The sequence below is a fragment of the Artemia sp. Qi Xiang Cuo genome, chromosome 4 (genome assembly GCF_049724085.1).
Source record: "Artemia sp. Qi Xiang Cuo chromosome 4, ASM4972408v1, whole genome shotgun sequence".
NCBI lineage: Eukaryota > Metazoa > Arthropoda > Branchiopoda > Anostraca > Artemiidae > Artemia > Artemia sp. Qi Xiang Cuo.
Genome location: NC_142797.1, coordinates 35,275,515 through 35,419,693, shown reverse-complemented (window position 1 = coordinate 35,419,693; position 144,179 = coordinate 35,275,515). Strand labels below are relative to the sequence as shown.

The window sequence follows — 144,179 nt, the reverse complement described above, 5'->3', positions numbered from 1 at the left end:
TTTCTGAAGTGTTACAAGTAGTTCCTCTCGTTCAGTACTTCTGTAAAGTTCTTCTCTTGTGTTTGTTTTCAAACCATGTGTATAGACTTTGTAGAATAAATGAATAGTTTATAGTAAAGAGACTCTTCTATCTCCTCCCACGTGAACCCTTAGCTCTGAAAGATTCGGCTACATGCTTACCAGTGCACGCATACCAATATTAGATGATTATCCATGAAAACCCAGACATCACCAGAAAGGAGTCATAAAGGTTTACAGTTTTCCCCATGACAAATTCTTCCGTGAAAAGATCCTCCCACGTAACCCCCGCCCCAGACGCCCCCCACCACCACCAGAGAAAAATCCCCCCTGGAAACGTCTGCATACTTACGAATAACCAATACTATATGTAAACAATGGGCAAAGTTCATAACTTGCAGCCCTTTCCCCTGGGACTGTGGGGGATTAAGTCATCCTCAAAGACATAGTTATTAGATTTTTCTACTATGCTGAAAAAAATGGCTATCTGAAAATTTTGATCAGGTGACTTTGGCCTAGATGCCCTCCATTTTTTGTCACTTAAAAGGGCACTAAAACTTTTCATTTCCTTTCGAATGAGCCATCTAGCGATATTCCGGGACCACTAGGTCAATACGATCACCCCTTACAAAAAAAAAAAAAAAAAAACGTAATCTCTCTTCTGGCAAAAACACAAAATTCTAAATTTTTGCAGATTGGAGCTTGAAACCTTGACAATAGGATTCTCTGATATCCTGAATCAGAGGGTGTGATTTTAATCAAGATGCTATGACTTCTAGGGGGTGTTTCTCCCTTTTTTGAAAATGAAGCAAATATTATCAGGCTCGTAACTTGAGAAGTAAGACTAAACTTGATGAAACTTATATATTTGAAATCAGCATAAAATTCTTTTGATGTGTCTATAGATATCAAAATACCGTTATTTAGAGTTTCAGTGGGAAGGCGTCATAACATTTAACTGTCAGAAGCACTAACCTCAGGACATCGACAAAATCCGTCATAACATCGACGAAAAAATTAGTCAAAACCACTAACCGTCATAACATCAAAAATTTTTAAACTTTAGTTTTTTGAGGTTTAGGGGGAGAAGGTACCTAGGTTAGGTTACGTAAAAGGTATGTATATATATATATATATATATATATATATATATATATATATATATATATATATATATATATATATATATATATATATATATATATATATATATATATATATATATATATATATATATATATATATATATATATATATATATATATATATATATATATATATATATATATAGGTGACTCATTCTACAAAGAATACCTTTTCAGAGGTCTGGAAATAATTCTTTTCTCTCGACTGGTTCACTTGTTAGATAGCCTTGTCTTTCGGTAGTCTTAGTTGGGAAATACATCAGCGTCCGAGGAAAGTCATTGACAAGGATGCTCAGAATTACTGTCCAATACTCTGAAAAAGTGTTCAGCGGTAGTTTAAGCCTAACTAATAAAAACAAACCTACCATCAAGATAATCCATGAATTCACAAATTCTCGGGACACTCGGTGCGTTCGCCTTCAACCCGATCCACGCAAATGGGATGCAACGCTGCGGAAGAAAAGCCAGCGCCAAAGCTTGCCTGTAGAAGGATGAAAAGGTCCTGTCCCTCGCATACGTCGACTGTAGTCCCAGCTTCTGCACCTTGTGAAAGGTTTTTTTTTATTTAATTTCCTTTTTTTTTAAATAATGCACGGAAGTCCGGCACCCTCTTCATAGAAATGTCCCCTCCCCCAAGGAAATATCCTCCATGAAAAGATCGTCCCAAGTAACCTACTCCTCCAACACCACCCCCCCCGTCCACCCGGAAAAAAATCCCTCCTGAAAACGTCTGTATACTTCCCAATAACCAATAACCAATACTTCCCAATACTGTATGTAGACAATGGGCAAAGTTCAAAGGTTACAGCCCTTCCCCTGGGGACTGTGGGGGATTAAGTCAGTCTCAAAGACTTATTTATTAGATTTTCGACTATGCTGAACAAAATGGACATCTCAAAATTTTGATTCGTTTGATTTGGTAAAAAATGAGCGTCGGGGGGGGGGGAGCAAAGTAGCCCTCTAATGTTTTTGGTCACTTAAAAAGGGCACTAGAACTTTTAATTTCCTTTCGAATGAGCCCTCTCACGATATTCTAGGACTACTGGGTCAATACGATGACCCCTGAAAAAAAAACAAATAAACACGCATCCCTGATCTTTCTCCTGGCAGAAAATACAAATTCCACATTTTCAAACAGTTCGTGGTAACGAACTGTAAGTAAGGCACGACCCGGCTAAATAGTAAGCAAAGCTAAACAACGGATTTTTGATACCAATAGATACATCAGAAGAATCAGATTTTTATGCTGATTTCAAATATATAAGTTTCATCATGTTTAACCTTACCTATCAAAAGTTACGCGAGAAAATTTGAGAAAATTTGCCTTATTTTCGAAAAAAGGGGAAACAACTTCTAAAAGTCATAGAACTTTAATGAAAATCACACCATCAGATTCAACCTATCAGAGAACCCTACTATAGAGGTTTGAAGCTCCTATCTGCAAAAATGTGGAATTTTGTATTTTTTGCCAGAAGAAAGATCACTTATGATTTTTTTTCCCAGGGGTGATCGTATCGATCCACTAGTCCTAGAATATCATGAGAGGGATCATTCGAACGGAAATTAAAAGTTCTAGTGCCCTTTTTAAGTGGCCGAAAAAATGGAGGGCCACTTGGCCCCCTCCCACGCTCATTTTTTCCCGAACTCACCCAATCAAAATTTTGAGTTAGCCATTTGTTCAGCATAGTCGAAAATCTAATTAATATGTCTTTGAGGATGACATAATCCCCCACTGTTCCCAGGGGATGGGCTGCAAGTTATGAACTTTGCCCATTGTTTCCATATAGTATTGGTTATTGGGAAGTATACAGGCGTTTTCAGGAGGGATTTTTTTTCTAGGGGGGGGGGGGGGTCGGGGTCAGAGTAGGGGTTACGGAGGAGGGTCTTTCCATGGAGGAGATTTCCTTGGGGAAGGGACATTTCTATGAAGGGGTGCCAGATTTCCCAGCATTATTGAAAAAACGATCAGAAATTAAATAAAAAAACAAGTTTTTTTCCAATTGAAAGTAAGAAGCAACATTAAAACTTATAACGAACAGAAATTATGAAGTATATGAGGGGGTTCGCCCCCCTTTCAATAGCTTGCCCTTCACGCTAAAGTTTTTTTTTAGTACTGTCAAAATATCTATCTAATCTAGTTAAACGGCAGTTTTAATTCAGGGGGGTGTGGTTCAAAGAAAATTTAAACTTAAGTGTAAAGAGCGAGACCTCAGCTCGGGGTCGAACTCCCTAACATGCGTAATAAAACAAACGAATATAGAAATTCGTTACATAAGTTATTTCGTAAGTTACGTCAGAACAAAATTCCGAGAAAGCCAATTAGCCAAAAAAAAAGGAAAATTAATATGCGAATTTCGTTTTAATTATTCATGTACGGTGAGCCAAAATCTGTTCGTTTTAAGTTTTAATGTCGCTCCTTACTTTCAGTTAAAAAAACTTGTTTTTTTAGTTAATTGTAGATAGGAGCTTGAAACCTCTACAGTAGGGTTTTCTGATTCGCTCAATCCAATGGTGTGATTTTCATTAAGGTTTTATCCCTTTTAGGGGGTGTTTCCCTCTTTTTTCGAAAATAAGGCAAATTTTTTCAGGCTCGTAACTTTTGATGGGTCAGACAAAATTTGATGAAACTTATATATTTTAAATCAACAAAAAAATCTTATTATTTTGATGCGTCTACTAGTATCAAAATTTTGTTTCTTAGAGTTTTGGTTATTATTGAGCCGGGTTGCTCCTTACTAACAGTTCGTTACCACGTACTGTTTCATACAACATAAAAAGATACTTACCTTCATTGATTAAATTAATAGGAGGATCAGCTTGGCCAGCCTTAGCCATCCTTGTTGGAACTAGCACATAACCTGACATTATTGGAGAATATTTTACGAACACTGGCTAGTTGCGACTGCAATAAACCGGCGAACTGAACGAATAATACATGGGTTATACGGATGGGCTTACGGCTTTAAACTATTTCACTCATTTAAACTGATCTTTATATCCGCAAATTAGCTGTTTATAGTCAACCATAATTTCCCGAGTTTCCTTTTCGTCGCTCTCAACACAGATGCCGCTGCTAAAAACAATTGCACCCTTCCATTCCGTAAGACACAAAAACTTAATCCTCCAAAATCGAGCCCAAAGTAAGTACATACGTAGATTTAATATGTGGAAGTAGAATGTTCCGAAAATAAGTGTTCTACTACCAAAACAAGTAGAAGTGGAAACACTGAGACTTATGTCGAACCTTTACTACGTTCCCTTGGCTATGGTTGAAAGTATTTGGTAAAAAATGTGGACGCTCAGACTGTGGACGCTCCGTATGGGGACGCTAAAATCGTGGATGCTCCGTGACAGCCTGTGATGAGTGGACGCTCCGTATAGTGGGCACTCAGTGCGTTGGGAGCTCCGTCGTGGACTCAGTGACACGGGACGCTCCGGGGGTGGGCACTCAGGAAGCAACCCTTTCAGACTTACAGAAAATGCTTAGCTGTGGCGAGATTCTACACAACTAAATAAAAAAATAAGTTTTTTCAACTGAAAGTAAGGAGCAACATTACAATTTTAAAGGGACAGAAATTATTACGTATATGAGGGGGTTCACCCCCTCGTCAATACATCGCTCTTTACGCTAAAGTCAGAATTTTGTTTCAATTCCTTAAGAATGACCCCTGAATCACAAAGGGCGTTTAATTAGAATAAATTTGAAAGTGCTAAAAAAAACTTTAGCGTAAAGAGTGATGTATTGACGAGGGGGCGAACCCCCTCATATACGTAATAATTTCTACATTTTCTTCAGTTTACAGTCAGTTGAAATCTCCGTTGCTTTATTTCAAGGGAAGATGAAAAAGGTTGATTTTAAAATTGAGTAGAAGTGTTGTTATTTGAAATTTAGAAACACACCAGAATTGAATTGGGAAACTAGTGAGGAAACACCTTGATTTGATCATCGAAATATGTGAAAAATTCTCATGTTTTATTTTTTATAAGAATGATTTTGTACACAAATATATTTTTACTGTAATGAATTTTTAGTTCTCTTCGATATCTGTTAGTTTTTTTGCGAAGATCAGTGTATTTGTTACTTAGGTGTAGGGACTGCGAATTCTCTGCGAACAAAATTGCAAGGGTGACTTAAAACTGTGACATTTCAATTTCATTACTCCACTACAACTTTTATAAAAGTGATGGGTGAACACAAACTTCCATTTGGAACCATAAGAGAACTATAAGAAAATATCTGAAGAAACCTACAATTGGATCAATCCTGCGAAACCCGTGAAGTGACCGATGATGTGACATTATGTGTGGATATTTTTTCCTCTTTAAGTTTCTACTCGTAACTGATTTCATGTCGGTATAAAGTTTCTCAAATAGAAAATTTTGTTGGGTTTGGAAAATTATTTTTGGTAAAAATAATTTTGAAAAAATGGAGGAAAAATCTGTAAGCTTTTGAAGGTAAGTCTTGAAACAAGAAAAATTAAACCTATTTTTAATGTAATGTGGGTTAACTTTATCTTTGAAATTCATATTGGATTCTAGAAACCCGGGTTTATAGAACAGGGGTTTATAGAATTTATGATGCTTTCGTCTTGTCGAAATGGGAATCAGAAAAACTAAATTCAACATACGAGAAAATAGAACTTGGACAATCTTGGAACGTAGAACTTGGAACGTAGTAAAACGTGTTTCTATGAACCATGGAAATAATTTTATGTGCGGATTTCTGAAGTGTTACAAGTAGTTCCTCTCGTGCAGTACTTCTGTAAAGTTCTTCTCTTGTGTTTGTTTTCAAACCATGTATATAGACTTTGTAGAATAAATGAATAGTTTATAGTAAAGATACCCTTCTTCTATCTCCTCCCACGTGAACCCTTAGCTCTGAAAGATTCGGCTACACGCTTACCAGTGCACGCATACCAATATTAGATGATTATCCATGAAAACCCAGACATCACCAGAAAGGAGTCATAAAGGTTTACAGTTTTCCCCATGACAAATTCTTCCGTGAAAAGATCCTCCCACGTAACCCCCTCCCCAGACGCCCCCCACCACCACCAGAGAAAAATACCCGCTGGAAACGTCTGCATACTTACGAATAACCAAAATTATATGTAAACAATGGGCAAAGTTCATAAAACGCAACCCATTCCCCGGGGACTGTGGGGGGTTAAGTCATCCTCAAAGACATAGCTATTAGATTTTTTTACTATGCTGAACAAAATGGCTATCTCAAAATTTTGATCAGGTGACTTTGGCCTAGATGCCCTCCATTTTTTGTCACTTAAAAAGGGCACTAAAACTTTTCATTTCCTTTCGAATGAGCCATCTAGCGATATTCCGGGACCACTAGGTCAATACGAACACCCCTAACAAAAAAAAAACAAAAAAAAACGTAATCTCTCTTCTGGCAAAAACACAAAATTCTAAATTTTTGCAGATTGGAGCTTGAAACCTTGACAATAGGATTCTCTGATATCCTGAATCAGAGGGTGTGATTTTAATCAAGATGCTATGACTTCTAGGGGGTGTTTCTCCCTTTTTTGAAAATGAAGCAAATATTATCAGGCTCGTAACTTGAGAAGTAAGACTAAACTTGATGAAACTTATATATTTGAAATCAGCATAAAATTCTTTTGATGTGTCTATAGATATCAAAATACCGTTATTTAGAGTTTCAGTGGGAAGGCGTCATAACATTTAACTGTCAGAAGCACTAACCTCAGGACATCGACAAAATCCGTCATAACATCGACGAAAAAATTAGTCAAAACCACTAACCGTCATAACATCAAAATTTTTTTAACTTTAGTTTTTTGAGGTTTAGGGGGGAGAAGGTACCTAGGTTAGGTTACGTAAAGGAGTATGATATATATATATATATATATAATATACATATATATATATATATATATATATATATATATATATATATATATATATATATATATATATATATATATATATATATATATATATATATATATATATATATATATATACATATATAAAAAAATATATATAAAAAAAAATATATATATATATACACACACACACACACACACACACACACACACACACACACACACACACACACACACACACACACACACACACACACACACACACACACACACACACACACACACACACACACACACACACACACACACACACACACACACACACACACACACACACACACACACACACACACACACACACACATATATATATATATCCGTGTAGCCACGCATATCTCAGCCATAGAAGAAAAGGGGGTGGGCTCACAATCTCATTCATACCATATTCATTTGCATGAAACCAGCCTTCATATCTTTATTTTTACTGTTTTGCAGGCTTGGGCCCACACCCAAAACATCCCAGAAAAAAAAACATATGTGCATGCCTTGCTGTTGCTTTCTTACTTCTCATACCATTTTCAACCTTACCAGTCAGGGCTATCAACCAAGCCGGATAGGATTGCAAATTGAATCTTTCGATAAATGGCGGCCGTCAACCTGACAGAAGGGAGAATTAGACGCCACGTTGTTAGCTTGGCATATTTCTAAAATTAGCACCCTTTTGCTATCATCAGCTTGATAAGGTTATACCCACTTTATCAAGCTGATGATAATAAAAGTGCTATTTTACAAACGTGGCAAGCCAACGACGGGAGGGGTTTGACTCTCCCCTCGGTTGACGGCCGCCATTTTTCCAAAGATTTCACTAAAAAAAGATAGAAGACTCAAATAAGACGAGATTGTTTTTTCGTATTTTTTTTTTATATATAAATGACGTTGTCACATATACGAGATAGCTTGACTCGTGCTGGACAGAGAATGAGCAGTAGTAATTACTGGAGTGAAAAAGCAGTCTTCACTACGGTCGAAATTTGATTTTATAGTAGCTGTGAACGGAAAATTATTCTCAAATTTCAGGAGGCTTTGGGTCAGCATATTCTTGTAATTTATATGATTAGGTTTGTTGGGTTTTCAAGAACAGCAATTGTCCCGATGTTTATGGTACAGAAAATTTATGTAATCCGAATGTGGGAATGTGTTTTTTCACTAGAATATGGGAACAACAGGTTTCTGGAGACCTAGGGGACTGGTGTAGTTTTACAAATAGAACATAAAAATGTCAGCTTTCTAGAGAGTTTACAATAAAGGGCTAGCTATTGAAGTTATTTATATATTTTTCATTTGCCAATAAATTACGAAAAATAATGTTTTTATTTCTTTATATTTACATTTTAGACGATATGCTTCAAACCTTTGCCCCTCCCCTGGTTACAACCATCGTTCGGGATGTTGTTATTTAAGAATATTTAGTCAATAATAATTATAGTATTTAACACCTCAATATTTAATTTTAACTGCAACGTGTTCCATACATTCCAAAGAAATTGAAATGCTACCTTATATATCATTTCACTCCCCTTATGTCAAGAGCTGGATACTTACATAAAGCACAGCTTCATTAAGCTGGTAATTACATTGACGTTATCAATCTTAGTGAGTAAATATAAGTAAACCTATATAAACACCGTCAGTAAAACGATGACAGTGGTCAGTTGATTGCTGTATAGCTTCAGGATGTAACCGTCGCAAAAAGAAAGTACTTTGATAAGTATATAACCTAAAAGTGTAAGAATATGAAGGATCTTATTTATAAAATGTACAACATATCTGAGGATAACAGATTAGATTAGTAGCTTTTTTCTTTGCTCTTTGTCCGTAGCTGTGTAATCAGAGCTAGAAGGAATTGATAGTGGTAGTTCGAGGATAACCCGGGGGGGGGGGAGACACCAGGTTCGCCCCCCCCCCCCCAATAAAAAAGATTGCCCGACTCGTAAAATATAACAGAAATGCATATAAACAAATTTTGGTACTTGTGCATTATTCGGTACACACTGGAGAATTTGAATCTATAGATAATACAATAGCCGATTTTTTCGTTAGTTTCTTTCAGCTTAGCGTGAGAAAAACAAAGACAGTTGACAAAATAGATTGGAAATATATAATTTGGGCTACATATTTGCACAATACGGGGAGGGGGATAAAGTATTTAGATAGTGTGAAGTTAGAAAACAATTCTTACTTCATAATATGCAAAATAATTGTAGCTAACACATTTTGCATGCTAACCCGCTATACTCTAACCCCACCCCAGGGACGTACGCAGGGGGGGCCTCCGGCCCCCCCCCGAAATCTCACGATTTTTTTCATTTTCCCATAATTTTCTGATTTTTCTCACAGAATAATGGGTTTGAAGGATTTGGCCCCCCCCAAACAAATTGGGCCCCCCCGAAACAAATTCCTGCGTACGTGCCTGCCCCACCCCTCTTAATGTGCAAATATATAGCCCAAATTTGTTTCTGAAGTAGTATAATTTCTTCATATTTTGGTATATTTCATTAGGATTTACCAAACTTCATTTCTCAAATGTAAACCGAATAATGCACAAGTATCCGAATTTTTTATGTGTCTTTTAATTCCCCTCCCCCCCCCCAAAAAAAAATGTCCTGGGTACGCCCTTGCTTGTAGGGGCTACTCAATTCCCCTCTTTCTGTATGAAAATTTAGTTACTAAGAAGGATTCAGGAAGTCAAACCTAAGATGAAGAGAAAGTACCACTAATAAAACAGATTTATCAACCCTTAACATGCGCTTACAACTTAATTACCATTTTGCAATTTCTGAAAATTAAACGGATTACTTAAAATACTATCAATTACGATTTTCTGAAAATGTCACTTAGCTATTGATTTTCTACAAAAATAAAAAGAAACAAGTAACAAAAATATGTGTTTTGATTTATTGTTTTCTCTCGAAAATTTTATTAGCGTGTTGTTTTACAAGACATTTAAATAAAAAATAGACATTCAAAACAGATCTCACATTCTGTAGCACAAATAAAATTCCAGCGTTGGGATAATTTGAGAGGAAGGTAGTCCCCTTTTTGTGATTATAATATCTGTTACTTTTAGATTTGAAATCTTATTCATTGTTATTTTTGGTTTTAGTTTCTGGCAAGAAACTTTATTCATTGTTATTTAGGTCGTTTCTGGCAAGGGGTAGTGCAGAACGAAATAACCTAGCAAACCAGCTACCAGGACCATAGCCAGACATTGTAGTACGCCATTGTAGTAGTCCAATCTATTGCCTATTTGACGTGGACTCAGAGCACCAACATAGCAATCGATATCGGGACAGACAAATGGAATTCTTCTATTGTTCATTTTAGGTGCTGGTGTGGCCGACAATGGGTCGAAAATGATTTGTAATCACTGCTAAGCCTTTTGTTATTGCTAGAGGATCACCCAATTCACTTCTTAGTGTTAACTGACAGAGTTCCAAATACGAATTGTTTACAGGAACATACTGAAGATGCATTATATTATAGTGATGAAGAAGTTCATGAGATGTTTTTCGTTCAAGAACACGTAGGAGGAGTACATTTGAATTACCAACTCTCGATGTTTCCACAAAGGATGCATAGAGAAATATGCAAGAGTCTGAGGCGAAACCAGGTGGATAATCAGCCAAAATAACTTGATCCATCCCGTAAAAGGTGCCAGCGTTTTTCCCATTGATCATATTCTGTTTAAAGCCAAGAACGTCTCTCAGATTATCATTGAGAATAATTATTTCAGTGTCAACAGGTGAGCTAATGTAAATCCTATCATGTTCCATTGAATAATTAAAATGGAATTTACCAGTCCCGTAATATGAGATTTCTATGTTAATTGTACAACACAAATCCGTCTTATAATTAACTTCAATATATTTCAATTTAAAATGCGGATTCTCGCTAGATGTAAGTGCCTCAACCCATTTATACTTAACAAAGAGTGTCCAATTGAAAGGTTCAACTTCTATGTCATACACACGATCCTTTCTCAGGATGTCATAGGTATTTTTTAGAATACAGTCGACAAGAGCCAGTTCATATGTACCGTCATCGAATTTAATGGCGGGGGAGAGTTTTGTCCAAAAATCACTTACCGTATTCAAGTCGTTGTAGAGAGGATTGGAAACGTTGGACATAAATGTTACATAGAAATCATTGGGCATTGTCAATATATTCAACACTGATCCAAGAATAACAATCAGAGCTGTATCCTATCCACCGAGCAGGTAACTGTTTCCTACCCCTGCGAGCACGAGTCTTTAATATCTTTTCAATTTGATAGATTCCACTATTATTTTTAACTTTTTGTAGTTCTTAGTCATAAAAGCCGCCGAGAATCTCGCAAACGATAAGTTATGGGTCTAGTGTGTAGATTTTTTGCCACTATAATAAGTTCTGTGGCCCAAAAGTCAGTACTTTATTCAAAAAAATTAGTTTTTCTTTTCATTCTATATACATCATCGATATTGAATTTTTTTTCTTCTTAACAGTTGTTTTATTGGAATATTTTTCAAAAACGGTGTAAATCGCATCTTCATCAGAATGTTAAACTTGTATTGGGGTTGAGTTGGACAATGATCGATGAGGTCGTTGATTATAAATCAACATGATTTTAACTAAATTATGAATAAACGCAGATGTATTTTTCAATGTACAATATCTTGAAATTAAAAGTCGAATAGTTCTTATCAATCGTTCGGCCAATGCAGCCTTTATAGGACTATGACTATGATAGAGCAGTATACTATAGTTCACTAGTACTTTTGCAACATGGGGATTAACAAATTCACTACCGCGATCCGTTTGAATTTTTTTATATGAATCCTGTTCGAGAATGCTTTCAACGGCCTGAGCAACTTCAACGCCTCTCTTTGACCGCAATGGAATTGCATATGCATAACGACTATAAACACTGATTGCAAGTAGAATGTACTTGTACGGTGTATTGCGGCATAGTTGAATCTCATCTAGAGTTAGGAGATCTGCTTGCATTATATGCAATGGGAAAAAGGCTCTAGTTTTTCGATAATTATTAGCACGAAGTCTATGATTTCTATGTAGAGTGTAACTTGATTCATTTTGTAGATAGTCTTGTACACTTGTAGTGTGAACACCAGTGACTTTGGAAAGAGTGGTGGGGGTACTTAAACTTCCTGCCTCAACAATATTCTCATAAACAATTTTCACAACTTCAACCATTTTGAACGTAAACACATTTTGCCACGTCCGCCAGTCGTTTGTATGTTAGGTTCGGATGGTGAAGGGGGTGATGATGACTTGATACGTTTTTGTTGTTTTCTAGCTATCAGTGGTATGATCCTCCTCGTCACCATTGTCAAGTTTCCACTAGGTGTGCTAGTATTTTCCACCATTGATTTAAAATCTTCTTCTTCTTCTTCCTCTTCATATTTTAATGATATTGATGTTGATGATGACGGTGCATGTTCATTTAATTTTTTTAGAATTTGTCTATTGCCAATTAGACTTTTGGGGAAGTTTAATTTAATTAAAAAGTTGTACACATGAACGTCAAATGATAATAGTCCTTTACGATTCTTAACCGTATCATAGATTAAATCAATTTGATTATAGCTCTTGCCCTGAATTATAATCCCTTTCCCATTGCCATCAACTTGAATATGATCTTGACCACTTTCCATGAGATAAGTTAGGAGTCGTTTAATTTGTTCACGATATTATTGGGGCCTTATATATACAAATATAGACGCAATTGAATCCAATTCCTCCATCTTTAATTGTGTTCCAGCAGCAGCAGAATCTTGAGATGATTCTTTTTTGTGGTCAATACCACTGGCCTTCGCACGATAGGGCTTATGTTTGTCCACTCGGTGAAGTGTATCTTGGAGTAAAAACAGTTTTTTATCATCCTCAATATTCTTGTTGTCAATGAATTTACTCAGATTGTTCTCAAAGAGTTCCACGGGGGAGAGAGCGAGTTCTATTGGAGTCAATTTATGGGGTTTTGCCATTCTCTAGAGAAAACTGTTTACAAGTCCTGCAATTATTGGCAGTAAAAGTGTGAAAAAGCTACCGCCCGCCTGAAGAAGACGTTTCTTTTTAAAATTCTTTCCTTTGTTTTTAGAGGCCAATGTACGTACAATGGAACGATGTTGCTTTGCCTGTTGCTTAACTACTTCTGGCAGTTGAACATTGCCCTCGGTCAAATTTAAACAAAGTTCAGATATTAGATTAACTAAATCACTGTAAATACAATGTTCGAGAGGGACTGTTATAAGTAACGTTATGCAAGTGATCAGAACTAAATATAGATGTCTAATTTCATGTTGTGACCTCTATGCCCTAGTAGATAATAATAGCCTTTTGTACTTTTAACGGAGATAGGTACCGCCATTCCATCGTCTATCATGTCTTTGGGTGCATGTAATTCCTAGGGTGTATTTTCATTAAGATCCAGTTGGATATAGTCGTAAGGTTTATTAGTTGCCTGATTGTATGCTGAGAGCAGAAATTTAGGGGCTCCGGGATATATTTGTTTATTGAGAGTTATTAGCGAGCTACAATCTCGAGCAACTCTGTAGATGATATAGTAGGTGCAGTTCAATGCAAGTATTCGCATACATTTCCTCTGATGAAAGAATTTGTTTAGAACCAGATTAATCGAAGTCTGTTCATGATGAGAGCGAACGGTGAACAGTTGTAGCATTTCCTGGGACCATTGTTCAATAGATTCAGCCAGATCGTCAATAGTCAGCCAAGAGTTTGGTTCAATAATGCTGAAAACATCAAGTCCCTGTATGAATTGTATCTACACCAATCCTGTCGTGCCAATTGTTTTTATTTTATCGTATGACTCCTGCCAAATACTGTAACAATAGTAGATTTTTTTCGGCTTTTCAACAAACATTTTATCGCAATTTTTAATTATTTTAGTTAAGATGTTCTTTTGCCTGACATTGACGGCCCACACAGAAACGATCTGAATGGTGTTTTAAATTGATACATGTTCCCATCAACAGTTCACCTAGACAACTAACTGTACTTGTCTAATGACTAAATAATTTCCATACTTCTACTCCGTTTTTAATAATGAGAAGAAGAAGAAGACGAACAAAGAATCATATTTTCTTTTATTATACACACATAAAAAAGTAATAAAACTTTACAAATACTACATTGAACACATGAAAGCACATTAAACATGAAAAAAATACACTTTTTTAAAAATTTATTTATAATAAAAAATACAACATTTACATAAGCACTAGAAAAAAAACACTTTAATAAATACACTTTTTTAAAATGTATTTATAAAAAAATACTACATTTATTAGAATATGCACACACACTTAAAATAATAATATCACTTTTATTTACAGCATTTTAAATTTGAAATGGAGTCCCCCCAGGGGGGGGGCGCTACGGCGGCCGGGAAGCACCGTGGGGCCCATTGCGGTGAGCCGGGAAGTGACGCGGGGCCCGCAGCGGCGGGCCGGGAAATGCATCGGGCCGGGAAGCGGGGCCCGCTGCGGCGGGCCAGGGGCGGGGCCGGAAGGGGGCATTAGATAATGAAAATTATTCTGCTTTGCACACACACACACATTGAAAATTGTTTGTGATAAAGAAAAAAAAAGAATTTAAAAACACCCATCACCCAAAAAAACCCTCCCACCCAATTTGTACTTTTTTTTAATGAATTTAAGTTAATTTTTGTAGACCGAGTTGTGTTGTGTACACGATACATTCAACACGGTCTGAGATTAAATAATTTCTGTGTGGTAGTACCTTAACACCCACCTAAAGTAAATATACTTTTTATGATATGGCCGAAAAGGAGTTTTTATCAACTCTAACTGTGAGGTTTTTAAATTGTAAAGAGCGAATCGCTATGATTTTCGCTCTTGGGACTAAACTACTTTCCACACAGTTTCTATAAACACTCATATCGAAATTATTTTTTACAAAGTGTGTAGGTACCCCATTGCAAACTTGTTTGATATCCTTGTTGTGCCTTTCCACACAGTATACCTTCGGTCCAGGAAAGACACCACTGGATATCAGATCGCTACTTGTTTCAGATTTTAACATTAACAATTGATTTGGGGCCTGGTCTTTCACTAGCTCTGGGTAGCGGGATTCATCCCAATTAGTGTAGTCCATTCGTGAGCTAATGTACTTGCCATTTTCCAAATCATTCAATAGATTTTCAGTTTTGACTTTTAACAGGAGTGAATCTGTGTCCCCATAATACACTTGAACTTGTTCCACAATCGACCACTGTACCTTGCATACATTATAATAAAACGACAACACGAGTTTCTTAGATATTTCAGTTATTGCACTCCCGTCTGCAAAATTTTTATTTAAAATAATATTTCTTTACTTGTGGTTTAGGACCCCCATACTAGAGTTAATGATTGCGAACGATGTGACGTTTGGATCCGCAATGAATCAATCAAAATCTTTGTAGTTGGTTACAATGTCACAGCGACTTCTGTCTCGTAAACTTTCGGATATTTTACCGAAGGTTGAGTTCAAAATGAGTCTACAGACTTCTTTTTCAACTTTCGTTTTCGCTTGTGAACGTTCACTAACAAAGGTGTCAATAAACGTTTTCATGTAAGGCTTTTGATCACATTGGAGGGCTCTATGAATCTTTGTGACCTTGAAACCAATGGACACCATCCATTTCAATAGCACGTGATGAACAACGATATTCTGTTTCGGGTTGAGGTCGACAATTAGTTTTTGTTTTTGAAGGTATCCAGTGCATACTCCCATCCTCTACTAAAGATAAATTGTAAGGGCTCAGAGAGTCCCTACCCACCGGTCTATTTATAAACGGAAAAACAGTCTTTTACCGAGTCATGAATTTCCATGGGTATTTCACCGTCAATTTAAAAAAAACCATCCCTGTGCCCCATTCTCCTCAACGCTAGCAATGTCGAGGAAATTCGAAGCACACGGATTGTCAAGCCATTTATAATTGCCACACGGCAAACAGTAGTGAGACATTGCCGATGGGTAAAGAGAATTCATATCCAAAAAAACTGCGTCCGACTTTTCATCGGTATGCTGTCCGGGCGGATCAGTTTTCATGATACGGTCCCCGTGAAAATAATACCCACCCCTCATTAATCTCTCTACAAACAGATGCTGATCCACATCGGCGATCAGACCTATTTCTTCTTTGGTGATTTTAAGTATCAACTCCATAACCAGATGCGGAGTGGAAAAATAATAAGCTAAATCCAACCCTAACTCTCCGTAGATTTTATCCGTATATTTGCACACAATGTCCAAAAGAGTGAGTACGTCACTGGCCAAGTATAGTTTACAATAATCCCACCCATTTTTACATCCGCCCTTTGCCCAAACCCTCTTAGCAAATTCGTAGTCGCTAGTGGTGCACTCACTCTCAGTAAAATAATTGTAAAAAGCTTCAATGGGCGGTAATGACATCTCATCTAGCCTCGAGCCAGAGTTGTAATAATCATATGGATATATACCCTTACACGTTAATAAATAATACATTTCATCATCGGGGAAGCGCTGTTTGAGGAGGGGGAAGCTATCAAAATTGTCACTTTTCTGTACCTGAATCGACTGACTTAAGGACTTGGGGAAGAAGCTGAAACAGTCTAAAAAACGGATTTTATTCAGGCACGTGTTACCCTTGTCAACTGTTTTCCACATGAATTCTAGCAGCAGTAGCTTCTCCGATGATTTGGGTATGATATTATATGAAAAAGAACCATCTATCCATGCGTCATCTACAACTCCACCCTTGGCAATGCGGGCCAACGCCGGTAGAAAAAAATTTAAGTCGTAATTGGAATTGTGTATAAAAATAGGTACGAAATATTGCTGTCTAACGTTTAAATTGCACGACTGATAGGCTACCCCTCTAAAGTTACTCCCTCCCGATGTAATTTCCTGCCACAAATGATCATGGTCGATCAGCTTCCTCCTCCCCCCCTTCCCAACACCATCATCAAATTCCCCCTTGCAAACCCAACATATTTTACGATTTTTAATGGTCAATTTGTCATCTTGTGATAGGAGCATAGGATAGTTTGTGTAACGAAGGCGAGAAATCGCACTGTTCACTGTTTTGATTAGATTGACCAATGCCGAGTGCATGCAGTCTTCACCGTCACCCAACATCTCAACTACATCCAGCACCTGCATGGTATTATTTGAATCTCGTTTCGCATGAGCGTAAGAGACCCATATGGCTTCATGTATTTTAACACGATTTGGATTTGACGAACCGTACACGTCTGTCAGTTTCACTTCGCAATCTAAAGCGATCTTATTGCTCTCTAGGAGCGTGTTTTGGAAATTTTTAAAACGTAAGATCGCTCTGTCTCCGCTTACCGTCTCCACAGCCTGGTATCCATGACGTTTACAGTGTTTCATGTGATGCTTTAACTTTAAATCAGAGTGAAATCTTGAGAGACATGTTGGAAAGTAATAACATACATTCCCCTTTTTACCCTCCCCCAAAACCATACTAATATCAGTAATTGGATTAAAATGTCCAATTGAATCATGCTCTGTGGGTGGCGTGTATAGAAGCCACACCCAATGTTCTACTCATTCAATTGAAGGAGCCCTCACTGGAAATAATACGCCCTTCTTATCGGAACGGCGACCCTCCTCAAATTCGGTTTCACACTGTAACACCGTGACACCAATCTTTAAATGTGCATTAGCCCGCTCCAAAATATCTATTTCTTTTAGTGTCACGAGAAATTGACCATTTAAACAATTAAAATCTACTATGGGGAACTTTGAACCCTCCCTACCATTAACTGCCATTTCATTCAACTTTTTCTTAGATGCACTATCGCGCAGAGGAATGTATGCAGATATTAAAAATGCATGCTTGAAATACTGTAGCCTCGTATCGAAACAGATTCATTGTACCCCCTGACATCCCTCTAAATCTGAATGATATTTTAAAACTATAGCCCTCTCCCCACCACCTCTTAAAATAAAATCCTTTTTAAATCTACAAATATTAACATTTAAACTTTCAATAAATAAAACCACAGACCCACAACCCCCCTCGTTATAATTTTCCCACATACTTTGAATACTATTAACCCAATTTATAAAAATTCTTCTCATAATTTGGTAAATGCGGGCGAATTGCCAACATCTCTGTGTGCAAGTATTTCGAATACAGCTCGCTCGCATCTTCATTTAAAAAAACATTTTTAGTGCCATTGATGCTTTTAAACTGACCCCCACCCCCACACCCCCATCTGTTGTTGAAGAATGGCTCGAATCCTATTAGTATATAAATGTGTAATGGCCAGGGGATCTGTTATTATATCTCCCGACTCTAGAGAGTTAAAGGGGTCACCGAATTTGGCGCTGTAGACCTTTGTGTGGTGCAAGGCAGAGTTTGAAAGAAAAAAAAATCTGGAAGCGAGGGTACTTGTGATGTTGCTGTATCGTTATTACTACTACTACTACTACTAGGTGTATCATTAACAAGAATGGTGGGGGGTGACATAGAATTGTCAATAGCACCACCCCCAGTCTGTTCAATTGCAATGGATGGAGGTGGCATGAAATCCTCTAAGCCTGTTAGTATGGCTTCTAGAGTGTTTGGGGATAGCTGATCAAGCTATCCTGTATTGTCCTGTTACAGAATTTCTTTATGAGAACCCGGTTCAGATGCACTAGTAATACTAACACCGCCTAAATGCTCTCGTATAAATATTTCTTCCCATTCTGGGTCCTCCACCATGTCAATGTCACAAGTTAAATCGTCTAGGCTGACCATGTCCCCAAAACAATCATTTAGAAAACCCCTATTCTATTCCATATTGTCTAAAACTAATATAGGCTCATCTTTAAACTCCATTGGTGGTGCTAATATTGGTTCAGGTCCACCAAAATGAATGTTTCAATACTTGATAAAGATTGTGCTTCTAATTATTTAATCTATAAAAAAAAAGGTTTATTTTCTATGTGAAATAACCACTATTTTATAAAGTTAAAAAAATCATGTTCATTTTTCACCCCATCCACAAAACTCAATTCCTCCTAGCATTATTTTAACTAAATACTTGCCTCCATCCCAACCCCACCCCAGAAAGTTCAGAAAGACGCAATACCCTATTTATGCTGAAGCATTTCTAGTCGTATGTTTACCCTGATATTAAATAAGTACCATTTTTTACACCTCCCTCAAAACTCAATTTCCCCCCTCCTAGCATTATTTAATTAAATAATTGCCTCTACCCCCCCCCCCAGAAAGTTCAGAAATAATCAAAAGGGTGATTTCTTTGAAAATCAAAAAAAAATTACATTATATTCAGCTATCTCTGAGGGGGGGCAAAGAAATTTAAAACAATGGTTGGGGGCGAGGGATTAATATTTTAATATCTCTGACACACACACTCTTAGAGTGTTGAAATAAAATGGTGAAAAGAAAGGACAAAAAAAAGTTGGAAAGAAATAGGTAGATATTTCTATAATCAGGTAGAAGGTAGGGGTAAAATGCTCACATTTCCAAATTCAGACTGCACTTGTATGCCTGAAGCTCCTGGCAAAGCATGAAGGGGGGTGACCTCACGATCTTGAGTAGACGGGGCTGATGTACTATGAGAAGCCATCCACTCTCTTTTCAATTTTCTGCCAGGTTGCATAGAGGTTTGCGCAGAGCTGACACTGGCGTGAGAGGCTCCTGGCTTTAAAAGTTGTGTGGTCATTGGCTGGTCCAGAGCATGTGTAATGGAACTAGCATATCTGATGATGGAAGGGCTTGCAGCTTGCATCAATGTGGCATCGTTCCATCTTGCTCTCTTTTCAGGGGGAGAGTAATTGTATGAATCCTCCTCCTTAAAAAAAGAAGAAAATTTAGATTGAAATAATGACCCCTCTTTTACAGACAAATTATCCTCTAAAGTCGATTCTGATATTTGTAGCACTCTATCTATTAGTGATTTATAAATATTTAAAAAAACTTTTAAAGTAAAATTTTGGAAAATTTTGAGTTGGGGCGGAATGGGAATTTCAAAAATATCTTCCCATAATATAATTTGTCCTCTGGAGTCGATTCTGATATTTGTAGCTCTCCATGTCTTTTTTGTGAACAGTTGCAATTAGCTACGACTAAGTTTGTTAAATACGAGCTAAAATACAAAATTAATAAAAAACTTAAATTTCTTCACAAGAAAATATTTTGAATAAGATTTGGCTGTATATCAATTCTGAGTTTAGTGTACTATTCTTTAATTAACGATTTTAATATCAACTTTTTTAGTATACTATAACGTTAGACCCTATTTTAAATTGACAACATTGTTCAAACATCACTTGTGCTTTGCATTTCAAAGGATTTACTCTCGACTAATTTGACCAAAAATACAATCTCTTTTTCTTGAATTACACGAACACATGTGTTATTAATCTATGTGATAACATAAGCCTGTAAAGTCTGTTTCCAAAACTGTCCCCTTTTTGCAACATGGGTTATAAACACAGGTGGTTTTATTTAAGCCGATAAGGAAAGCGCATTTTAAAAACATGAAGGGGAAAATGTCATTTTTTGAACTAAAATAACTATTTCTAATGAATTAAATTTGTAAACAGAGGGGTGGGGGGAAGATGGGGTTTACGTAATGGAAAAAAGAGCGTATTTTACGTTTTCTAACGACTATAATCATCATATTGTAGAGTTTGTATTGTTGGGGGGAGGGCTATGCCCCTTGAAATTTGAATTTACTGGAGGGGTGAGTATGTTAAATTATTGTATTTGGAAATAAATTAAGAAAATTTACTAAACTGTATTCTTATTATAAATCGAAGTAGCCATAGCTTCAAAGTCAATAATATTTAATGTATTATCTATGGTATGTTAAAACATTATGGAAATTTAATCGTAATGCATGGCCATTATATACAAAACCTCAAGGATGAATGAAAATCACTCCTTTTTATTTGAATCCAATCATCACTCAAGTTATCGTATATGTAACAACATCCGCTGTCTCTGATTGGCCCATCAAAAACGTATGTTGTCTCAAAAACCACTCTGGTTGTGTTATATAATCTCAAAACATGTTGGACCACTTTATAGGTTTTTGCCAGCTTTTTTAAAATGTCCACATGATATTATGGTGCATATTCTAGTGCAATTCCTTGTGCAATTGATATCAATACCAAAAACCCAGTCTGATTTTGTCTTATACAACCTTGACTATAGTTTCAAAACGTGTTTGGTCACTTTATAGGTATAAAAGGATTGGTCGCTTTTTGCAATGTGCACGTGAAACTGTAGTGTATATTCTTGTGCTCGTCAATGTGCTCGTCAAATCTTATATACTCTTACTACTCAAATGAGCCCTCTCTGAAGTTTATACAAGCATCCCTTCTATAAGAACCATATTTGCCCCCAGAGCATAATTTAAAATGCCTGCCCCCAGATCCTGGGTGGTCATGTCGACCCCGGAGTTTTAGTTTTACGATCTTTGTACTATTTTTAAGGTAATAGCTACCTCAAAATTTTTATCGGATGTATTTAGGAAAAACGGCGTGGGAGGGGGGGGGCTAGTAACCCTCCGATCCCTTTCGACTTTTAAAAAATAAACTACAACTTTCAATTTCCAATCAAATGAGCCTTCTTGGAAGTTTGTACGATCATCCCTTCCATAAGAACCATATATGCCCCCAGGGCATAAGTTACAACGACTGCCTCCGAGGCCTGGGGGCTGTGTTGACACCGGAATTTTTGTTATCAGGCTTGAACTATTTTTAAAAACAAGGTCTATCTAAATTTTTTTATCTGATGCATTTGGGGAAAAAGGGCGGGGGGGGGGGGGCTATCTGCCCTGCGATCACTTTTGACTCTTAAAAAGTGAATTAGAACTTTTAATTCCCAATCAGACGATTCCTCTAAGATTTTATACGAGCATCCCTTCCATAAGCTCCCATATGCCCCCATGGCATAACTTACAACGCCTGCCCCCGTGTCATATCTGGTTGTTTTGACATCTGAGTTTCGTTATCCGACCTTTGAACTATTTTTAACAAAATGGTTTGCTCAAAATTTTTATTTGATGTATTTCGGAAAAAAAGGCGCGGAGGGGGCTAGTTGCCCTCCAATCTCTTTTGATTCTTAAAAAGTGAACTAGAACTTTTAATTTCCAATCAAATGAGCCCTCTCTGAAATTCACGAGCATCCGTTCTATAAGAAAATATTTGCCCCCAAAGCATAACTTACAACGCTTGCCCCCGGGCCCTGGGAGGTTGTGTCGATCCTGGCGTGTTTCTTGTATGACCTTTGAACTTTTTTTTAAGAAAATGTCTAGCTCAAAAATTTTATCTTATGCATTTGGGGAACAGAGGGCGTGGGTGGGGGGGGGGGTAGTTGCCCTGCGATCACTTTAGACTCTTAAAAAAAGAACTAGAACTTTTAATTTCCAATCAAATAAGCCCTCTCTGAAGTTTATACGAGCAAACCTTCCATAAGAACCGTATATGCCCCCAGGGCATAACTTACAATGCCTGGCCCCGGACCTTGGGGGATTGTGCCGACACCGGAGTTTTGTTATCTCATTTTTGAACTATTTAAAAAAATTGGCTATCTCAAAATTTATTTGGAGGGGTGTGAGGAAAAAGGGGCATGGGGGGGCTAGTTGCCCTTGGATCTCTTTTGACTCTTAAATATCCAACTAAAACTTTCAAATTTCAATGAAATGAGCCCTTTCTGAAGCTTATACGAGCATCCGTTCCAATCCACAATTTCCAATCTAATGAGCCTTCTTGGAAGTTTGTACGAGCATCCCTTCCATAAGAACCATATATGCCCCCAGGGCATAAGTTACAATGCCTGCCCCGGGTCCGGGGGGGGGGGGGGTGTCGACACAGAAAATGTTGTTATCTGACCCTTGAACTATTTTTAACAAAATAGCTATCTAAAAATTTTTATCTCATACATTTGGGGGGAAAAGGCGTTCGGGGGGGGGGAGGCTAGCTGCCCTCCGATCAGTTTTGACTCTGAAAAAGTGAACTACAACTTTCAATTTCCAGTCAAATGAGCTCTCTTTGAAGTTTATACGAGCACCCCTTCCATAAAAATCATATATGCCCTCAGGGTATAATTTACAACGGCTGCCCCCGGGCCCTGTCGGCTGTGTTGACACCGGAGTTTTTGTTATCAGACTTGAACAATTTTTTTTAAATGTCTATCTCAAAATTTTTATCTGATGCATTTGGGGAAAAAAGGCGGGGGGGGGCTATCTGTCCTCCGATCACTTTTGACTCTTAAAAGTGAACTTGAGCTTTCAATTCACAATCAAATGAGCCCTCTTTGAAATTTATACGAGCATCCCTTCGATAAGATCCTTTTATACCCCCAGGGCGCAACTTAAAACGCCTGCCCCGGGCCCTAGTTGGTTGTATCGACATCGGATTTTTGTTATCTGACCTTTGAACTATTTTTAACAAAATGGCTCTCTCAAAATTTTGATTTGTTTTATTTTGTAAAAAAGGGCGTTGGGGAAGGCTAGTTGCCCTCCGATCTCTCTTGACTCTGAGAAAGTGAACTAGAATTTTTAATTTCCAATGAAAAGAGCCCTCTCTGAAGTTTATACAAGCATCCCTTCTATAAGAACCATATTTGCCCCCAAGGCATAACTAAAAACGCCTGCCCCCAGATCCTGGGTGGTCGTGTCGACCCCGAAGTTTTAGTTTTATGATCTTTGAACTATTTTTAAGATAATAGCTACCTCAAAATTTTTATCGGATGTATTTAGGAAAAAACGGCGTGGGAGAGGGGGGGCCTAGTTGCCCTCCGATCCCTTTTGACTCTTAAAAAGTAAACTACAACTTTCAATTTCCAATCAAATGAGCCTTCTTGGAAGTTTGTACGAGCATCCCTTCCATAAGAACCATATATGCCCCCAGGGCATAAGTTACAACGACTGCCTCAAGGCCATGGGGGCTGTGTCGACACTGGAGTTTTTGTTATCAGGCTTGAACTATTTAAAAAAAAGTCTATCTAAAATTTTTTATCTGATACATTTGGGGGAAAAAGGGCGGGGAGGGGGGCTATCTACCCTGCGATCACTTTTGACTCTTAAAAAGTGAACTAGAACTTTTGATTCCCAATCAGATGATTCCTCTAAGATCTTATACGAGCATCCCTTCCATAAGAGCCTCATATGCCCCCAGGGCATAACTTACAGTGCCTGTCCCCGGGTCCTATCTGGTTGTTTCGACATCGGAGTTTCGTTATCCAACCTTTGAACTATTTTTAACAAAATGGTTAGCTCAAAATTTTTATTTGATGTATTTCGGAAAAAGGGCATGGAGGGGGCTAGGTGCCCTCCAATCTCTTTTTATTCTTAAAAAGTGAACTAGAACTTTTAATTTTCAATCAAATGAACCCTCTTTGAAGTTTATACGAGCATCCCTTCTATAAGAAAATATTTACCCCAAAAGCATAACTTGCAACGCTTGCCCCCGGGCCCTGGGAGGTTGTGTCGATCCTGGCGTGTTTCTTATATTAGCTTCGAACTATTTTTAACAAAATGTCTAGCTCAAAAATTTTATCTTATGAATTTGGGGAACAGAGGGCGTGGGTGGGGGGGGGGGGTTAGGTGCCCTCCGATCACTTTTGACTCTTAAAAAGTGATCTAGAACTTTCAATTCCCAATCAAATGAGCGCTCTGTGAAGTTTATACGAGCATCCCTTCCATAAGAAACTTATATGCTCCCAGGGTATAACTTACAACGCCTGCCTCCGCCCTAGTTTGTTGTTTCGACATCGGAGTTTTGTTATCTGACCTTTGAACTATTTTTAACAAAATGGTTTGATGCATTTCAGGAAAAGAGGTTGTGGGCGGGGGGTAGGTGCCCTCCGATCTCTTTTGACTCTTAAAAAGTAAACTAGAACTTTTAATTTCCAATCAAATGAGCCCTCTTTGAAGTTTATACGAGCATCCTTTCCATAAGAACTATATATGCCCCCAGGGTATAACTTAGAACGCCTGCCCTCGGATCCTGGGGGGTTGTTTTGACACAGGAAATTTTGTTGTCTGACCCTTTAACTATTTTTAAAGAAATAGCTATTTCAAAATTTTTGTCTGATGCATTCGGGGGGAAAAGGGCGTTGGGGAGGGGCTAGATGCCATCCGATTACTTTTGACTCTTAAAAAGTAAACTAGAAATTTCAATTCCCAATCAAATAAGCCCTCTTTGAAATTTATACGAGGATCCCTTCCATAAGAAACTTATATGCTCCCAGGGTATAACTTACAACGCCTGCCTCCGATCCCTAGTTTGTTGTTTCGACATCGGAGTTTTGTTATCTGACCTTTGAACTATTTTTAACAGAATGGTATGATGCATTTCAGGAAACGAGGGTGTGGGCGGGGGGATAGGTGCCCTCCGATCACTTTTGACTCTTAAAAAGTGAACTAAAACTTTCAATTTCCAACCAAATGAGCCCTTTTTGAAGCTTATACGAGCATCCTTTCCATAAGAACTATATATGCCCCCAGGGCATAACTTACAACGCCTGCCCTCGGATCCTGGGGGGTTGTTTCGACACAGGAATTTTTTTTGTCTGACCCTTTAACTATTTTTAAAGAAATAGCTATCTCAAAAATTTTGTCTGATGCATTCGGGGGGAAAAGGGCGTTGGGGAGGGGCTAGCTGCCATCCGATCACTTTTGACTGTTAAAAAGTAAACTAGAACTTTCAATTCCCAATCAAATAAGCCCTCTTTCAAATTTATATGAACATTCCTTTCATAAGAACCTTATATGCCCCCAAGGCATAACTTACAACGCCTGCCCCCCGGCCCTAGTTGGTTGTGTTGACATCGGAGTTTTGTGATCTGACCTTTGAACTATTTTTAACAAAACGGCTATCTAAAATTTTTTATTTGATGTATTTGGGAAAAAGGTCGTGGAGGGGGGTCTAGTTGCCCTCCGATCTCGTTTGACTCTGAAAAAGTGAACTAGAACTCTTAATGTCCAATGAAATGAGCTCTGTCTGAAGTTCATACGAGCATCCATTCTATAAGAACTGTAGTTGCTCCCAGGGCATAAATTTATACGAGTATCCCTTCTATAAGAACCATAGATGCCCCCTGGGCCCTGGAGGGGTTGTGCCGACCCCGGATTTTTTGTTATTATATGATCTTTGAACTATTTTTAACAAAATCTCTATCTCAAAGTTTTGATCTGATACATTTGGGAAAAAGAGGGCGTGGGGGGGGGGGGGTTAGTTGCCCTCTTATCTCTTTTGACTCTGAAAAAGCAAACTAGAGTATTTAGTTTCCAATCAAATAAGTCCCATCTGAAGTTCATAGGGGCATCCCTTCTATAAGAACTATAGTTGCCCCCAGGGCATAACTTACAACGGCTACCCCTGGGCCCTGTGGGGTTGTATTAACCCCGGAATTTTGCTATATGATCTTTGAACTATTTCTAACAAAATGGCTACCTCAAAATTTTTATCTGATATATTTGCGGGAAAAAGGGCGTTGGAGGGGGGGGGGGGTGGGTGCTAGCTACCCTTCAATCACTTTTGACTCTTAAAAAGTGAAATAGAACTTTCAATTTCCAATCAAACGAACCCTCTCTGAAGTTTATACGAGCACCCCTTCCATAAGAGCCTTATATGCCCCCAGGGCACAACTTACAATGCCTGCCCCAGAGCCCTGGACAGTTTTGTCGTCATCGAATTTTTTTATCTGACCTTTGAACTATTTTTAACAAAATATCTATCTAAAAAATGTTATTTGATGCATTTGGGGAAAAGAGAGCGTGTTTGGGGGGGGGGGGGGGCGGTAGTTGCTCTCCAATCACTTTTGACTCTTAAAAAGTGAACTAGAACCATTGATTTCTAATCAAATGAGCCCTCTCTGAATTTTATACAAGTATACCTTCTATTAGAACCATATTTGCCTCCAAGGCATAACTTACAACGCCTGCCCCTGGACCCTGGGGGTTTCGTTGACCCCGGAGTTTTTGTTTACGATTTTTGAATTATTATTAACATAATGGCTATCTCAAAATTTGTATCGGATGAATTTAGCAAAAAAGGGCGGGGGGGGGGGGCTAGTTGCCCTCCGATCACTTTTGATCTTAAACTTAAAAATCACTTTTGATCCGATCTTAAAAAGTGAACTACAACTTTCAATTTCCAATCAAGTGAGCCTTCTTTGAAGTTTATACGAGCATCCCTTCCATCAGAACCATATAGCCCCCCAGGGCATAAGTTAAAACGACTGCCTCCGGGCCCCGGGGGCTGTGTTGACACCGGAGTTTTTGTTGTCAGACTTGAACTATTTTTAAAAAATGTCTATATAAAAATTTATATCTGATACATTTGGAGGAAAAGGTCGGAAGGGGGCTATCTGCCCTCCGATCACTCTTGACTCTTAAAAAGTAAACTAGAACTTTCAGTTCCCAATCAAATGAGCCCTCTGTGAGTTTATACGAGCATCCTTTCCATAAGAACCTTATATGCCTTAGCTTACAACGCCTGCCCCCAGGCCCTAGTTTGTGTGTGGACGTCGGAGTTTCGTTATCCGACCTTCGAACTATTTTTAACAAAATGGTTTTTTCAAAATTTTTACTTGATGTATTTAGGAAAAAAGAGCGTGGAGAGGGCTAGTTGCCCTCCAATCTCTTTTGACTCTGAAAAAATGAACTAGAACTGCCAATCAAACGAACCCTCTCTAAAGTTTATACGAGCATCCCTTCTATAAGAACCATATTTGCCCCCAAGGCATAACTTACAACGCTTGTCCCCGGGCCCTGGGAGGTTGTGTCTATATGGAAAAACCTGGGAGGTTTGTCTTATATGATCTTGAACTATTTTTAACAAAATATCTATCTCCAAATTTTTATCTGATACATTTGGGAAAAAAGGGAGTGGGGGGGGGGGCTTAGGTGCCCTCCGGTCACTTTTGACTCTTAAAAAGTGAACTAGAATTTTCAATTCTCAATCAAATGTGCCCTCTGTGAAGTTTATACGAGTACCCCTTCCTTAAGAACCGTATATACCCCAGGGCCGGCGCAACCTATCCTATCGCCCTAGGCAAGTTATATCCCCCCCATAATTAGATTTTTTGTTTCCATTTTCAACCTCAATTGAACCCTTACCCAAAATCACTACTTCTTATGCATTTTTTTTTTTGGACTTAACGAGATTTACATTAATTTACCCACACAGTCACAAATTACATATGCAAATACAAACAATATAAAGAATACTTAACAAGGAAAATCTAACCTGTGTGGCTGCTAGTACAACCATAATTATGATAGATAATTATACGCGAAACCCTTAGTGTCAGAGTATTTATTTCATTAGGTATATAACAGGGACTTAACAAAGACAACCGATAATTTTGCAGAAGAGATAACTTTAAGTCTAAAAGTTTACATAGATTATAGGGAAAAGTTAAAAGTGAAAAGTTAACAGAAAGAAGGTTTACAGTTCACAATTTAATTTTTCTTTCATCTTTGTGAAAGAGTCACCTGTTCATTCAAGTCGATGTCTTTTGCCAAGTCTTGTTTAACTGATACAGTGGCTAGTCCTTGAAGCCTTTCTTGCGTCATGGTGGACCGAATATAAGTTTTAATTAATTTTAATTTTGAAAAACTACGCTCACCACTAGTAACAGGCACAGGCACAGTCAGCAAAATCCGTAAAGCCTTGGAAAAATTTTGGGCACAATCTTTAAGGCCATTGCTTATGATAAAGTTAAGGATATCTTCTGGATTTGCGTTCTTGGGCACCCTCGTAGCAATGGCTTGAACTTCATTGCAAAGTTCGTGGCCTTCAATATCTTTGGCTTCATTGTTTGAGAGAAAATACTGTTAAATTCATACAATCGTCCATCAGGGACTTTGTTGTTGCGGCATTTACCTTGGATATGTTGTAGAGAATTCTGAATATAGAAGTAACCTCTTCTAACTGTTGAAATCTTTGATCCTATTTTATGTGTATTGTATGGATGTTTATTGTATGGTATTTATTTGAACGTTTATGTGTATGGATGTCTATTTTTAATTGTATTGGTGTTTATTTGTTGTTTATTGTATGGATGTATATGTATGGTGGGATAGGGTACCGCTCGGAGATACTCACATCGTCTTAAGTCTACACAGAAGCCCTTAAGCTGGCTGAGAACCGCACAGCAAGAGGTCCCTGGGGCCTCCATTTTAATGGAGGCTTCGTGCAATCCCGGCTCATCTAGCTCACAATATGTTTTTCAGCATTTGTCGATGTTCTTCTATCTACAAGAGTCGAAGTCCTGCACAGACAATCTCAAGCCTATTACCTCCAACTGATTATACATCCATGCCTACAAATATTATGCTACTACGGGGAAGCAGCCTATAGTAGATTAAATAAAAACACAAGTTTTTCAACTGAAAGTAAGGAGCATAATTAGAACTTAAAATAAATAGAAATTATTACTTATATAGGGGGGAGGGGGTTGCCCCTTAGTCAATACCTTGCTCTTTACGCTAAATTTCGAATTTTCTTCCAATTCTTTAAGAATGACCCCTGAATCACAAAGATCGTTTAATTAGATTAAATAGCTCTTTTGAAAATACTAATAAAAACTTTAGCGTAAAGAGTGAGGTATTGACGAGGGAGAGAACCCCCTCACTTACGTAATAATGTCTGTTCGTTTTAAGTTTTAATGTAGCTCTTACTTTCAGTTGAAAAACCTTGTTTTTTAAATTTAATTTCTGATCGTTTTTTTAAATAATGCTGGGAAGTCCGGCACTCCCTTCATAGAAAATTCCCTTCCCCCATGTAAAGTTCCTCCATGGAAAGATCTTCCCACTCAAACCCCTCCCCCAGACCTCCCCCCACCACCAGAAAAAAATTTCCCCTGGAAACGTCTGTATGCTTCCCAATAACCAATACTATATGTAAACAATGGGCAAAGCTCATAACTTGCAGCCCTTCCCCCGGGGACTCAGGGGGATTAATTTATCCTCAAAGACCTAGTTATCAGATTTTTCTACTATGCTGAACAAAATGGCTATCTCAAAATTGTGATCGGGTGACTTATGGAAAAAATGAGCGTAGGAGGGGGCCTAGTTGCCCTCCAATTTTTTGGTCACTTAAAAAGGGCACTAGAACTTTTAATTTCCGTCCGAATGACCCCTGTTGCGATACTATAGGGCAACTGGATCCGTACGATCACCCATTGAAAAAAAAACGAGAAGAAATTGCAGTATTGAGAATAGCAAAATGGAAATTGACTTTGAAGTGTTCTTGAGGGGATACCAAGGGTTCAACATCCGCTTCATAATCACTGTTTTTTTCTTTTTCAACTGAGTTGGCAGGGTTTCTGTTTCAACTGCTGGTTGAATATTTAGCTCCTCTGCCACTCCCCTGGTGTTAACCGGAATACTTCCAAAGCCATCGACGTAACATAACGTTTGTAAGTACAATTTAGTTTTTCTTAGGTAATCTTTAGCAGCAGCCATATCAAATTGATTAGATTGTAACTGCTTACTTGTTATGTTGATTTAAAAAAGTATACTGCGTCATAAAACTACACCTACAACAAAATTACATTTTTCAATGCTTTTTGCCAGACCTAAAGCTTGCACTCGCGAGTTGTTACCTGTTGACGCATTTAAAGAGCGATCTTCATAAATGTCCATTAAAGCGTTATGAACATCACCCAGTTGATATCGAAAAGGTACGAGAGCATCTATTCGACTTTCCCATCTGGTTTCACTAGGGGGCTTTTCCATTATTGCCGCCCTCCCCTGGTTCTATCACTGCTGTATTTATTACTACTACTATTACTTCAACTTATTGCAATTACTTGTAAAGGCAAAACGTTAATGCTGCAGTTACTACAAGTACTACCGCTATTATTATTAATACTATTGGTAGTAATACAAATACTACTACTGTGACTACTATTACAACTATGCCTAAGGATATGAATGTGAAATTTTCAAGAAATTTTTTAAGGGGGAGGTGAACTTAATCACAATATGCCGTCTGTATGCAGGTTGACAAAAGGGCACATCATCAATATCTTAGGAACAGTTTAGTGTGTGAATTTTTAAATAACAGGACTTGTTGGGGGGGGGGGGGTTGTTGAACTAACCAAAAGAAAATATTTGCATCCTATTACTACTAGTTCTACTCATACGACTACTGCTGCTACTATTATTACTACTTCTACTATTACTACTGACACTAAAGCTAAGGCTACTACTATTAATTCTACTGCTACTATTGCAATGCTACTACGAATTCTACTGCTATATCTTAGGAACAGTTTAGTGTGTGAATTTGAAACTATCAGTTTTGGGGGATGTTGAACTAACCAAAAGAAATTATTTGCATTCTATTGCTACTGCTTCTACTCATATTACTATTTCTTCTATTACTACTACCACTAAAGCTAAGGCTACTGCTATTAATTCTACTGCTACTATTACTACTGCTGATACTAAAACTAAGGGTAAAGCTAAGGACAAAAAAAATTGGGAAATATAGAAATGTTAGGAACTAAATAGAAACACACTATGCCCCCACAGGTTGTTAAGAGGACGCATCAGAAATGCTTCAGGAACGGTTCATAGTATTAAGTTCAAACTTTAAGCGTTTGTTAAAGGGGATGTTGAAGAAACCAAAGGTGCTATGCGCCTACTGCTAATAATGGTACTACAACTATTTCTACTACGCAAGCTAAGAGTATTAAGTTGAAGCTTTCAAGGAGTATTTAGGCGGATGTTGAACTAAATAAAAAATTCCTAGTGCCATTTTTGAGAGTCAAAAGAGATTGGAGGGCAAGCAGTCCTTCTCCCACGCCTATTCATTTTCCAAACACATCCAGTCAATATTTTTAGACAGTCTACCGAGTCAAAGTCAAAACGAGCAGAAATTAACATGAGCAGCGCTTACAACCCCCATGCCTTCTCAAGACTAGAACACAATTTGCACTTTACTGAAAAAAAAAACAAAAAAACAAATGCCTTGGATTGTCAGTTTAATATGCATATACTGATTATTCCTTTAAGTTTCAAGAATTTCTTAATTATTAAAGTAAAAAAAAGTGAAAACAATTTAAAATATATTTTGTTTTCAGTAAAGTGCAAATGTTCTGGTCTTGAAAGCATAGAAATTGTCAGCACTACTCGTGTTAATTTTTGCTCGTTTTGAGTTTGACTCGGTTATTTATACTAATTTCTCTTCGTTTTGGGTTTCATTTATTTATTAATGGTAATTTGTGGTAGATTTAAGCTTGGTAGATTATTTGACTTTATTTCTGCTCACTTTTGGTTTAATGGAGCTCTTTACTTTTCTTCTAAGCACTTGTTTTCTGGAAAGTTTTTTAGATTAATCCTATAAGTAGTAGCCTAAATAACTACTAAAATATCCGCCAAATTAAAAACTGATATTTATTTTGGATTTTAGGTGTAGCCACTATCTACTTAAACAATACATTAGGGAATTTATCAGGCGTAGCCTTGTTTAAACACTTTGCAGTTAAAATCTTTACACGATTCACTAAGGAGCTTGTGAAACAACACATAATTGATTGGTTGAAGAGCGTCGGAAATCCAAAGGTTTGAAAGAATGCATGATAGGAAATAAAAAGAAAATAAAGTTGAGTCGAAATTGCAGGAGTGGAATCTTTCCATGTTAAAGTGAACATTACGGGGTTGTAGGAAAGCATAAAAGAAAGTAAATACTTAAAGAAAGTAATGTGCAGCAAAGAGTCTAAGTTGAGTTGAAATTCAGAATTTGAGAAATTTCATTTAATTTATCTGGTCAACAATGAATTCATGGTGGATGGCCTAGAACAGTAATTTCTGGTGCGAAGCGCCGTTAAAATGCGTGAAATGAGTGAGGGTATTGAAATAAAAATTGTTGAAATTCAGATATTCCTCACTACAAATGGATGAGAGACAGTGAGGTTGTACTGCTAGTATATGCAAGATATACTGATAAAGCCGAGTTTGCTGGAGAAATGGTATTCTGCAAATCATTAGAAACCACCACTTCCGCCGCTGATACATATGGTAAGATAAATAATTACTTACGGATCGATAATGTACCAAATTTTACTGCAGATCATAGGCAACATAACGACTTTTGCTGCAGATGGTGCTTGTTGGGGCTCTGCCCCTTTTTTTCAGATAAATTACTCGTTTCCTTTTTGATTACATTTGCTTATAGTATAATGTCAAAGGACGAGTTGCATTCTCGTTGCTAAGTTAGTTGTGTCGCAATAAGTAAGCTTTTGGTTAAGAAAATATTACTCTCCACTCTATCGCCTTGATTTGAAATCTTCATTTATTGGATTGTCCAAGGCCATTCTTGGGTCCACCGTAACACATATTTTCTTTGTGTGAAAATAGAATTCTGTACTTAGCCCGTTCTGATAGTTCGTAGATAGACTTAAGATTGTTCAGGCTCTACGTTTAGAAGTGTGTTCATGTTTTGTCGGCGTTGACATTTGGAGAATAAAAGTGAGTTATTTTCTCCAACTGTGTGAGATCATTTTTTCCCGAACCACGGAGGGGTAGGAAAAGAGATTCCGAGAAGTACCGTCATTAATATATCGACAGGACGGTCCGTTTACCCTCCAAAGAGGTAGTCAGAGAGATATCAGTGGTGACACAGATCTTGGCACCTTGGGCCCAATAGTTTGGCCCGTAATCATTCCAAAAGGCAGTACACTTTTCACACCCACACTGGTTGCAATATAAGTGCGGGAAGAAATTGCAGAACCCCTGAAACCGCTCGACTACGATACTTATTCTCTAACGTAAGCCAGTAGCAGCATCGATTCGGCTCTGCCACATACACCGGCACCGCCAGATTATTCTGGTCCAGAATATCAGTTAAAAGAATACGCGTTTTCTGAAGAGACGGGTTAATTGAGCCCACTCTATACGCTATAGACGTAGCAAGGACCACTCTATAGACTTACCACTCTATAGGCGTAGCAAGTTTTTACGAAATAATACCGGAAGTGAATTTGAGAAGTATTTTGATGATAACCGAAATAATTATCATTAGCTGAATTTTGAAATAATGTCGGACAGGGGGAAAAAATACAAGGTCAAGACAAGAGCAAGACTTAATTGAGTTAGACATTAACTCCTGAAAAACTGCCGCGGTGAAACAGAAAACAGCCTATTCAGATTCACATCTATACGGACCTCCCACTAGGAGTATCCAAGGCACTTCACCAGTAAATGAAGCCCAATGTTTGTCGGGAGAGGAAACCAGTTCTAAACCAATTTATGCATTTGCATCTTGCGTAAAAACGGCAAGATCCCCAATTAAAAGTCATAAAAAGCGCGAGGAAACAGAAAACCGGCATCCAAAAGAATTATTTCCAAAAACGGAATGCTCAAACAGAGAAAAACAGATGAAAATAGAAATATTACGATCGGGAAGGAGCACATCCGGTAATATGAGACGGTACAAAATAGACATGGAGGCTGTAATACATGAAGAAAAATTATTATATGAAAATACGCGGGAAACAAGACAAGCTCACCCCTCAGATGCTAGGCAAAATGAAGTAGAGTTACCGGTCAGAGATGATACATATACGGAACCAAGAATTAATGAGTTGAATCTTTTCGGTTTTTCACCAAAAGAATAAAAATTTTTGGCTTACTATTTATATGTTGGGCACAAATTTACCATTTTTTTTTAATGATTTTGTACGATGGGTGCGAAGAATAATATTCAAATAAATAGGCTGAAATCTGCATAACCTTTGGGGTTCTATAGAGCTGAAGAAATTCTAGCCCTCACCATGTTACAACCCTAGTATGGACAAATGCTAATCAGCCATCCCCTTCAATATACCTTGAAAAATTCAACTTAATATTCAAAGCCGTTGCTGATTCGCCCTTTTGACAACCTACCTGTACATAATATGTTTTGATTTAGTTCAACATGTACTTCAACATTTCCTGAAAATTTCCTCCTAATACTCTTAGTCTTAGTAGTAGTAGCAGAAGTGTTAGTTATTACTTATAAAAAGCTTATCCCCAATTGAAAATAATGTTAAAACATATATCGTTGTCTGCTTGTTTAAATGAGAATTTGTAGGATAAAATATTGAAATGAAAAAATGAATAAAAAGCTGATATGATCAGCTTTGTTCACTATTCTAAAGAGATGGCTATTCTAAACTAATTCACTATTCTACAGGGATGACAGATACAAGTTTACCAATGGATTCAGTTTTTATCCGATTTTTACAACCATGTTATCGCTGTATATGCCGTGCATGTCGCAAGCACGTACACAGTGACAAGAGAAAGCCTTAGTGTGACGCTTAGGTGGTAGAGTAAGGAAACGTACTAGCACCAAAATCAATGTGGCAGTACTCAGTTGGACTGAAAAACGGAATAGAACTATAATTGACTATATTCCAGTTTAGAGCCTCCATACGGATAAATTCATATCATGCCCCTTTTCATCACCTTCATAACTTGTTACACATATTTCACGAATAGTCCACGTCTCCCAATACAAATTCTATGCGTGAAACTTCAAAATCGCTTTTTTGCTAAAAAACAAATCCCCCACCCCCCAACAAACTCATTAATTTAGCTTCCGTAAAAGGTATTCAGCACAATTTTTAAAGAAAGCGAGTTAAATAAGCATTCTCTACTATATGTTTATGCACTGGTCACCTTTGCAGAGATGCATCTACTATAGGGGACCGGCCATGACTGAGAATACTAATCTTCCACTGCCTGTAACTCAAACACCACATTTCAAAATTCTTGACAACCTTCACTTCGTCAGAAAAAGTTTTTCAGAAAACGGGACAGCAAAAGAACGTTACTAATAAAACTAGTTATTCAAACTCCCTTGGGGTGACAGCCCTGTAATGCCACCGTGCTTTGTTATTTAAGTTTGGTAGTGTGCTTTGTTACTACTTCCTTCTAGTGTATTTTACTATCCTTGCTCAAATCTAGAGCAGAGGATCTATTGTTTTGATACCAGGTAAGCACGCGCGTAAGGAGAAAGGAGGGGTGACGTAACTTCAGCTTTATTCACAGCCTCCTCTCATATTTTGCAAATAAAAAGTCAAGACAATTGACTGATCTTATGAGTAATCGTGAGAGCATAAGTTATACAGCTGCTTGTTTCGAAGGCAGGGACGTTCTGGGGAGAAAGGGTGACGCAAAAAAGAGGTCCGATCACTTTACTGTATGTCAATACGAAGCTTCGTTATTCAACGGGAGCCTGTAATTTTAAAGTCTGTTTTTCATTTAAACGGTCCCCGCCTAAAAACATTGTTTCTCACAACGACCAAGGTTGGAATAATGAAAAGAACGTACATATTAATGCATATAGGTTTTAAACCGAAGACATTGCCTCAGAGATATTGAGTTAGATAATCCGCGTACTGTAATCAACCCAGATATATTGACTCATGAAACCTTTAAAGTCACTAGACACCTTCTTTCTAATCCAAACTTGTTCAAACAGAATATTCACCGTCTATTTTCCGTATAACCTAGTAACTTCTGGCTGAGATCTTCTAAACAGAAACTAAGATTTGGTATTATCCGGCCAATACGATTGTCTATAAGTGCTTTACTGAAAAATAGTATAAAAATCATGCAATGGCTTACATAACTCTATTTATTTTACTAGAGACGCGTATGAGGATATTTATTCTAATATGATCATCATCCGTGGCTTAGTAAAGTAACTTCTTTTTAAATTATTTAGGAAACTTTTGCGTTTCGTTCTGACCCAACAATTAGGAGTCTAGTGTGTTATTCTTTAGATTATATTTTTCATTGAGCCTCTCTCGAATCAACACTCCTCTAATCAATCTTCTCCAATTTCCAAATATTCGTTTGTCCCTCTTCTCTTTTTCTTTCTTTTCTGTCTCAAGTTCAGCCTGAAAAATAACAAACAAAGAAACTTGAGCACTAGCGGTGATTTGACTGGGAGGGATACAAACTCGAAAAGAGAAAAAAAAAAGACTATTCCTAAGAACAACTATCTCACACAAAAATTCACTAACCATCTACGTTGGGTTTGTGTATGATGAATTCTTTTTTTTATTCTAGAGTTTAGATTGAATAGTGAACAGCAATTTTTTCAGCCTATACATGACAGAATTTCAGCAAATACATGCTAGAATATTGTCCGAAACTTCCGATTGGCAAATAAAGTAAAATCTTTTTATAATTGGGCTTAGAAGTCACATAAGTATCCAATTGGAACTCTTGAGCTGTAGCTTACAATATAAATTCACAACTCTGAAAATTTTGAGGTTGACTGACACTTAGAGTAATAGTGTAATCTGCTCACAATTTTCGGCTGGACGCATTATTTTGATTTTACTTTTTTATACGTATGTGTTTGAGTAAGAAGTTTATTTTATTCTGGAAATTGTTAAATCAAATTTTGAAAAAAATTAATCTTCAGCTTCAAAAACTGTTTCCGGTATTAACCTCTGTTTTGAGAAATTTTCTTACGAGCATGCTAAGTTAAGAGCTAGTTAAAACCCTGAAAATGTTTAATATTTTCATGAAACACTTTTCAACTTAGAATTTATTTAAAACATGTAATCTTTATGTCTGAACGATTTAATTTCAACCTTTAATAATTTTAGAAGAAAAAAAAACTTTTCCTCTGAATGAACTATAAGTCTTGTTTTTACGTGCTGAAAAAAATGTAAAATGTCTTACTTTCAATATTTATTTAGTCGTATGCTTTATTGTGGTCTTGCATCTTCAGTTCGCAAAGATCAAGTCTATTCTCAATTGTTATGTTCCGAAATGTATTAATATTCATTTATCATGTATGAGTAGTTATGCTTATATCTGGAAACTGTTGAAAGCCGTGTACAAAATTATGTGCTGCTCCCAAAACTCGCTTGGGGCAAAACTAATTCCAAAGGAACTCTAGTAGGTATATCAGGGGTCGTACAGTCAGCAACGTCCAAAATTAGGGACCTTCCTAAGACCAAAATAGGGACCAATTAGGGACCAGATCGGTACGGCATTTCAGTAACCACGTTAGCAAACCAAAGAACAGTACCCGTCGTGACCTTCCAGTTGACATGAAAGAAAAACCATAAGTCAACAATCTTTGGAAGCTCATGGAAAAAGCTAAACACCGCTATACAGACCAACTTGTTCATTCAAGCAGCTGATGAAGACTGCCTTGCTGCTGTCCTAACAGTCTATTGTACTGCATTCTTTCAACCATAGCAGCTTCTCGAGCAGTCCAATAGTGACCAAGTCTTTAAGCTACTGAAAAACCTGGGTTTGCCCTTACCTGTATGGGATACAGTTTCAGGCATCTTTAAAGTAGATATCCAGACATGTAGTTCCTTTTCCCACAATTTACTTCCCCCTTTCACGATTTCAAACTATCAGATCGAATATTTGGATTATCGTCAACCGAATCTTATAAAAAAGAATAACACTAACTTAGTACTCTGCAACCGAAAAAAAAATAAAAAAAAATTCAACATTATGTTGAAAAATTTTCTCAAGGACCACTTGAGCAGTTTTGGCGTTTCAAGAAATTTTAACCAAAGTACAAATGTTTTTTTTCTTGCGCATGTATTCTCAATAGCTCATACTTATCTCTGGGGCATCAAATCGTCTGAAAAGTAGTGCGACGAGTCCAAACGTAGTAGAAAAGTAGTGCGCCGAGTCCTAACGTAGTAGTTTAGTGGCAAATTGCTGGCAAGTGGCTGTGCTAGTGTTACGTTAATGACACGCTGATATATATATATATATATATATATATATATATATATATATATATATATATATATATATATATATATATATATATATATATATATATATATATATATATATATATATATATATATATATATATATACATATATATATATTTTAAATAAAATTTTATAGCCGTAAAGCTTCCTTTTCGAACTTACTCATCAATCTTAACTGACTAAGTGGCTGCACTTCCTCACCCTCTGCGACGATAAAAGGTCATAATGAATTTGATATTCCAAAGTCAGTTACGGAGGATTTGGTAAAAGAATAAACAGAAAGTTGATACAACCACTTTAAAGTTGAGCGATGACTCAGCAGATGTTTTCCTTCGGTTAGATGAGATCAAAGCCACAACGCTTTCAATGATAATACTTAACAGTCATTAGCAGCCAACTAAAACATGTAAACATTACACCTGGACAAAGTCGCCATTAAAATTTATGCGGTATCATTTATGTAACTTGCAAATATTTCAAATACAATGGTTGCCGCATCAAAACATAAAACGAACACTGAAAACAATAGGCGTGGCAGTAATTCTTCAGGTCCCTTCTTGGGGATTTTTTTCAACACATCTGAGATAAGGTTCAGTTTCCTTTTGCTAACTGTCGACTCGACTTTGTCCACGGCAGCTTTCAGCTCTTTATCAAGCACATTTTTTTACTCAGAAAAGCCTCTTTCTACACTGGCACTTCCATGCGAAATGATGAGACTGAACCATATAACATTCGTCCGATTTGGGTAGCTTTTATCCTTGCTACGTGTAAGGTTCTTCTTCTAATAGCATCAGAGCCCATTCATCTCTCAACCTATCTATATAAACACAAATCGGCAACGGCCCTATGCTGTATTGCCTTATTTGTTTATTATGCGCCACTCTTTGAAGTTCATGCTGTGTAAAACTTGAGAAAAAACTGGTTTCTTCGTTAGTTTTTTTTTCAGATTACCAATATACAAAACAACTAAAAGAAACAGAATATATGGGATATATATAATTCAGTCTATATATTTTCAAATAAAGGGGGTGGTGGTTTAGTATATCGACATTTTAAAATCAGAAAACGATTCCTTATAGGCATGTGGCCACTAAATATTACAGAAGAATAGTAAGGTATCTGGAAATTTAAAAAAAAATAGAAAAAAAAAAAAAAAAAAAAAAAAAAAAATCCCAATATAAAGTAAATGTAATGTTTCATTTCAGTGTTTTTTTTCCAAGTGTTAAGTGTTTTTTTAGCTAAACACACACAACCTAAACATTATGCCTTTACTAGCATAAGAAGAAAGGTCAGTAATTCAATGATCTATTTCTGCTTTTTTATATGTAATAAATAATTGAGACAAAACTTTGGAAAGTAGTGAAAAAATTATGTCAAGTTAAGTGAAAGTGATAGTTACTAGGGGTCCATTGTCACTAGTGATAAATCACTAGGGGTGGCAACCCTGAACTAAAGGGGATTTTGGGGAACCGATGTTTGTCGAAAGACAGATGTTTGGGGAAATATTCGGCGATTAGTCAAAGCACTGGTATTTTCAGACAAAATCTGCCAACAAATTTCACTAGGTAAATAGAACTGCCAATTAGAAATGCCACTACGCTACCCCCCTTTTTGCATGCCCCCCCCCCCCCCACCGCAATGTGCAAAAGTATAGCCCAAATTTTATAACTCCAATGCATTCTATCACCCGTCCCTTTGTCTTTGTATGCTGTGAAACCGGTTTTGAGAAATCTAACCTAAGCGTATTTCTTGAGTGTGTTTTTATTAATTAGCAAGTGCCGTTAAATACTTATGTTTGATTATAATTCCATTTTTTTGAAGGTATAAAATCCAGAAGCTTTGATTCATCATGACCCAATTGAAAAAAAATTTACAGATTTTCTGAAAATTGCCATATTTACTTTAGGTCGTTAGCATCACTCTTGTTTAAAACCGTGTACCTGTAAACTGAACCAGATGTGACAAAATAAATATCCAGAAAAGCTCATGGGAAATATAGTCGTATAATTCGGGTTATATACTTGAGTGTTAGGGAGGGGGAGTCAGGTAAAGAAAAGTTTCAAAGCTGCTGCCTGCCAGTAGTGGAATTCGACAGATTTCCAAAAGCTACCGACGCTTTAAGCAAAATAACTTGTGTTCTGACAGCCTTTCTTTGAGCAAAAATTATTTTTATATTTAAAAATGGTATTTTCAGGTAAAATCTGCCAACAAATTTGAAAACTGCCAAGTAGAATTGCTACTTCGCTACCCCACTTTTTGCACGGCGGCCCAATAGCGACCTCGCCACCCTTGACCTCGCCACCCTTTACAAGAGCCTTGTTCGATTTACTTTACTAGTTAACTAATAAGACAAATAAGTAGATTTTGCCGTTTTATTTGTAATTCTTAGTTAACTCTGAACTTTTTATTTGACGAAAGGATTCTAAGTTGACTAAAAAGTTAGCAATGATACTACTAGTAAAAATTCTTTGTTCTTGGATATCTAATAAGCATTTCTGGCAAGAAGTTCAAACTAACTTTCTCAGTTAACTTTATGGCAAATAAAACTCTAAAAGCGAAAAAAGTAGACTTGTTAGTTAACTAAGTTTTGTTAAATCAAACGGAACTAAGGTTCAGCCTGGCTAATCTCAGCAACGGAAGCTATTTGCCACCTACCGTACAAAACGCCCTCACTGATGTGATGCCTTGGTTGCAACTATCTATCTATCTACGCAACATCAATACTAAATAACTGAAAGTAGATGACGCAATAAAACCCCCTGCTACGCACTATAACTCCTAGATGGTGGGGTGAGATACACGAACTCCATGGCACTGGCTAAAGGCTTGTTTGGTGTAGGCAATGAAGGACTACATTAAAAAAAAAAGAAAGAAAAGAAAAAAAGAGGAACATAAATAGGGACTATAGGGACTATTTTTTTAGGGACCATTTTAGGGACTTCAGGAATTTTAGGGACTTAGGGACGTTTGTACGACCCCTGGTACATTGATATTTGTTTATTACTTTTTCGATTATATAATCCCGCCTTCTCTCCTTTCACTAGTAACCAACATTTTAAACTTTTTTATGTGGAAGCTACACTTAAAAAACGAATAAGATAAACATCTTTATCTTGTAAATTAATCCAAGTTGGAACAGTTAATAACTAAATAGGAATGAATTTGGATTACTGTAAAATCAGTGTCGTTAATAGCCAAAATGTTGGGCGGGGAGGGGGGGGGCTAGAAATATTACCGACTGGCTGGTCATTTTTACCGACTGTTTTTTGTCAATAATTAGCGCAATGTCCGTTTCGAATACAATATGTAAAATCACTGCACAAGTCGGTAAAACCGCTGCATTTACCAACAGAGATTTAGATTTCGGTACATATCATGTCACTATTTTAATGCTGTTTATTTAACCAAATGGAAAATTGTGGCACCATCCATAAAATCATAGCAGGAGTCGGTAAAACTGTTGTGTTTACCAACCACGTTCAAAATTTCTGTAGATGACATGCCAGTATTCTCTGGATCTTCATTGAACTGAACAAAGAATTTTAGCGGCGTCGGAAAAATTGTGGCGCTTCGCGCCACGATTTTACCGACTTATTTTTTTTACTGGGTTACCAAAAACATTGGGGGAAGGGGGGGGGCAGTCCACCCCCTCCCCGCATACATGACGGCCCTGTGTACAACTACTTATCAGAATAAAAAATAGGGTTATGAGGGTAGCAGTAAGACCACTTAAGACAGTCGCCTCTATACTTTTTTTTAAAGGTAAGGTTTGATGTTCCTCAAAAGTGCCTGTTTTTCTATTTACATTCCTGAATCAGCTAGAAATGTCAATTTCTTCTCACTTGCTAGTTTTTTCAACGTGTTTTTAATTTTTTGGTAGGTATGAACCGTGGTTCATCCTTTACTAGGTTCCAGCTACTACTGCAACCATGACCAACTCACCTCCTTCTCAGCTGGAGAATATTTCTCTTAGTCTCGTCTTTTCTAAGGTTAGCAAATAAATCCGTAGGCACACTGCTGGCTTTGATTACTTGAAGGAAATATCCCCTAGATATCGATTCTAAACAGATAACTATTTGGAATAGGTCAAGTACTCTTTTAGTACTTGAAAAACAGGTTTGATCGCTGCTGAACATAAATTGGTAAGTCTTCTTGTGGTTATAAATCCGTCAGTGCCATCTATCGGTTCACTTGAGTTCAACAGATGAACTCCAGTGAACAGATGCATCAAATTCAACAGATATAATATTCAAATTCAAAAGATTCAACAGATGCACAAAATCTTGTATTGAAGTTGATAAAGGACTAGTGGTCTATTGGGACATTATGAATCTGATGCCATTGGATATGTTATTTAGTAGAATGAATATGCACAAGAATAAAGCGAGGGACATCGTAAGCCATGGGTACAAGTATTATCAACTTTCCAATTTAACGCTAGGTGTCTTTTTTATTTTTATTCAAAAATTCTTAATTTTACATATGAAATTACAGAAAGCCATGGTTTTTTATCAGATAGGGAGTAATCAGATCCGATACTTAAGCTTCGACTATAAAACTGCGATACAATGTAAAAACAGATAAATTGAGAAAAAAGCAAGAGAGAGAGGAAGGAAGAGGAAAAGGAAAGACAGAGAGAGCTTACCGCCTGCCAAGCATCCAAAAGGGTATCCTGATGTTCTTCGCAGATGATCCAACCATCAAACACTGGATGCGATGAACCACCATGATAGTCCCACCCAACCATGGCTGGCGCACAGTCAATTCCAAGCTTTTTGGCAACTCTATTCAACAGAGGCACTAAAAAATACAAGAAAATTAAGCAAAGCAAAAAAAAGTCGGAGTATCTTTTCTGTGTTTTTTTGACCCCCGATTAATGTTGTCATTTTTAAAATCATACCATGCATACAACATAATGCGTTTTACTTTGCCCCAAAACATAAAGCCTATTATTTTATCAGATTTATTTGATGGCGAGAGTCATTTGGTTCCAGAAACAAATGACGTGAAATACAGTATTACTATATATTTTGCACAGGTATCCAGCCCCTTTTACCTCTCTTTGAAACGTTTCTTAGTCTCAATTCTATATCAGAACCCAATAATAGGTAATCAACCAGCCAAAGCTGCAAATCCTAGGACGCAAAGCATGAAGATGATCTAAAAGCCTAAATATTACCCAAAACATAAAATTTACATTTTTCCGATTTATTTGACAGAAGAACAAATTGACTCAAGAAAAAAATTTCTTAGTCTCAAATGCATATCTTATACCAGTAATATATAACCCTTCATCCGTGAAGATGATTGTGGTATAACAGTCGATTCTTATTTAATTTTTTTTGGTTAAAGTCTCCCAGTTATTTTGATCCATAAAAGCACCGACCAAGAAAAGGATAAAATTATTCTAGATTTTATGTATAGAATAATTTAAAATAATTTTATAAACAAGGGAACAGAAGTTGAATTTGAGATGTTGTAGCTCGGGGGTTAATAAATCTCGAATTGAATCTCGAAAGTGTCTGACGAGGAGAATCACCGATGTTGGCGCATTAGCATTGAGGCGGGTATATCCACACACTTTCAGCTGGCTGAACTGTTATTGTTCAAATCGGACATGCTACTACCGTACCTCCATCAAAGCCAATTCCAACTAAATTGTTCATGTTGAATCCAAACTCTAACCAGTATCTAATAATCTACTTTGCATGACCTAAGCCAGTCAAGTCATACGGAGTGTTGAAACGCCCAAAACCTTTCTTCTATTTGATAATCGTCACAGAAACGAACGACAAGAATCACACATTCATCCCATCAGCCAATACCGAAAAACACTTCGCAATTTTTACCCTATCCAAAATTGCCTCCCGAATGACATTGCCTACACTATTGACGACGTCATTTTACACTTGAGAAGATGTATATTCCGCAATTTTAGTGGATGATTCGATATACTCCCACAATTTTGTGATTTCGCAATCCATCATCAATTGCAACGATCCTCTGAATACCCCTTTAAATTTCAACAATTTTTGTAAGGAAATCACTTATTTCATGAAAACCCCGCAGGGCTATTTCATGAAAACCCCGAAATAGAATAGCCTGGACCAGTGGCGTCGTTTAGGGGAGGACAAGAGGTGGGGGCAGTTGCCCCCCCTCCCCCCACAATAATTTAGAGAAAAAAAGTATTATATATCCCCTGCCCCTTGACTCTCTGGCTATGGACCCCTCTTGCCCCCCCCCCCGATGAAATTGCTGGGGATTCGCCCCTGGCCTGGACAATTGGTCTTGATATTTATCGGTTTTTAATCCTTTCCAAGTGATCTTGCAAATTCAATTGCTGGTTAATTGGAATGCTTTATTCTTCTTGTATTTTGATAAACATCATAGATTTTTGTACTGCAGTAACATCATGATGCTTGAAGTCAGCAAGAGCATCTTTAAGGTCAGTATATGGCTTCAAAACTAAGCATCCAAGCGTCTGATGTAAGCCTTTAATGGTCTCAGATTTGGCAAATAGGAAGCAATATTTATATAATGCACCTTTTTTTGAAGTGTTGTACACCAACAATGGATACTTTTGGAGCCATGTACTTAGAAAACGACGAAATTTTGTCACTATAGCCTCGACATTCCGGTAAACTATTTCAGAAAATTCAAAGTCCTTTCCTAGTTTCCAGTACCTAAACATTAAGTCACGATTATCAAAAGACTCCAGACTAATGTCAAGCAAGGTGATTATGGGTGCAGTGACTGAGGTGTCTTCTGAATGTTGGTCTATTTCATGAAAGAGATTATTAATGCTGTTGGCATAGAAATTATTCTTATGTCTTAAGCAAGTTCACTTGAAAAGTTGGTTTTATTCACAAATTTTCGAACTAAAGCTTTTAAATATTTTTCAGAGATTGAAACACAAAATAAAAGATTTTTCCGTCCAATTACCAATAGGTCTTTCGTTTTCGTGTGGCTCTGTTAATCAACATTTATCACATTTTTTTATTCGAAGAAGCCACAGACCTTCCTCCCAAGTCTTCTTCCCTTTCTGCTAATTTGACTTTTTTTTTTAACACAGGAGTTCTGGCGCCTTTTCCTCAGACCATGACGAAAAAACTACCTAATTCCTATTTTTCGGTTTTATTGAGATTTAACTGTATTTCATGACCTTAAACTCCAAAATGGGTTCTCAATTCTTGTAACCTTCACGGCTGCACAATTGTCTGTCATGTCTCATATTTTGGAATTCCAAGAGGATATAGGTGAACTGACCTCAGAGTCACCATTCTCCTTCCTTTGCAGACCTTAGGAGGTAGGACTTGGTTCAAAAAATGGAAAAATGAACCAAGGTTTTAGAAGATAGGGGACACAAGATGCAACTATGATTGTCCAGCAATCCGTTCTTGCATACCTTCGTTCATCAAGAATCTTCTTCTCTTATTCAACAAGGATTTTATGGCATATATTGTTGGGTAAAAAGAGCAACGATCGTGCGAGGTGGTTTTTTTTTTTTTTTTAGTTTGAGCTACAAGATTAGAAAGTTGGTTATTATAAAGCAGTCACTGTAACCCTAGTTCTTGTATTCGTCTTTATTTCACCCCGTCTTTCCCAAGAATTTTAAAAACTCCCCCTTTTCTATGTGGTTTGAATTTGAGGGAAAAAAAACAGTTATACGATCAATATATTCATTTTCTAAAACAACTAAGTAAATAAAAAAGGACAAAAAAAAACTAATTCGCTGTGCAACATAGCTTCTCTGATACAGACTTATGGCGGCTACTTTATAACTACAAAAAGTTTTATGAATTTTATAACTTCACGAGGTATTAAAGAAATTTAGTGCATTACTACGGTTAAGATTTACAAGTAAATTATTCTATTAGAATTTGATGGGATATAAGGTTGAGGTTTATTATAAGGTTTAAAACCGTTGGTGGGGTTTTTAACCCTCTCGCGGGCGGTGGTTGGTTTTGAGGACACTTAATTGTAACCCCCTCTTTACCCAAAGCTGAGCTTTTAACATATGTTTCCTGGTGCCATCTGATTGCCGACTCTTCCATAAACGTCCCTGAAGAGTCGTCTACTGGATAAGCTGTGCTTTCTTCCTGCCATTTTAGCAGAAAATTGTAATTTGAGTTTTACCAAGGATTTGCAAGGTAACTCCACTTTTTCTTTATTTTGTAGACATTATCGCTGACCTGGGGAAGTTGGGATTTTTTTTTCAGAGAATTCGTACCCTTAGAACTATGTTAGAGTAATTTTTTCAACTTCTGAATATTTCATACAGTTGAGCCATATATTTTCCTTCTGTCCCCACATGAGGACATTGCCCATTAGCGCCAGCTTTCTGTATAGTTTTCGCTCCGTATAGTTTCCGTAGAATGCCACAGGTAACACTACTGTTCATTTGTCCCTGCTTGTACCTTGTGCTCGCAAACTAGTAAAGCTTCTGTTCTTTACAGATGAGTCGGCAAAAAATCAGGCATGATGAAGAAATCATGAAAATCATGTTTGAAGACGATAGTGACAATCGAATCGATTCAGACCAATCAGATCTTTCCTCCGACGAAGAAGATGGCAGAGATCCCGCTTGGCAGCCTCCATGTGAAGAAGAGGACGTCCAATTTGCTACCGGATCGAGCCCAGCGGCTAGAGATACGCAAGAGAGAGAGCTACAGACGAAGACAGTGTAGACCACGAGGTAGCGGAACCTGATCGAACGGGACCATCTCTCCAGCGTGTTGCTAGAACTTATGCGACGAAAAGCAAAAGCCCAAGCACGGAGCCCAATAGTTCTGCTTTTTTTGCGACGTCACAAGCAGACCCTGCTGTCAACAGTTCAGATTCAGATGGAGGATCACAGACCACTCCTTCACAGTCTAACAGTGGGATTGCAGCTAAAACCAAAGTTCCGCGAGACAACCCGAAGTCTAAACCGGTCAAGGCCAGACGACGTATTTGGAGAGCCAATGTCGATAATCCTCTAGCAGAGTCAGTTCCTTCGTTCACAGGCAATGGTCGGGTCCTACTTAATCTCAGCAACGAGTCGAATTCTGTCGATTTCTTTGATGGACTTATTTCCGACAAAATTACTGCAATGGTCGTCAGGGAGTCTAACGCTTACGCATTGTCAAAAAAAGGGTATGAGTTGAATTTGACATCAGCAGAACTACGCATCTATGTTGGATGCCTTCTGATAATGAGCCATGTTCGATACCCAAGAATTGAAAACTACTGGTCAAATAGCCTGAGGCTACCTCAGATTGCTGATTATATTTCAAGCAAAAGGTTCAAAAAGATCAGAGAATGTTTACATTTCACTACTCAACAAAGTAGCCCTGATGGTGAAAAATACCACAAGATCCGCCCATTTTTGGAGATGTTGCGCAACTCTTTCAAAGCTGCAATGACCGATGAAAAATACAGTTCAATAGACGAGATGATGGTCGCCTTCAAGGGAAGAAGCAGCCTCAAGCAGTATATGGCATCTAAACCAACTAAGTAGGGTTTAAAAATTTGGGTTCGGGCTGGAGTCTCAGGATATGTGTACGATTTTTAGCCATATCAAAGCAGCGGTGCCAACCACAACCCACCAGCGTACGGGGTAGGAGGAGACGTAGTTGTGAAACTCACTCGTGGCCTCGAAAACACAAACGCTAAAGTGTATTTTGACAACTTTTTTACCTCGGTATCTCTGGTGGAAGCATTAGCAAAGGAAAAGATTTATAGTGTTGGAACCCTTCGCGCAAATCGACTTGGAGATGCTGCACCTAAGCTAATAACAGAAGTCGAAATGAAAAAGAAAAAGCGAGGAATCTCGTCGTTTGCTACTTCTGCTGAAGGAGTGACGGTTTTACGCTGGAAAGACAACAATTTCGTAAATGTTTGTTCATCCTTCGCTGGTTATGCCCCAACTGACAGTGTCCAGAGACGGTACAGCACAGCGAAATCGAAAGTGGTGGTTGAAAGACCATACGCAGTGAAGGAATATAATAAGTGTATGGGAGGCGTAGATTTGATGGATTCGCTGACTTCACTTTACAAAAACGACTTTCGAAACAAACGTTGGTACATGCGCCTTTTCCACCATTTCCTTGATGTTGCTGTTGTCAACACTTGGATTTTCTACAGAAAAACCTACCCTGTCGGCACACTTGATCTCCTCCATTTCAAAGCGGCTGTTGCAGTAGCTATGACGAACAAAGGGACGGTGCGGATGAGCACAAGCCCTGGTCGGCCTTCAAAAATCGGCTTTGTCAAGAAAAGGACTGTCATTGCATTCCCAAACGAGATCCGACTTGATGGTCTGAGTGGCCATTGGCCTGGCAAATCCGACAAAATAACGCTTCTCGATGCCAGGACAAGAACTGCACGAGTAAAACGAGATTCATCTGCAAAAAAAATGCAAAATCGCATTGTGCCCTGAATGTTTCGAGAACTTTCATAGTGTCCGATAAGCCTTTCGAAAGAGTGTTTTCTGGGCGGCGTACCCATATGTGGACAGTAGCATATTTTACCTTTTTATCATTTTTTGTCAGTTTATGAATACATATCTGAAATCTACGTATTTTTCTATATAGGAAAGAACTTTGTCCTGTCAGTTTATCTCAAAAATTGGAAGTTCGCCCACGAGAGGGTTAAGTTGACCAACATAGATGACAATAATTGTAGATCTACACCCTATAGAAAACTGATCTGGACGATTAGCACCAATGTAATGCTTTTATAGGTCTGATCTGTTTCATTCTTCATGTTCAATTTTTCTCAGGCATTTAAAAACGTGAAAAAAGGAAAATGGTGTTAAAGCTGCGATAAAAAGGGACATTCATCAATGTCCATTTGACTGGAATGGTTTTGGCAGGAATGAGATTAGCCGAATACCTTCTATCCTTACCTCAACAACTGGAACAGTAGGCGTCAAAGCACCATTTTCATTAACTACACGAAGGTTTTTGAAAAAAAAGATAAAGAGATTACAGACAGTTTCGTTTCGCCATTAAGGTACCTGTCAATATAAATTGCGCTTTCTTCTTAAATATCACTGAGTCATGTCGAGTCAAATACTATTAACAAAGCTTACGCAGCATTCAACCTGATCAAACGTAATCACAATAAGTGTGAAATATAACTTACCGGAGACTCAAGCAAAGGGATGGCATGACCAAGGAAAACACAATTTTCAGTTAAGAACGTGAGAGGGATCTTAAAAGCGTCAGATCTGGACCTTGACAGATATACAAAAGATCTGTAAAGGGGAGAAATTTTTCTGCTGTGCAGCACTTCCAACATGACAAAAAGACATTAAACTCTTAATTTATTGGCAATTTTCAGGGGGGTGGGGTGAGGCTGGGCCCCCTAAATACGCCACTGCGGTTCATAGTATTGTAGCTAATTTTTCTTAATCGGCCTCTCTTTTGGTCTTCAATGCGTCTCTAAAGAGTAAATAATTATAAATGTATGCATGCCAACATTCCTCAATATCTAGCATTGTGTCAAGATGAGAAAATCCCCGTTTTCTCTCCTTTTTATATTTTATTTTTCATTTATTATTTTCTTTCCTCTCTTAGTTTCATATGTGATTGTGTCATATCAGTGTACAAAGTGAACCCTCAAAGAATTGAGGCAAACAAGTGGCAGGGATGCACACTCTAGTAGAGGAACAGGAAAGATGCCCTGGACACGAGCCAGTTCACCGAAAACCGATTTTCATAACACTCAAAAACAGTGCGTAGCATAGAGAACGAGCCTTTTCAAAACTAACAACATTAAGGCTAGTAGAAATGTCTCAACACTACTTTCGCACGTCAGAGGATATGTCCCCTTTTAGAAACAAAGAATCTAGTTCTTGACGTTTGTGTTCCACGTCAAATTTACTAGAAGAAGTAAATTCTATAAAAAGGACTGTTTGGCAAATTCACTGTTGAATCGTCACGCATTCGTGATAAAATGTATCTACTGCACAAAATTTATCATTACTATCCAACTCTAACATATCCTCGAGCTCAAAACCAAAGGGCGTATGATTGATTTTTCAAAAATGAGGCATTACTTTCTACAAGGTCCTCTAGGGAGTCTTTCCTTCTTGTCAAATTTTCGGTAAAGGCATATTTACTTCAAAGTAGACAGGACAAACCAGTCAATATTTCAAAATATTTCAATACCTCTAGCATAAAGACTGAACAATGAATGAAGCCACATAAATAAGCGAAAAATTTGGTTTAACGATTTTCAACTATTTTATCGTACAAAAAAGATCTAATCCTACATAAAAGCTTCAAAAGCTTACTCTGGATTTTCTGTAGAATTGAAAAAAAAATCTTATATACGTCCTTTGGTCCTGCTTTCTACGTCTTAAGAAGGGTTGGCACCGAAGCACTGGATTGTCTCCTAACTTTACATAAACACAAGGATATTCTCCAAAAGCAAAGATTGATACCAAAATATAACAAAACTTTTTTCGTGTGGCACAATAAATGATGTTTTATTAATCGATTGTATCAATTTCATTCGAAAATTCACATAAAAAATTATCCACATTCAGTGCCACTACTAGGGTTGATGGCGTCCGGGTTAAAAATAACTTCAGCATCCCTTCAAAAAATATTCTGTTAACTAGCAAATGACTAATACCATCACCTCTAGAGTTTCCCACAGCCACGGCACTCAGGGTAGCTTGCCCTATTAACCCAACTCCTTTGTATGGCCCTATCCACATTTGAGAACATAAGCATATTCTGAGATTTTTGCAAAAAAAAGTTGAACTGTTAAAAGCAAACCCTGCAATGAATCTCTTTTTCTGACTTTCCTCCGTTATTGTTTTAACACAGTTGAATTGACCTCTGAACAGTCCAAATGATGTTGATTATCTTACTTTGGGGTAAGTGAACACAGCCACTAGGAATCATGCTCGGTTTGTACAACTCAACATTTCCATATTCATTGCGAGGAACTTTCCCATCGACAGCTACCGGAGGAACGTAATCTTCGGTCTGCCAAACTCCAAAAACTTCTAAAGGCTTGTCAGTAAGGGTTTTTTGTAGGACCTGGAAATTGACGTCAATTTACGCTTTAACTGCAGTAATAGGAAGATAAGCTAAAAAAATAATGAAGAATACACACAAAAAATAAAGAGGAATTGGATCGGAACGCTAATTCAAACAGGTAGCAAAAAGGGAAATCCCCCCAAGACTGGTCCAAAGGAACCCTGATCCTGGAAAAACTTTAAAAATAATAACCTAAAATTTACCTTTTTACGTTTGCCTCCCCCCCCCCGGGAAAAGCATCTGATCCATCCTGTGGGTATCCATGGTCATAAGCAGCACCAGGAAACTTCCTAAAAGGACAGAGGGGGCAAGTCATACCAGAAGCTTTATTTTACCAAAATTTGAATGGGAATATTTCTTATTTTCCTATTTTATACGTACTTTTTATTTGTATTCTTGTTTCCCGTAGATAAATCTCTGTTAAGCATCCTTTACACCAGAAGTACTGACAACTTGCTCCCTAATTTTGGTCAGTCTTCCTTACCTCCTAAGAAGTAAATATGCTCCTAAAGTTGTAACTAAAGGCATGTAACTAGAGAGATCCATCAGACAAACCTTACTGAAGATCCACCAGATGAAAGTTTCTCTTTTCCTAAACATGCGAGATACACAGATCGTTTCGGGAAGAGCGGCGGTATAAAAACCATAAACTACATTGGTCAGCTTATTTTATTGATTGGGCTGTGACATTTGAATTCTACCTTATCCAAATCATAACTTCAAAGCATCTTCAGCACTAAATGCCCATTTTGTTTCACATGTTAACAAAAAGAATGTTAAGTGAATATCTATTATACTTTAACCAGCTTTTGGAACAAATTGGGTTTTAGTGGTCAGCTCAGAAAGCACGCGTAGACAGGCCTGAATTATGATTTATCTTCAAACTTGCCTTTTTTTATTTTTTTTCTTTGTACTTTTCGTCAAACTAAAATTTAAATAAGCAGTTTTCTGTTCTAAATGAATATAATCTACCCAGACGGCATTATAGTAAGATACTGAATTGGCATGTTAAGAAGTTTAAAAGAAACAGTCAGTCTGGACTTGTGGCATTGAAAGATAAAAACTGGGCCTCAATTAGGGATAAGAAAAGTGCTATAAAGAGACGGACAGAACATTTTGATAATGTGTTAAACCATGATAAAGTTATAGGAATTGATGCAGAAAATATGGAATAAAATTCGCCAATATGGAAGTGAAGGAAGATTTGTTCTGTCGGAAGCTGTTAGAGACAGTACTAAAAGAATCGAAAAATAATGAGGCCCCTGGTAGTGTTAGCGTGGTAATTGAGTTTTAGAAATACAGTGGCTGCAAAGTTAGAGGAAAATTAGTTAAGATTATAATTTTGGAAAAGGGGACGTACCTGGTGATTTTAGGAGAATTTTTAATTAGACCTATTTACGAGAAAAGTGATAAAGATGCTTATTACACTAAGTGATACTGTAAATAAAGTTTTAAGTGAAGAACACTGTGCTTTTCGGAAGGGGAGAGGATGTGATGACCAAATTTTCACTCTTCGAGTAATAATTGAGAAGCGCCCATAACATGAGACCCTTTTAGTTCTCAAGTTTAGAGATTATGAAGGGGCATTTGATTAGCTAATAGAAAAGCTTTTGTGAAACTTATATCAATGTGTGTTTTACCAGTCTAGTATATTAAAGAGAACAGTGCTAGGTAATTGGATAATATTGTTCTGGTTAAGGCAGAAAGTGAGTTAGTAGCTGGCTTGGTATTGAATAATGAATTACGAAGGGTTGTGTCCTATCCCCGTTTATATGGATTCTTTTGGTTGACTTTGTCGCACGGAACACGGCAAAGGCTACGGGAGAGTATGTGATCAAATGGGAAGGGCAAACTCTCCCATATCTAGATATTCATATAGTTTCAGATCCTTAGATAAAAATATTAGTGATACGACTGAATTTCATGTTTGGGAAACCAAAATGTAAGAATAGGTTTGAAAATTAATTTTAAGAAGACTAATTCACTTAGACTAATGTAAAGAGGCGATATTGGGTAACGAGAAAATCTATCAGGTGGATAGCTTTACTTATCTAAGTGGTATTATTAGTGTAAAAATACAAAATGGATGGTAGCCAAAGGAAGGTGGGTTGTCCCCGAATAGGGTGGGAGGAGGTAAAAAGAAACGATTTAGAGGAATTAATACTTCATGATAAAGTAAAGAGTGAAGCATCGAATAGATTGGAGTAGAGGAGAGCTTGCACAACTGTTTTATTCTCAAGCAGCTTAGTGGTGCAGTGAGTTTTTAGTAGAAGGGTAGTATTAGTCTCCAATTAACCCCCCAAGCAAAATCCACGCCGGACTTTTCTTAGGAGTAAGAATGTATTTTTGAGATTAAATTAATCAATTGAAACTGAATTATATAAATCAGCTAAACTCACCTTGTCCCACTTAGGCCTCGCCTTGACAATTTTATAAGGTTTTTCCCCCACTCTAACTACTTTTGCTTGCCTAATCCAAGTTTCTCTGGAGTGAAGTGTGTACACAGAGTCTCGAGGAAAGATAGGTTCTCCACGTATATATCCCAGCGGCGCAATAGTTGAAGGATATATTGCTTCAAACTTCAAAAGATGCCTTTTAAGAGCATAGAGTGGGTGACTTTTCAACCTTGAAAAGAGATGATTCTTTATGAATTTAGCACATTAAATACATTGAACATAGTAAAGAAGGAAAAAGAGAAAAACAAAAATATGAGAAAGTTAAGTCAGCAAGTTGAAGACAAGACAATGAATACTGAAATAAACATAGGCAAAAACAAAGCTAGTAGGTTCATCAAATCTTCCTAAGGGTAGGTCCTTCAGACCAATCTTGACGGACTTCTTATGCACAGACACGGAGATAAAGTTATAAATAGAGTATGGCTAACAAAATAAATTCAAGTTTCCCCATTTGAAAACTACACACCTAGAAAGGAAACTACTCTACATTCTCAGCTAAAGCCAACAGGTGCGCAAACACTTATTTCGAAAAGGACAAAAAATTAAAATACACAACAAATTGGTGGATTATATAGAAAATATAAGAAACTATATGAACACTTTCAAAATACTGAGATTTCGGGAGAAAAGAGGGGGTACAGAACCGAAGGCCCCCACTCTTCCTGTATTCCTACCTACGTTCTAGGGTGTTTAATTCAATTCACATAAAAAAATCCATGGCCGGGAAACTTACTCTGATATAGACGAAGGAATCGGTTTCTCCATGAGCATCTTCTTTATTTCAGCGTCTTCTTTCCTGCTTCTCGCGCTTTCTGCTTCTTTGTACGGTGATAGTGTCTCTTCAAGCCATGCTTCATCTATTCTGCGTTTTCTAATTTGGGTGAGCCAATCAGAGGCATAACGTGGCGTCACTTCTTTCAAAGACCCATTAGAGTTGAAAGCCAGAACATACTGAACAGGCTGCGTGGCTCTTGACTAATTCACAAAAGAAAAGAATATAATGCGCCTATAATCGCACTTCCAATACCCCCCCCCCTTTAAATAAATTCCAGTGTACGTGCCTTACACAATATTTCAGATACATATTATATATTTACCCTGAATAAAGGCGCAATCTGATCAAACCAATCGATATTCTATGAAACTTGGCGTCCCTTAGAGCTAGCAACTAAGTTTTGCACGATACGACATGGATAGTTTTGCTTGTTTAGAATTTTTTTTAGAAAATACTTGTTAGCAAATACGACAATTTAAATATTTTAGTGTCAAAATAGTGAGTTTCCTCCACGATATAGAAATGACGAAATTGATCTTTAACTAATTTAGTTGAATAAAAATGAAATTTGAGAAGTTAAGACAAAATTGTCAGATATACAATCGAAATATTTAGACCTTTTTTCCAATGATGGAAAAACCAGGCTAACTTTTTTTTTGTCTCTATTTTTTGGTACTTACTTGTGATTGCAGCAGGAACAAGGGTTTTCCGCCACACCCGGCATCAGAATCAGATATTATGTGGGAATGTGTTTAAAACATTTGCTTTTGGTCTGTTTGTATGACAGAAAGACAATGATTTACTCACGGATCAAAAACCTGGTAAGGCGCACTCACGGTTACTCACGGATCAAAAACATGGTAAAAACCTGGTTTACTCACGGATCAAAAACCTGCAAAAAGCCTACAAGTTATAATTATACAGGTATTGGAAATAACTGTACAGAAATAGAATGATCAAAATAAAGGTGCAAAAAAGAAAGAGAAATCATATATACCTCTAATTCCCTTTCACAGAACATTTTACCCAGTGGGATGTCAATGGGGCACCATTTTCTTTCCTGCTCCAAATAAGCTTCAACCCAATAATCACATGCTTTCTTGTAGCTCATACCCTCTTCATCACTAGAAAGCATTTTTCGAGATTTGTCCTCCGTTTTCTTCTCTACCAAATTTTGTATTGCTTTTGGATTTGGCGATTTAACTTGGCTCTTCTGCTCGTTTTTTAATGGGCTTTTCAGTTCTTTTTTAGGACTTATAATTTCTTCTTTAATCTTAAATGCTTCCTTTATTACTTTCTCTTTTAAAAGTCCTTTACTTCCTTTTTCACTTTTTGATAGGTCTTTGCCCTTGGATACTAGCAAATTTTCTTTCAAGGCTCTTTCAGGTAATGAGCTCATAGATTCTACTTTTAATCTTTTCGATAGAGGCTCATCATCACTATCATGTGACAGTTTCCTGTGAGACTTCAATGGTATTTGGGGACTCAGAACTGGAAGCTCCGATTGATCTATTTGGTTTCTATTTGATTTTCTTCTGCCATTTGTAAAACTGCTACTATCTTTCTTTGAAACAACCCTTTGAGGACTTAAGACTGGTGGATCTTCACCTTTACCCATACCATTTTTCATAGTAATATTTTCCCCATCTTTATCATTCCTCTTTTGAAGTCCTTTTCCTATGTCTTGACTCCTAGGGGCGGATTTTTTACCTCTTTTTTTAGTCATTTTCTTGCTGTCATCTTCTGATTTAAAATATGGGCTAGTTTGGTCAATTGAAATTTTTTTGCAAGACTTGGACTCAGTTTTACTCTTTTTGCCTTTTTTTACTGATTTATTACCAACTTCTTGTATAATTTCAGGAACTTCTTCAAAATCATCATCATTTTCAGATTCAATATCACTTACAACATTTTCATTTTTTACCTTTTCCTTTTTCTTCGTTTTGTCATCGTTATCGCTTGCCTCTTTCTCAACTTTCAGTCTCGCCGGCTGTAGCGATATCACTAACCTTGCAGCGACACCTCCAACACGCAGTATCAAAACAAAGAATAGAACGAATTCAACACTATTATAAAATATGTTTGTTTCATTCCTTTTCAATAAAGCATCCTCCAAATTTCTTGCAATTTTATCATTTTCTTTGGCAACAAAATATTTTTTATTATACCAGCGCAATAAGCTATCAACATAAGAGAAGCTTGTTTTGATTGGTGCACTGAATGGTAAAACTGACATAACACTTGCTTTCAATATCTCAGAGCGAAGAATATTATTTAAATACATCCCATGAGCAATTAGGCAACAAATATGTACTTTGTGGATATTCAAACAGAGTTCCTTCTTTTCTTTTCTTAGATGCTTCCTCAGCAGTTCTTGTAGATTAGCCTTCTCTTTTTTACTCCTCTTCAGCTTTGGTAGTTCAATCGAAATCTGCACACCTTCCTGAGGTACTAAGCTGTTAATTTTAGCTTGTTTGGATGGGGGCAGATTCAACATATCTTTTGTTTTATCAGCTATACCAAGCATTGAACAAACATCGTTATTTATGTTAGTTTCAGTTTTGTCTTCAGACTTTAAACTGTCTTCAGAAAGGGCAGTAATGGCTGATATTTGCTGCTCCCAAAAATTTTCACTTATTTCTTCTGTCTCATCACTAATATCATTTTCAGTATGACTCTTAAACTGAACATCATTTATCCTTGGTTGTTTTAAGATGGGTTTATCATCCTCACTCTCCGATTCCTCACTCAGATTCCCCATTGTCTGAAAAGAAGTTGATGAAGTAGATGCGCCGAACTGTGATAAGAACGAATTGTTTCTCAAAACTTTTTCTTTCAAAGACATTGAGGAACATGGCTTTTCTGTCCTTTTCTTTAAATGTTCTGCTGCATTTTCAAAGTCTGCAAGTAAAAAAAAAAATATCTGTTAATTATTCTAATGTTGCAATAAATGTGATGATTTATTCAGTATTTTTACGAAAAAAAGTACCTACTAGGTTTTTTGAAGGTTCAGATCCAAAAACTTTACTACAGGAAAGCTTCAGGAAAAAATCAATTGCTGTGAGCGCTATGAAAAAGCTGACTCTCGTCATCTCAGTTTAGCTTGTTTTGTGCTGGTTTTTCCAAGTTTCCTGCAGTGATGGTGTAAGTAACCAAAGACTTAGTGTTCCTGACCTTGCTTAGTGCTATTGTCATGCAAATTAAATACGAGAAGATCACCCTATTTCAACTTTCTTCACCTTCCTTGGTGGTGGCAACATTTATGTCTTGTAGCCTACTGCAATTTGGACTTCTAAAAGCGCCACCAGATCGCTCTACCATAGCCACAACATCTATCAAACGCTCTCATCGCGGGAAACGTGGAAGTAGACTCAAAAAGGGGATGAAGATACCAGTGTTAATTTCAACTAGGACCAAGACTAAAGCCCTACCGAGTAGACCAAGTTGCCTAGTACCAGTAAATTGCTTTCCTGCTCATAAAACGCTGCCTGTGCTCACTCCTTGGTATAACGAACCGGTTGTGATTAGCGACTGGGACAAAACACTGCCTGCTCTACGTCCTCAGTGTTTTTCAGCGAAACAAAAGCTACCTAATATACTCGTGTGTAACACGCGTTCCTTGAACAACAAAATCGACGAAACTGAAGTTATAATCAAGCAGAGTAACGCCTCAGTTGCAATATTAAGTGAATGTTGGGCCATTACTTCTGAGTCAGCGCGCATTAAAGGCTACACTGGTTTGATATTACAAGTTTGAATAATTGCTTCGCCTATTATCCTGAGAGTGCCAGAAATAGGAAAAAACTTATTGAGCACATACAGTTTTTCGTAGACAAAATGCGCCATAAGTATGCCTCTCCTGCTTTTGTGATTGCTGGTGACTTTAACCAAACAAACAAAAAGTGGGTTTCCAGTGTCTTGGATTTGCGGCAAGTTGTCGCAATACCGACCCATGAGAGTAGGAGCATACTTGACTTGATCTTAACAAACCTTACAGACTTCTATGACGCACCTAGGGACCCCTAGGGAGGGGTCCCTAGGACCCCTCCAGAATTCCGATCATTTCATAATTTTCTGGGAAGCGAATTCGGCAATCCCCAAGAGCAAACGAGTCAAAACTACTATACGACCACTAACGAGAGATTCAATTTCTACGTTCGGTCACTGGATCGGCAACTACGAATTTGATGACATTTGCTCCGAGCCGGACATCAACGTCAAAGTCAGTGAGCTAAATAGCCTACTTCAGGAGAAGTTCCATGCTTGTTTTCCAACTAATGTCATTACCGTTACATGTACTGATAAACCATGGATCACAAGCGACCTCAAGAACCTTATTAAGACTCGCTGCCGCCGCCTTCACAGCAATGGCGGTTCAGTTGTTTCAGCCAAGTTGCGGAACCATATAGTCAAAATGAACAGGCCAGAAAAGAGACAATATGTGAAGGACAAAATTATGCCCTTACTTATGACAGATTCATACAAATGGCACTCACCAGTAAAGAGACTTGCTGGTAAAATGAAACCCAGTGACTTAAGGGTATTGAAAGAGGATGGTACCTTGTTATCGGCTACGGAAGTGAACTCTTTTTTTTGTAGGAATCTGTACCACCTTTCCGTCAATCACAAGTTCAGAAATCGAGTCTCTCATTACTGAAGCAGAGATTGATAATGTAGGTGAAATTCTCGAGTTTGCCGTTTACAAGGAACTTCAGAAGCTGAACAGGAACCGTGCGTCTTACCCTGGCGAACTTCATTTAAAGTTGTTACGTGCATTCGCTATTTTCCTTGCCAAGCCACTCTCCTCCATTATTAACCAGTGTTTCCAAGAGCAAGTGTTCCCTAATGCTTGGAAGAGAGCGTACGTTCGCGCCATTCCCAAAGTGAACGGTCCCGAATCTTGCGACCAACTCCGACCAATCTCAATAACCCCGAACCTGTCTAAGGTGACAAAAACGTTTATATACTGCGAGCTGATGTCACAGATTTCTCTTTCTCTTGACCCATATCAGTACGGATGCTTGAAAGGAAGCAGCACAACTGTTTACTTAGTGAGAATGTATCACCTTATTGTCGAGTGGCTTGACCAAGGAAAAGCGATTGTCGATCTTCTCCTAGTGAACTACCGAAAAGCATTTGACCTTATTCGCTATTTCATAGCTGTGATAAATTTATGTGCGATGGCCACACGCAAGCATATTCTCTTTTAGTGATCGAGTTTTTGCAAGACCATTTCCAGTGCGTCTACAGCCTTTTCCCTGGAGACACCAACTCCAAATGGGCTGAGCTCACGTGTGGTGCTCCACAAGGCACGAAACTTGCAGCGCTGTTCTTTTGAGCAGTTATAAACTTTGTGCTTTCTGAGTTTAAGGACAGGTTTAAGTAAAGACGACTTGTCAGTTCTTCTGAAATATCTCATTGAAAACTCTGAGGCAGTTCCCCAATTCAGTGATGCAATAATGAGCACCTTTAAAGACCAATGTAGTATCAGCAGCCTTCAAATCAACGAAGGAAAAACCAAAATACTTCACTCTAAGCCTCTAAAGAGGGACTTTGTCAGTCCTCCTCCACCGTATCCTAGTGTATCTTTGGCTGTAATTCTCGGTATCACATTCAGCATTGACTGCTCGTTTAGTACTCATGTTGATACAATCACTATAAAAGCAAATGGTGCGATGCGTACCCTTATCTTACTACGTCGTTTCGGTTTTTCTGTGTCCCAACTAAAGACGGCTTATCTTAAATATATCTGACCAATTCTCGAGTATGCTTGCCCTGTATGGGGCCCACAATTCAACAACACAAGTTACCTAAGTGATCAGCTTGAGTCACTACAAAAAATCAATATTTCCAAAAATCAACAAAAATATGGATGACTTAAATTTTCGTTGTAATTTTTAGATCCTATAACCATGTTAGTGATTTTATTTTATATTTTTTTTAAAACATATACATACATCAAGGAGTCTGGGAGAAATTCTCCCAAGATCAACCAGGAGGACGCCAGAGGAAATCCGGATTTAACTTTTAATATCCCCAGCTAACTTCCCTAAGAGTTAGCTGCATTAACTGTTTGTTGAATCTGTCCAAACTCTTGTATTTTTGGAAACTATTTTTTGAAGATAAGTTAGAGACAACTTCTTCATCTGTACTTTCTGTAAGTTCCTAGTTAAGACAAGACTATGTAGTTTTTCTAGCTAACTTTATTTTCAAGCTAAAACATGAAAAATATGACAGGTGAAATAATAGCAAACTGAAAAAAAAAGCAAACTGAAGTATATATACATAAAAAAAATAAAAAAATCAAAAATTCAAAAAAGTTTCTTCCCTTTTCTGTCATCTCGCCCACAGGGTTCTACTGACTGAGAATTTCCAAATTTTAGTATTATCACATTTTAATATTTAGAAGCAATTAAACATAGATCAGAAACTAAATGGATATTAAATAGCGTACAACTTTTAAAATGAGTACAGGTTCATAACTTCACAAAGAACAAATCATTGTTTCTTGATGTTATCCTAAGCTCACTAATTATTTTATATTTGCTTAATGTCAAAGACTAGAAATATCTTCTTTGATTAATTTTATATTAATATTGTTTAGCTGTGGCCAACAGAGCTAATCAGTAAATTTAAATTTTTTAACCACTAAAATAAAAGTATGGACAGTCATGATGCAGAGAGCAGTCCTTGAATAGAAATTAAATATACTGTAACTGCTCTATGATTTCATTTTTACCCCTAAAATATTTAAGTTTTTCTGGGAAGCAGGAAAAGTTCTTTTTTTTAGCGCATTTGGAGCAGAGAGCTTTTTTGAAACATTTCGTTTCCTAATTTTTACTTTACTGTTTGATCACGATATTAGAACAGGAAAGTAAATCTTTCTGCAATTTATTTAAATTATACCAAATACATTTTACACCAAAGATTCCAATTATAAAACTCCAAGCTGAAATCAAACTACCTATCCTTCAAACAACCAATAACGCTAACGTTATCTGCTGAGATTTGATCCAGTTAACAGACGAAGTTAAATAAAAGCGTTAAAAATAGAAGGTTTTCTTTGAAATATGGAATAAAGAACTTTTTATTACAGTTTTCCCTACTAATCATAGAGAATTCTTTGATGCAGTCTGCAAAATGTGACTGTGTGCGCCTAAATCATGCAGGAGTCCCATTCATCTTCACAATGTTAAATATCTTGAAAAATAAATGATAGGTAGAAAAAAAGAATTCTATTGATGCACATTGCCCTTTGGAAGAGCCACCATAGCTATTTATTGGGGATGTAGGTGCAGGGGTGTAGCTTGGGTTTTGAGTTTGGAGGGGGGGGTATAAAGAATGTGCCGACAGTATCATCCAGTGTGCCAACAAATGATGACACATAAGCTAAATTAAACTAAAACATAAGCTAAGTTTCAATGTGTTGGTGTGCAGCACCAACACCTTGGAACTTTGAAGGGGAGCCCCCCCCCTTAGCTGCACCCGTGTGCAGGGGGTCACTTCAACTTTTCAAAACATCAATCCTTATAATTTTTCTATATTTGGATTTACTACAAAAAACAAAGCAAGTTTTGTCAAAAGTTTTTTTTTTCTATTTTTAATATCTCTATCAAAAGTTACAAATGCTTGAAAATCAGTAAAAAAAATAAGCTAATGCTACACAAATTTCAGTGTAAATCTGACCCCCTATGCTAGAAATACAAAAAAAGAGGATCTAATAGCATGACATATGTTTATTATTACTACTACTACTAACAACTCACCACAGCACCAAGCCGCCTGACAAAAAAATAAAATAACAAACCATTTTGTTCAGTATTTTCAGCATCACTTTCTTCTGATAAGTCAAGTTTTTCCGGTACAAATTCATCTTCGGCTTCTGAATCTGATAAATCCAATTCATCCTCTTCTTTCTCTTCTGTGTAAGAAATATTAACTTTCTGTGTGACACTCCTTTTTGGACGATTTGCCATAATTCTTCTAAAAAGTAGGGGAACAGTTTCAAATCCAAATTTTATTACAAAATTTCTCTCTGAAGGATAGAGAAAAAGGAAAAGTGAGACAGAGAGAAAAAACGTTCAACAAAAGATTTAGCTCTTCCTTGAATTCAGTGGTTTCAAGGGATAGTTGCAAATGGTTTACTCTGGATTTGTAAAAAACTATCAAGGAATGTCCAGAAGCTTTTACATTACATTCAGTATTACAAAGAACACAATCTACAGACATATATATATAGTCTGCAATCAGGTACCTTATAGATGTGTATTTAGTGACTCAAAATGACAGACCATATGTAGGAAAGAGCAAAAACATTTAATTTTCTTTTCTTTTTTGAGTACAGTTATTGCAACAAACTACAATGTGTATCTATTCTGCACTAACTGATTCCCCTCAATAGTCTAAGAATACAATGGCTATATTCTTGAAATTTTTTATTTTTAACCCCTTCATTTTCGGAATTACTGAAAGATGGAAAATGTATCAATTTATATTGGGTGAGAAGTTTTCACTGAAACAACCAAGACACTGCATGTAAACGCAGTCCTTCATTTTCGGAATTACAAGGAGCAATAATATCTTTAACAATTCAATTGAATAAATTACAGTACCAGCAAGTTTGGCTTCAATGCAAGCTCTGTAGCATACAGTCACCTTAAGGCTTCTTTCTTAAAGGTAATTATTTTTTTTTATCACCTCACTGGTTCTCAATATTCCAAGAATAGATCCTAATTCATTGCAAATACTGAAAGTATCACTTTTTGGCTCAAGTAAAGATATCTACAGTTTTTCTAAAATTTAGCATTAAATTTGTTTATGGTTCTGCATGTACAATTTTTGCCTGCACAGAAATATGAGCTGAACTAATCAAGCTAGAAAACTGAGAATTCATAGAGTATTATTCTGGAAACATAATTATAGACTCTAGCCATAAAAAGGAGAAAAAAAGAGAAACAAACAAAAAAACTGGAAATGTGACATTATGACAACAAGCATAAAAAGGCAAATCTGAAGGCCAGATAAAGTGCACATTTACAAGGACTGAAGACCTGAGATGTTGACTATAGCAAGCCAAGAGAGCCAATACCAGGGATGCTGCAGGTTCAAGGAGTCAAAAATAGGGGAATTTGGGGATATTTTTGCAGAAAAAGGGGCCTTTAAAGATCTTCCTGATACCACAAAAAGGACCAATATGGATCTTGTTCAGCAGTTGTTTACCATATAAATGACACAATCAACATCATTCTTGATATTCAAACTGATCTCTCATAACTTTGAAACCAGGATGGTTAGCAATGTAGCATAATCATCTTCAGGAAAAACATGGGTAATATCAAGTTGATCTGACCACTTGGCTTTCTATACAGATCTTCTCAGGTTTCTTGTTTTTCTTGATTTTCAACAATGAAGGTACAAACATTCAAAAAAATATACAAGTAACTACATTGATTAATGACCAGAAAATCATCACAAGACTGCAACATTTCAAAAGCACTTGTTTGTTGTTTTGTCTTTAGCTTTGCTTTCTGTGAAACATTTTCTTCCTTTAGGGAAAATTTTTAGCAAGGATGGATAATTTCTAGGGGAGGTTATACATGGCAGGAATTTTCCTTGGAGGAATTTTTTGTGTGGGAGGGTTTCCATGGAGGGGGAGGTAGATTTCCTGGAATTATTTGAAAAACAGTTATAAATTAAATAAAAAGCAGAATTTTAGAACAATTATCATTTAAAAGAATTTTTTAAACAAAGCTATGGACTGGACTCAACCCAGCATTAGTTTATTTTAGAGGCTATAGGCCTAGTGTATTTGACTAATTTCTTCTTGAAAGTCTTTTCATGTCATAAACTTTTTGACAAGAAGTGGACCTGGTTGACTTCCACACTAAAGCCTGCAAATGTTGACAAAGCAGAAGTATACTAAATGGACATATACCCACTTTTTGAGAATTACACGTGAAAAAATAAAAGAATAATTTTTAGAAATAACTAATTGTTTTAGCACTGATTGTATGAATTTTTGGTCTTATTTCTTATATAAAATTTACAAAAGCAGACATGCAGTCATTTGATGGAATGTAAAAGGTTTAAGGACAAAGATTTAAGTTCAAAAAGTTTAGTGCTTTAAGAAAGCTTCTTATTCTAATTAAATGGCCCTTGAGTTTCAGGAGTTGTTCTTAAAGAAATGAGACAATAGTGAAGCTTTAGCATAAAGAGCAAGGGATTGACAGGGGAAGATGTCCCTCATATATGGAATAATTTCTTTTCATTTAGAGTTTTAATGTTGCACTAATTATCAAAATGGGTACAGGCTTATATATAGCCTATTTCTACTAGTGCTGCATTCTATGTTGACAGTTTTACAAATTCACCAATTTGCCTTAAACCTTTGATCTTAATTTCAATGGACAAATTTAAGAGTCATGCTGAGCCTTGCCATGAATGGTGCAACAAGAGCCATTAGGCATCAGTATCTTAAGAAACTTATACACAAATTAGAGAGAAAAGATCATGCCTTGTCTTAATTCATGTATAAGATAATTGGAACAGTTCATAGTCATACCTGCCTCTTATTAGCATTCTTGTTGCCTCTCTTTTTCTTATTATTCTTTCCTTTATTATTTTTTGCCTTATTGTCTCTCCTCTCCTTGCAAAAAAAACTATTATCCATCAAATAAGACTTGCCACAATACTAATTAAAGTGAGTTTTTAGCTGTTAAAAAAAAATTTAAATTCACCTCTTTTAGTGGCACTGAGCTGTTTAAACATTAAATATAAATTAAACAAAATATAGGCAAAGCTATAATTAAGCTAAGTTTGTTTGGGAACAATTAGCTTATTACTTTCACTTAAAAACTGTTTCAACATGGAGTAATGATGGAAGAATGACTTTTATTGCAACAAATAAAATGAAATAAAACTGTCACTGTGTCATTAAACATTTTTGCTGGAATATATTCTATGGATTAAAAACATACCTTTTTTGTATCTTCACCAAAAAACAGTGAAATTGTTGCCCCTGAAAACTCCTAAAATTATTAATAGGGGGGCCAACCTAGTATACCTAACTAGCTGGGAAACAGAACTGTTAAAGCCTTGCCCATGCTCATTACATTGCTCTATCATCTTAATGCACAAATGAACCCTTAGAGTTAAGCAGATGGGAAAGGCCACCACTATAACTAAAATACATAACTATGTTTGACAAATTACCTGAGTATTGTAATGTGGATAATTCTAAACATTGAATTAGCCAAGGTCTTCTTTTGAAGTTTTTCTTTTTAATTTGCTCATAAGCTTGTTTTGTGTCCTGGGGTGTTTGTCCCCCCCCCCCTCTTCAGGAATGGTATCTTCAGGAAAGGTAAAAAATTAGAATTGTGGCCCCTGATTAGGAGACATGATAAGAAAACAATTTGAAAACTTGGGACAAAACTTGCTTTGTTTTTTGTAGTAAATCCAAATATAGAAAACTTATAAGGAATGTTTTGAAAAGTTGAAGTGACCCCCTGCACACGGTTGCAGCTAAGGGGGGGGGGGGGCTCCCCTTCAAAGTTCCAAGGTGTTGGTGCTGCACACCAACACCTTGAAACTTAGCTTATGTTTTAGTTTAATTTAGCTTATGTGTCAGCATTTGTTGGCACACATGACAATTTGTCAGCACATTCTTTATACCCCCCCCCCTTCCAAACTCAAAACCCAAGCTACACCCCTGCACCTACATCCCCAATAAATAGCTATGGTGGCTCTTCCAAAGGGCAATGTGCATCAATAGAATTCTTTTTTTCTATCTATCATTTATTTTTCAAGAAATTTTAACATTGTGAAGATGAATGGGACTCCTGCATGATTTAGGCACACACAGTCACTGTAATAAAAAGTTCTTTATTACATATTTTAAAGAAAACCTTTTATTTTTAACGCTTTTATTTAACTTCGTCTATTAACTGGATCAAACCTCAGCAGATAACGTTAGGGTTATTGGTTGTTAAAGGAAAGGTAGTTTGATTTCAGCTTGGAGTTTTATAATTAGAATCTTTGGTGTAAAATGTATTTGGTATAATTTAAATAAATTGAAGAAAGATTTACTTTCCTGTTCTAATATTGTGATCAAACAGTAAAGTAAAAATTAGGAAACAAAATGTTTCAAAAAAGCTCTCTGCTCCAAATGCACTAGAAAAAAGAACTTTCCCTGCTTTCCAGAAAAACTTAAATATTTTAGGGGTAAAAATGAAATCATTGAGCAGTGACAGTATATTTAATTTCTATGCAAGGACTACTCTGCATCATGACTGTCTATACTTTTATTTTAGTGGTTAAAAAATTTAAATTTACTGATTAGCTCTGGTGGCCACACTACTACTACTACTACTAACAACTCACCACAGCACCAAGCCGCCTGAGGCCAACACAGCTTTGCACGCTCCCCCTCCACCCCAACTATTCAAAGCCTCCCTTTTTACACCCGCCCACAAAGTTCCCATTTCCTTTAAATCTTTCTTTATGATGCCCTCCCACCCCAGACGGGGACAACCTGCTTTCCGTTTAGCCCTAGACGGTTGGCCGAAAAGAACAATCTTCGGCAATATGTCATCCTTCATCCGCACAACGTGCCCTAGCCAGCTCAACCTTTCTTTCATTATAGCCCTAGAGAGCGGTATTGAACCACATTTTTCGTATAGCCTATTGTTTGAAAAACGGTCAGTCAGCCAGGTACCCAGAACAATCCTTAAGCAATAGCTGCGTTTTTTTCAAAGTTCCATGTTTCATGGTTCATGTTCCAAGTTTCATGTTCTAGCCCAAAAACGCAGTTTTTGTCGCTTTCGTGTTCTCTGTCCATGTTCCTGGTTGAACGTCTAAAAACGCATTTTAGGAAAAGTGGCAAAATATTCAAAACTGTGAAAACATGTGGAAAAATTCTGAGCTTTTTACTTGCCTGTTTTCTTGTACAATTATGTTTCATCTTGGCCTCTATTCAAAAACACATATTCAGCAGGATCTATGTCCATTTTCTTCCTTTCTATCTTATCCTTTCTTTTGTCATCTACAGATAACTTTTTTCTATCTGGATAGGGACCAATCGAACACGGAACACGCACAAAGAGCAAGTTCTAAGTTTGAGGACACAGACAGTCGAACAGGCAACATGATGTTTCATGTTTTGCAAAAAAAACGAAGTTTTGTTAAAACATGCTGTTACGTGTTTTGTCGAAAACGCAAAAATGGCAAAACACGATTAAACCACGGAACCAACCACGCAAAAAAAACACTACTAATTTCTCTGGAAAACATCTAGCAAATCTTCATCCGCTTTTCGGAGCGTCCATGCTTCAGAGCCATATTTGACCACTGTCATCACTGTAGCTTCTAATATTCTTATCTTGGTTTGCAGACTTATCTTCCTATTCTTTCAGACTTTTCTTAACTTTGAAAAAACACCCTGAGCCTTGCCTATTCTATATTTAACATCTTCACTGCTCCCACCATCTTTACTAACAATACTACCAAGGTAAGGGAAGCTGCCTACCTGATCAATCTTTTCATTACCCAATGTCACCTTTTCATCTTCATTTATTCCTAGCCTTAGTGACTTAGTCTTTCTAACATTAATTTTCAAACCAATTCTAGCACCCTGAACTCACAAAACCTCTAAAACTTCATACATTTTGCTCATACTTGCATCTAGGATGCTTAAATCATCAGCATAATCCAAGTCCAGGAGAATTTTTCCTCCCCATTTGATTCCGTGGTCTCCCATTGCCTTTCCTGTGCTCCTAAAAACAAAGTCCATCAAAATAATCCATACAAAGGGGGATAGAACACCACCCTGCTTAACTCCTGATTTATTACAAAACCAGCTGCTAACCTCATTTCCTACCTTAACCACAGCAATGTTATTCTCGTACATAGCACTAATCACTTTAATGTATTTGTCTGGTATACCATACAAGGATAAAACCTTTACTAAAGCCCTCCTATCAACAAAATCGAACGCTTGCTCATAATCTATAAAACTGAGGACCAAAGGTGTTTGACAACTCTGGCACTTCTCAATTATTAGCCTAAGAGTGAAAATTTGGTCGACACATCCTCTACCTTTTCTAAAACCGCACTGTTCTTCTCTTAAAACTTTGTCTATGGCATCTCTCAGTCTAAAAAGTATCATATTACTAAGTAATTTATTACCTATAGGGACCAGACTAATGCCTCGATAATTACGACATTCACTCTTATCACCTTTCTTATACAGTGGCTTAATTAAGGTTTTCCTAAAATCATTTGGTACTTCCCCTTTTTCAAAAATCATATTTATAATCTTCAGTAACTTGTTTCTAACCTCAGAGCCATCGTATTTAAGAAACTCATTTATCACCCCATCAGCACCTGGAGCCTTATTATTCTTCAATCCTTTTAGTACTGTTGCTAATTCCTCCTCACAAAACAAATCTTCCTTCACATCCAAGGTATCAAAGTTTTTCATTTTCCTCTATATTTTTCCTGCAACTCTATCTTGGTTAAGCAAATTCTCAAAATGTTTGGCACATCTCTCTTTAGTTTTTTCCTTATTGCTAATTGTGGCCCCATTCCTATCTTTAACTGGGCCAAGTCCGGATTGACTACTCCCTCTCAATTTGTTAATGTGCCAGTACAATATTTTACTATTATGCCGTCTAGCTGCATCTTCCAGATCCTCAGCAATTTTATCCATGGCCTCCACTTCACACCTCCTTAGTTCATATTTAATGCTTTCTCCACTTTCTTTACATTTCTTTTGTTTTTATACAATTGATCACTCAGATAATTCTTGTACAAGTCCTTTCTCCTTTCTATTAAACATAAAGCTTTTTCACTAATATTTTTAGCTGCAGTTCTAGCTTTCTTACCTAATACACCTTCAGCAACTTCACAAATTATTTTTCTAAAATTATTCCAACCATCTTCCACATTATCAAATGTTAAACTCTTAAGTTTAGTATTCAACTGTTCCTGGAAAGTTTCTCTCAAATTCTCATCCTGGAGACTACCAACATCATAACTTCCCAGGAGGTAGGCACCCTTCCAATATTTCAGCTTTAAATTACCCTTTGACACTACTAGATAGTGATCTTTACTTTTAACATCAATAACAGCACTCCTATATACCCTAGTATCTTGTATTGATCCTGCCAGTCTTTGGTTTACTAAAACATAATCAATAAGGTTTGCTGTCTTACCATCAAATGAATACCATGTTAGCTTATGAGCCATTTTATGACCAAACACCATGTTGATTATAACTAGATTGTTATACCTACAAAATTGCAAAAGTCTGTATCCATTACTGTTTTCTTTTCCTACACCAAATTTACCTAGGCTGGGATACCATCTATCCCTATTTCTACTAACCTGGGCATTAAAATCTCCCAGTAATTACATCATATTTCTACATGGGCCCTGTCTATTTGCTCCTGTAACTGTAAGTAAAATTCATCTGAGTCACTAGTATCTTTGTCAGTCAGTTCTACAGGGGCATATACTACCATAACTGATACCCGACTTTTTAGTCATAAAATGAACAATTAGTATTCTATTATTAATACCTTACCAGCCAAAACAAGACTGAGCAGCTTCCTTATTCATCAAGAGCTCTACTCCATGTCTATGTACCCCATCCTTCCTGCCTGAGTAAACAAATTCTATATCACCTAATCTTACGCTTCCTATCCCTGGGATATGAGTTTCTGTAATTCCTAATAAGTCCAGTTTGGATTATCTGAATTCGTCAGTCAAAATGTCAATATGATGGCCATTTTTTAATGTTGTAACATTCCAAGTTCCAATTTTCATGTTCTTTAAATCATTGAAATTATTTTTGCCTCAGGAAAAGCAATGATCCCGGATACCAGTGCAGGACAGGGATCACATATCTTCTCAAGTCTACACCAAGTGCTTAAGCTGGCTTAGAACCAGACAGCAAGAAGTCCATGGGACCTCCATGAATGGAGGTTTTGTGGATTCCTGGGGCCATCTTGTCACAACATGGTTTTCAGCAATTGGCAATGCTCTTCTATCAACAAGAGTCAAGATCATGCACAGACAATATCAAACCTATTACCTCTAATTCATTATATATTCATGTCTACAAACATTATGTTACCACAGGGAGGCAACTCATAATAGATAAATCAGCTAGGAAGAGGTTTTTCAGCCCAAAGACACCAATCAAAACATACCAAGCCCAGAAAATTTGTCCATTAGTCAGAATCCCATGCAAATGCTGTGTCATTTACTAGGCTATAATTTCCTTGAGGGGCACCACTCTTCAAGTGGGAATAGAGTTGACCACAAGGTCCCCAGTCTTGTGGGCACCCTGAAAAGGTTGAGGCAGCCCTTTGCAGAGGCCATTGTCCATAGATCTGGATCTTATGCCCTGCTGCAGTTGTCCTCCTATAGAGGATCCTCCCGCAATGGTGTTCTGCATCACCATGCAATTTAACCCATTACTGGGAGAAGGTTTGCAACTCATGGGACTTGTGGACAAACCAGTGGGCCCTTTTGAGTGTACATTTGAGGGGCCTTCTTCCTCCTAAACAATATTATTATAAAAGCTAAACAATATTAATATAAAATTAATCAAAGAAGATTTCTGGCCTTTGACTTTAAGCAAATATGAAATAATTAGTGAGCTTAGGATAACATCAAGAAACAATGATTTGTTCTTTGTGAAGTTATGAACCTATACTCATTTTAAAAGTTGTACACTATTTAATATCCATTTAATATCTGATCTATGTTTAATTGCTTCAAAATATTAATATGTGCAATACTAAAATTTGGAAATTCTCAGTCAGTAGAACCCTGTGGGTGAGATGACAGAAAAGGGAAGAAACTTTTTTGAATTTTTGATTTTTTTTATATGTATATTTACTTCAGTTTGTTTTTTTTCAGTTTGCTATTATTTCACCTGTCATATTTTTCATGTCTTAGCTTGAAAATAAAGTTAGCTTGAAAAACTACATAGTCTTGTCTTAACTAGGAACTTACAGAAAGTACAGATGAAGAAATTGTCTGTAACTTATCTTCAAAAAATAATTTCCAAACATGCAAGAGTTTGGACAGATTCAACAAACAGTTAATGCAGCTAACTCATAGGGAAGTTAGCTGGGGATATTAAAAGTTAAATCTGGATATCCTCAGGGGTCCTCCTGGTTGATCTTGGGAGAATTTCTCCCAGACTCCTTGATGTATGTATATGTTTAAAAAAATTATGAAATAAAATCACTAACATGGTTATAGGATCTAAAAATTACAACAAAAATTTAAGTCATCCATATTTTTGTTGATTTTTGGAAATATTGATTTTTGTAGTGACTCAAGTTAATTGCTTAGGTAACTTGTGGGCCCCATACAGGGCAAGCATACTCAAGAATTGGTCAGATATATTTAAGATAAGCCATCTTTAGTTGGGACACAGAAAAAACAAAACAACATAGTAAGATAAGGGTATGCATTGCACCATTTGCTTTTATAGTGATTGTATCAACATGAGTACTAAACAAGCAGTCAATGCTGAAGGTGATACCAAGAATTACAGCCAAAGATACACTAGGATACAGTGGAGGAGGACTGACAAAGTCCCGCTTAAGAGGATTAGAGCAAAGTATTTTGGTTTTTCCTTTGTTGATTTGAAGGCTGCTGATACTACATTGGTCTTTAAAGGTGCTCATTATTGCATCACTGAATTGGGGAACTGCCTCAGAGTTTTCAATGAGATATTTCAGAAGAACTGACAAGTCGTCTGTACTTAAACCTGTCTTCAAACTCAGAAAGCACAAAGTTTATAACTGCTCAAAACATTATCCAAGGGGAGAATCTTTATCATCAAGTCTTTTCTCTTTTTCCCTTCCTTTTCCAACTTGAAAGAAAAAAAATTACAATTTTGGCATGCTCTCATTGCAATGTGTAAACCTTTTGAGATTGCTGCTATAAAAATTGTTTATTATAGATAGTGTTTGTCCTGGTCATTGTTAATTCTGTTTTTTTTAATGATAGATAAAGCACTGGCAAAAATACAAAATATTGCTATAAATATACATATACATACAGAGTATATACCCCACCCCCCTAATGTGCAAATATACAACCAAAATTGCATTCTGATTCTAAATATAACCTTCATTTACATCACAAATAAATTTTGCCCCCACCTCCCTGATGTCCAAATATATACCATGGTTTGGATATATTTAGGGGTTGGGGTACAGTTCATTTGGTTATATTTAGGTTCAGAATACAATTTTTTTAATATTTGCACATTAGGGGGGGAAGTAAATATTCTGTATGTATATTTATAGCAATATTTTATATTTTTGCCACTGCATTATCTATCATTAAAAAAAAAAATGGAACTAACAATGACCAGAACAAATGCTATCTATAGTAAACAATTTTTATAGCAGCAATTTCAAAAGATTTACATGTTGTAATGAGAGCTTGGCAAAATTTTAATTTTTTTCTTTTAAGTTGGAAAAAGAAGGGAAAAAGAGAAAAGACTTGATGATAAAGACTCTCCCATAGGATAATATGAGAACTAGGATCATTATACATATTTTAAAGTAAGAATTGTTTTCTTAACATGTCTCCTTATCAGGGGCCACAATTCTAAGTTTTTACCAATTATCATTTTCATTAGTCTTAATAGTAAAATGGTACTATGAAAACAAATCCAAAGAAATTTTTAAAAGGAGAGAGAAACCTCTCATCAAAATGAAATCAGTTCTGTTGTGACATCTTTTTAAAGGGGTTTCAGGCTCTTTTTTAGAAATTTCTGCAAAATTGGGTAAATTTTTACCAAATCATATTATTGACTTATGAATAAAGTGAACATACCACTCAATGCCTTTTTTTATGCTCTTTCCAAATATAATAATCATTTTTTGGCGGAAATGAATTCCAAACCCACCCCTATATATACCAATTCAGGGTATATATTTAAACATTAGGGGGGTGGGGTAAATTTTATTTCTGATGTAAATGAGAAGTAATTTTAAAATTTACCCCCCCTCCCCAATGTGCAAATATATACCCTGAATTGGTATATATAGGAGTGGGGGTAAAATTCATTTCCAACAAAAATGATTATTAGGCTATATTTGGAAAGAGCATAAAAAAGGCATCAAGTGGTATATTCACTTTATTCATAAGTCAATAATATGATTTGGTAAAAATTTACTCAAAATTGTTTTCAAAATAACATTTTACTAGCCTATTAAGACTAGGCTAAGGAAAATGTTAATTACCATTCCTTAATCAGATACAAATGGCAAAGTTTTATTTGGACATACTATAAAATTTTGATCACTATGCACAGTTTTACCGTTTTAGGCCCCATTAAGAGCTCAAAACATAATTTCTCCCAGATGTGATTAGGTTATTGAATTAGGCCTATGAGAGAGGATAAAAAAGGCATCAAGTGATTTATTCACTTTCATCTAGCCAAATTAGCCTATATTGTCAGCAAGGCTACAAATTTACCAAATCCTGTATATATCGACCCTATTAGAATGTGCAATAGTGCAATTGCGACAGCAATGATTATTATTTTTGAACAGGGCACTGAATGGCGTTTTTTTTTTTCCTAGGCCTGCAAAACGAGCTGAATAAAGACGAGATCATCAAAATATGCTGACGATATATTCTAATCAGCGAAAAATAAGAAAGCTAATTGAATAGACTACGATATCATAATATGAAGTGATTGGTATTTTGCTTAATTTCTGGACAGAAAAAGGCCAACAAATCTTACTTATGTAAATTAAAGCACGTGTTCTTGTTTCAACTTTCTTCAACAACTAGACTTTGTAGTTGAAATAGATGTCATATTACATGCACTTTGAGCTTATTTTTTCAGCACAATTATCAAAGGGAAAGTTTTTAAAAGGAATTTCATGGTTCTTGGTCTTTTGAGAAATATTGCTAGAAAGTCCATTTTTCCTTTGCTTCGACCAGTCGCATATAGACTAGTAAGTTTCAGGTTATGGGTATGCCTAATAATACTTAGATTTTTCTCATAGCCTTCAGTAATTCTTTTGAACTTTCTCCTATAGGCCTACACACTTGTGTAGGCCTAGCCTATAGGAGAAATTGAGGTGATGCCATTCTAACCTTCAAACTAATAAAGGCCAACATTCATTATTATTTTTTTTCGTTCTGATTAAAGACCCAGAGGTCATCACCTTAAATGTATAAAGCACAACCATAACGTTGGCCAGCACACAATGGTAAATTTGCAGTGGTCCACACAATTTAACTAAGATGAAAGTTAAATCATCATTTGATGCCTTTTTTATGCTCTTTCATAATTAAAGAATTGCTTCTGGGGTGGACATCCACTCTTTGACTATTAGAAAAAATTAGTTTATAAGCTTAGCCTAGGCCTAGCCTGTTTGAATTAGTAACCTACTTGTTCAGAAATTCTTCAGAAATTTTTTGATACAAAAATTAAGTTTCTAGGTGGTATAATACAGTAATTAGAGTAGTTTAAATGTCAAAAAGATTTCAAAGTGATTAAAGTGTCTGACTACTGGGTGTCTTACCCTATATAAAAGGATACTATCCATTCTCCTTATAGTTAAGAATATTTTTGCCATCTGGCTGGAAAACTTTGCCCATATTGGAAAAACCTATATTTGCCAGCTAGTTGCCAAGAAACGTCTCACCTGCAAAACTCTTATTTTCCAGTCAGTTGACTAATAACTTCTCCCCAGCAATACTAAATTTTACTAACTAGCTAGAAAGAAACATTGTCCCAGAAAACAGTTCATTTTCTGGTAAATTTTTACCAATTCATATTATTGACTTAAAATTAAAGTGAATGTAGGAGCTTCAGGATTCTGGTACCAGTAAAAAAAAAAGACCAGGCCCTACCACTAGATGCCTTTTTGGTCAATATATACCAAATCATATTATTGAGTTAGGACTAAAGTGAATACACCATTTGATGCCTTTTTTTATGCTGATTACAAATATAATAAGCATTTCTATCGGAAATTAATTTCTGCCCCCCCCCCCCCCATATATGCCAATTCCGGGTTAGGTTAGGTTGGGTTAGGTTAGGTTAGGTATAGCCTATATTGGGGGGGGGGCTGAAATTCATTTCTGATAGAAATGCTTATTATATTTGTAATCTGCATAAAAAAAGGCATTGAATGGTGTATTCACTTTATTTGAAACTCAATAATATGATTTGGTATATAGCCTATTGACAGCCTTTTTTTATGCCCTTTACAAATATAATAATCATTTTTGTCATAAATGAATTTTAGCCCCCACCCCTATATATACCAATTCAGGGTAGGGGAGAGAGGGGCGATACCGCACGGGGGCGACTCCGTACGTTTGACCTGTCGTCTAAAGGTTTTGAGCTAAGCCTTTCAAAAAATTCACGCTAGATGCCCTTCATGTAACGCTCATTTGGCGCAAGTTTTAAATTTTGGAGAAAAGAGACAGCCGAGAAAAGAGGTAAGGAAGTTTTTATATACTTGCTGGAAATCCTGACACATGTAGTATTTGTCAAATATTTTCTAAGTTTTGTAGCTCTTGAGCCGTGAGTTAGCAGGATCAGACAAGGTATACCCCTGCTATTTGCATGGTAATTATCATCAGTAAATATCAGGCTATTATCTACGAAAAAAAATATTTCAAAAAGGAGTCAACATCGGGTAACGCTGGACACTTTTTTGGGGGCGATTCCGGACACTTTTCGTGGTGTCCGGTTTCACCCTGTACTTACGGAAGTCTTTCATAAGTTGGAAAATGGAACTATGTGTAGCTCGAAGCAGAATATTGGTAAAATTGACTGTATTCCTATCGTCTTATAGAGAAACTGAAGTGATTTGTTATGACTATCAAACTTTGTTTTCAACATTTACACTTAGACAAAAGTTACCCCTTGCCTTACAGCCTAGCCTATTTAAACATAACTACTCTGTGTAACAATCTTTGTCTTGAATCAAAGTTGTCCAAGATTAAGTCTGCCTATTATTTAGATACTTTGTTCCAACTTTAAGACCCTGTGTTCAAGATTGGACAGCATTTTCTATGATTTGGCTAAGCTTAACCTTTAATTTCTATCCGAAATTAAGGCGTACTTTTGACTGTCTATGCGTTTAAAATAGTCTCGACATGTCACTGTTTATGGCAAAAATATTCAAGCTAATCTTAATCGAATATTCTTCAATACTTCCTAACTGGAGTACTGTACCAATAAACCTTACCCCCCCCCCCTCCCCTCCTTGTTTAAAATACATAGTCTGAATTGTATACATTCAATGGATTATTGTCTTATATATTATAATGTTTAGTTTTATAATATATGTGATTGGAACTTATAATTAGACAGTGATAATTCAAAAGGAGTCATGTGAGATTTATATAAGCTTAGATTTACAGTACACCTTCACAGCTATGCAGATCAGTTCAATTCATTTTCACCCATCATATTTAAAAATAATACTTATTATTAAATGATTTACTATTATGTTGAACAATAAACATTTGTTCAATGCCTACTTATATCAGAAAGATAAACAGTAGCGTCTAAGCCAAGGGGGTAGAGGGTTTGAAACCCCCCGAAATGTTTGTCCGACTTGTAGAAACGTAAGAAAAATGAATATAAACAAATGATTGATGTGGTTTGTTAAAGTTTTTTTGTTTAATGTTTTGTATTATAATGTTAAACTAAACATTACGCTGCATGCATGCATCTTTCCATTCTATGTCTCAAAGCACACCTCAAAGCATGGTGTAACCTGTGTTAATTTCCATGTTGTTCTCTTGAGGTTCTGACAATTATAATTTTCTTTTACAGATGGTTTGCACCTACATTCGAAAGGGGAGTGGTCCTCCTGATCCGGAATTAGTCAGGCGTGCTGTTATTCAATTTATACATGGGAAGTTGTCTTTCCGAGCAACAGCAGAAGAATTTTCCCTGAAGAAGAGTACGCTTGTGGATGCTGTGAAACAATACAAGGCAAAAATGCAAATTCTCGAGCAGAGTGGTGCTAGTGGTAGCAATTTTGACAATGACATTGTTCAGGAGAGCACTAAGTTTGTTTTTAATTCCAAACAAGAGAAAGAGCTTGCTGCATACCTCGAAAAATGCTCACTACTTAACCATGGGCTGACTCCCTATGCAACAAGAAAGTTAGCGTACCGATGGGCAATAACATTGAAGATAAAATTCCCATCAAGCTGGAAACTGAATGAGAGAGCAGGAATGGATTGGCTAAGAGGTTTCATCAAGCGGAACGCCAGTTTGTCCATCAGAAAACCCGAAAATACAGGCCAGGCTCGTGCTGCAGGCTTTAACGCTGTTGTAATTGGTGTCTTCTTTAGAAATCTTCAGGAGCTATATTGCAAGTATCATTTTCCTCCTGGTCGAATTTGGAACTGTGATGAAACAGGAGTAACCACACTTGTTCAGGCCCCAAAGGTGATTGCTAAAAGGGGAGCAAAACAGGTGGCACAGACAGTGTCAGCAGAAAGAGGGGAAAATACCACAATGCTATGCTTTGTATCTGCAATTGGTCAGACAATTCCACCAGTGTTTGTTTTTCCAAGAGTCAAAGCTCCAGAAAGGATGTATCAAGATGGACCACCAGGATGCATTGGCTTAGCCCATCTCGGTGGATGGATGACTTTGGACAATTTTCTTTGTTCCATGGAACACTTTCTAAAAGAGGTAAAACCTAGAAAAAGAGACCATTTTTTACTCTTGTTTGACAATCATGAAAGCCATATTTTAGTAGAAGTAGTTTCTTTGTGTAAAGATAATAGCATCCACCTCCTAAACCGTCCTCCCCAATGCTCCCATTGTCTCCAACCCCTTGATGTTTCAATGTATGCACCATTGAAGCATGCAATCAGGGAGTCATTTGACAATTGGATGCAATTAAACCCTGGTCAGAGAATTTCAATACATGAAATAGCAAAATTGCGTAAGCATCCCTTTCTGGAAAAGCTGAATCCTCAAAACATCACAGCTGGTTTTGAGAAGGCAGGAATTTGGCCTTTAAATCCAAATGTGTTCACAGAAGTCGATTTTCTGCCAGCTGAGGTGACAAACCGCCCAGATCCAGCTGAACAGAATGCACCAGAAACTTCCAATATGGATGATCCTCACCTTGGTTTATTTTGTGATTCATCTCCTGTCATGATGGGTCAACAGCAGTCAAACTTACCTACGGCAGTAACTCCTGAAAGCATCATACCATATCCAAAGGCAAAAATGCAAGTGGGTCCGCGCAAAAACCGTAAAAAGGCAAAAGTAGAATTCTGACAGAAACGCCAGAAAAAAGGGCACTAGAAGCAGAGACTGAGCTAAGGCTTGCTAAGAAAAAGAAGAAGTCGCTAAAAAAGTCAAAGGTTTCACTCATGGCTGACAAAACTAGAGACAGCATTTCAGACATAGATATACAGCTCAATGACGAGTCAGATGACGAGTCTTTACATTGTGGAAGTATCAGTGAGTTTGAGACAGATGAAGAATTATCTTGTGGAAATTTTGTGCTTGTGAGGTTTACGGTTGGAAAGAAGCAAAACTCTGCTGTTTACTATGTTGGTGAAATAGAAGAAATAAATGGCAGGGTAGCAAAAATAAACTACCTCCGCAAGTCTGGTAGGAAGTTCATCTTCCCTGAATGTCGAGATTGTGCAGAAACTGACTTTCAAGACATTATTATGAAGCTTCCCGCACCAGTATCAGTAGGAGGAACTGGGTAAACAGCCAAAGCTCTTGTATTTGGCTGTGATTTGGCCCAATTTCCTATACAATAAATTTAATGTTACATTTAACTTGTATATTATCTGAATTAAATGTTAATAATATCTGAATCAATAATTATAAGCATTAAATAATGAATGTACGGAAATGCCCCATGTGTGTCCGAAGTCACCCCCTGGTTGGGGTGACTTTGGACACTTGAAGAGGTCACACATTTTTGGGTCTCACCAAGAAACAACTTTATGGATGTCATTGAAAAAAATCACCAAGAAAAGTGAATAATTGAGCTATCTATTCATGTAAAAAGGAAGTTTGTATCTTTAGAAATACGCTTTTTAGGGGTCAAAATCCTCAAAATGTACGGTTTCACCCCTCTCTCCCCTATATATTTGCACATTAGGGTGGTAGGGGAAAAGTTTAATCTTACCTCTTGTTTACATCAGAAATAAAATTTACCCCCACCCCCCTAATTTGCAAATATATACCCTGAATTGGTATATATAAGGGTGGGGTTAAAATTCATTTCCAACAAAAATGATTATTATATTTGGAAAGAGCATAAAAAAAGGCATCGAGTGGTAGGTTTACTTTATTTGTAAACTTTAGTTAAACTTTATTACTTTATTCATATTTTTATATATAGGGTTGGGGGCTAAAATTCATTTCCAACAAAAATGATTATTATATTTGTAAAGAGCATAAAAAAGGCATCTAGTGGTATATTCACTTTATTCATAAGTCAGTAATATGATTTGGTAAAAATTTTCCCATTTTCCAACTTGTTGACTAATAACTTATCCCCAGCAATACTTAATTTTGCCAACTAGCTGGAAACAAACATTACCCCAGAAAACAATTTGTTTTCCAACCAGTTGACTAATAACATCTCCCCAGCAACACTTAATTTTGCCAAGTAGCTGAAAACAAACATTGCCCCAGACAGGGGTGTAGTGCCAGCATTTTTATTGGAGGGACAAGAATTTTATTCCAGTGGTACTGAAGGAAAGTTAACCATTTACGAAAGATGCTACTAGGTTAAATTCAAAAAATTATGCAATACTTAACAAACAATAAACACACATTAAATAACCATAAAATTCAGTACTATGGTGATCAAGTACCAATCACAATAGACACTGATCATACATGCAACAGTAGTATAGTTTAAAAAAGCTCTTGTGTGGAATAAGGTGAATTTCATATACATTGGGCTTTTTCAGCAGATTTCATCACTAATATTGCAAAGCCTATCCCCCCTCAACTTCCCCAACCTTGCTTCCCAGCACATGATGCTCAAACTTATAGTTGAACCATGCACCATTCTAACAGCCCTGTGCATTGTGCTATTCAGTTGCAGGCAATTTTGAACAGATTTTGACTCTGTAAGATTAAATTTGTTGTGCTAAACTTTTACTATGTGTGATTCATTGAAATATTATTTGTGAATTTCTATTAGATTGATTTGGTAGTATGTTCACTGCTTTATTTTAATAAATAGCATTGAAATAAGCAGACCACATAAAGCAAAAATACAGGATAATTCTAAGTTTTATTACATATAATTCCAAATCTAATGTTATATTGAAACATGAATCATGTGATATTTCAAAATAAGACAAATTTACATACAAAATAAATCTACAATACACACTAATCCTGGAATTAAAAAATCAATGTTTTGGCTCTGTATTACACAAACTTGTTACAAAATTGTAGTTGTCTATGTTTTTCTATATTAAATTCCTTTATCACTTTATCATGGTCAATCTGTACTGCTCTTTCACTTGCCAAGAGTGCAAGTGAAGATAATCTTTCTTGCCCCATGGTGTTGCAACAGTATGTCTTCAACCATTAAAGACAAGAAAAAGATCTTTCACATGATGCAGAATTCATAGGAATAGTGAAGTACAGTTTAAATAAATCAAATATCAGAGGAAACACACATTTCAAGCGTTTTTTCAGCAAAAACAGATGCTCTTTCTAGAATGTTCTTGTTTTTCATATCCTCAACTCCAGAAAAACACTCTAGCTCAGACATACAGCATTCAAAATTTATTTTATAGTACTCACACACAAAGCTTACAGCATCTTTGTTCATTTTGTTTACACCTAGCATTATGCTTAAGTTGTTCAAAATGTCCAAACTGTTCTCTTCTAGCCTACTTTCAATTTCTGTAGTTAAAAAATCATTAATAACAGGATACAACACTGTATTTTTGAAAAACTCTTGCACTGTCTCATATGGAACTATTGCACCCCCACCTAATTTCACTGGTACTTTACGTTTCTGGGGCAATTCAAGACCTCTAAAATCATATTTGTTAGCTATTCTGAGCTGTGATTGAACAATTTGAGAAAAAACTATTCTGATTGAAAGGACTGTAATATTTCAACATTACATATCTTGGTCCTTTTTACCACTTCTAAGTCACACCTCTGGACTGTAACATTTTCAACAATATGTTGCAATGGATTAAAACTCTTTTTAAAAGGAGTAGGTCAAAAACAAAGCTAAAATTTTCCATACTTTTATTCAAAGCATTGGCTTGTCCTCCAGTGTCATGGTCAGTCTCAAAAATTTCTTCTAAAGCTGCAAGAGTTTCTTCAAAGTTGTTCAGCAGTACACACACTGCTTCAGTGTGACAAGTCCATCTAGTGTTGCTTAGTGACTTTAAAGTTGTGGTTCCCCCATGAAAGGACTAGGAACTCTTCTGAATCCTCTCAAAAACTGCATGGCATTTGGTTGACTTTTCAATGAAATCATAGATACTTTGAAGGACAAAGAATGTATTTCTAATTGTCACTGATTGTGACAATTTCTAAAAAGTCACTGAATTACAGGAGCTGACTGCATAGATTCAGTATGTGTGCACAGCAATGAATATACATTGTGGTTGGGCTCTCCTGAAGTATTCTGGCTACCACACCTTTGTAAGGCCCTCATGTTTAAAGCTCTGTCATAACACTGACCATGTAAATTTTTAATGTCCAGGTCTATTGAAAGAAATGTATTTTTTATTAGTGTTGCTAATGTTTTTCCATCAGTTTTTCAGCACAATAGAAACCAACAAACGATTTGTGAACTTCTAAGTTTTCATTAACATATCTCAAGACCACTGGAACTTGCTCATGTTTTGCTATATCTTGAGTTTTATCCACAATAACAGCAAATATTTTTGCTTCTTTTATTTGTTTAACTATTTGTTATATTATTTGATCTCTGATAATAGATAATAATTCATTTTGGATAGTCGGTGAAATATATGGAAAATTCTTTTTACGTTCAACGAGGAGCTGTTGAATCACATCATTGTCCTTAGAGCGAAGTTCCTTTAGCTCCAATAAATTTACTCTGTTTTTTGAATCTATTATTTCCTCATGAGCTCGTAATGTGATACTTTGTGTATCCCAACTTATCAAGGATTTACATATGGATTTTAGACACAATCAATTTTGCTGCATTTCTTTGGAGTATTTAATGTTTACTTTTTCAGCAACAGAACCAGTTTTGTTTATTTTCTAAGAGAGACAAGTTTAACAGCATTATCCATGTGTGAGTTACACTTCTGATGGCTTTCAAATGCCTGGAGTGCTTTTTTCCAATTAGAGAACCCATTCACTGTAAAAGCATCATCTGCTTTATATTGTTTACTATAACAGTAAAATGCATGGCAGGTAAAACAATATGCTTTATCATTTCCTGGGCTATACTCTAACCAAGGGAATGTACTGTACCAATCTGTTCTGAATTTTCTTCTGTTAGTCAAAGGGAAAATCAAGTCTCTTTGTTGAAAGGGGCCATCACAAACAGGAGCCATAGCTGAGGCTGAACTATTAACTGGATCTTGTTGATTTATTAATTTGGTCAAAGTAGAGCTGCTTTCACAGTTTTGATGGGATTCACTTTCTGTATTTATGTTGCTATAAGAAGAAATAGATGGTGAATCATAGTTCTTTTCAATACCTTCTTCTTGGTGTTCCAAAGTCTGTTGCTTTTTTAGAGTTGGTTCTGAACCAAAAAAAGAAAGCAAGGAGCTCTGCCTTTTCTTGGTTTTATTAGCCTGTAAAAACCAAATAACTTGATATAAATTATGTTTTCTTTTATATTATAAAACACTTCAAAGGTGAGAGCTGGACAGAGCTAGTTTTTAACAGAGCTGGTGAAGGAACCAAGAGCTTCATCATCTTACATTGCTGAGCCTACAAGCACACTTTTTCTGAACTATTAATTTTATTGAATGCATAGCAGCCCAACTCTCCCAATTCTCAGACCACAAGTGCATGCGCTCTTCCACCTGATGGGGAGTAGAGGGGGGGGATACCAAATGGTTAAAAAAGTAAAGATAGCCTCTTCCTTCCCTAGGTTTTCAATAGTAAGTTTCTCTTCAAGATGTAGTAAAGAAAAGTTACTATTTAGCAATGATGTTACTTGGTTAATTTCAAAATCCTTATACAATTCATAAATAAACAATGCACACATATCAACTAAAATTAAATGCTTACATTCAGCTTTTTCTAAAATTGTCAGCTATGAGTTGCTGAAGATGACAGTAGAGTGCTGTAAACAAGCTTTGGGATGAGTGATGGTGAATTTTGTATAAGAATGGTCTTTTTTGCCAACGTTATTTTAATGTTAAAGTGTGTATCTCCCTTCTACTTCCTTCAACTCCTGCACACATTACTGGATATTAAATCTCAAAGTTCAATCAAGCGGTATTCCAATAGCCCCATGCATTGCATCATTCAGTTGCATGTGATTTGAAAATAGCTTCTTAGCAAATCTAAAAGTACACCTTTTAAATTGCAATTGTCAAAACCTTATACAGGAAAATTATCCTCCTTGAACAAAAAGAAATAATAATTTTTTTGCATGAGCAGCAGCAATATGTCCTCTTTATTTCTTTGTTTCTATTGGGCACTGAAACATGGCTAATTCTAATATCTTTTTTATAAACTAGATTCAACAAAGCCATCATAAACTACCATATGGTACTCAAGGGCAGATCCAGAATTTTTTTTTAGGGGTGGGGTGCGAAAAAGGTTGATCCAACAAACTTGCATTAAGAGGAAGTTTAATTAATGCAAACTTATCTGAATTAAGTAAATTACACCACTTTAGACTACGTCAGGGGGGGGGGGGAACTCAAAAAGTGAAATTTGGGTGACATTTTTGGAATAGAAAACCCAGGCCAGATACATGGACATCATAGAGAGCTAATTATGAGCTCATCTATAAACAAATCTCCTTATAAATTCAACTTAATAAGGCAATCATAAAGTGCCATATGACACCCACAACATGTACTTTTGTTAAAAAAAAAAATCGATATTCATCTTTAATATCTTAAATATTTAATATCTTTTTTATTTAATTTCACAGGTTGAAACAAGTGACACATGGAAAAATACACAGGAAATGTATAATTCTCCCCTCCCCCCTCATGATTGGCACCACTGGAACTAGTTCCAATAGCAACAAAATTGTAGCACCATTTAATACTCTGGATTTTAGGTTCTTTGACCTCTGTAGGCTGGAATTCCTTCAGCACTTCCCTTTGAGATAGCCTAGATCAAGTATCAAATAATTGCCTAATATAGCTTAAAACACAAAATTACCATACCATAGTCTAATTCAGATATTGAAAACAGTCAAACTTGTTACTCACTATAATGTATTTCAAGCACTAGACATCTAGACACACCAACAAGAATAAAATTCTCCCTGGTTGATGTTACACTGAGCTTGTATAAGAAGTAGATGATCTATTTCCTATAAGATGATCTATAAGACTTCAAAGGCAGTATATTTGCATAAATATTAATGAGGAAGCACAATGGACCATTATTTTTCACATTTTTTTGCATTCAAAACAAGCTGGGATGAATTAAAAAAAAATATTTGGTCAAAATAAAGAGCGAATTTGAAGCCTAAAACAAGCACAGTTTAAAAGTTACTTAATGAATTGTAGTTTTTTCTCCAAATTATTGGGGGGGGGGCAACTACCCTTCTTGCCCCCCCCCCCCAATAATTTGGAAAAAAATACAATTCATTAAGTAACTTTTAAACTGTGCTTGCTTTTGGAGAAAAAACTACAAATGAATTGTAGTTTTTTCTCCAAATTATTGGGGGGGGGGGGGTAACTGCCCTCCTTGCCCCCCCCCCCCCCCCAAACGATACCACTGGCCCCAGAAAACAATTCATTTTCCAACTAGTTGACTAGTAACTTCTCCCCAACAGAATTTACCCCCCCCCCCCCAAACAATGCCACTGGCCCCAGAACACAGGTCATTTTCCAAATAGTTGACTAGTAACTTCTCCCCAACAGAACTTTATTTTTTCAATAGGCTTTCACCCTGGCCTATTTATTATAGGCTAGGCTACTTGAAACTGAAAGTGCACACATCTCTAAGAATAGAAGGGTAAATTAGTCAAATTCCAAATATGGTAAAATTTTAGTTTAGCAGCACTTCTCAAAAAACATGGTAGGCCAATAAAACAACAATGTTCTTATTTCATGCTCTCTTTCAATATATTAGTAGTTATCCAGACAACGAAGCAACCCTCCCTCCCTGATGATCCCATCAATAAATAGAAAACTGAAAGAAAATTCCAAAAAGTGGATGACAATTTGCTATATGTTTTCCATAGAAATTGCCTGCAGACTGTTCTGGGTACCTAGATGACTGACCATATCTCAAACAGTAGGCAGTACAAAATATGTGGTTCAATCCTGCTTTCTAGGGCTATAATGAAAGACAGGTTGAGATGGCTAAGGCACATTCTGCAGATGAAGGATGACAAATTGCCAAAGGCTTTTTTTTTGGCCAACTGTCTAGGGCTAAAAGGAAAGTAAGTTGTCCTTGTCTGGGGTGAGAGGATATCTTCAAGAAAGATTTAAAGGAAATGGGAACTTCCTGGGAGGGGAGAAGGTACTAGTTCAAAAATGAATTATTTTCTGGGGTAATGTTTGTTTCCAGCTATGTGGCAAAATTAAGTTTTGCTGGGGCAAGAAGTTATTAGTCAACTAGTTTGAAAAATTAAGTTTTGCTGGGGAGAAGTTATTAGTCAACTAGTTGGAAAATGAAAGTTTTGCTGGGGCAACATTTATTGTCAACTAGTTGGCAAATTTAAGCATTGTTGGGGAGAAGCTTGATATTTATTCTATAAATCACAAATATTAAATATAATTTTTTCTTTTCAATTGCTTGTCAAAACAGACACCACATTTTTAATTTATACTGACAAATTAATGGTGGAAATTTTACCAAGAAGGCATGGTTCTTGTTGCTGCCCTCACATTGCATCATGCTGTAGTAAAATAGAAGTGGTCCAAAAACCCATTGCTATTGTTCCAAAATGCCAAAGAAAAGTGGTCTTTCCCAAAAAGAGGTTTTTTACTCTAAAAAATGTCTTCCTACCTTTTCAAGTTTTTCAAATGCCATTGAGAAAAATAGCACTGAATTTTGCAATTCAAGACTTTGCAGTTGACAATTCAGGGTATACATTTGCACATTAGGGGGGTGGAGGTAGGTAAATTTCATGGTAAATTTACAATTGTCCATATAATTTAGCTATTATGAAAATGAAAACATCATTTGATGTTTTTTTAATCTCTTTCATTATTCATATAAAATACCTTCAGGGCCATTTTAAGGTTTCTAGATACAACTAGCCCCAGAAGTGATTCTTGAATTATGAAAGAGCATAAAAAAGGCATCAAATGATGTTTTCACTTTCATTATATAGCCTACATTATATAGCCCACTGCAAATTTACCCACACAATTTTTTTCCCTCAACAGTTGTCACTCATTAGAACAAACTCTTTGAAGTTACAGTTATTGCTGACTCTGTTGACATTTTCAAATGAAGGTTGTATGCTGAATGGTCTTTGAGAGAGGGAAAATTTGGCTGGGAAGCTAGGCCTACTGATCATCTATCAGCACATGATCACTAAACAACACTGTAAACAACTTAGCAATTCTCAATTTGGGGCATTTTACATTACTGACCTTTGAATAATGTGAACATACCACTTGATGCCTTTTATTATGCTCTTTTCAAATGCAGTCAACTGTTGAAAGTCTGGTAAATATTGAGCAGTTCATACAAACATTGATTTGTCAAGATTAAGTTGAATAAAAATTCAAAACAATTCTGCCATGTTTTTTCTTATTCTGCAGACTATACCTGCAGACAGAGCATAGAAATCAACATCTATCATCTTATATTTGAACTCCTAGAGTCGAAAGATCTACTGAAAGATATCTGAAAATATCTAATAAATAAGAGGCAATCAAGCCAATGGCTCTTTAGCCCACAGAGTGAAGCAAAAGGAAAAGGACTAAATAGCATTACTAAAAAGCCCGCCTGCTGTTAAATAGAAGAAGAATTTATAAAATAAAGAAAATAAAAATTTTCTAACATCAAAATTCAGGTAAATAAAGAGACACGCCAGGGAAGACCTCTTAAAATGACACTTAATATCAAATATAAGCAGATATGGTAAAATATGGGTAGAAATAAATGTTGTTTCTCACAAATTTGGTCAACAATCCTTTATTCACTTTCACACCTCCCAGTTGCTGTTGAAGACCAAAAATTTGAATTTGCAATGAGCAGTTCTTGCTTGGCAATATTCTATAAAAACACACAATATAAATTCTGCTGGATAGCATTGATAAAGGTGAAAATGACAGTTTTAACCTCTGTAATTAGGGTGTAATTGATAAGGTTTAGGAAAATGTCAGTTCTACCACCCTACATAACTCCTTCAAAAATGTGGGTTACTAGCCTATACAAAAACCACAAATTAGCTAAGCTAAAGAGAAATGATTATAAAAGAAGATAACTTCTTACTGCTTGGTCATTACACACAGGCTTATCTACAAACTTGAGATGTGACTGAAATACAGGGTTTCAATTTGTCAGTGGACTTTTAAAAACTGAAATCACAAATCTGGCAAAATGTGGGACAAACATAATTAAGTCAAATAATAATTCAAGCTTAATCAGAACATAAGTCACTATTAATAAACAATTCAAACCTTGAACAAACAAAAATCAGTGGCAGTTTTTTGTGTAGGGGGAGGAAATTTTTCAAGGAGTGGGAGGAGGGTTTTCCAGCATTATATGAAAAACAATCAGAAATCATAGGAATTGCAATAGTGCTGCATAAGTACAGAGTGATGTGAGCACAATGTAATATTTTTTTTCTTTTCATCAAGGCACTTTGTATAAAAGGATTTGTTGTAGAAACTTCAGAAGGAGTTCATTCAATTAGAACTTGAAAGTTCTAGTGCCTTTTATAAGAGTCCAAAGTGGTCAGAGGGCAACCAGCCCCCCCCCCTCCCATGCCTTTTATCTGTGCAAACACATCTAATCAAAGTTTTGAGATAGCTGTTTTGTTCAGCATAGTTGAAAGGTCCAGAAACTATGGCTCTGGGGATCTCAGCTGCCCACTCCACAGCCCTCAGGGCAAGGGCTGTAAGTTATTCAATTCACCTATTGTTTACATATGGTATTTGTAATTGAGAAAAGGACCATGTTTGGTCTTCAATGTGAAAAAAAAGAACATTCAGGTGAATCTGTCAGAGAATGTTAAGAGGAATGTTGATCTAAATCAAAACATGCAGTTGGAAGCAGTGACCATATTTCTATCTTGACTGAGATACATGTTTACATATCTTGACTGAGATACAGATTATGAGCTGATACAGCAGGACCTGTCAGAGACAAAATGGGAGAATGTGGTTGATGGTGGTAATATAGAAAAAAGCGGGGAGGAATTTAACGATGAGGTACTTTGTCAAAGGCCTTTTTAAGGTCTATGTAGATGACATCGACTTGATAACCCTTATCTGCGTGCATTTTCCAGTTTTCCACCGTCATAAGAAGCTGTGACTCTGCAGACCTTCTCTTCAAGAACCCAAATTTGCTCGCTAGTGATTATCTTTCTTTTGCTCATGTGCTCAAGGATATGGTCAGATATGATAGATTCCAGTATTTTGCAGGTTATGCAGGTTAGACTGATTGGGTGGTAATTTAGAGGATCTTGCCAGTTTCCCTTTTTGTGCAATAGTATCACCGTTGCCTTTTTCCAGATACTAGGGAGTTCATTTGACTGTAAGGATTTTTGAAATATCATCAGTAGAGGCTCTGCAATTAGATCTGCGGTTTCTTTTAACATTCTGGAATGAAGTCCATCCGGACCTGGCAATTTGCTTATCCCTAGCTCTTTGAGTTTCTTCAGGACCACCTGTGGGTCTATCTTGATCCTGGGTGTTTAGTCAGAGACTATGGTTTGCAGGGTTGGTAGTGATGACTGAATAGGTTCCTGGGTGAAGACGGTAGTGAAATACGTGTTTAGTAAATCTGCTTTTTCTGCAGATCTTTCAATCATACATATCTTGACTGAGATACAGATTATGAGCTGATACAGCAGGACCTGTCAGAGACAAAATGGGAGAATGTGGTTGATGGTGGTAATATAGAAAAAAGCTGGGAGGAATTTAAAACAGTAGTCTAAGCTGCTGAAAAAAACATACCTGGGTATGCTGGTCACCCCTGCCATAAACATTCCCCTTCCTACCCAAAGAAGTCATAAGGGCTAGGAGGAAGAAGAAAAGAGCTTGGACCAACTACATAAAGTGCAGATATGATAATTACTATGACATGTTCAAGAAATACAGAAATAGGCTTAGAACTTTGACTTGGAAGATTGTAGAAAACCACAAGGAGGCAATTGCCACTGACACAAAAGCAGAATCCAAAGGAGTTCCGGCGCCATGTCTTAGCAGCTAATCCTTCTAGACATGATATCCCAGACCTCATGAAAGAGGATGACACAAAGACCTCAGAAGCAAAAGAAAAAGCAGATTTGCTCAACTCTAGCTTTGATACAAATTTCTCCACTCAGCCCATAGCAAACCCTCCACCCACTTTACCAGAGCAACCAATTGAAGAACCAATTTATATGACATTTACAAGTGTAGAGAATGTTCTGAAAAGGCTTAAAAGACTGGATGCAAATAAAGCTGCTGGGCCAGATAATCTACAACCCAGACTATTAAAAGAAGCAGCTGAACAAATTGCTGAGCCACTAGCAGTGATTCTTGGGATGTCCCTCACTTTCAAATTACTCCCAAGTGACTGGAAGTAGGCTAACATGAAGTCTATCTTCAAGAAAGGGAGAAAGGACCAAGCCAGTAATTATTGTCCTATAAGTTTTACTTCTGCTTCATGCAATATTCTTGAGAGCATCATAAATAAAGCACTGGTCTCTCAACTTGAAAGAAATCAATTACTTTCAAAAAGTCAGCATGGTTTCCATAAAGATCACTCAATCAACACAAACCTCATTGAAACATATGACTTTGTGACCAGACTCTTGGATGATAGCCTTCTGGGTGTCATATTGCTTGATCAATCAAAAGCCTATGATAAAGTACAGCATCAATTTCTTCTTCTGAAAATGGAAGCATACAGGATACATGAGGAAATAGTTGCCAGGATTGAAGTCTTTGTTACCAAAAGAACTCAGAGGGTAGTAGATTATGACACCATCAGTATAACTGTTCATTCAGATGAAATTCCTGTTATCAGTGGAGTCCCACAGGGCACAATCCTGGGGTCTAAAATTGTTTAGCATATATATTGACGACTGTACAATTAACCTGAATAACCCACTGACATTATATGATGACAATTGCAAGCTCTTAGGACAGGTCCAAGTTAGCCCCAATCACTCAACAATGCAGGAAGCCTTAGATCAACTATCTAGATGGTCATCTGATTGGGGTTTGCAGTTCAACATGTCAAAATGCAAAGTCCTACATCTTGGACACAACAATCCTAGACAACCTTGCTGTATTGGAGATGACCTACTTGAAGCTCTAAGTGAAGAAAAGGACCTGGTTTTTTTTTCAATAATGAACTCAAGTTCCACAGCCACACACAAGCTCAAGTTGCTAAAGCAAACTGAGCCCTAGGACTCATAAAACGAACGTTTACCACCAGGAAGCTTCTTCTTCTTCTATTTAACAGCAGGCGGGCTTTTCAGTAACACTATTTAGCCCTTTTCCTTTTGCTTCACTCTGTGGGCTACAAAGCTACTGGCTTGATTGCCTCATATCTATTAGATATATTCAGATATCTTTCAGCAGATCTTTCGACTCTAGGAGTTCAAATATAAGATGATAGATGTCGATTTCTATACTCTGTGTGCAGGTATAGTTGGCTAGGCTCTTGGCTGATAGTGGGATTTTGTGGTGTTTGAAGTATTTTAACAGTTTAGAAAGCAAGGTATGTTGTGCAGACGTCAGCATATTACATTCAAATAGGCAATGGTCAATTGTTTCATTATTCATATTACAATGCCTGCAAAGAGGGGACAGGGGAATTGAACCACTTGAATTAGAAAGCTTATATGAGAATGCAAGGAAATTTAGTCCATTTGTTCCAGAACGAATTCTATGATAAATTTTAGAAAGATACTTATTGGGAAAGGGGGAAAGGATAGGATTAATCTTATTAAAATTAATATCTGATAGCCTCCATCGGTAAATATCTCTAATTGGGATTGGTCTCCCACTTGGCTGGTCAATATTTATAGCATTTTTTGCTATTTCATCAACCTGATGATTACCACTTATGCCAGAGTGGCTAGGAATGTACTGAAAGTAAGTTTTTATGCCACTTGAAGCAAGATTATCAATAATACTGAGACAATGATAAGTGTCAATGTCCAACTTATATTGAGGAGCTGAGGCCAGCAACTCAAGGCTTGATAAAGAGTCGGAATAGATGATAATATTATTCGAATTTGCAATCAAAGGTTGGTTTTGCTTAAGGTGTTCTAATGCCATGATTTAGCATTTAACTCAGCAGACATTATAGATAAATTATTAAATAATCTCTCGCCCATTGCAATTTTCAGGTGAGGAAGGAAAACACCACTCGCAACCTTCTCATTCATTTTTGACCCATCAACAAATATTTGGAAGTGATTTTTATAGGTAATTGTATTAAGTTCTGCAAATTTTTTCTGAACAAAAGCACTGGGGGTTAAATCTTTATTCCATTTTGAAAATTCAGTATTTATTATGGGAGATGACCAATTCCATGGAGGGGATTGGGGGAAAGTAGGTGCAATAGACTTTGCTGGTACAGGGAACTTCTTTTGAATATTGGCATACTCATCTGCAATACCTCTATACATGGCTGGATTTCTTAACCAATTATGTAATGTGTGTGAGCTATTTGATTCAATTTTTGTAAGATGTTTTATCAAGAGAAAGCTACGTCTCTTCCTTATTGTTGTTAATCCACTCTCCATAAGCAGAAACTTGGTGCTTGTGGGTTTCCTAAGACCAAATATGAGACGTATTATATCATTTTGTGTTGTTTCAATTTTTTGCATCTGGGTCTTTGCACATGCACCATAGACAATGAGCCCATAGTCAATATGGGGTCTTATATGTGATTTATAAAACTGGAGTAAGGTTGTCTCCTTACAACCCCAGGGTGTGGAAAGAAGTCTTTTTAGTATATTTGCTTTTCTATAACATTTTTTTATTGTGTTTGAAATGTGGAGGTGGAAATTAAGTTTTTGGTCAAGCATGAGACCTAGGTAATTAATATTATTATCTTCTGGAATAGTTGTTTTATTTAGAGTTAGTTTCGCATTAACATGGTTTCGCTTCCTGTGAAATTGGATTATTTTTGACTTGGTGGGTGCAATGGGTAAATCTGAATGTTGAGAGAATTTTTCAAACTGGAAAAGTGACTTTTGCAGATTTGACTGTGCTATCTGAAAGGTGTTGCCAGATGACCATAGCACCAGATCATCAGCATATTATAGATTCGTGTGGGGTAGGTTCATGTCCCAGAGATATAGGGCAAATAGGAGGCAACTGAGGACTGCTCCCTGAGGTAGGCCTTTAGATATTGTCTTTTGGGGTGAAGCGGCTGAACCAACACAAACAATGAAACTTTGCACTTCTATGAAGGATTTAATAAAGGATACTAGCTTAGGAGGTACTCCAAGGTTTGCAAGTTTATTTAAAAGGATTTGGTGGTTCACATTGTCATATGCTCCTTCAAAATCAAGGAAAGCTGCCACTAGGATATTATTTTTTGAGAAAGATTCATTTATTGCATTTGTTAGCAAAATGAAAGCATCTGTTGAGGAGTGGTATTTCCTGAATCCAGTTTGAGTGTGTGGGATCATGTTATTTTTCTCAACAAACCAGAGGAGTCTGTGATAAATCATTTTCTCCATTATTTTCCCCATCACAGGTGTAATCATTATAGGCCTATAAGACTCAGGGTTATCTTTTGGTTTATTTTTCTTTAGGATTGGTAGGAGGGACGAACATTTCCATATATTGGGGAACCTAGAGGATGCCCAAGCGTGATTATAACAATTTAGCAGTTCTTGTTTGTATGAAGGTGTGAGATTCTTTATCCATGTAGGGTGTATATTGTCATAGCTGCTGCTAGTTTTGGACCTAATATGATGTATTGCATTATTCAATTCCTGGATTGAAAATGGATTAGTTATGTACTCGGATCCTGGGCGTGGTTGGTAACTAGGGTTCATAGGAATTGTGGACAGATTGCTTTGATTGTTTGATGTTAGCTTATTAACAAAAAGAGTTGCAAATAGGTTAGCCTTTTCAATATCATTGTCATAATGGGTATTATTATGTATAAGCTCATACAGGAGTGGGTTGGGAGAAGTCTTTTTCCCACATATGTGGCTTATGACTTTATGTATAATTGGCTCATGCGTTTCTCTGGAGAGATTATTTGCAAAATTATTCCAGTATTTATATTTAGCATCTATTATAGTCCTTTTTAGATTAGATTCTGCTTGTAATTTTTTTAAATATGTAGTAGGTGTTGGTTTTTTTTATGAATTCTGTCCTAGCTGCCTTTTTTATCTTACATTTATTTAGGCACTCATTTGTCCACCAAGCTTTAGGAATTTGTTTAGGGAATGTTTTCTTAGGTTTTGTCCTGGGGATAGCATGATTAGCTGTATTTATTAGTAAAGATGTCAATGCTTCAGCATGTGTGTCAACTGTTGTGTTAGAAATGCATGAACTTTTGGTGAAACTTGTAATTTCATCATTTAGCTTATTTTGGAAAATAGACCAATTTGCTTTAGTGTTGATATATTTGGAAGTATGAGAAGAAGTTTCAGCAGGTTCATTTAGGGAGCAAACTATAGCAAAGTGGTCTTTACATAGACTATCAATTTTATTTATGTAAATTTTGTTCAAAAAATTCAAAGACACAATTTGTAGGTCAATTGTGGAGAATTTGGCACTTTTGGGGTTAAAATATGTATTTAGGTTTGGAGGGGTAGCAACAGCTAATTCATTATTATTTGAAATCATATGCTCAATAAATTTACCAGCTTTATTTGCTGGTTTATTCCCCCACAAAAGGCTGTGGGCATTGAAATCACCACAAATAATGATGTTTTTTAACATATTAGAATTATTTATATAATTAAAGAAATCCTTGGCATCTGAAGTTTGGCCATTAGGGTTATAAAAGCTTATTAAGTAGGTTTTTAAATTATTCAGCCAAACACTTATACCAATTACATCAACATCATTTTCAAAATCTGGAAAATTGATGCCACAAAATTTTATATTATTATTAACTAATAAAGCTACACCACCTCCTTTTCTCTCTGAAGATCTATCCTTTCTCAGGATAGTGTATCCCAGAGACTTAATTTGTTGATTTTGGGTTAAATGAGTTTCCTGGAGGCAAGCAATATTAATGGAATTATTATTCATAAATGATATTAGTTCATTTAGCTTATTTTCTGTGAGTGATCTTACATTCCATTGGAGTATTGATAAATGTTGTGTTGTTGATTTATTCTTCATATGACTGTGTATCAATGTTCAGCTTTGTTAAAAGTAAAGCAAGATCTTTTTTTGCTTGAATGAGCATATCATCTGGGATGTAGATTTTTGCCAATTCTGCAATAATTTTTGTTTTCTGTAGTTGATGTATGTTCATGGCCTGAACTGCATTACAGTTTAGAATGAATAAGCATATATTTGGGGATTGCATTTTTGGTAGTGCATCCTGTTTGTTGGTTAAGGGATTGATTCCAGGTAGTGTTTCTGGTTTGTTTCTTCTTATGAGGGAGGGCCAGGCTGGCCTCATCTCACCGGAAAACAAGGCTTGCTGGCTTGGTGATTCCTTCTGATAGGGATTTGAGCTAGGGGGCTTAGAAGATGTTGTTTTATATGGGGTGCTTGATGCATTTGGGGCATTTGACTTGGGGGTTTTGGTTGGTTTCATTACAGGCTTTATTTGGTATTGTTGGGCAGCATTTGCTTCCAATGCTGCAAAGGGGTATGGGATGGCCGTCTCTGTTGATATTTTTAGTGTTAGAGCTCTTTTCTTGTATGCAGGGCATAATGATTTATTTGTAGATTCATGTGGACCTTTGCAATTGATGCATGTAGGCTGGGTGTTTTTGCAAGTTGTCAGCTCTTTAGGATGGAAAGATTTACAATTACTACACTCTTGGAGAATTTCATTGCATTTGTTTGTCGTGTGTCCCAGTTTGAAACACTTCTGACACTGAATAGGCTTAGGTTTGTATTCCTTGTGTGGTTTGATTTGCCCAAATAGGAATAATTTTTCTGGGATATCAATTATATCCTTTAGTGTGAATAGGAAGGATCTACTAGTTTTTAGGCCAGTAGAATTAGGTTTTCCAAGTTGGGTAACATCATCAACTGGGATGGTGTTTCCAGCCCTATCTGAGAGGCCTTCTTTTAACTCCTGAGTAGATATCTCTGGGGGAACATAGTAAACTACAATTTTTGTTGGTGATTGTTTTGGGTTCCAATTAGATGCAATAATTGGGATATTCAGAAGGGATTTAAGGTTAATTATTGTATCTGCTGATTTCTGATCTTCTACAGCTATAAGCAGAGATCCATCACGGTTAATGTTAAGAGAAAATATTGATTTTAGCAATTTAAAAATTGCAACTCTTATTGCAGTGATCATTTTTATTTCAACGGGGGTAGTGGGTGTAATTTTAAGGTAAATTCGTAAGTTTTTGGAGGGAGGATCTTGGGCAGGGAGAGGGGACATGCTTTTAATTGGGGAGATTTTTTTCCTTTTTTTAGAGCTTCTAGAGAGGACCTCTTGAAACCCATTATCATCATTTGTGGTTGCATTAGGACCTACAGTTATCATTGTCCTATTCTCCGAATCGGAGCCATCATTAGAACTTTCAGATAATGTGCTTGACCAGCCAGGATGGGTATCTTTCACTATGGAATTTGAATTGGGATCTGGGGGGACGTTTTTTTTTGGAGGACTTCTGAACAATTCCTATTGGAAAAACCTTTAAACAAAAATATAAAACTAAAATAATAAGGGAAAAAATATGTTATAAAAACCTCTGCACTATACAATTGGAAGGATAAACGCCACAGTATAGCCCTGAGGATGACTTGAGCAGGATAGGTTTGGTACAACTACTGATTAGAAGCGATAATAATCAAGAAAATATATTTCGATTTTCTTGTACGGTTGCTGTTGTTGGTTGTGTGTGGTCAAGAAGCTGTGTGTGGTCAAGAAGCTGTACAAAGCTACGGTACATCCACACCTGGAATTCAGAATGACCCTAGCATCTCCTCATTATAAAATGGATGTTAAAGCACTTGAGTGTCCAAAGTAGACCCCGGCGCCGCGCCAATGAGGGAAGACCGGTGGCGGCGGGGCCAAAAACAGCGCTCCGCCGCCGTGCCGCTGGTAAGATGTCGGCAGTGCGCCGCCAGCGCAATCAATATTGACTGCAAACATTAATGTTTTCATCAGTGTTACTCAAATCACAGCTTAAATTTACAACAGATTCGAGCCTATTCATGAGTTCAAAAATACATAAGTTGTTTGCTGGAAACTGGTCTTCTTTGTTTTTCATCAAGAGAAGTAGAAATCTGGTAGAAATGAAATGGCTGTGGTGTTTCAGAACCCTTGCATAATAGTTGAAGTATCTATTAGCTATGTATTCTTAACATAAACAATTATCAAAATTAGTAGGGTTTTTTTCATCAAGCATTACTGCATGCAAAACTTCAAATACTGTATCACAAAATTTGTCAGTTATCTGGGTAAAAACTTTGAATATAAGTGTGAACTTAGACGGTTAATTTTTTCATAATGCCCTTTGCCTATATCTGTTTTGTCACTTTTAAAACAGTTGAAATGGGCCACTTTGATATTGATATTTTTTTTTTTGCTCTTTTGGGTTTCTAAAAAGCCGTCTTTGTATTAAAAACTGGTGTTTATTAACAATTTAAAATACATACATTTTAAAGTTTTTTTGGCTTCTTATAGAATATATGTCATGTAGGCTAAGGCTGAACTGCTGCTTTTTTTTATTGCTTTTGGCTGCTCTTTTGTATATTATTCATTTTTTCTTTTGGGGATTCATTCCAAATTATAAACTCATAAATACCTAATATCAGCTAAATTATAAACTGCATCTAAAAGGAGTAAATTAATCACAATAAAAATACATGATGAAAACTTCACATGAGAACACTTCAATTACAATGAAACAAAAAACACTTAATGGTTTATTCGGTTTGAAGAAAAATGAAGTGCCAGCTATTTTCTTAGGTAAAAAATTAAAAGCTCATCCGTTTTTAATTTAATTAAATGAAATAATATGCAGACTGAAGTAGCTCCAGGAAGATATTGAGATTTTCTTCCTAGTTCGTCACTTTTAATCCAAGCGAAATCTTACGAGACTTAGTGTCAGTTATTGAGTTTAAGCTTTGATTTCCAAATGCTCACGAAAATTACCAAATTTAAGAAAGTCGAAACAATAAGTCACCTGTGGTCAAAATACTCAAAGAATCCTCTTTGATTCCCACCCAGGCTCAAAAATTCTGCTATTGTCATATCCATGGAAATCTCCAAAGAGATTCTTTTTAAAATAGCTTTCAAGAGTAGTTAGGGGTATTTAGCCTTTTTTGCTTTCCTTCAAAGCTTTGAAAAAAGTGTTATAATATTCCAAATGTTACATTTGTTGTATTTGTGCATATTTTTGGTCATCATTTGTGGGGTGATCGAATTTTTTAAACCACTTTAGATACATAAGAACGTTGCAACATCTAGTACCCTGAGGTCATAAGACTGTCAAAGACTCCTCCTTGAACCTCCCAAATTGAAAGCTTTTATTATGACCTGGCTTTTTATTATAACTGTGGTACTGGACCAAGGGCGCCATTGTCACTCAAGCGCAACGCTAGGTGGGGATGTTGATATCGCTTTCATCACACCAATTCGTTTTAGTGTGAATCTGCCTGGTAAGAAAAAAAAAACGGGTTGGACGCATGTGTCCCTTTCCCTTTGGACTAATTAACTTATTGGCACCCCTAAAAAAAATTGAGGTATTATCATTTAAATATGATAGCTCACTATCCCCCCCCCCCTCTGGATACCACCTTGATAGGATGCCGTCTCTGCTTTAAATTAAAAAAAAATTAACTTTTTGGGATCCCTGCTCTTAATAAAAAAAAAATCGAGATTTTTTCATTTAAATTTAATACCTACCCCCCCCCCTCTGGATACCACCTTGATAGGATACCGTCTCAGCTTTACATTAGAAAATATAATCTACGTAATAATAAACAAGGCTAGTGTATGATACAAACGAATATCCGAAATAACGTTACACATCTTAGTGTTCCTAGAAAAAAAAATGTAGTCAATTAGTAAAGGTGTACGATGACGACAACAAAAATAGCAAAATTATTAAGAATCGCAACAACTAATATAAAAACTGAGTCATAGATTCGCCATGGCATTCAATGAGATCCAAAGAATCTAATTAAAAGGGACTACACACAAAAGCTAAATTAGGCCAGAAGCCTAAGAGAAATTGTAAAATACCGATGACAACGAACAATTCCCAATGGGAGGCCCTGGGTCTATCAAAATATTTCAATGGTTTCCCAGGGAATTTGATATCATTTTCTTCCGTCTCTGCTTTAAATGAAAAAAATAATCATCTTTCTGGCATCCCTGCTTTCAATAAAAGAAAAATGAGGTATTATCATTTAAAATGACAGCCCCTATCCCCTTTCCTATAGGCAATAATTTACAATTGTTTTATGAATCATATTTTTGGGTTAACTTCCGTTTCAATCTTTAATTCCCCAACCTTGTACATAGCTTAGTCTACAGCTAAATTTTGTCTTAATAGAAGGTTGTTTTTTTGGGGGGGGGGGGGGTAAAAAATTTTCAGAAAAAAGATTTTAGTTTATTTAATCTATCAGGCGTTCAACAATTGAGTGTTAAAAATTAAGAAAATGTTATCTAAAAACAGAAAAAGGAAAAACAATTGTGCAAACTTACAATTCATCTGTAGAAACAATCTGTTGGCTTATCAATTTCAAAATCCAACTGAAGGCTGAAGCTGTATAGTAGTGAATGTGTTTATAATTCTATTCAACTTGAAAATAAAATTCTTGACTACGAATGATGTAAGAAATAGCAATTGGGAAACTGCATTTAAAATGATTTAAACTCATTTCATAAAGACGATACTTTTTTTGTCAACATTTGAAGAACTGTGTATATTGCAATATTTGCAATTGCATATTGCATCTGTCTGGTTTTTATGCAAAGTAACAAAAGAGACAAAAATTAATGAACAAGAGAGTAGTGAAGAATTATGGTATGCAAAGTAATATTTGGCAGGGAAAGTCACTGGTGATAAATTGCTAGGAATGGCACCGTGAATGCGTGATTTTCGGGGATTCGGGGAACCAAATTTTTTTTCGGAATGACGCATAGATTTTCGGGGAAATACCCGAAAATTCGGGGATAGTGCAAGCCCTGCTTGATTTCTAATCAGGAAAATCCAAATACTAAACCACAGAAGAAAGAAAAGCTCCGACTTTCCGGTTGACGCAATAAAGAATTGCCGCAAAATTGATTTAAAGTCAGCCAAATGCCGCCACCTCTGCCGGCGGCGTAGCAACACTTCAGTGGCCGTCGACCGGGCCTCTCGTCAGTGGCGTTCGGTCGATCCGCCGGCGTGGCGCCGGGGTCTAGTCCAAAGGCAAGCAACAAAGCTCATACCAGCTTTGCAAGACAACCTGTATGAGGAACACAGTGTATCCAAAAAATTCCCCACCCTAGTCTATCAAAGAAAGAGAGGAGATGCAGTTGCTACTTGCAAACTGCTAGTAAGCAAGTCAAGTTTTCTCCTCATCCCTTGCAAGTACAACAAGAGGTCACACAAAGAAGCTGCAAGTCCCCCATTGCCACTGATGTGAGCGCTGGCAATTCTTCTCTGTATGCACCATCTCTTACTGGAACTGCCTCTTTTAAGCCACTATCCAGTCCCAAACCATAGCTGCATTCAAGAAATGAGTTGACCAGGACTGGGCCAATCCAGAGTGTAGGCTAACCTGGGATGCCAAACCTTAGTCATGTCACACCACCAGCAAAATGTTCCACACGATGCTCATCACCACCTTATCTTGCTGGACTTGTGATTTAAGGTAATTTAAGGTAATGTTATGTGTATACATGTTGTCAAAAGGGCTTAACTCAGGAATGATTAAGGGTATTATGTTTAAACTTCTGGGGAATGATGAGGTGGGTGGTCAATTGTTTTAAAAGGTGTTATTTGATTGCTACTACTTCTACTGCTACTACTACTACTCCTACTTCTGCTACCACAAATACTGCTTCTGAAACAACTTTTGCTAAGGCTGAGGATATTGAGGTGAATATTTGATGAATTGTTGAGGGGAAAGTTGAATCAAGTCAAAACATACTATGTTCATAGAGATTGTCAAAAGGGTGTATCAGTAATACCTCAGAACCTGTTTACCATATCAAGCTGAAACTTCCAGGGCATGATGAGGAATATGTTCAACTGATCAAGAGGCACTATGTACATACTACTACTGTTACTAGTGCTACTGCTACACTGATAAGGGTATGAAGGTGAATATTGAAGAAAATATTGAGGGGAAAGGAGAACTAAATCAGAACACACTATATGCATTAAGGTTGTGAAAAGCATGTTTTTCAAGAATAGCTTAAGGTATTAAGTTGGAACTTTCTGGTAATGCTTTGGGGAAAAATCAATTAACCAAAAGGCAGTATGTGTATGTTACTACTAATATTACTGCCACTACTACAGCTACTTGAAGTACTGCTTTTATTGAAACTAATACTAAGGCTTAGAGTAATGAGATACAAAATTTAGGAAATGTTGAGGGGAAATCAATCTAAATTAAAACAAACTATGGGCATACAGGTTATCAAAAGAGCCTATTGGCAATATCATAGCTTATAGTATTTAGTTGAAAATTCCAGGGCTGGATAAGGGGGTTTTTTGAAGGCAACATACTACTACTACTAGTAGTGGTAATACTCCTACTTCTATCACTGTCACTAATGCTGCAAAGCCAAGGGGTATAAAGGGGAAAATTTCTTGAAATATTGAGGGGGGAAGTTGAACAGAATTTTACACATGGTGTGTATGGAGGTTGTTAAAAGGGCATATCAATAATACCTTTGGAATGGCCTGGAGTATGAAGTTGAAATTTACTGGGCTTATTGTAGGGCCAACCAAAAGGCAAATATTTGCATGTTACTACTACTGTTACAACTGGTATTGCTACTATTATTACTACTGTTACCACTAATATAGCTACCAAAACAAGGGGTTTTAGGATGAAAATTTCAAGGAATGCTGAGACAATGTTGAACCAAATAAAATTACACTATGTGCATATAGGTTGTCAAAAGAATCTCTAAGCAATAGCCAAGGAACCATTTACAGAACAAAATTGTATCTATCAGTTTGTTGAGGCAAGTGTTGAAAAAAATAAAATGTTTTATGTGCATACTACTACTAAAGCTACTACTACTATTGCTATTACTGAAAGTAAGGGTATTAATGCAAATCTTTCAGGGAATGTTTAGGTTACAAAGTTAATATAAATTCATATATATGTATAATACTGGGAGACTAGGCATTATTATTATTATTTATTGAAAACCCATCTTTGCACAAAAAGAAAATGTCAGAGCACTGCAAAGAGAGAGAGAAAAAAAAGAAGCAAAATATCAATATACAATTATGACAAGGTAACTATAGTTCAAGAAGTTGGCTTCAAGCATGTCTTGAAATCTTGTGGTTATGCTTCTCCATAAGCTTAACAACAGCTATAGTAGGATCTGCTATGTGAAGACTGTTGAGGAGTTTTGAATTGTATGTCCAAATTGAATATCTTAGTAGATATTTTGCAATCATATCTACTATATAGCAGTGGACTTGTAGCTTAGCATACACATCCCTTTGAGATCTAATTATAGCCAAATTTACTCATCTTTTAACAGCCCTTAAAAGCATAAGAGGGTGGATCAGGGAGTCTAAGCCATGGCAAACATCATGACTCGCCAAGGCAAGTACACTACCTGTACAAGGAGCATCAAGCAGAGCATTAGTAACAACTGCAAGGGCGTCTGCACATCAAATGCCATGTTGAAAGACAAATCGATGTGGAGGTATGTAACATTTTTCTTCAAGCTCTTTTATAAACAGTAGTTCATAAGGCTTGCATAGACTGGTCGATACAGTTATGGGTCTGAAGGATGTGCATTGATTGGAGGTTTTCACTTTTTTGGAATAGGAGAAAGATCTTCCATGCAGAATGTTGATGGGACCATGCCTTGTGTAAAAATCATCTGCTGCAGTAACATGAGATGTTCTAATATCACAGGACCACCATTTTAATATTCAGGGTGTGAATTCCATCTATGCCTTGAGACATCTTTGACACCCTAGATGGTCAATCATTTTTATCAAAAGCTTCCGTCAATCAATTGATTAAAGCATGATTGACCATCTAGGAATCAATTGAGTCGTTCAAACTTTCTATCAATCACCGTCAATTCTTGACTCAAGCGTCAAACAGGTTCCCAGATGGTCAATCATGCTTTAATCAATTGATTGACAGAAGCTTTTGATCAAAACGATTGACCATCTAGGGTGTCCTTGAAGGTGCATAATAGCATCAGCCACAGCCATTACAGATACTGTAAAATCAGAGAATGCATACAAAAATTAGTCAAGCTTCCACATTGCAACAAAGAAAAAGTATCTTTGATTTTTTGTGATGACAGTTCTGTGATTTTCTTGCAGTGGTTTTGAAGTTCCTTGGCAAACTTTTTCTTTGTTGCAATGCAGATGGAATTAACAGGACCAAATTGTGGTTGGTTGCATTTAATCCATAGATGTAGCCAAAACTTCGCTGAATCACAAGGTTGGGAAAGGCTTTGATCTTCATGCCACTTGGGAACTGTTCCTGGATGGCAACACTTCAATAGGACAGCACAAGATTCTGCATATTGTAAGGTATGACATATCTCTGCCCAGTAAATTTCAAGGAAAATGCGTTTTTCCTCAGTGGGCAGCTGTGAGTGCTTGATTAGCAGGACAATTGGTACCTTAGTCTTAAAAAGGATTTTAGAAACACTATTCCAAAACAGGTCTGGGTTAATTAATGCCAAATTACATCTATACAATGGATTCAGTGTTTTTGAGTGACTAATGGGATATCTTAAAAGTTTGATTTGGTGAGAAAGAAAATGATACAGGCAGTTGATCAGATATTACAGTTAAAATCTCCAACAATTAGACATGCAGAATTACTAGAAGTAATGCTTGAAATGCTTCTACATAACTTTTTATAGGCAAGAGCAAAAAGGCAGTCAAATGTATCATTATGGTAATCAGTTGGCAAATAAACATTATAGATAAATATATTATCAACTTTAACAGCAAGAAAGTAATCACAGAATTCTACAAGCAGCAAAATTAAAATGGAATTCATGTAAGTCACAAGACTGCTCAATAGTCTACCACCCGCTCTATTTTCTTTGCAGGAGATGCATAGCAAGTGAATTTGTCTCTAGTATCCAAAAGACTAACGCTGAACTGACTTAAAAGATGCTCTTTTAAGCAAATCACATCATGTTTTGACACAAGCTAATCAAGAACTGAAGAATTTTGGACAAGCCCACCGTTAATGTTTAGAGATAAGCACCTCATATTGACATTATGACTAACTGTTGGCACTTCAACCACGTGGATTAAGCTGAATCTTGGCTGGATGGTTATTTGGACATTTCACACTGTAACAGGTGTGGCCACCAGTCCTACATAACACATAGTACATACTAGCTGTGCACATGTCTGAACAATTAGATACATGATTGGTAGAGTCATATCGACCACAGACAGCACCTGATTGGCAATTCATTACTATGTGACTTACCTCGTGACATTTAAAGCATCAACAGGGAAGGAAGAGAAACTCCTGAGCAGGTAGATATTTATAACCAATGCACACTGATTCTTTTAGGAAAAAGTCAAGGTCACTACAAGTCGCAAACTGCACTTTAAAGGTGCAAGAAGCACCACACTGGCTTATCTTAAGCAGCAAAGACTGAGTTCTTTCATAAAAGCATTTATAGATGGCTGAGCAGGTTTCACACTCAACTATTTTGTTAGCTGCTGATTCGGAGCAAACAACAATTTCCTAGTCATTATTCAATCAGTTAAGATCTGCAATGTCATTTGAAGCCTCTTTGCATATGCTCTCAATAAACTGTTTATGGTCATGAGGATCTCTGATATCTTGAGGACAATTTTTTAGTACTACAGCATATAAAGGCTTTACACTTTGCGAATTTTAGGTAGCAGAGGCTGATGCATTGTTAACTTTTTCAGTATTTGAAGAGTTCACATTTAAGAGTGCATGGGTCATGACTTCAATAAATTCATCAGTTTTTTGGGAAATCTCGTTTACTTTTGAAGCTAGTGTAGCAGAAACAGCATCACTGATTATTAGAGTTTCACAGGGACCAAAAATAACAAAGTGTGGTATATTTTTCTTCTCTTTGGTGGCTGATACAAGGAGCTTATACGTGTCCATAATATTTTTGTCATCTTTGACGTGACTGATAACTTGGCCTTGCATATTGAGTACACAATAAAGAAGTTTCTTTGCTGATACGGTTGCATCATGCACAAAGAAATTCACAGCTGAGGTTACAATACATTCTATTTTCACGACCTTAGATAGGAATCGTGCAAGAAAATTTAGTACAGCATTGCCTGAGCCCTGGCACTTGGCATGCAGCAGACTTGTGCATATTTGATTCTCTAATTACACAATAGCCTAATCATGATGTTATTTTTTAGTTTTAAGTCATGAGGGGTCAGATCAGCAATTTCAATTCAAATTAGAAATTCTCGCATGAATTCAATTCCTCCTTCCTGTTAATGCATCAAAGAATCCTACATTTTTATAGAATTTGTTTGCTCTTGGGACTTTTTGTGATTCTCATTGTTGCTTCTCTTCTAACTGCAAATTTCATTTACAATTTGATGTCATCACCCCTGTTGCAGATCTTTTAAACACAGATTACTTTTTCCCTTATTTCATTTGAGATTCATTGTGATGCTTGTCATCACTTGTTCTCTAGCTGCAGATCTTGTTGTGCTTCATTTTTGTAGATCATTACCTCAGACATTTTTCCATGCCTTTTGCTTTAGCTGTTCAGATTCATTAAAAATATCTGTAATTTAACATGACATCATATGTATCAAAAACACTTCCTTCCTGGCTTTTCCCCAGTCATTTTATTTTTGCTATGATTGTATCATTATGTAATGCATTAATAACCAGGAATGCTCCAATGCTTATACCCTTTGAAATAGTTAAATTAGGTATTGGGAATTCTGGCTTGAATTCAATTCCTCCTTTTTGTTTATCCTCTATAGGTGCTAAAGTAACACACTTCTTATTCCATTATAATTTCTGAAGTATCTAAATTACATAATAGTATAATTATTTGTTATTCTTTAGCTGCTGTGCAAAAAGTGGGGTAGCATAGTAGCAATGCTACTTGGCAGTTTTTCATGGCTTAGTGAAATTTGTTGGCAAGTTTTGTCTGAAAATACCATTTTTACATCTGAAAATATTTTTTGCTCAAAGAAAAGTTGTCAAAACACCTGTTGTGCTGCAAAAGTATTGGCAGCTTTTGGGATTCTGTCGAATTCTGCTACTGGCAGCTTTGGAACTTTTCCATACCTGTTCTTCAGTTTTAGGTCACATTTTCGTCTGCAATTCAATGTTATTTTTGCTGTTTCTTGTTCCATGCCTTTGTCCTTAGCTGTTCAGAGTCAATTGTTATATTGTGTAATTTTGCACATGTCATATATACAAAGAATTTATTCCACTATCTTTTTTATCCTTCACAGACTCACACATGCTAAACCAGCACATTCCTTCATCCATTGTAATTTTGTTTAGTCTTCTATCCACCAAATTTGTTGTGCCATATTTTCGTTTGCAATTCAATGTAATTTTTCCTATCTTGTACCATGCCTTTATCTTTTGCTGTTTGGAGTCATTTGCCATATTTTGTAATTTTGCATGTGTTATAGATACAAAACACAATACAACCACCCCTGGGGAAAAATGATGTTAATTATTGGTCATTGTATGCATGTAAATGTGATGTCAGTCACCTTTTTTCTTATATAAATTCAATTCCTCTATGAATTAGAATACATTTGTAGGGCTTGGAATTAGTCCCTAAAAGTTCCTGAAGTCCTTTTTTTGAATGAAGTCCCTTAGAAGTCCTGTATTGTGCAGAAAATCCCTAAACTCCCCCAAAAGTCCCTAAAATTCCCTATTTACGAGCATAGTATATTTGAAACTGATCTTGATATATTTGAAAGACCCTCTTTAGATAATGTGGCTTCTCCACAAATCTGGTAGTACTGGTCTCTTGGTTACACTCTTGTAGTTCAGAAAGAAGCAACAAAATAGTGTGGACTGTCTGTGGCAAAAGTGTCTATTAAGTTTTGTAAGCATAGGTAGCTAATAACAGTGCAAAACTGGCCTATATAATAACAGTGCAAAACCGGCCTATATGATGGGTGGGATAGATGGGTCACATTGTGGCACCATTAAAGGATAGCAACTGGTAAGGATATTCTCAAAAAGCTGATGTCATGCATTGGGAGCAAGAATTTACCTCTTGAAAGACAAATACTGATAGGTAGCAACGGGCCTTATGTCAATAAAATGATATGGTCAGAAATGAATGAATTGAAAAAGAAAAGACCTTTTTGAAAGAGCTTGTGAACATTGGAAGGTGGAACATCCATGTTGTGCACAATGCATTCTTGAAAGGGCTCAAGGAATTTGGCGAGGAGTCATCCAACTTTATTGTCATCTTGATGCATTTTTTCCTTGGCTGGCCTGCACAATGCAAGGATTTTCGAGAATGCCAGAAAAAGAAAAGCATCCCATACAATAGTTTCATTTAGCACATCCTAACAAGGTGGCTGACGCTGGGTCCTGCTGTTCACCAAGTGATTGATCTGTGGCTGGCACCCTTGGAGTATTTTTTGTATTACATGCCATTGAAGAAACATTTGAAGAATGTTGTGTCTTCAGCAAAGTATCTCAAGATTGTAAGCTACCTAAAAGGTAAAGGTATACTTGCAGAGCTCGAATTCGTGTATTACTCGTCTGAGTTTCTACAAAATTCACATTTCAGAATAAAGAACCCCTTGTGCATGCTCTTCATGCAAAGCTGAAAAAAAAAAACTGCTTCTCACTGTTTTGGCAAGACTTCTGGAACCCAACATTATCATGTCTGCAGATGAAATTTCTACCAGTTTGCTTGAGAACTTCAACAACATATACTATTGTAGATGAGCAGGTTGAGCTTGCGTTATGTGCTCAGGAACTCATCTTGAAAGAAAGACAAGGGATCCATTGAAGGCAGTGAATGCATTTCAAGGCAGCTGCCAAACACTTGATCAAGAAGTGCCCCGTCTCTTCTAATAGCCATCTTGAAGCGCTTAGGTGCCTGGATCTCAAGGAAAGGAAAAGAGCTTGAAGTTTATCAGATATAGTTGTGCCTGCTTGAGAGATCCCAGTAGGAGTAAGTTTTGATGATGTTGGAAGTGAGTGGATATTGCTGCAAGCCGAGACCTCAGTAGAACCAACGCCATTGCGCTTCAACCATTATTGGAATAAAATCTTCTCTATGACAGATGCTTTTGATGGGCAAAAGCATACGCTTTTGACGAACCTTGTAAAAGCTGTGTTAACATGCACGGCAGTGCTGAGGCAGAGAGGAGTTTTTGGCTCTCAGCAAGACTTCTTCTGTTGGGCCTGAATGTGAAGCTGTGTGTGATTGACGAATTGAACACATACGGATACAAACCCGAAAGGTTTCAATTCCCAAAGATTTGTCGACTTTGGATAGGCCTGATCAAAAATACCAAGACTATGTGGAGAGCAAGGCAAAAGAACAAGCTTCTGAATGAAGCATCAAAGACCAAGAGAAAGAATAGAGCTGAACCTAGTTGACGTCCATAGCAAAAAAGATAGGATTGAGGAATCATCAGACAGTTTGTGGTAAGTAAGTAAGGAGCAACCCAGCTCAATAGTGACCAAAACTCTAAAAAACGGAATTTTGATACCAAAAGATACATCAAAAGAATCAGATTTTAATGCTGATTTCAAATATATAAGTTTCATCAAGTTTAGTCTTACGCATCAAAAGTTACCCGCCTGAGAAAATTTGCCTGATTTTCGAAAAAAGGGGGAGGGACCCCCTAAAAGTCATAGAACCTTAATGAAAATTACGCCGTCAGATTCAGCGTATCAAAGAACCCTACTGTACAAGTTTTAAGCTCCTATCTCAAAAATGTGTAATTTTGTATTTTTTGCCAGAAGAAAGATCACGGATGCGTGTTTATTTTTTTTTATTTTTTTTTCCAGGGGTGATCGTATCGACCCAGTTGTCCTAGAATATCGTGGGAGGGCTCATTGGAACGGAAATTAAAAGTTCTAGTGCCCTTTTTAAGTGACCAAAAAAAATGGAGGTCAACTAGGCCCCCTCCCTCGCTCATTTTTTTCCAAAGTCACCCAATCAAAATTTTGAGATAGCCATTTGGTTCAGCATGGTCGAAAATCTTGAAGTCTTGAAAATCTTGAAAATCTTCAAGCACCTCCCCCCATTTTCAAGCATTAATTTTTGAAGCTTCAAGCACCTCCTCGCTGCCCTGGATATAGCCTTGCTTATATAAGACTCAAGATTCTGCTGTTACAACGGCAAGAAGTAAAAGGCCTTCAATGGGACAATAAAATGTATCAAAACAACACTACAAAACAAATTAAGTGACACCAAAGAAATACTACCATCCCTTTCTTCACTTCTTGTGGTGACATTTGCTTTTTATTTACCAGATTAAACAGGCCTACACAAAAACAATTTCTTCAACCTGCTACATTTCCATTTACAATTAAAACAAAATGAAAGTTAGACCTCTTAATATTGTCATTTCTTTTTATTATAATTGAACACTTTTTTTATAAAGGATAAAATTGAAGAATCTAAATTCAACTATTATTACTAATTTAACTTAAAATTGAATTTCTGAGTAAAGCAACGATTATATTTGGAAAGAGCATAAAAAGGCATCAAGTGGTATGTTCACCTTATTTGTTGGTTTAGTAATGCAAACTGTCCCAAATTTACCCAATTTGGAGCTTCACAAGGGAAAATCCATAGGTTGCTCCAAGCGGCAATTTAAGGTAGCAAGTGGTAGTGTGCCAATTTGAATTAGACTAGTCTTTAAATCGAGTCATCAAGTTTTTTTTATTGTTTTTTTTCTTTTTTTAGGGAGTAAAGTGAGGTGGTTTTTAGGATTTTAAAGTTATTTTCAGAATTCCTCCCGTAGGTCTCCTTATTGCATTACAGTCTCTCCCCTTTGACCGTTGACTTTGAAACAGATGTCCTTTCCTGAAGAAGTACAATTTCACTGCAGTAGTATAATCAATTCTTCGTTCCTTACTTGTCGGCCTGGGAGCAATAGCTATACCCGCAAAAGTGCTCGTTTACATCGACCCTTTTCACTGAAGCAAAAATCAAATAAGGCTGGGGTACTTATCTCTTATAGCCACCACACCCAAGATGTGAAGTTAGGTTAATCCTAATGAAACAATCCTCACTTCATAATATACAGAATAATTGTTGCTAGCACATTTTGCATGCAAACCCACTATACCTTACGCCTAACCCCCCTAATATGCAAATATATAGCCCAAATTATATATTTTTCAGCTATTCTCGCAATGCGTTTCAACTCCTGTACCTTTGACTGTGAATTGAATCAACTGTCACGAAACAAAAACTGGAAATACAAGTTACAGGTGGGAAAATGCATTTAAGATATATAATTTGGGCTTTATATTTGCACGTACGGGGGGGGGGTAACGTCAAGCGAGTCTGCATGCAACTTGTGTTAGCCACAATTACTCTGCATATTATGAAGTAAGAATTGTTTCATTAGGATTAAACTAACTTCACTTCTTGGGTGTGGTGGCTATAAGAGATAAGTACCAGTCTGGGCACAATGACTTCACTTACATATCAATCTTAAATAATCTTAACTCATCTGCAACATTAAAAGCCAGCATCACTTTTGAGCGCTCTATTGAATACATTGAATACTAGCCGACGTATTTTACACTAAAAAGTGATAGTCTATGAAATAATGTTTCCAAAATTAAAAGGTCTTAATACCTTTGATAGAAGGTGATATATGACTTACATAGGCTAAACAATTGTCTATGGAGAGTCTGCTAAGCAGGGGTAGTTCAAAAGATTTTGAGATAACCTGGCGCCTAGGTTAATTTTGTTGCAAAATTCCTTTTCTGATCTAAACACTATAATAACAAAAGTTTACTACCATTTTCTTCCCTGTTCTGTCAATTTATCCTAGCCTAGCCTATATGAGATTCCATACGGTAACTGACACAGGGATAAGGTGAACACACCCGCCTGCTCAAGTTATCTATTTTCCATGCATTCTGGCATGTATCTCCCTTTTTTTCAACCAACGTACCTGTAAATTGGATCAACTGTGATGAAACAAGAACCAGAAGAAATAAGAATGAACGGGAAACATACAATTTGGGTTATATATTTCCAAATTAGGAGGGGGGGGGTAAAGGATAGTGGAGCTGCAGTGAAAATGTATTGACTACAATTAGGCTGGTCGGCATATTATGAAGTAAAAATTGTGTTCTTAATGTGTTTCCTTCTCAATAGCCCCAATTCTAGATCTTTACCAAAGCAGTTGTCCAGAAGGAGACATGCTAGAACAAAAAGAGATATATGTAAACATGGACAAGTTTAAATTACTGACCTAGGAATAAGGTGAACATACAATTTGATGACTTTTTTATGCTCTTTTAATAGATAAAGCTTTCTTATCAGTTTTACCGCCAACCTAGTGATTATGAGTCCCGAAACTGGTGTATATATTGCAGGTGTTTCAGCACCAACTCTTACGACTGTATTCATTAGCTATTACTATAGTAAAAAAGTAGATAACAGCATTATCAACATTAAAAATGAGGCAGTTTCTTTCAAATAGACCTACACCCTAGTATATTTGAGCAACAAATGATGAATATATTGTTTATTCAGACGAGAAAATAATTTTGAACAAAGTATCAATAGAAAAGTTAAACAGAAATTCACCCTTCATTTCAAAATCAGAGTTGATAAAGGCAAAACAAAATGATGTCACTATGAACCAAAAGAACACTTAATTTCAATATATCCCTTTTTCATACTATCTAAGCACATACATTATTCACTGAGACCCAGCGTGCCACCACAGGACACATTCTTCAAGATAATTAGCCACATCCGTTGCATTTGAATTCTTAGCGTAATCTATAGGTGAAAGATTGTCAGAATCTAACGCATCTAGAGGAGCACTGTTTGAAACTAGTAACTGGCAAATATCTAATGCGCCTTGTCTGGCAGCATGATGTAATGGTGTGCAGTTTTCAGAATCTCTTGCATCTACAATCGCCCCATTTGAAACTAATAGCTTACAAATATCTAGACTGCTTTCTTCGGTGGCCTCATGTAAAGCTGTCTTCTGGGGCTGTTTTCTGGGGCTGGGGCACTGAGACCCATAGTGCCACCACAGGACACATTCTTCAAGATAATTAGCCACATCCGTTGCATTTGAATTCTTAGCGTAATCTATAGGTGAAAGATTGTCAGAATCTAACGCATCTAGAGGAGCACTGTTTGAAACTAGTAACTGGCAAATATCTAATGCGCCTTGTCTGGCAGCATGATGTAATGGTGTGCAGTTTTCAGAATCTCTTGCATCTACAATCGCCCCATTTGAAACTAATAGCTTACAAATATCTAGACTGCTATCTTCAACGGCCTGATGTAAAGCTGTTTTCTGGAAATTGGCCTTCAAATTTGGGTTTACTCCATTTTTTGCTTGATATTTCACGACATCGGTTTGAAATTTGGAGCTATGATTTACTGGTTCTTGTCTTTGCCCTTCTTCGAACATACAGATTAGGTCAGCCACTCTTCTGTTAGGAGACGAGCATTCTTCATCATGACCCAATTTTCTCGTAAGCCTTTCCTGGACGAACCGTTCGAATTTCTCTGGTAACAACGGCACTCTGTTTTCTTGTGATTCATCAGATTGTATGTTTTGATAGTCCATTTTTTAATGTGATAGCTAATAGCGATCTTGCACCTGAGAAATGTCTTTTATTACTAATTGCTATTGTTGAGAAATTAGCTGTTTATATAACCAAAATGACGTCATGAGTTTAGCATTACTATGATATTTATAACCAAAAATGACGTCATCTATCTGCATTGCTGTAATTTTTATACAATTTGAAATTACTGCAATTCTAAATATGACGTCATATTATCATAAAGTCGTACCATTATGCTATAAAAGAAAATTTTGCTGTACGACTTTAAAACAGTAAATTAATCCAGGGTGTGTTCAAATGCCAAAGGTTTATTTGGAGCTCCATATCGGAAAAGGGGCTAAGTTTTATGAAATCGCTAAAAATATGTAAATTTTGTAAGAATTTTTCGAAATTATATGCATTTAGGACAAGCTTGGTAAGACCGATTCTACTGCTTACATGCAAGACTCATGTTATAACTCCGATCCTTTTAATAAGGCAAAATCTTCTCCGTCGACGAGATGAAAAGCACATCAGAAATCATTTGACAAGATTGATTAAGAAAAAAATAATAATAACAAATAACTGAGGATGAAGCTAAGATGATTCTGGCGGGAAATTTATTTTCCCAGTGAGAAGATTGTCAATATTGAGCTGTTTAGAGAGTGATCTCATGTAACGAGACCCATTTCATCTTCGAAAATTTCCTGAGCCTTTACCTGCAGTTAGCCATTTTTTGGGGGGGCGGGGTCTGGATCCTCCCTTCTGGATTATCGTTTAGAATTATTTTTCTTTTCCAAATCCGATTCTGGATATTCTGGCCTTCGATTTTAATCCTAAAACCGAGCCATAAGCGATTCACCCTTCTCTGGCGATTCTTATTCCAACATTGTTCTTACATTATTCTTATTACAAACGGTAAAAGTAGGAATGGGAGTTTTTGCATCCGTCTCCACACGCTGTAAAAACTAAAGAAAGAAAAAGAAAAAAAAATCCTAAACCGAATAAATTAACCCGTTGTAAAAGCTTAAGTTGCGATGATTTTGTTCCGAAAACTAGTTTTTCATGTGGTCTCTGAATCTTTGTAAATATTTTTATTCTAAAGAAATGTTTATGGAATATTTACGGAATTTATTGTCGAACTATCCGTATTTTTGCAATTGGACGAAGAAGATTGTGCCACCTTTATTAGAAATTCAACTTACATTTAGGCAACATTAACGAAGAAAATTTACAACCCAAGACTTTGGATGAACCCTATTGAATTCTCTCAGACAAATCTAGTGATTGAACCGGAAGTAATTATTTTTTTTCAATATAAATATATTAGTTTAAATTTTAATACTTTAGTATGAAAGCTGATGACGATCGCCGTATATGTGGTTATAATATCCAGACTTTTGTATCTGTTTTCACTGCCTAATGAATGGACTTATCCTGAATGAAAGTTTATTTGTCTCTCTTAGTCATTGGAGGAGTAAATAGGCCAGGCCTTTTCTGAATGTCCATTATCCCTTCCCAAAAAAAGTTCCTGGTTTTCTCCATTACGATACAAAATTTTTTTGTAATTTTTCATTTTCAAAGTCAATCGACTTTAATGCAATATTGTTTGTTTTCCAGTCAACTAATTACACATCTTTTCCCATTTGGCTGGGCTTTTAAAAGTGAACTTCTTATCAGAGGCAACGCTATAGTGTTGCCTATAGTAAAGGCCATACGGCTCCAATGTTTTATTATTTATTTATTTATTATTTTTTCCCAGAGGCACTTCATATGGAAGGGATCGTCGTATAAAGTTCGGAGGGGGCTCATTCGGTTGTTCGTCGAGAGTTCCAGTGCCCTTTTTAAGATTCAAAAGTGATCCGAGGGCAGCTACCTCCCCCCCCCCCTGCCCATTTTTTCTCAAATGCATCCGATAAAAATTTTGAGACAGTCATTTTTTTAAAAATAGTTCAAAGATCATATTACAAAAATTGAAGTGTCGACACAACCCCCCAAGGCCCGGGGGAAGGCGTTGTAAGTTATGCTCTGGGGGCATATATAGTTCTTATGGAAGGGTACTCGTATAAACTTCAAAGAGGGCTCATTTGACTGGAAAGTAAAAGATCTATTTCACTTTTTAAGAGTCAAAAGAGATTGGAGGGCAACTAGCCCCCCCCCCCTCCTTACCATTTAATCTCAAACCCATTCGATAAGAACTTTGAGATACCCATTTTTTTTTTAAACTGCTCAAACACCATACAATGAAAACTCTGGGCTCGAGACAACCCCCTAAGGCCCGAGGGCAGGCGTTGTAAGTTATGCCCTGGAAGAATATATGGTTCTTATGGAAGGGATGTTCGTAAAAACTTCTGAGAGGGCTCGTTTGATTGGAAATTTAAAGTTCTAGTATAGTTTTTGACAGTCAAAAGAGATTGGAAGGCAACTCGCCCCCCCCCCCTCCAGCAGGTTTTTCCACAAATGCATCCGATAAAAATTTTGAGATAGCCATTTTGTTAAAATTAGTTCAAAGTCAGATAAAAAAAAATCTCAGATTTCGACACAAACCCCCAGGGCCCCCGGGGAAGGTGTTGTAAACTATGCCCTGGAGCATATGTGGTTCTTATGAAAGTGATGCTCGTATGAACTTCAGACAGGGCTCATTTGATTGGAAGTTCACAGTTCGAGTTCACTTTTTTAGAGTCGAAAGAGATCCGAGGGCAACTAGCCCTCCCCCCCCCACCTTTTTTTCAAAACCCTTACGTTGAAAATTTTGAGATGGCCATTTTGTTAAAAATAGTTCAAAGGTCGTGTAAAAAAAAACTCTAGTGTTGATGCAACCACCCAGGGCACAGGAGCAGGCATTCTAGACTATGCCCTGAGGGCATGTATCGCTCTTTTGAAAAGGATGCTCGTATAAACTTCATAGAGGGCTCACTTGATCGGAAATTGAAAGTTCTAGTTCACTTTTTAAGAGTCAAAGGATATCCGAGGGCAACTAGCCCTCCTCCCCCTATATACCCTATCTTCCGAAACCCATCCGATTAAAATTTTGAGATAGCCATTTCGTTAAAAATAGTTCTTTAAAAAAAAGGTCATTTCGTTAAAAAAGGTCAGATAAGAAAAACTCCTGTGCCGACACAAACCCCCAGGTCCTGGGGGCAGGCGTTATAAGTAATGCTCTGGGGGACAGGTATGGTTCTTATGGAAGGGATGCTCGCATAAACTTCGGAGAGGGCTCATTTGATTGGAAGTTGAAAGATGTCGTTCAATTTTTAAGAGCCAAAGAGATCGGAGGGCAACTGGCCCCTCCCCCTCCACGCCCTATTTTCCTCAAACCCATCTGATAAGAACTTTGAGAGAGCCATTTTTTTCTAAATGGTTCGAAAATCATGGTGACAACTCCGGGTCGACACAATCCTTCAGGACCCGGGGTAGGCGTTGTAACTTATGCCTTGGGGGGCATATATAGCTGTTATGGAATATATAGCTGTTCAGTCTTTAAGAGTCAAAAGAGATCAGAGGGCAACTATCCCCCCACACGCCTTTATCCCAAATCCATCTGATAAAAATTTTGAGATATCCATTTTGTTAAAAATAGTTCAAAGGTTAGATAACAACAACTCCGGTGTCAACACAACCCCCAGGGCCCGGGGCAGGCATTGCAAGTTATGCCCTGGGGCATATATGGTTCTTATGGAAGGGATGCTCGTATAAACTTCAGAGAGGGCCCCTCCCTGGGGGTTGTGTCAACACAACCCCCAGGGCCCGGGGCAGGCATTGCAAGTTATGCCCTGGGGCATATATGGTTCTTATGGAAGGGATGCTCGTATAAACTTCAGAGAGGGCTCATTTGAATGGAAATTGAAAGTTTTAGTTCAACTTTTAAGAGTCTAAAGAGATCGGGGGCCACTTCCCCACCCCCTCACGTCCTTTTTTCCCCAAACCCATCCGATAAAAAATTTGAGATAACCATTTTATTAAAATAGTTCAAATGTCAGATAACCAAAACTTTGGTGTCGACACAACCTCCCAGGGCCCGGGGGGCAGGTGTTGTAAGTTATGTCCTGGGGCCATATATGATTCTTATGAAAGGAATGCTCATATAAACTTCAGAGAGGGCTCATTTGATTGGAAATTAAATGTTCTAGTTCACTTTCTCAGAGCCAAAATAGGTCAGAGAGCAACTAGTCTATCATCCTTCCATGCCTCTTTCTTCTGCAAACCCATCGGATAAAAATTTCGAGGTGACCATTTTGTTTAAAATAGTTCAAACATCAGATATTAAAACTCCGATGTCAACACAACCCCCCGGGGCCCGGAGACAGGCGTTGTAGGTTATGCCTTGGGGCATCTATGGTTCTTATAGAAGGGAAGCTCGTATAAACTTCAGAGAGGGCTAATTTGATTGAAAATGAAAAGTTCTAGTTCACATTTAAAAGAGTCAAAAGAGCTCGAAGGGCAATTAGCCCTCCCCCTCCCCCCCAAAAAAACATGCCATAAAAATTTTGGCATAGCCATTTTGTTAAAAATAGTTCAAACATCAGAAACCCATTTTTTTTACTTTGATATTTTTTTATACTTTGATGAATATTTGACTTCAAAAAAAACAACTGATTTTGAAATAAGTACTTTTTGCAATTAAAACGAACAAAAATTAATTAAAAAAAAATCCGAAAAAGAAGTTTTTCAAGGAAAAGTAAAGATCATTATAAACTTAAGATCAGCAGATACAAATACCTGTTAAAATTCAATCTCAAAACGTCCAAAAATTACAATGAAAGAAAACTATATTACTGAAAACTTTATGTTCCTTGAACATTCTTGGAAAGTATAAACAAAATCAAATTGAATATTTTATATATAATGATATTAATTGCTGAAAGATCCATCAGTTCAAGAATTTATTTCACTGTAATTTTATTTTCATTTTCAATGCTGTAAGAATTAAATAATAAAAAAACAAGTTTTTTTAACTGAAAGTAAGGAGCGACATTAAGAATTGAAACGAACAGAAATTATTCCGTATATGAAAGGCGCTGTCCCCTCCTCAACGCCTGCCTCGCTCTTTACGCTAAAGTTAGACTCTTTCTCATAACTCTTTTTTAAAACAATAAAAGAATTTACTTTAGAAATAAATTTGGGCTATATATTTGCAAATTGGGAGGGGGGGGGTAAAATGTATTGGGTTCAATAGCAAAATTCGTCCGGTACAATTATTTTGCGTATTAGTTGGAGATACAAATATATAAAGATATTCTAAAGATGAATGCACGGCCATGAATAAAGTGGAATAGGATAAGTGAAAAGCAAAGTCAACATAAACTTTGATCAGCGATCATCTGAAAACACTTAAATGAAATACTACATTAATCTAATAATAGTACTTAATACTTGGAAAAACGATTATTGAAAAAAAAACTCTTAACACTTGGAAAAAAACACTTAAATGAAACATTACATTTACTTTATACTGTTTTCTTTTTTTCTTTTTTTTACAAGCTTTCCAGTTACCTCGCTATTCTTCTGTAATTTTTTAGCCATATACCTAGAAAGAATTGTTTTCTGACTCCAAACTGTCCAAATACACCCCCCCCCCCCTTATGTGCAAATATATAGCCCAAATTATATATTTCCCTTATATTGCGTCACTTGTCTTTTGTCTTGCGCTAAGCTGAAAAAAACTAACGGAGAAACCGGTTTGTTCTCGAGTTTTACACAGCGTAAACTTGAGTGAGTGGCCCATTATACACAAGTACCAAAATTCCTTCCCCCTACGGAATTTAAAAAATAAAACTCACATAAAATTCTCGAATTTGGAAAGCTTTATTTTCTACTGGGTGTATTTTCCAGGGGGGGGGGGGGGTAAACGCCTAGAACCATACAGTGGTATATCAAATTCACTTATATTGTAGTATTCTGGCCCCAATGAAGAACCTTGTGGAAAGCCACGTTTTCTCTGTACCTTTCTTTCCAAATATGCTTTACCCACTTTTACTGTCACTTCTTGTTCTTGTAAATAATAGTTCTTGTAAGAAAATCTTAATAAACGTCCTTCAGTTTTGCTGCAATGGCTCCTTCTAGTCTGTACTGATGGACCATACTATCAAAAGCATTACTCACATCAAAGACCACTGCTAAAAGGATTTGTATTTGTGGTGAATAATGTTTACCTTTTTTAGTACTAGCAAATATCAATAAGTGGTGATGGTATCCAGTCTTTGTTCTCTTCTTGCAAAATCTGGTTGTATCTTATTTTTTTTTAGGGTTGAATATGTATGCAGAATATGATCAACTGTCTACAGGAGACTTAGAGAGTTTAACATTGAAACAGCAACAGCTTATATTAAACAAAGAGCAGATTTTGGCAAGCAGAGAACAAAGACTAAAATTTGTGCAGGACCATGAGAGACAGAGACAAATGACACTTGCTAGTGAGGAAGACAATGTGAAATTATTAAAAGAGAAAGTAGATGCCCAAGAAGCAAAATTAAGGAAGCTAAGAGCCTTAAGAGGTCATATTGAACAACAAAAGACTAGTCATGTGTCTTTAGAAAGTGATCTTCAATCAATGAGGTCATTATTTAATGAAAAAGAGAAAGAACTCTCTGTGGCAGTGTCAAGAGTGGATGAGTTAACTAGACAGTTAGATTTTATTCGAAAAGGGTCTAGTCGAAACATACCTTCAGAATTTCAGAACTCACGTTCAGCCACGGCTTTGGTTGAATTGGAGAGGCTTCGTAATGAACTTGCCCAGAGAAATAAACTAAATGAGCAGCAAAAATTACATCTATTGCGCCAAAATGAATTGCTAGCAGCAAAGAAAAATGACTTAGAGAATATGGATAAAAGAATAGCTGAGCTTCAGGATAGGCTCCAACGTAAACGACTGCTTAATCAACAGATAAGTATTCAGCTTCAAAATAATAAAAAGGCACATATTGTAACACCTTTGCAGCGCCAGCCACCTCTCTCTCTGCTCAAAAATCATTCAGGAATTAATAACCGCAGTGACTATCCATCTGGGAAAACCCCAACTGTTGTTGCTGTTGAACCGTTTCATGTTGAACCTCCAATGAAAAAAGATCTGAAAGATTTTAGTAAGGACCAAACTGATTACTCTCATGATATGGACGAAATCACAAAGCCACTGCTTCCTCCGAAACCTACCTTGCCTCCCAAGCCCAATCTCCCTCCCCGTCAAACAAGAAGCATGTCCCCAGAACTCATGGAAAAGGCTCAAAAAATGAACCAAGACAGTTGTTTTGTCATGAGCGACGAGCAAGAAATGGTCGTGAAGCGAACGAATTTTAGATCGAAACACAAATTAGATCGCCGAGTATCTTTTGACCCATTAGCTCTACTACTAGATGCAGCCCTTGAAGGGGAAGTAGACTTGGTTAGAAGAACAGCACTGGAAGTTGCTAACCCTTCAGCAGCCAATGACGAAGGAATCACAGCATTACATAATGCGATTTGTGCTGGCCACATGGACATTGTCAGCATTCTTGTTGAAATTGGTTGTGATGTTAATGCCCCTGATTCCGATGGTTGGACACCATTACACTGTGCAGCTTCCTGTAATAATTTACAAATGGTAAAATTACTTGTTGAAAATGGTGCTTGTATTTTCTATACCACGCTTTCGGATTTTGAAACTGCTGCGCAAAAATGTGAAGAAGAAGAAGAAGGATTTGATAGCTGTTCTGAATATCTTTATTCAATTCAAGAAAAGTTGGGGATTATGAATGATGGAACCGTTTATGCAGTTTATGATTATAATGCTCAAGCACCTGATGAGCTGAGTTTTAAAGATGGATATTCTATAACGGTTTTAAGAAAAGGTGATGAACAAGAACGAGATTGGTGGTGGTCTAGGCTAGGTGATAAAGAAGGATATGTTCCTAGAAACTTGTTAGGTCTCTACCCACGACAAAAATACACAGGCGAAAAAATGGAATAGAGCTCTTTCTTGAATTGAGATAGATTGTTTTTTCAGCCTTTGGAATATCTGTGAGTGTGTATATATATACAATAAAATGCTAACAAAAAAGAAAATTGAGAATCTCGAATTGATCTGTTTTTGAGAGCTGGAGAAATTTTCTATAAAATTAAAGTGTCCTAAGTCATAGAGGTGCATTTTCATCCTATAATGTGTTTTTATGACATGCTGCAACATTTCTCCTGCAAGCTAGGTGCATTTTTATCACATTGTTGCATGTTGGGCACATAGAAATAATTGTATGCAGCTGATAGAGTAATGAAAAAAAAAATGGGATTAACTAATTTAGTAATTATTCCTTATGAATAATTAATTTATGGTAGAAGAAAAAAAAAACTACACATATGTATGGTCTAATTAGTCTCATAGTTAAATTCCGTAATGTTGTTTTAGTCAATCTTTTTGAGCATAGATTTTCAGCTGATAGGGCTACTTGCATGATTTTTATGCACCCAGCATGCAACTCTTGACATACAGAGAAATCCTTGACATACCAGTTCCCTTTAAATATTTTAAGCAAAAATACCAAGTGGTCTCTGAAAATGATTTGTTTGCAAATTAAAAGGGCATAATTCTAAATCTTAGTTTGCGTCATTAGACATAATAGCCTTTTTAAGTGGCTTAAACAGAGAACATTCTGTGTGTGTGTTTTTTTTGTAGTAGTAGTAATAGGCTTTTGTACTCAGTGACGTCTTGAAATTGTGTTATTATTGCTTGTATTGTTGTTTGGTCTATCTGATCAATGAAATGATCATGTTAATATCATAATTGTTGTTTTACCCGTCCTAAAGTGCCAAATTCAAATGTAATCAGAATCTGCTTCACTTCATAGTTATGGAGATAGTATATTATAGCAATATTTATTTGCCTTTTCATTGATAATGTTTGTTGAAATTTAATGTCCCTGTTGTTTTGGTAAATTCATTATTATTCGCGACTCTGTATTTAATTTGTATTTTATGTACAACCTGTTTCTAGTTGACATTGTTAGCATCACTGAACGTTGGTAAAATGCTTCCAATCTGAAAAGACTGATATATATGTGTCTTCAGAGATTTTTTTCACTAATGCCTCTCTAGTTTTGAATGCAATGATTAGAATTGTTTGCTATATCTTGCATCTAGGATATAATAATTTGCTTAAATAGTTTGTTGTTACTGGTGACCAATTTATCCTAATGCATCTAAACTTTTTTTCTATTTCGTTTTTTTTGGACAGCAACTAGGCAAGGATTTAGCATGCATAAACACAATATAAAAATTAATATAAGGAAAAATTCAATGTAGAATTATTTTACTGAAAGGAATCTTTTGGATACTCAAATATCATGATGTTCCAGCATTTAAGATTAATTAGCTGTCATTTCTTGTGTATTCTATAGTTTAAAAACTGAAATAGTTCACACTCCTGGTTGCCAAACGTTTTAAATCAATTTAAAATTACCATCCAAGAATAAAAAAAAAATGAAATATCTTGGAGTTAGTTATTTGTCAAATAGATTTTCAACCTTTATTAAAATATACTTTCAATATTGAAAATTTACAATCTATGCATTATCAGTAATTTATATTAGAAAATAATTACTAAAAAAAAAAGCGATTAAAAATAGAAGATTCATTTTTTTTTAATACGTTATTGACTAACGAATCCTTTAGCTATTCAAATAACATGGCTTTTGTCATATGGGATTAATTAATATGTATTTTATATGTAGGCCATAATTTTTCTGCTATCCACCAGTCTGCCAGGTTTACTGTTTGTATACATACAACCAATACTCTACATTGAAAAATATGTCTAAATGACAGCTATGTTTGTTTAAATGGCATTGAATAAAAATCTTTGGATGTTTAAATATCATAGTTTTGTGGCAGTTGGAATGAATTGCCAAATATACTTTTTTATATAGCGTAGTATCTTGCAGTAATATGAATTGAATTGATTTGTTGTTCGTACAATTTTTTGTATTCTATGTGTTTTATTTGAGCTCTGAAGAGTGTAGGTTCTATTTATTTAAAAACAGGTATTGATGTGCTCTGATTACCGGACCAGAATGCTTGTTCTTTCTTTGGATTTTGTATATTGGCATAGCCTCATTTTAATCCTTTTCCACTATTTCCCCAATTTCCTTTTATGTTTTTTTCCGTTACTAGATGTTGACCAGTCTGTCAACAGCGTGTAGAAAAATGTCACTGACCTGTCACGAGTGGCTACAAATGTATCTACTGTTGGCTTGACGTTGATTATCAATTTCGATCATCGATTAGCACGAACATTTTCATAAAGTTTTTATTTCGATTTCCATTTTTTATGAGTAAATTTTGTATAAAAATGTTTTGATGTGCAAGTTATGTTTGTTTTTCAGAGTTTCGGTTAAGCTTTCTGTGACAGTGAAAGTTTTATTTCAATCTGAAAAAGCTATTGAAACTGTGCCCAAAGAAAGCTCGCTAAATTGGAATACTGTTTATATAAGCAATTTTTTGAAGAGTCTCGTTCCTTTTTCTTTTCTTTTTTTGAATGGAGATAATTCAAGAAAAGATGAAATAGTAATTTGAATATTTTATAATAACTTTTGAGTTATCTCGGTTTTTCTGTTCAGTTCTTAATCACAAAAAAAAAATTTATATATGTTCTTTATTGACATTGTTGTATCTAAAGGTTCCAAGTATTGACCTAAAATTTTACCAGAGCTCATTTCCAAGCTTGCGACATTCGCTTAAGCTCATTCCGTGCTTGCAACACGAGCTGTACGCTCCGGAATGGTATTAACAATGGTTAATCTCTGTTGCCGCATCTTATATCTCAAAGAACAATATCAATCTTTAGAAGAAGGAAATAAATTTTATCACTTTCCTTTAAGCTATGAATAAGAAATCGAAAAATATAGGAAATGTTTTTAATTATATTAGTAAAAGTTTTAATATCAAACTGTAGATGAATCATAATGAATATGATAAAGCATATGGTGGATCTTCTCTTTGTTAAGGGTGGATACGAGATATGTCCTTTAGGGAAATCTTTTTAACAAAATTTAAATGGGATATCCCGTTGACCTGGGTTGAAAACTCCGCATGGAGAACCGCTGACTAGATTTCACTCAAAATAATTATATGTGAGGTGTGCACTTTACAATCGTGATAAAGTTCCTCCTGTTCCTTGTGCAGTTTTCAAAATAAACATGTTTAATTGACTCAATTAATGAGGGAAAATCTTAGGACATGCGAAAAAATGTCCCTTTACCGCTTGTGGTTTTCGTATTTGACGCTGTTAGTGTCTAGTTCTTGATCAAAAAACAAATCATGAAAGCAAATGTTTTTGTCATGCCTCTTCTCTAAGCATAATATTTATTATTGAATTACGTATTACAAGCAGTGGTGCAACCTCTTTTTTGCTGGTATCCCAACCCTTTTTTGGGGAAAGAGTCAACTTACAATGCTGGTTTTTTACTTTAAAGGTGTTTTTCATATTTTGACTGCACCACTGCCTTCCTCCTTTCAATACCAATGTTGTGGCCAAAAGGAGGGTGTGGGGGTTTAAGACCCCATGGCAAAATTTGAAAAGCACTTTTGGGTGTGCACTTGTGTTCATTTTTTAATGCTAAACTTTCGTTTGATTCCCTCCTCCACTAAATAAGTTATACTCCATCTAAAAAGGACTTTGTATAGTCTAATATCTACAATCAGTAATCAATATAAACTTACCTTTTTTAGCAATGTATTATAATCACAAGCTTTGTGTCTCTTTGATATGAAATAACCTTTCCAATTTTGAGGAATTAGAGCACAGTTTTATTTTTTCATTGATAGAATAGACTTAATGTTGGATTTGTACCCTTATGATGTTTTCCTCTGATATTAATTATTTTTAGTAGATATATTAGAATAAGATGTACCTCTTTAATATACGTGTAATTTTTGGCTAATACTCTGTATACAGAATATCTCAGTGTTGAATCTAATTGTAGTGCTAATGGATCCTTTTGTATGTCTTCTAAATTTAATGTACGTGTTATTCTTACACCAACAGATCCGAGGTATTATATTCCCAAGTTGATAAAAACCGACTGGGTGAATCGAAATACAATAGGGTTATAATGGATGGTGCAAAATAAATGTTAGGGTCCTCAATAGCTTCATGATTTGAAAACTGTCATTAGGAATTTTACTAAATACGTGTAACATGTCGGGGCCCTTTTTAATGCCAGACCCTTGGCAGTTGTCTCCCTCTTTTTGATGCTTTGTTCATTATTAAAATTTTCTTTAGCCAGAGTTCTGGTTGTACGCTTCATTTTCAAATACTTCAAATTTCACCATTGCAGCTATACAAAAGGGTTTTGTTTTGTTATAGAGAGAGAACCCGTCAATTTTGACTGTATATGAACGATTAGACAGTAATTTACAAAACATTATGAAAACGGCCTTCTTTTTCCAAACTTGGTTCTGTATTGGATCATGAAATATATATATATATAATTGATCATCTGGTTTAGCTTAACAAATTCATTGCAAGACAATTGTGGCTTCGCTTATTCTACCTTCGTTTATCTTGCTTCAATTTACTTATCCTAAACTAAAATTCAGAATTGAAATAATTTCAGGAGTTTCTTCCATGCAACCAATTACAGTATTATGTTCTTATCTAAATTTTGAATATTATATAGATAAATCTTTGTTATTTTTTCACATCTTTGAGTGTTGTTTCCGACTCTTTTTTTGACACGGTTTTGTATACTTAACCTTGTGCCTTAAATTTGCTTGTTGACAATCGTTATTTCCTGAATAAAAGAATATATTATGGAATTTGTTGTGATTCCAAAGTATCTATAAATTAAGAAAAAAAAGCTAGGGCAGCTCATTCATTATTTAGTGTAGAATCTTAATAGAAAAAAGTAATTGAGGAAGGGAAAACAATGATTTCAGATGTGACAGTTGGGTGAGATCAAGGGTAAAGCGGGGACGCAGTTAAGTTCAAGATTCAGAAAGATTTATTATTCTTCAAGAGTAAGAGGGATATTTAACTGCAGTTTTGTCATTGGCAAAAATTTCCTTCAAATGGTAAAGAGCATGGGTATTTCGGGAGCGTCAAGCATGGCTAGCACCCAAGTTCCGTAAGGCCAGAACATTCGATGTGTTTCTGACACAATGTAAGCTTTATCAGGTTCCACAACTAAATCTTGCCTCGTGAATATTATGGTCTTCCAATCTACAACTTCTGCCATAAAACAGCCATTATTTCTTGCGAGGACAAGTTTTTGTCCTTTCTTTCATTTAAAGCTCATCTATCTCTACAAAAATCAGGTGGTTATGTAGTTAGGGTGAAATTAATAACGATTAAAAAAGTTCCTTATCAATAGATAATACTTATCTACTATTTTTAAGCTCGTAGCTGCCTTTTCCATGTAGTTTTTCTGTTTTGAGTTAGGTAAACTTGCCCTAAATAATCGTTTTTCTCTTTTTGGTTTTGGTTTTCTGAATTCAGTGCAGGTGTTGGTGTATCTACTTTGCAGGAGTTATTCAGAAATTTGGGCTTTGGCAGGATTTTTGAGGATCCAGGGCTTTTCATGATTTTTTTCTGAATTTATTGATGACTGAGCAAGAATTTGAAGGACAAGTAACCATAGTAGAAAACCAATGTGTCAGTTTACTTTCTTGTTACTCGATTTGCACTTCTTCTCGGTACATATTAGTCACGCCAGATCTTTTAAAGACAGCCAAAATTTGAAATTAAAAACTGCTTTATCACTTTTGGCCTATTTTAAATAGCCGGATGAGGTATAGGCTAATGCCCGTGCCACATTATAGTCACACTTGTCGATAAAAATCAAAATTATGCACGACTACAGCGCCAATTAAGTTCGTCGTTTGTAATTTCTCGAGTTGAACATTGTTCAACTTCCAAACATAAATTTCTTGACTGACTAATAAGAGTTAAGGTTTAAGGCATAATTTTTAAAACTAGAAAAGATGGAAACTTAAAACAGCGGTTTTTCTATCTGGAAGAGGAATCTGACAAAATTTAAGAAGACTTAGTATTAGTAGAGATTTAGAGAATAGTTGGACACAAATTACTGTTGGTTCAAACTCTTTAAACTAATTTCTTGCAATTCTAATTTTTCGCTTTTTAAATACAAGTGTGACGCTAAAATCAAGAAAATTGCCATGTCATTCATGATATTTGGGTTTCTTTATCGATAGATGTGACTATAATGTGGCACGGGCATGGCACTAATATGCAGCAATGTTTATTGTAATTTTGCATTAAACTAGGAGTCGGCTAAAGAGATCTGTACATTAAAGATGAGTCAAGCTTGCGTATCAAAATATAAAAATTTGCATCTAGTAAACTATACGAAGCGTTAGTTGAAAATACTTGACAAAAAGGTATTGTTAATATTTGCTTTTTGCATAAAGTTCTCGCAATTTCAAACTTCTGGTTTGTAGCATAATTATGACGTTGAAAAAACACATGAGAAATTCATAAATCTTGGCTTTCCTTATCGACACATGTGACTTTTGTGCGTCTTGGACATGAAATCTTTAGCAGTTTATGTTCAATCATGCTCCAAATATGTATTTGTTTAAAGAGTTTAAATGCATTATTTTTTGCTTCTCTGAAATAATCCGAAAATGTCAGTCTGGTATTTTTGCCTTGGTATTGGTGGTATAAGCGTGAAAAATGTGAGCTTAGCAAAGCGTCGTAAGAGGGAAAGCTATAAGAGATGTTAGTCAGTACCGGTTAAGACTTTTTCAGAGAAACGCCATGGATTTTTTTACAGTTCAGTTGCAACCCTGACAGTGACCCTCTCCTCAATTAATAGAAGTTTTTTCGAAGAATTCTTTTAGTCCTTTGGAGCTTAACTTTTAGGATTTCAGGTCGGATTTCTGAGGGGAAAGAAATGGGAGGGGCTAGTAGGAAAACCAGTATTTTACTGTCACACAATAATTATGAGATTAAACGTTAATTCTTATTGAGACTAGCTTAAGAAGAACATTTCTTTTTATTATTATAATAAGTCACCGTGTCAGTGATAGTAGTAGCAACACATCGCCTTTTGCCAAATAAAGGCTGAGAAATACTTAGCTCTTAGAGGTTCTGTTAATTTTTTTTCGTATTTGGAATATAGATTTGTTGCTTGATTTTAAGTCTTGGCAATGGTTTTTCGGTGTACGACTAGGACTATAGACAATACAGGTTTAGTGGATGAATGGGAATTATGTAAAAGGATTAGAGTATTGTAGTTTTAGTCCTGTTTGGAAGGATACTATTATGATTATTCATTTATTTCCCGTCAAAAAAAGGTACAATAGACGGAGTAATCACTAAAGATAAGAAACAGAAAAAAAGGACATAGACACACATTGAAAATTCAAATGCATGACAAAAAAAACTGTTCGTATTGACTTAACCTCACAGATTTTGCTAAAAAAAAGTCACATTTTAAAAGAAAAATGGGTATATAATCACACTGTAAATGACTGGGCCCCCAAGAAAATTCAAAACACAGAACAGTGAAGCTGCAAAGGTTAGTAAGTGTTCGGTGGATTGTTTAGTATTCTTATTATTAAATATCCTCTTGATGGTTTGTGTGCCGAATCAGTCCAGATGGGGTAAGTTATTGTCAATAATATTGTGTTTTATAACTTCATTTTGGCTCTATACTAACCAGAGTGCTACATAATATTTAGGGGAAGAAAAACAGCCAGTAATAACCAACAAAATTTGAATGTTTATTAGCCAAATTATGTTCCTTAGACTAGAAAATAGTTTGTTTTTTTCTTGATGCTTTTGGCCTGCATTGGACTTTATAAAGCTGTCTATTAAAAATGAAAAGGTAAGTGTTAGCAAAACATGAGAGTGCCTAGGAAAGTGGAGGGGGACATGGACTGGAAGACCTCCATTCTCTCCCATCTTGTATACGTACCTGTTGAGAATGCCTTGGCTCTGTGAAAATGTCGAGCTGCCCAAAATAGTTCGAGTTTAACTATTGTAAGAAAGTGTAGAGGATTATGGACTTCACACCTGAAATATAAAATTAAATGTGAGGGGTTGGCTGCTTGCCTTGGAAAAGAGTTTTATGGACATGTCTGAAGATACACTTCTGATTTTAAGTTAATGAATTTAGAAACTGAATTATGTCTCTTTTTCTTTCTTTCTCTATCTCTCTTGGCTTCTCTTTAAATTATTATAATTTCCCTGTATTTCATTTAGATATCTTTGAGCAACAGTCTAATGTCAGCAGAGGAAGTCGAAAAGGCCAAAGAAGCCGCGGCAAAAGGACTATCTGATTCGACTATATTTTCAAAAATAATAGATGGCTCTATCCCAGCCAAGATAATCTATAGGGATGAGACCTGCCTTGCATTTCACGATGTCTCTCCTCAAGCCCCTGTTCATTTTCTTGTCATCCCCATAAGACCCATCACCATGCTTCAACATGCCGAAGAAGGCGATGAAAAGGTTTATCTTTTTTTGTTTAGTCTTTTTATGTGTTGAGCAAAAATACTTCAAGTAAGGTTTTATATGGGGAAACTTCAAATGTCAAAAAAAAAATTACTGACAATTAGAACAAATTTCCTTCTTTTAAAGAATAAATTTGGAACAATATACTCGATTATCATATAGCTCAAGAGAAAGATAGCTATTAAAGCCCGCGTAGAATTTTGGATAACCAAGGAATATTTTGACTAATTTTTATTTGGAGGCTGAGTCAGTGCTAGCATTAAGCGTAAAAATTTCTTACTGTTCAGTTAGTGAAATAAAATCAATTGGATTGCTCAGTAATAAAGCTCTATTTCTCTAATGTTAAAAAGGACCATTACCTCAACAAAGTTGAAGTCATGCATTTCTGTTTGCAATCGTAGACTAAGATATTGCAGTAGTTGCTGCAATATTCTGCTCATATCTAATTTTCTTTTAGGGAATATGTGTCTCAAATCATCGGGGCTTAGTTTTGATGTATTATTCTCGTATTTTAGCTCAGAGAAAGCAATTATTCATCGTGTTTTGAATTTGTGTAGAAAGTAGCAAAATTATACCTAGTAGCTAGTAAAATTACAAAATGACGCAACTAGTGGAATTATAAGTTTAAAGAACTCTAACAAAACTAAGCTATTCAGTCCTAGCTGCTTAACCTCAACAAGCTTTATGTCGGGCGCTACTTTTTCTTGGCTTGGTTCATTTGACGTGAAACCATGCAATTAATGATTCATGAGTTCGGCTTGCATGCTTTTAAACCCTTCTATGAGGGGTTCAATCCCTTAATACCTAGAATGATTAAGACTAGCCCCAAACATGTCTCTTAAGCTACTTTTTGAGATTGAACGAAAACAGCTGTACACTTAAATTTTTGGAACTTTTGACTTTTTTTGGTCCGTAGCTTTTAGTTTTAGGTTAAGAAAGCTTTAGCTTTAGCTGCATTTAAGAAAACTCCTATTAGGGCTCAATTAGATACTACAATCTAATTGAGCCCTAATTGAGCCTACAATCTCAAATTAGATACTACAATCCTTGTAGTATCTAATTTTTTTTATTGCAGATTGTCTTTCCTTGTAGGCCTCTTTTGGCCTACAAGGAAAGATTTTTTACTACAAGTTTTTTTTTTTTTTTTTTTTTTTTTTTTTTTTTTTTTTTTTTTTTACTGAAATAATGCTCCTGTTAATTTAGAAAACGGGAATGGGCTGGTTTTATTTAACCCTCCATTTTTTTTATATATTATATATTTTACAAAATAGGATAGTATTTTTAAGCTTCTATAAAATTTTTAAGTGAAGGATGTTAAACTATCAGTGGCAGCACAATGGATTGATGTTGTCCTTGGTAGTATAAGGCCCAGGGACTGATTCCGCTGCCGTAAGGTCGGGGTAAAGGCTCGTTACTTATTATGTATTCAGGGGAGGGATTACGGGGGTTTGAACCCCCCTCCCTCCCGAAATGTTTGCCTGACTCGTAAAAACGTGATAAAATGTATAAAAACACATTTTATATGTATGCATTTACGTTGTTTGATTTGTCAGAAAAAAATGGGAACCGCATGTACATCATTGTACATGCATGGAACCAGCAAATGGGAACCAGCATGTACATCATTATTTGTGTGTATGTATTTGGGGGGGGGGGGTTCGCTGGTATCACAGTTGTGTTCTCTAGCCTAGCCCTACTTGTGCGACACCCATCCACTTCTCCACCTTCACCGTTAATCTCCTAAGAAAAGGTTTAGCCATTCATTTTGTTTCAGTTTTTCGCATATTTTATTCAACGTGTTTCGTTGACAACAGCTATGCCAATCAAACACCCCACTTTCCACCTTCCATTGGAAAGGCAGGACCACGTCTATGACATTAAGACTAGTGTAATATCTCTGAATTTTTTTCCTGACTGCGAAACCAGTTTGTGTAATTCTGAGGGGCTTTTTCTTCTTGTGGTACCGTTTATTGAGGTGACAAGATGAATTCGTTGGCATAAACTTGCCTTGATTACCCTAAGCGTAAAACATGTTGGAAAGAGTGTTTGAAAATAGCTTTGTTAGGGGCTGAACAACCATCGCAAACTGTGTACCTGGAGTGTTTTCAATCGAAGTCCTGTATTGTTTCTGTCGAACAAAGGTTTAAAATGTGCATAAAACTGAGTGGTTTATTCAAGTTAAGACTAGCAGCACATCAGGGTGTCATGATGACCCTGTGCTATGGTCCCAAAAAAAGAGCATGGAAGATAGTTATTCAAAATTGTCATCAAAATTCTAGAAAATGCACCAAGTTTTCATGTCACAAGGCTCAATATTAGGCTGGGAGCCCTGGTGGGTTGTCAGAGAACAGGTTCTTTTTTAATTCCCTTTTTAATGAAAAAGTCCTTTTTTTTAGTCTTCAAACATTTTTTTTTGTATTTTTCGATGATTGTTAAGAGAATAAGAGAGATTAAGAGAGAGAGAGGTAGAGTTAAGAGAATCTCTTACAGTGAGGTATACTAACTGGAATTCAAGGGCCGAGATCACACGATCATTTTGACTTGACAAAATGTACTGTCTTCTGTCAGACTTGGCTTTAGAACCTATGGAATGGGCAGCAGCAATTCAGACATTTGAAAATACTTTTTGTAGCTTTTGACAATGCTGCATCCTTTTTTATGGAAGGAAATTATTTGCAATTATCCTTATTTGTCTCTTTTCTAAATAAAACGGTAATTCGAGTCGTAGGGTGTGCCTCAGACTTAACGCTGAGGTAATCTTGAATAACTCTGACCCACCTTCACGAGACCATCAACCAATAAGTTCTCTAGCCCTAGTTGGTTGGAACACCGGAGAGGTAGGAATGTTGGTAGTAAATAATTTAATTTCCCTTTCCAAAATTCATTTGTATAAGAAATAGTGTTTTGACCAATCTCAGAAGGCAGAGAACAAGTCCATAGTCTAGAAATAGCAAAGAGTTTCCTTTGATACCACAAGACTGACGTCACCAATAACACCTTAAAGCAACTTTTCAACTAATTATATGAATGACTTTTCTTCAGATTGGGTGGATAAAAAAGGATAAAGATCCTCCTGAGCAATTGCTGCCGTGTAGGTAGAATCAGGTGGTAGAATGGGTGGATAGATTGCATGTATGGATAGAGGAGATTGTGTGGTAGGTATCCGTAGATTGTGTGCAATTTGCGTTGTGATTTTACTGATGTGTAATTTCTTGTATTCTGGACAAATAGGATTACTGCAATACAGCCACATAACTGAAATCTGTAGCAAATCAAAAGAATAAAAACTTGACCTTTTTCCCAATAATTCTTAGTCTTTTCTTAGTGTCTGTTTTACGTGCAATGGTAAAAAATATGTTGTTTTTTTTACTAAGGGAAAGACCTTTCAGATGCTCTGTGCCTCATATCTAAGTAAAATTAAAAGTCATTGTGAATTTCCTTGAATTTGAGTAAAGAAATCAATTTTTAGTTCAATTTGAGTGTAATAGGAAATATAAATGTTTGAATTAGAGTAATGAATGACAGCTTGGAAAGAATGAAAGCTTTAATAGATGTAGCAAAGTTTCCTAGGCTTGTTGTTGATAATTTCTCTTTTTCCTTTGTCTCCTTTTTTAGTTATTGGGTGGATGGAAGAAATTCCATCATTGGGTGGTTATGCATAGGATATCGTATTGGATACACATAATGTCAAATTTTTAGCTCAGTTTCTTAGCAAAAAAAGAAATAGTTATAGTCAAATTATAAAAATGGTTATTTTTCCTTCACTCCTTTCCTTTAGAATAGATAGTCTAATCTTAATTAATTAATTTATCCTAGCATTCTTATTTTGGTGGAATTATTCTACTTTCTATGTAGAAGGAAAGACTTTCGGCCCATTTCTCTCTATAATCTTGAGATTTTCACGATGTGTCCAACTATATTTGTGGGATACATATGCATATACATAGATTTGTTATACACATTTTTCATAAAATTCTTCCGCTATTTTGGGTTCTATTTTACTTATTGTATTAATTATTTTTGCGTTTCATTTTAGTTATTATCGTTTAATTATTCCAGTTGTTGGGACATCTACTCTTCGTTGCAAATAAAGTAGCTCAGCAAGAAGGACTTGAAAAGGGATATCGAGTGGGTAAGCTACTTTTTTTCAAGGTTTGGAATATTTCGGCTATAATAGAGTAACAGAGCATCACCAAGTAAATTCTAAAATTTTCTGATCGTCACTGTTACTGTTATTCCAGTTGTTGGGACATCTACTCTTCGTTGCAAATAAAGTAGCTCAGCAAGAAGGACTTGAAAAGGGATATCGAGTGGGTAAGCTACTTTTTTTCAAGGTTTGGAATATTTCGGCTATAATAGAGTAACAGAGCATCACCAAGTAAATTCTAAAATTTTCTGATCGTCACTGTTACACATAAAGATCCTATCTGACATTTGGAAACTTGTGAAATAATTACCAAAAACTATTACTAAAACTAAAAATATAATTTATAAATTAACCCCTATACCTACTTAATTAAGTAGTATTAGTAATTGTCCTATACTTCAACTGATGCTTCGTCTTATAGCCTTCCCTAGATGCTAGTCTTAAAGCCCTTAGTATCGCCCTCGACGGATGTTTCGTCTTATAGCCCCACTACGTCTTGGAGGTTCATATTGGATAATTCCGTATACATACTAAGCTACTTTCTTAAAAAAATTACTTAAGTATTTAAAAAATACTTTCTTAAACACTTTCAGCATCACCACGTCAATACACAAATTATATTAAAATTATATTAGATACGGCCGATGGGTACAAATATTGAGATAAACTAGCTAATCAGACATTTTCTAGGGGTAATAGTAGAATCCCTATACTTATTAAATAAAAAAAACAAGTTTTTTTTAACTGAAAATAAGGAGCGACATTAGAACTTAAAACGAACAGGAATTATTCCGTATATGAAAGGGGCTGTCCCTGCTCAACGCCCCGCTCTTTACGCTAAAGTTTGACTCCTTCCAACTCTGCTTTATGAAACAATAAAACACTTTAACGTAAAGAGCGGGGCGTTGAGCAGGGGACAGCCCCTTTCATATACGAAATAATTTCTGTTCGTTTAAGTTTTAATGTCACTCCTTGCTCTCAGTTAAAAAAAAACTTGTTTTTTTATTTAATTTCAGAACGTTTTTGAATTAATGCAGGTTTTGAATTTGGCTCAACGTACATGAATAATTAAAACGGAATTTGTATATTAATTTTACTTTTTTTTAACTAATAATAACCTTATAATAACTTAAGTTTGATTTTTGTTCTAGTTGTTTAAGAATGACTCCTGAATGCTAAACAAAATGGCTATCTAAAAATTTTGATCCGGTGACTTTGTGAAAAAACTGAGCGGTGGAGGGAGCCCAGTTGCCCTCCAATTTTTTCGGTCACTTAAAAAGGGCACTAGAACTTTGGATTTCCGTTTGAATGAGCCCTCTCATGAAATTCTAGGACCACTGGATCGATACGATGCCCCTGGGAAAAAAAAAACAACAACAAAAACAAATAAACACGCATCCCTGATCTTTCTTCTGGCAAAAAATACAAAATTCCACATTTTTGCAGATAGGTGCTTGAAACCTGTAGGTTCTCTGATATTCTGAATCTGGTGGTATGATTTCCATTAAGATTCTATGATTTTTAGGGGATGTTTCCTCCTTTTTGCAACATAGGGCCAATTTTCTCAGGCTCGTAACTTTTAATGAGTTGGACTAAACTTGATGAAACTTATATATTTAAAATCAGCATAAAAATCCAATTCTTTTGATGCATCAATTTGTATGAAAATTCCGTTTTTTAGAGTTTCGGTTACTATTGAGCCGGGTTGCTCCTTGCTTACATTTCATTACCACGAACTGTTTGATAATAAACAATAACCCTAAAGTGATGAAATGGAAGCTTCTAAATAAAGTTTGACAAATTAATATTTTACCGATCAATCTTTGTGATCAACGAAGACAAGTGTCAAAGCCAACTGAATCAAAACAAAAAAGCTGTCGGGTATTATAATAAAGATCAAAAAGATGAGCTAGCATATGTCTGCCTCCTTTTTTTCTTGATTTATTTTTGAAAATCTGAAATATGTATCATAAGTTCATTTATTATTAGAATCCCCATGTTGGTTAGTAGGCCCAAAGACTGACAGGGGCGTTGGTTGCCTTTCAGTAAACCTTTCCACAAATTCTAATTTGCAATTGACATAATCTTCTAAGGGAAACGTGAAATGATAAATTTATTTTAGAGTTGTATATGAAAATGTGCTAAAGAGAAAGTTTATATTTAGCGACACTCCAGCAAAGAGAATAATCTTAAGAAAAAGAAGCAGTGAATTATTCTCTTGGTGATTTCTCTGAGATTGTTAGAGTGCTAGGTGGTAATACTTCCACGAACGTTTGGAGGCAAATTCTGACAGAGGAAGAAGAGCCTAGACCCAGACTTGAGTCATGTCACTAAGTATTTGAAAAATCTATCTATTTAGAAGAATCAATTTCTGTATTGTTTATCGTATTTCTCCTTGGTTTTCAACAAATGCGAAATTTCCAATTGCAATGCGTTTTTTCCTCATAACAGCGACAATGCCCTATCTTTGGGAACACGGCAAACCATCGTACGTATTACGAAACGAAATATGGATTTTTCTTTTTACACACGCCACACTGAAGCCGCGAATTATAAGTGAATATTTTGTAAGATTTACGGCAAAAAAATAAAATACATAATAAAAAACAGTTCAGTCGCTGCTCCATGCCTGCGATGCTTGTGACCCTAAGCAGAGCAGTCCCGAAATTTAAAATTCATTCTGACTGTGTTGAAATCTGCAATCGGGATACGACTTTTGTAATGCCTTGACAGACCGTCACCACCTTTGCGAAATTCCATCGCAAATGCAATGGTTTTTTTCATACGTTCAAAGTTCAATGTTTCTATTTTTACCTCAGTTGGTTTATGATATTCAAAATTGTTGCCCTCTAAAGCACAGCATAAATATTATATGCTATGGAAAATTCCCATACTCTCCATTAAAGATTTTTGGGATGGATCAGTCGCACACCTTTCGTCATGACTCCGGCTTCACGCATCCGCAATAACAAATTTTTAATGCATTGCGATGGGAAAATAGGAAACCTGTTGAAGCTATTGATGTGATGCTTCGGGAAAATTCCCAAACCGCGCGCTGTGATGTCATTTCTGAACCAAAATTTTCCATACTGTCGCTTAGTATGTAAATTGAAAAAAAAAAATCTTGTATGCTTATTCCCATCAGATCTGGTGAGAACGAAAATATATTTTCGTTCTTTATGAACGTGTATATTTACACGTTCACATATATATATATATATATATATATATATATATATATATATATATATATATATATATATATATATTATGAACTTTTTTTTTAGTGGTCAATAATGGTGAGCATGGATGTCAGTCCGTTTTCCATCTACATCTTCACGTTCTTGGCGGGCGTCAACTTGGCTGGCCTCCTGGTTAATGCTTTCAAAAGCAGACCCACTGTCGCATTTGCTTTGCCTAATCCTCTATTGTATTTTCTTTTGGGTTAAAAATAAACGCCATTGCTTATGCTACTTACGGCTAGTTTTCCTTTCCTTTTTTGAGATTCAGGTTCAGGTACTTTTATTTACAAACTAAATACAACTACAATATGGGTATGTCCGGCTGAGAGTCTAGCTCGTATTACCAGGCAACCGATAACAAATAAAAACAACAAAAACATAATATAAAACTGCATTTTTACATTATCACACTCTTTTGTAAATAGATAAAAAAGAAAGAAAAATGTATGACTTACCAAGTATCACCCAAAGCCAGCAGCCAAATGGAGAACAAAATAAAACAAATCACCAAAAATGGTGAAGTGAAGCCGTGGGGAAACCCTACCAACAGAATGTGCCAGCGGGAAGACCATAACTGAATTAAAAAAAAAATTAAATAAAATGAAATTAAATAAAATGATCAAAGGGTTAGTAAAAGATTTTTTAAATGACCCCGCAGTGTGTCAACAGAAAGACTAATATTAAGACCCGACCCATGCACATTCCAAAGTTTGGTTATGCAGTGCCTGAGTGAGAACCTCGATCTCTCAGTGCAAGCTCGGGGTTCAACATACTTAGAAGAATTTTTACATTTTGTATCTGTATTAAAAATACAAACAATATATAAATGCACTTTACATTACGGTTTCCACACTATTATCCTCCTGTTTTCTCAATCTCTATTTTTTCCCTTCTGCTGGATCTTTCATGTTCTTTTACCAATATTGCAAGCTTTTTCACCATTTATTGAGGAAACATCTTTGGGGCTCTGACAAGCCTTCCCAACCCCTACTGCAATTAATTCATGCGTTTTTCCGGTCTTCAACTCTCCAAATATTGGTTGCTTCTCGAAAAAATAAAACTTCTATTGACGCCATGTCAGTGGAGTTTTAGGGAGGTTGCTTCAGCCTCTGATTCCAAAAAGAACCTGACCAAAAACAAAAGTATTTCAAAAATTATTTCATGGCCCTCAGGAAAAATACCACCATGCCAGTTCATTCTGTAGAGGTGGAAAAAGGCGTGTAAAACGGAACTCGTAAAAGGGCTTTCATGTCTATCTACTTAATACGATATATAATTGATAGAATAAAATGGTATTAAATCATTAAAATTAGTATTTTGTTTCGATTGATATGGGTTAAGGAAGGAGTTGAGTGTTAAATTAGGGGTAGCATGGTACATGATGTTGTAGTTATGCTTTGTTTTAAAACCCTCTTCTGAGGTTAATGTTTTTTATTTAATTATTTAAAAGAAACAGAGCAAAAAATACAGAACTTTAGACCCCCACAAGGACTCTTCGGCCTGTGAGAGTGGGAAACTAAACATAACATTAAATAATAGTACTAAAATCAAATAGAAGGACAAGAAAAAAAACAACAAAAAAACTGAGCAACACCAAAAATTACCATGCCAATCAAAATAAATGAAATAAACAAATTGAAAAGGAAACATAGTGGGGGAGAAAGGGAGGAGAGAACTAACTGTCTAGGCATAAGAGGTGGTTAGTTAGCTGTTTTTTAAATTGTCCATAGGAATGATATAGCCGAATTTTAACTGGTAGGGAATTTCAGATGGAGACACAACATAAAGCTGGATTGAAATCTGATCTTATGATTTTGGTCCTGTGAATGAAAATATTCATATAATTTCTGAGAGAAAAAGAAATACAAGATCCAATGCGTTGTTTGAAGATAGGTAGAAGAAGATAAAAAGATATAATTGTTTGAAGAAATTAGGGAGGAGTCCATGAAAATACTTAAAATTAAACAAGAGACACCACATACAAAAAGATGTAGGTGGATTGACCACCCAATATATTTATGCTGAGCTCGTTTGTCACCTCAGACACTAATTTAATTGCTCTGTTATATATTTGTAAAACGGCAAAAGAGAAAGAAGATAATGTTGATAGCCACATTGTTAGACAGAAGTATATGTAAGGTTGAATGAGAGAGTGAAATAGGATCTTTGTTATTGAACCAGGGAAGCAATGACAAAGCTTCCTAAGAATTCCTAGGTTTCTGGACAGTTTAAGCTTCACGAGAGCAAAGTGATATTGGAAAGAAAAATTTCGTCCAATAAAATAACCAGGAATCGAACATGTCTATCAGGTGGAAGCGTCATATCACCATGAGCGGTAAAAATAGTTTGAACCAAAGGAGAAGAAGTACCTGATCTGGAAAAAATAAGTAGACTAGATGTAGCAGGATTTAGGGCAAGACGATTTACATCAAACTCAAGCAAAGGTTCTTTCTAGAACAGAATACAATTTTTTGATAAGGGAAGAATCTTTAATTTTTGAACACCCATGAGTAGTATCATCTAGTGATACAAATAGAACAAGATCTTGAGATACCTTACCAGGTCAAACCAAGTTTTGATTACAAATACTGCAGCAATTTTGCTTAGTTTGCTCAGATAAAGCCATAAACGAGTTTTTGATTGATATAAGTCGTAAAACAGGTCCTAGGATAGACCCTTGAGGGACACCAAAATCAACACAGAATTGATCTTGAAGCTTGGGGTCAATACTGATTGACCTTCCAGATAAATAAGTTTCGAACCAATGATAGCCGATTCTCCATATCCCTATGCGCTCCATTTTGGAGAGTAGGATAGTTTGTGATGTGCTATCAAACGCTGTTCAGACATCAAGGAAAATTGCTGCTGGAATTCTACCCTCATCAAGTGCCTTGTGAATGAACTTCAGCAAGACCATGCAAGCATGTTCTGTTGAGTGTTTAGGGCAAAAACCAAACTGATTGTAATGGAAAAATTGTTTTTTATTAAGAAACGAAAATTTTACTAAAGGCTGATAAAAGAGAAATCGGTCGATAATTAGAAGGATCATCTCTAGAACCACCCTTATGGAGAACAACTAATCTGGCAGATTTTAGGGCACTAGGAAAAGTTCTATTCAAAAATGATAAGTTACAAGAATGGTGAGAGGAGATAGAATAGAGGGTAGAATTAGCTTTAAAGCCTTGGCTGGAACTTGGTCAGGTCCACAAGAGAAAGATCCTATTAACTCAGAGACGATTCTCTGGACTTCATACTCGGAAACCGGATCCAAAGCCATCGGTTTTGACAAGAAGGACAGAGGTACTTTTTAAAGTCACTGGTAGAAGAAGCACTAACCAAAATATCTTCCGAAATTAATTTTCCAATGGATATATATCGACTCACTTGGTGGGCGGTATATTTCTCCAATGATAGTTTTCTTGTTGTCAATCAAAATTTCAATAAAAACAGACTCAAAAACTCTATCCAAATGCTTACACAGATCACTACGCAAAGTATAATCCAGGTAATCAGCAATATAAAATGCTAAGCCACCTTTTTTTCTCTCCAATCTGTTTACAAACTTCAGGTTACACCCGGAAATATCTAAAAGCATATCATTGCCCTTGTGGAGAAATGTTTCACAGAGTCCAATAATCTGATGAAAAGAATTAGCTATGAGAGACTTCAAATTATTTAGTGAAGAACAGAGTCCTTGAATGTTTAAATGAAGAACTGAGAAATTTACATTTTTGGTCATGTCATATCTATAGACACAATTAGCAGTGGAATTGCTAGTCAAAGAAGAGATATTAGATGGGGTCCCAGAAGAATCATCAACTAAATTTAAATCATTTAGAGGAGTCATCTCAAGCAATTTAAATTGAATAAGAATAGGTTCATCAAAACTAGAGTGATCATCATCAACAGCTGTCATTTATAAGAAGCGGATGTAATAAAAATCTGGACATAGTTAAAGAGGAATGCGCAGAAAAAGAAAGAATGAACAGGTAATTAATAGAAAAATTATTTGTGCAATGATCAGAAAATAGAATCATCGTATGAAAGAAAAACAAAAAATCATTAGCAATGTAAAACACAGTGAAGTAGCCAAGAAGTTTGGAATAAAAACATAGAAACTGAAAAGATAAAAAGAAAGAGAGAGAATTTAGTAGCCTATAGTTAGTCCATTGTATAGAGAAAAAGAATTCAAACAAGATAAAAAAAAAAGAAAACTGGTTGGGAGGCAGGTAGAAGGGAAAATAGGTAATTTTTGGGCAAAACGCTGAAAAGAAAGAGACAATGAAGTAAAAGCAAGATTAAACATATGAGTAACATATAAGGAACATACAGAAACATGGAAAGAGCATACAAAGAGCACACAAAAAGCATTCAAAAGATAGGGCCAAAAATGACCGATTAAAGTAGTGGGCAGAAAAATAGCCCGAAATACACTAACTATACAGCATAGCTGTGTAAACAAAATAAAATACAGACAAACAAATGGCAAGCAAAGAACAAGAAGAATGAAAAATAAAGCACTGAGAACTAAACTAAGCATAATTAGCGTTAAAACTGGCAGAAACAGATGCTACAGCACCATATATATCACCTTTAGTCGCTATTTTACGGGGACTGGTCTGATCAGCTGTGATAAATATGTTGCCATCTACTGTCCAAGCATTTCTTAAGCCTAGATTACTCTTAGCATAGGAAATAAGAGTGAGTCAAGGATTCATTCACTGAAATTCGCGTACCCTTCAAGTTCTTTCTGTTTTTCAAAATGGTTGATCAAAGCTTCAGGTTGGAGAAAGTAACGACGATTGGACGAACGGTAGTGTTAGTTTTCTGACCAACCCTGCAGGCTGAGATAATGTCATCAGCTATTAGTGGGATTCCTGGGAATTTCGAGCTACAAAACTCAAGAAATTTATTTTCTGTATTTTCCGGGATCGAAACGTCCTCGTCAAGTCAAAGCACCACAATCTGATTAATTAGAAAACGCTGTTCAATAGGGTCGTTCTAAGCTGACAAATTGATTTGTCCTCAAGGTTCACCTTAGTAGTCTGAACTTCTTTACTCGTCAAATTTACGTTAAGCACTAGCTGCTGAAGACTTGTGAGCTGGCTTTCCATTCCAGCTAACTTTGTTTTAACCATTTTTTCTAAATCCAGAGACTGGCTGTTATAGATATCATTCTTAATGCATTAGATGACCACGTCACTTAAGACTGCCCGGGTGTGACTGCAAAGAGATTAGCTTTCGAAACTTCGTCGCTAATTCTCAGTTCCATGTCTTTTTCATTACGTGCGAACCAAAGATCAGACTTTCCTTTTAGTGCATTCAGGTGGTTTGTGATTACAATAATCTGCTCCTCTATACTCTCTTCAGAGAACTTAATCTCACTGTCTGAACGTGTTTTGCGAGGAGGCACTCTTGTCTCTCTACTGGCCATCTGGGGCAATAATCACTATACTGTGGTTAGTTACTTACAGGGTAGGCGTGAACACGGCCACAGGAGAGAACTAGAAATTGTACAACAACAGAGAAGAAGGATTTATATGACACTAATAGATGTTGGCTCTGACGTGGAAGTGGGGAATAAAAACCAAAGAAGATTGGGCAGCTACATTCCGTTAAATAGTGGTATCACAGAATTAACGAGGATCATTAAAATTTCCTGCAAATAATTCACAAACTTTTAATACATTCAATTGATTTTTTTTTTTAGCTTTTCATAGTTACAAGTTTAACTAATGATACTGTATTTTTTTACTGTCCACTGCATTCACTGGATAATTTTGAATAGATCATCATTTCGTAATGCATTATACAGATAATAACTCCAGTTCATTAACTTTTTCAAACTAACAACAGTTCCCTGTGTATGAAGAGACCAGAGATGTCTCAAAATCTAGTAATATTCAACACCTCTGACAACTTGTGAAACATTAAATATTCTGCAGTACAATTTATCTGACAAGAATCGTAATAACTGTATTTGCTTACTGTTCATAGGATCACAATATCCAAATTGATCATAAACTTGGTCCTACAATTAAACTGTTTCCAAATTTGACTTATGTCCACCTTAGTAATTTATTAGCTTCCACTTCTTAGAAAGTTACTAGTTATCTACTTTTATCTACTAGTTACTACTTTTTTGTTTATTTGTTTGATTACCCCTCCACCATAATATGCTGTGGCATTTGGAAGGATGTGTTTATGTTAATTTGAATGTTCATTGTTTTGGAATGCTCATAGTTTTTATTGATGTTGCATAATCACAAGCCATGTAATTCCTTGAAAAGGAACTAACAGTTGGAGGGTTAGGAAAAGATTGTGCAATAAGCTTAAAAACATAGTCTTAGAATCGTTTTTAGACTTCTCTGAACATATTACTGATTTAGCACAAGGGGAAGTCAGATTTCTTTACAAAATATGTTTAAAAATAGGGAGGGGGGCGTAGTCACTCCCAGAACGTTCCTTGATAGGCAGATCCTTCTCTAATAAAGCATAAAAGGATTCTATAGTATGTTCAATTTCTGGCTAAACTCGATCTAGCGACCACAGTCTACTCCGAAAAATATTGATGTTCCTATACGTTAGGTTCGACCCCTTCTTACACCTGAAAGATTTCACAGAAATCGCTGAGATTATTACATTGCTGGGTTACACAAATTACAGCTTCAAGTTGACAGGCTACAACCCTTCATGTGTCTAGGGGAGTGCTTATTTTCTTTTATAAACAGTTTCAGTAGAATTGATTTGAATTATTTAAAAAAAAACGACATTGCTTGAGAAGTTAAGATTATGGAATACAAAAATAAGAAATATTTGAATATT

The 144,179-nt window shown here is 36.3% G+C and overlaps 2 protein-coding genes across 5 annotated transcripts; one reads left to right on the top strand and one right to left on the bottom strand.

Moving 5' to 3' along the window:
- Nucleotides 1-36,657: 36,657 nt before the first annotated feature.
- Nucleotides 36,658-74,755, bottom strand: Xpc (DNA repair protein complementing XP-C cells homolog). Of its 2 annotated transcripts, none has more exons than XM_089088264.1 (8): nucleotides 74,621-74,755; nucleotides 62,919-63,094; nucleotides 56,109-58,012; nucleotides 55,070-55,311; nucleotides 54,280-54,505; nucleotides 51,709-51,880; nucleotides 43,489-43,643; nucleotides 36,658-36,980 (listed from the first exon to the last, which is right to left on the bottom strand). In XM_089088264.1, the coding sequence occupies exons 2-8, from the start codon at nucleotides 63,085-63,087 to the stop codon at nucleotides 36,837-36,839; spliced, it is 3,012 nt and encodes a 1,003-aa protein (XP_088944390.1). In that variant the 5' UTR covers nucleotides 63,088-63,094; nucleotides 74,621-74,755; the 3' UTR covers nucleotides 36,658-36,836. The 2 variants fall into 2 exon arrangements, with proteins under 2 accessions (XP_088944390.1, XP_088944389.1); XM_089088263.1 differs by lacking the exon at nucleotides 74,621-74,755 and adding an exon at nucleotides 68,770-68,794.
- Nucleotides 74,756-74,971: 216 nt separating this feature from the next.
- Nucleotides 74,972-137,585, top strand: LOC148953049 (adenosine 5'-monophosphoramidase HINT1-like). 3 transcript variants are annotated; one of them, XM_089088260.1, is made up of 4 exons: nucleotides 74,972-75,108; nucleotides 129,714-129,962; nucleotides 134,207-134,279; nucleotides 137,400-137,585. In XM_089088260.1, exons 1-4 carry the CDS (start codon nucleotides 75,034-75,036, stop codon nucleotides 137,489-137,491), a joined length of 489 nt encoding a protein of 162 aa, XP_088944386.1. In that variant the 5' UTR covers nucleotides 74,972-75,033; the 3' UTR covers nucleotides 137,492-137,585. The 3 variants fall into 3 exon arrangements, with proteins under 3 accessions (XP_088944386.1, XP_088944387.1, XP_088944385.1); XM_089088261.1 differs by lacking the exon at nucleotides 134,207-134,279 and adding an exon at nucleotides 134,025-134,097; XM_089088259.1 differs by lacking the exons at nucleotides 129,714-129,962; nucleotides 134,207-134,279; nucleotides 137,400-137,585 and adding an exon at nucleotides 119,770-126,298 and having other exon boundaries at nucleotides 75,023-75,108.
- Nucleotides 137,586-144,179: the final 6,594 nt, after the last annotated feature.

Bases quoted from the DNA above. Each gene is read 5' to 3' on its own strand.
- Xpc (XM_089088263.1), bottom strand. The intron at 54,506-55,069 runs GTAAGTTTCCCG...TCTCTTTTCAAG, and splicing joins ATTCCTTCGTCTATATCAGA to GTTGAAAAGTCACCCACTCT. The intron at 36,981-43,488 runs GTAAGCTCTCTC...GTTATTTTTCAG, and splicing joins TTTTGGATGCTTGGCAGGCG to GCTGAACTTGAGACAGAAAA.
- LOC148953049 (XM_089088259.1), top strand. From the start codon at position 119,778: ATGTATGCAGAATATGATCAACTGTCTACAGGAGACTTAGAGAGTTTA.